Source organism: Phyllobates terribilis, unplaced genomic scaffold, assembly GCF_046119375.1.
Source record: "Phyllobates terribilis strain yellow unplaced genomic scaffold, ASM4611937v1 Scaffold_10__3_contigs__length_209671492, whole genome shotgun sequence".
Taxonomy (NCBI): Eukaryota; Metazoa; Chordata; class Amphibia; order Anura; family Dendrobatidae; genus Phyllobates; species Phyllobates terribilis.
Window position 1 is genome coordinate 141,509,103 of NW_027362770.1, and position 144,179 is coordinate 141,653,281.

The 144,179-nt window shown below is 45.1% G+C and overlaps 1 protein-coding gene across 2 annotated transcripts; it reads left to right on the top strand.

Annotated features, from left to right (window-relative positions):
* The first annotated feature begins 21,868 nt into the window (after window positions 1-21,868).
* Window positions 21,869-116,373, top strand: SAP30L (SAP30 like). Of its 2 annotated transcripts, XM_073649853.1 has the most exons (5): window positions 21,869-22,185; window positions 107,407-107,529; window positions 109,360-109,458; window positions 109,847-109,992; window positions 110,279-116,373. In XM_073649853.1, exons 1-4 carry the CDS (start codon window positions 21,994-21,996, stop codon window positions 109,976-109,978), a joined length of 546 nt encoding a protein of 181 aa, XP_073505954.1. In that variant the 5' UTR covers window positions 21,869-21,993; the 3' UTR covers window positions 109,979-109,992; window positions 110,279-116,373. The 2 variants fall into 2 exon arrangements, with proteins under 2 accessions (XP_073505954.1, XP_073505953.1); XM_073649852.1 differs by having other exon boundaries at window positions 21,871-22,185; window positions 109,847-116,373.
* The last annotated feature ends 27,806 nt before the right edge of the window (window positions 116,374-144,179 follow it).

The window sequence follows — 144,179 nt, forward strand, 5'->3', positions numbered from 1 at the left end:
ACTATATACTGCCATACATGACACCGTCACACAAAGTATAATGTACCGCCATATACTACACATACACACTATATACTGCTATACATGACACCGTCACACACAGTATAATGTACCGCCATATACTACACACACTATATACTGCTATACATGGCACCGTCACACACAGTATAATGTACGCCATATACTACACACACACTATACTGCCATACATGACACCGTCACACACAGTATAATGTACCACCATATACTACACCCACTATACTGCCATACATAACACCGTCACACACAGTATAATGTACCGCCATATACTACACACCACTATATACTGCCATACATGACAGTCACACACAGGATAATATACCGCCATATACTACACGCCACTATATACTGCCATAGATGACACCGTCACACAGGATAATGTACCACCATATACTACACACACACTATACTGCCATACATGACACCGTCACATAGTATAATGTACCGCCATATACTACACACACCACTATATACTGCCATACATGACACAGTCACAAACAGTATAATGTACCGCCATATACTACACACACTATATACTGCCATACATGACACCGTCACACAGTATAATGTACCGCCATATACTACACACACTATACTGCCATACATGACACCGTTACACACAGTATAATGTACCGCCATATACTACACACACACTATACTGCCATACATGACACCGTCACACAGTATAATGTACCGCCATATACTACACACACACTATATACTGCCATACATGACAGTCACACACAGTATAATGTACCGCCATATACTACACACACACTATACTGCCATACATGACACCGTCACACAGTATAATGTACCGCCATATACTACACACACACTATATACTGCCATACATGACAGTCACACACAGTATAATGTACCGCCATATACTACACGCCACTATATACTGCCATACATGACACCGTCACACACAGTATAGTGTACCGCCATATACTACACGCCACTATATACTGCCATACATGACACACTATACACACTATATACTGCTATACATGACACTGTCACACACAGTATAATGTACCGCCATATACTACACACACACACTATATACTGCTATACATGACACCGTCACACACAGTATAATGTACCGCCATATACTACACACACACACACACACACACACTATATACTGCTATACATGGCACCGTCACACACAGTATAATGTACCGCCATATACTACACACACACTATACTGCCATACATGACACCGTCACACACAGTATAATGTACCACCATATACTACACACACTATACTGCCATACATGACACCGTCACACACAGTATAATGTACCGCCATATACTACACACACACACTATATACTGCTATACATGACACCGTCACACACAGTATAATGTACCGCCATATACTACACACACACACTATATACTGCTATACATGACACCGTCACACACAGTATAATGTACCGCCATATACTACACACACACACTATATACTGCTATACATGACACCGTCACACACAGTATAATGTACCGCCATATACTACACACACTATACTGCCATACATGACACCGTCACACACAGTATAATGTACCGCCATATACTACACACCACTATATACTGCCATACATGACAGTCACACACAGTATAATGTACCGCCATATACTACACACACACACTATATACTGCTATACATGACACCGTCACACACAGTATAATGTACCGCCATATACTACACACACTATACTGCCATACATGACACCGTCACACACAGTGTAATGTACCGCCATATACTACACACCACTATATACTGCCATACATGACAGTCACACACAGTATAATGTACCGCCATATACTACACGCCACTATATACTGCTATACATGACACCGTCACACACAGTATAATGTACCGCCATATACTACACGCCACTATATACTGCCATACATGACACCGTCACACACAGTATAATGTACCGCCATATACTACACGCCACTATATACTGCTATACATGAGTCACACACAGTATAATGTACCGTCATATACTACACACACACACTATATACTGCTATACATGACACCGTCACACACAGTATAATGTACCGCCATATACTACACACCACTATATACTGCCATACATGACACCGTCACACACAGTATAATGTACCGCCATATACTACACACACTATACTGCCATACATGACACCGTCACACACAGTATAATGTACCACCATATACTACACACACACTATACTGCCATACATGACACCGTCACACACAGTATAATGTACCGCCATATACTACACACCACTATATACTGCCATACATGACAGTCACACACAGTATAATTTACCGGCATATACTACACACCACTATATACTGCCATACATGACACCGTCACACACAGTATAATGTACCGCCATATACTACACACACTATATACTGCCATACATGACACCGACACCCACAGTATAATGTACCGCCATATACTACACGCCACTATATACTGCCATACATGACACCGTCACACACAGTATAATGTACCGCCATATACTACACACCACTATATACTGCCATACATGACACCGTCACACACAGTATAATGTACCGCCATATACTACACGCCACTATATACTGCCATACTTGACAGTCACACACAGTATAATGTACCGCCATATACTACACGCCACTATATACTGCCATACATGACAGTCACACACAGTATAATGTACCGCCATATACTACACACACACACTATATACTGCCATACATGACACCGTCACACACAGTATAATGTACTGCCATATACTACACACACTATACTGCCATACATGACACCGTCGCACACAGTATAATGTACTACCATATACTACACACACTATACTGCCATACCTGACACCGTCACACACAGCATAATGTACCGCCATATACTACACACCACTATATACTGCCATACATGACACCGTCACACACAGTATAATGTACCGCCATATACTACACGCCACTATATACTGCCATACATGACAGTCACACACAGTATAATGTACCGCCATATACTACACACACACACTATATACTGCCATACATGACACCGTCACACACAGTATAATGTACCACCATATACTACACACTCTATACTGCCATACATGACACCGTCACACACAGCATAATGTACCGCCATATACTACACACCACTATATACTGCCATACATGACAGTCACACACAGTATAATGTACCGCCATATACCACACACACACTATATACTGCTATACATGACACCGTCACACAGTATAATGTACCGCCATATACTACACACCACTATATACTGCCATACATGACACCGTCACACACGGTATAATGTACCGCCATATACTACACACCACTATATACTGCCATACATGACAGTCACACACAGTATAATGTACCGCCATATACTACACACCACTATATACTGCCATACATGACACCGTCACACACAGTATAATGTACCGCCATATACAACACGCCACTATATACTGCCATACATGACACCGTCACACACAGTATAATGTACCGCCATATACTACACGCCACTATATACTGCCATACATGACACCGTCACACACAGTATAATGTACCGCCATATACTACACGCCACTATATACTGCCATACATGACACCGTCACACACAGTATAATGTACCGCCATATACTACACACACACACTATATACTGCTATACATGACAGTCACACACAGTATAATGTACCGCCATATACTACACACCACTATATACTGCCATACATGACACCGTCACACACAGTATAATGTACCGCCATATACTACACGCCACTATATACTGCCATACATGACACCGTCACACACAGTATAATGTACCGCCATATACTACTCACCACTATATACTGCCATACATGACACCGTAACACAGTATAATGTACCGCCATATACTACACACCACTATATATTGCCATACATGACAGTCACACACAGCATAATGTACCGCCATATACAACACGCCACTATATACTGCCATACATGACACCGTCACACACAGTATAATGTACGCCATATACTACACACACTATACTGCCATACATGACACCGTCACACACAGTATAATGTACCACCATATACTACACACACTATACTGCCATACATGACACCGTCACACACAGTATAATGTACCGCCATATACTACACACCACTATATACTGCCATACATGACAGTCACACACAGTATAATGTACCGCCATATACTACACGCCACTATATACTGCCATACATGACACCGTCACACACAGTATAATGTACCGCCATATACTACACACACTATACTGCCATACATGACACCGTCACACACAGTATAATGTACCGCCGTATACTACACACCACTATATACTGCCATACATGACACAGTCACACACAGTATAATGTACCGCCATATACTACACACACTATACTGCCATACATGACACCGTCACACACAGTATAATGTACCACCATATACTACACACACTATACTGCCATACATGACACCGTCACACACAGTATAATGTACCGCCATATACTACACACCACTATATACTGCCATACATGACAGTCACACACAGTATAATGTACCGCCATATACTACACGCCACTATATACTGCCACACATGACACCGTCACACACAGTATAATGTACCGCCATATACTACACACCACTATATACTGCCATACATGACACCGTCACACACGGTATAATGTACCGCCATATACTACACACCACTATATACTGCCATACATGACAGTCACACACAGTATAATGTACCGCCATATACCACACACACACTATATACTGCTATACATGACACCGTCACACACAGTATAATGTCCCGCCATATACCACACACACACTATATACTGCTATACATGACACCGTCACACAGTATAATGTACCGCCATATACTACACGCCACTATATACTGCCATACATGACACCGTCACACACAGTATAATGTACCGCCATATACTACACGCCACTATATACTGCCATACATGACACCGTCACACACAGTATAATGTACCGCCATATACTACACGCCACTATATACTGCCATACATGACACCGTCACACACAGTATAATGTACCGCCATATACTACACACACACACTATATACTGCTATACATGACACAGTCACACACAGTATAATGTACCGCCATATACTACACACCACTATATACTGCCATACATGACACCGTCACACACAGTATAATGTACCGCCATATACTACACACCACTATATACTGCCATACATAACACCGTAACACTGTATAATGTACCGCCATATACTACACACCACTATATATTGCCATACATGACAGTCACACACAGCATAATGTACCGCCATATACTACACGCCACTATATACTGCCATACATGACACCGTCACACACAGTATAATGTACAGCCATATACTACACACCACTATATACTGCCATACATGACACCGTCACACACAGTATAATGTACAGCCATATACTACACGCCACTATATACTGCCATACATGACACCGTCACACACAGTATAATGTACCGCCATATACTACACGCCACTATATACTGCCATACATGACACCGTCACACAAAGTATAATGTACCGCCATATACTACACATACACACTATATACTGCTATACATGACACCGTCACACACAGTATAATGTACCGCCATATACTACACACACTATATACTGCTATACATGGCACCGTCACACACAGTATAATGTACCGCCATATACTACACACACACTATACTGCCATACATGACACCGTCACACACAGTATAATGTACCACCATATACTACACCCACTATACTGCCATACATAACACCGTCACACACAGTATAATGTACCGCCATATACTACACACCACTATATACTGCCATACATGACAGTCACACACAGGATAATGTACCGCCATATACTACACGCCACTATATACTGCCATAGATGACACCGTCACACAGGATAATGTACCACCATATACTACACACACACTATACTGCCATACATGACACCGTCACATAGTATAATGTACCGCCATATACTACACACACCACTATATACTGCCATACATGACACAGTCACAAACAGTATAATGTACCGCCATATACTACACACACTATATACTGCCATACATGACACCGTCACACAGTATAATGTACCGCCATATACTACACACACTATACTGCCATACATGACACCGTTACACACAGTATAATGTACCGCCATATACTACACACACACTATACTGCCATACATGACACCGTCACACAGTATAATGTACCGCCATATACTACACACACACTATATACTGCCATACATGACAGTCACACACAGTATAATGTACCGCCATATACTACACACACACTATACTGCCATACATGACACCGTCACACAGTATAATGTACCGCCATATACTACACACACACTATATACTGCCATACATGACAGTCACACACAGTATAATGTACCGCCATATACTACACGCCACTATATACTGCCATACATGACACCGTCACACACAGTATAGTGTACCGCCATATACTACACGCCACTATATACTGCCATACATGACACACTATACACACTATATACTGCTATACATGACACCGTCACACACAGTATAATGTACCGCCATATACTACACACACACACTATATACTGCTATACATGACACCGTCACACACAGTATAATGTACCGCCATATACTACACACACACACACACACACACTATATACTGCTATACATGGCACCGTCACACACAGTATAATGTACCGCCATATACTACACACACACTATACTGCCATACATGACACCGTCACACACAGTATAATGTACCACCATATACTACACACACTATACTGCCATACATGACACCGTCACACACAGTATAATGTACCGCCATATACTACACACACACACTATATACTGCTATACATGACACCGTCACACACAGTATAATGTACCGCCATATACTACACACACACACTATATACTGCTATACATGACACCGTCACACACAGTATAATGTACCGCCATATACTACACACACACACTATATACTGCTATACATGACACCGTCACACACAGTATAATGTACCGCCATATACTACACACACTATACTGCCATACATGACACCGTCACACACAGTATAATGTACCGCCATATACTACACACCACTATATACTGCCATACATGACAGTCACACACAGTATAATGTACCGCCATATACTACACACACACACACACACTATATACTGCTATACATGACACCGTCACACACAGTATAATGTACCGCCATATACTACACACACTATACTGCCATACATGACACCGTCACACACAGTGTAATGTACCGCCATATACTACACACCACTATATACTGCCATACATGACAGTCACACACAGTATAATGTACCGCCATATACTACACGCCACTATATACTGCTATACATGACACCGTCACACACAGTATAATGTACCGCCATATACTACACGCCACTATATACTGCCATACATGACACCGTCACACACAGTATAATGTACCGCCATATACTACACGCCACTATATACTGCTATACATGAGTCACACACAGTATAATGTACCGTCATATACTACACACACACACTATATACTGCTATACATGACACCGTCACACACAGTATAATGTACCGCCATATACTACACACCACTATATACTGCCATACATGACACCGTCACACACAGTATAATGTACCGCCATATACTACACACACTATACTGCCATACATGACACCGTCACACACAGTATAATGTACCACCATATACTACACACACACTATACTGCCATACATGACACCGTCACACACAGTATAATGTACCGCCATATACTACACACCACTATATACTGCCATACATGACAGTCACACACAGTATAATTTACCGGCATATACTACACACCACTATATACTGCCATACATGACACCGTCACACACAGTATAATGTACCGCCATATACTACACACACTATATACTGCCATACATGACACCGACACCCACAGTATAATGTACCGCCATATACTACACGCCACTATATACTGCCATACATGACACCGTCACACACAGTATAATGTACCGCCATATACTACACACCACTATATACTGCCATACATGACACCGTCACACACAGTATAATGTACCGCCATATACTACACGCCACTATATACTGCCATACTTGACAGTCACACACAGTATAATGTACCGCCATATACTACACGCCACTATATACTGCCATACATGACAGTCACACACAGTATAATGTACCGCCATATACTACACACACACACTATATACTGCCATACATGACACCGTCACACACAGTATAATGTACCGCCATATACTACACACCACTATATACTGCCATACATGACACCGTCACACACAGTATAATGTACTGCCATATACTACACACACTATACTGCCATACATGACACCGTCGCACACAGTATAATGTACTACCATATACTACACACACTATACTGCCATACCTGACACCGTCACACACAGCATAATGTACCGCCATATACTACACACCACTATATACTGCCATACATGACACCGTCACACACAGTATAATGTACCGCCATATACTACACGCCACTATATACTGCCATACATGACAGTCACACACAGTATAATGTACCGCCATATACTACACACACACACTATATACTGCCATACATGACACCGTCACACACAGTATAATGTACCACCATATACTACACACTCTATACTGCCATACATGACACCGTCACACACAGTATAATGTACCGCCATATACTACACACCACTATATACTGCCATACATGACAGTCACACACAGTATAATGTACCGCCATATACCACACACACACTATATACTGCTATACATGACACCGTCACACAGTATAATGTACCGCCATATACTACACACCACTATATACTGCCATACATGACACCGTCACACACGGTATAATGTACCGCCATATACTACACACCACTATATACTGCCATACATGACAGTCACACACAGTATAATGTACCGCCATATACTACACACCACTATATACTGCCATACATGACACCGTCACACACAGTATAATGTACCGCCATATACAACACGCCACTATATACTGCCATACATGACACCGTCACACACAGTATAATGTACCGCCATATACTACACGCCACTATATACTGCCATACATGACACCGTCACACACAGTATAATGTACCGCCATATACTACACGCCACTATATACTGCCATACATGACACCGTCACACACAGTATAATGTACCGCCATATACTACACGCCACTATATACTGCCATACATGACACCGTCACACACAGTATAATGTACCGCCATATACTACACACACACACTATATACTGCTATACATGACAGTCACACACAGTATAATGTACCGCCATATACTACACACCACTATATACTGCCATACATGACACCGTCACACACAGTATAATGTACCGCCATATACTACACGCCACTATATACTGCCATACATGACACCGTCACACACAGTATAATGTACCGCCATATACTACTCACCACTATATACTGCCATACATGACACCGTAACACAGTATAATGTACCGCCATATACTACACACCACTATATATTGCCATACATGACAGTCACACACAGCATAATGTACCGCCATATACAACACGCCACTATATACTGCCATACATGACACCGTCACACACAGTATAATGTACGCCATATACTACACACACTATACTGCCATACATGACACCGTCACACACAGTATAATGTACCACCATATACTACACACACTATACTGCCATACATGACACCGTCACACACAGTATAATGTACCGCCATATACTACACACCACTATATACTGCCATACATGACAGTCACACACAGTATAATGTACCGCCATATACTACACGCCACTATATACTGCCATACATGACACCGTCACACACAGTATAATGTACCGCCATATACTACACACACTATACTGCCATACATGACACCGTCACACACAGTATAATGTACCGCCGTATACTACACACCACTATATACTGCCATACATGACACAGTCACACACAGTATAATGTACCGCCATATACTACACACACTATACTGCCATACATGACACCGTCACACACAGTATAATGTACCACCATATACTACACACACTATACTGCCATACATGACACCGTCACACACAGTATAATGTACCGCCATATACTACACACCACTATATACTGCCATACATGACAGTCACACACAGTATAATGTACCGCCATATACTACACGCCACTATATACTGCCACACATGACACCGTCACACACAGTATAATGTACCGCCATATACTACACACCACTATATACTGCCATACATGACACCGTCACACACGGTATAATGTACCGCCATATACTACACACCACTATATACTGCCATACATGACAGTCACACACAGTATAATGTACCGCCATATACCACACACACACTATATACTGCTATACATGACACCGTCACACACAGTATAATGTCCCGCCATATACCACACACACACTATATACTGCTATACATGACACCGTCACACAGTATAATGTACCGCCATATACTACACGCCACTATATACTGCCATACATGACACCGTCACACACAGTATAATGTACCGCCATATACTACACGCCACTATATACTGCCATACATGACACCGTCACACACAGTATAATGTACCGCCATATACTACACGCCACTATATACTGCCATACATGACACCGTCACACACAGTATAATGTACCGCCATATACTACACACACACACTATATACTGCTATACATGACACAGTCACACACAGTATAATGTACCGCCATATACTACACACCACTATATACTGCCATACATGACACCGTCACACACAGTATAATGTACCGCCATATACTACACACCACTATATACTGCCATACATGACACCGTAACACTGTATAATGTACCGCCATATACTACACACCACTATATATTGCCATACATGACAGTCACACACAGCATAATGTACCGCCATATACTACACGCCACTATATACTGCCATACATGACACCGTCACACACAGTATAATGTACAGCCATATACTACACACCACTATATACTGCCATACATGACACCGTCACACACAGTATAATGTACAGCCATATACTACACGCCACTATATACTGCCATACATGACACCGTCACACACAGTATAATGTACCGCCATATACTACACGCCACTATATACTGCCATACATGACACCGTCACACAAAGTATAATGTACCGCCATATACTACACATACACACTATATACTGCTATACATGACACCGTCACACACAGTATAATGTACCGCCATATACTACACACACTATATACTGCTATACATGGCACCGTCACACACAGTATAATGTACCGCCATATACTACACACACACTATACTGCCATACATGACACCGTCACACACAGTATAATGTACCACCATATACTACACCCACTATACTGCCATACATAACACCGTCACACACAGTATAATGTACCGCCATATACTACACACCACTATATACTGCCATACATGACAGTCACACACAGGATAATGTACCGCCATATACTACACGCCACTATATACTGCCATAGATGACACCGTCACACAGGATAATGTACCACCATATACTACACACACACTATACTGCCATACATGACACCGTCACATAGTATAATGTACCGCCATATACTACACACACCACTATATACTGCCATACATGACACAGTCACAAACAGTATAATGTACCGCCATATACTACACACACTATATACTGCCATACATGACACCGTCACACAGTATAATGTACCGCCATATACTACACACACTATACTGCCATACATGACACCGTTACACACAGTATAATGTACCGCCATATACTACACACACACTATACTGCCATACATGACACCGTCACACAGTATAATGTACCGCCATATACTACACACACACTATATACTGCCATACATGACAGTCACACACAGTATAATGTACCGCCATATACTACACACACACTATACTGCCATACATGACACCGTCACACAGTATAATGTACCGCCATATACTACACACACACTATATACTGCCATACATGACAGTCACACACAGTATAATGTACCGCCATATACTACACGCCACTATATACTGCCATACATGACACCGTCACACACAGTATAGTGTACCGCCATATACTACACGCCACTATATACTGCCATACATGACACACTATACACACTATATACTGCTATACATGACACCGTCACACACAGTATAATGTACCGCCATATACTACACACACACACTATATACTGCTATACATGACACCGTCACACACAGTATAATGTACCGCCATATACTACACACACACACACACACACACTATATACTGCTATACATGGCACCGTCACACACAGTATAATGTACCGCCATATACTACACACACACTATACTGCCATACATGACACCGTCACACACAGTATAATGTACCACCATATACTACACACACTATACTGCCATACATGACACCGTCACACACAGTATAATGTACCGCCATATACTACACACACACACTATATACTGCTATACATGACACCGTCACACACAGTATAATGTACCGCCATATACTACACACACACACTATATACTGCTATACATGACACCGTCACACACAGTATAATGTACCGCCATATACTACACACACACACTATATACTGCTATACATGACACCGTCACACACAGTATAATGTACCGCCATATACTACACACACTATACTGCCATACATGACACCGTCACACACAGTATAATGTACCGCCATATACTACACACCACTATATACTGCCATACATGACAGTCACACACAGTATAATGTACCGCCATATACTACACACACACACACACTATATACTGCTATACATGACACCGTCACACACAGTATAATGTACCGCCATATACTACACACACTATACTGCCATACATGACACCGTCACACACAGTGTAATGTACCGCCATATACTACACACCACTATATACTGCCATACATGACAGTCACACACAGTATAATGTACCGCCATATACTACACGCCACTATATACTGCTATACATGACACCGTCACACACAGTATAATGTACCGCCATATACTACACGCCACTATATACTGCCATACATGACACCGTCACACACAGTATAATGTACCGCCATATACTACACGCCACTATATACTGCTATACATGAGTCACACACAGTATAATGTACCGTCATATACTACACACACACACTATATACTGCTATACATGACACCGTCACACACAGTATAATGTACCGCCATATACTACACACCACTATATACTGCCATACATGACACCGTCACACACAGTATAATGTACCGCCATATACTACACACACTATACTGCCATACATGACACCGTCACACACAGTATAATGTACCACCATATACTACACACACACTATACTGCCATACATGACACCGTCACACACAGTATAATGTACCGCCATATACTACACACCACTATATACTGCCATACATGACAGTCACACACAGTATAATTTACCGGCATATACTACACACCACTATATACTGCCATACATGACACCGTCACACACAGTATAATGTACCGCCATATACTACACACACTATATACTGCCATACATGACACCGACACCCACAGTATAATGTACCGCCATATACTACACGCCACTATATACTGCCATACATGACACCGTCACACACAGTATAATGTACCGCCATATACTACACACCACTATATACTGCCATACATGACACCGTCACACACAGTATAATGTACCGCCATATACTACACGCCACTATATACTGCCATACTTGACAGTCACACACAGTATAATGTACCGCCATATACTACACGCCACTATATACTGCCATACATGACAGTCACACACAGTATAATGTACCGCCATATACTACACACACACACTATATACTGCCATACATGACACCGTCACACACAGTATAATGTACCGCCATATACTACACACCACTATATACTGCCATACATGACACCGTCACACACAGTATAATGTACTGCCATATACTACACACACTATACTGCCATACATGACACCGTCGCACACAGTATAATGTACTACCATATACTACACACACTATACTGCCATACCTGACACCGTCACACACAGCATAATGTACCGCCATATACTACACACCACTATATACTGCCATACATGACACCGTCACACACAGTATAATGTACCGCCATATACTACACGCCACTATATACTGCCATACATGACAGTCACACACAGTATAATGTACCGCCATATACTACACACACACACTATATACTGCCATACATGACACCGTCACACACAGTATAATGTACCACCATATACTACACACTCTATACTGCCATACATGACACCGTCACACACAGTATAATGTACCGCCATATACTACACACCACTATATACTGCCATACATGACAGTCACACACAGTATAATGTACCGCCATATACCACACACACACTATATACTGCTATACATGACACCGTCACACAGTATAATGTACCGCCATATACTACACACCACTATATACTGCCATACATGACACCGTCACACACGGTATAATGTACCGCCATATACTACACACCACTATATACTGCCATACATGACAGTCACACACAGTATAATGTACCGCCATATACTACACACCACTATATACTGCCATACATGACACCGTCACACACAGTATAATGTACCGCCATATACAACACGCCACTATATACTGCCATACATGACACCGTCACACACAGTATAATGTACCGCCATATACTACACGCCACTATATACTGCCATACATGACACCGTCACACACAGTATAATGTACCGCCATATACTACACGCCACTATATACTGCCATACATGACACCGTCACACACAGTATAATGTACCGCCATATACTACACGCCACTATATACTGCCATACATGACACCGTCACACACAGTATAATGTACCGCCATATACTACACACACACACTATATACTGCTATACATGACAGTCACACACAGTATAATGTACCGCCATATACTACACACCACTATATACTGCCATACATGACACCGTCACACACAGTATAATGTACCGCCATATACTACACGCCACTATATACTGCCATACATGACACCGTCACACACAGTATAATGTACCGCCATATACTACTCACCACTATATACTGCCATACATGACACCGTAACACAGTATAATGTACCGCCATATACTACACACCACTATATATTGCCATACATGACAGTCACACACAGCATAATGTACCGCCATATACAACACGCCACTATATACTGCCATACATGACACCGTCACACACAGTATAATGTACGCCATATACTACACACACTATACTGCCATACATGACACCGTCACACACAGTATAATGTACCACCATATACTACACACACTATACTGCCATACATGACACCGTCACACACAGTATAATGTACCGCCATATACTACACACCACTATATACTGCCATACATGACAGTCACACACAGTATAATGTACCGCCATATACTACACGCCACTATATACTGCCATACATGACACCGTCACACACAGTATAATGTACCGCCATATACTACACACACTATACTGCCATACATGACACCGTCACACACAGTATAATGTACCGCCGTATACTACACACCACTATATACTGCCATACATGACACCGTCACACACAGTATAATGTACCGCCATATACTACACACACTATACTGCCATACATGACACCGTCACACACAGTATAATGTACCACCATATACTACACACACTATACTGCCATACATGACACCGTCACACACAGTATAATGTACCGCCATATACTACACACCACTATATACTGCCATACATGACAGTCACACACAGTATAATGTACCGCCATATACTACACGCCACTATATACTGCCACACATGACACCGTCACACACAGTATAATGTACCGCCATATACTACACACCACTATATACTGCCACACATGACACCGTCACACACGGTATAATGTACCGCCATATACTACACACCACTATATACTGCCATACATGACAGTCACACACAGTATAATGTACCGCCATATACCACACACACACTATATACTGCTATACATGACACCGTCACACACAGTATAATGTACCGCCATATACCACACACACACTATATACTGCTATACATGACACCGTCACACAGTATAATGTACCGCCATATACTACACGCCACTATATACTGCCATACATGACACCGTCACACACAGTATAATGTACCGCCATATACTACACGCCACTATATACTGCCATACATGACACCGTCACACACAGTATAATGTACCGCCATATACTACACGCCACTATATACTGCCATACATGACACCGTCACACACAGTATAATGTACCGCCATATACTACACACACACACTATATACTGCTATACATGACACAGTCACACACAGTATAATGTACCGCCATATACTACACACCACTATATACTGCCATACATGACACCGTCACACACAGTATAATGTACCGCCATATACTACACACCACTATATACTGCCATACATGACACCGTAACACTGTATAATGTACCGCCATATACTACACACCACTATATATTGCCATACATGACAGTCACACACAGCATAATGTACCGCCATATACTACACGCCACTATATACTGCCATACATGACACCGTCACACACAGTATAATGTACAGCCATATACTACACACCACTATATACTGCCATACATGACACCGTCACACACAGTATAATGTACAGCCATATACTACACACACACTATACTGCCATACATGACACCGTCACACACAGTATAATGTACAGCCATATACTACACGCCACTATATACTGCCATACATGACACCGTCACACACAGTATAATGTACCGCCCTATACTACACACACACTATACTGCCATACATGACACCGTCACACACAGTATAATGTACCACCATATACTACACACACTATACTGCCATACATAACACCGTCACACACAGTATAATGTACCGCCATATAGTACACACCACTATATACTGCCATACATGACAGTCACACACAGTATAATGTACCGCTATATACTACACGCCACTATATACTGCCATAGATGACACCGTCACACAGGATAATGTACCGCCATATACTACACACACACTATACTGCCATACATGACAGTCACACACAGTATAATGTACCGCCATATACTACACACCACTATATACTGCCATACATGACACAGTCACAAACAGTATAATGTACCGCCATATACTACACACACTATATACTGCCATACATGACACCGTCACACAGTATAATGTACCGCCATATACTACACACACTATACTGCCATACATGACACCGTTACACACAGTATAATGTACTGCCATATACTACACACACACTATACTGCCATACATGACACCGTCACACAGTATAATGTACCGCCATATACTACACACACACTATATACTGCCATACATGACAGTCACACACAGTATAATGTACCGCCATATACTACACGCCACTATATACTGCCATACATGACACCGTCACACACAGTATAATGTACCGCCATATACTACACGCCACTATTTACTGCCATACATGACACCGTCACACACAGTATAATGTACCGCCATATACTACACATACACACTATATACTGCTATACATGACACCGTCACACACAGTATAATGTACCGCCATATACTACACACACACACTATATACTGCTATACATGACACCGTCACACACAGTATAATGTACCGCCATATACTACACACACACACTATATACTGCTATACATGGCACCGTCACACACAGTATAATGTACCGCCATATACTACACATACACACCATATACTGCTATACATGACACCGTCACACACAGTATAATGTACCGCCATATACTACACACACTATATACTGCTATACATGGCACCGTCACACACAGTATAATGTACCGCCATATACTACACACACACTATACTGCCATACATGACACCGTCACACACAGTATAATGTACCACCATATACTACACACACTATACTGCCATACATAACACCGTCACACACAGTATAATGTACCGCCATATACTACACACCACTATATACTGCCATACATGACAGTCACACACAGTATAATGTACCGCCATATACTACACGCCACTATATACTGCCATAGATGACACCGTCACACAGGATAATGTACCGCCATATACTACACACACACTATACTGCCATACATGACACCGTCACATAGTATAATGTACCGCCATATACTACACACACCACTATATACTGCCATACATGACACAGTCACAAACAGTATAATGTACCGCCATATACTACACACACTATATACTGCCATACATGACACCGTCACACAGTATAATGTACCGCCATATACTACACACACTATACTGCCATACATGACACCGTTACACACAGTATAATGTACCGCCATATACTACACACACACTATACTGCCATACATGACACCGTCACACAGTATAATGTACCGCCATATACTACACACACACTATATACTGCCATACATGACAGTCACACAAAGTATAATGTACCGCCATATACTACACGCATCTATATACTGCCATACATGACACCGTCACACACAGTATAATGTACCGCCATATACTACACGCCACTATATACTGCCATACATGACACACTATACACACTATATACTGCTATACATGACACCGTCACACACAGTATAATGTACCGCCATATACTACACACACACACTATATACTGCTATACATGACACCGTCACACACAGTATAATGTACCGCCATATACTACACACACACACACACTATATACTGCTATACATGGCACCGTCACACACAGTATAATGTACCGCCATATACTACACACACACACTATACTGCCATACATGACACCGTCACACACAGTATAATGTACCACCATATACTACACACACTATACTGCCATACATGACACTGTCACACACAGTATTATGTACCGCCATATACTACACACACACATTATATACTGCTATACATGACACCGTCACACACAGTATAATGTACCGCCATATACTACACACACACACTATACACTGCTATACATGACACCGTCACACACAGTATAATGTACCGCCATATACTACACACACACACTATATACTGCTATACATGACACCGTCACACACAGTATAATGTACCGCCATATACTACACACACTATACTGCCATACATGACACCGTCACACACAGTATAATGTACCGCCATATACTACACACCACTATATACTGCCATACATGACAGTCACACACAGTATAATGTACCGCCATATACTACACACACACTATATACTGCTATACATGACACCGTCACACACAGTATAATGTACCGCCATATACTACACACACTATACTGCCATACATGACACCGTCACACACAGTGTAATGTACCGCCATATACTACACACCACTATATACTGCCATACATGACAGTCACACACAGTATAATGTACCGCCATATACTACACGCCACTATATACTGCCATACATGACACCGTCACACACAGTATAATGTACCGCCATATACTACACACCACTATATACTGCCATACATGACACCGTCACACACGGTATAATGTACCGCCATATACTACACACCACTATATACTGCCATACATGACAGTCACACACAGTATAATGTACCGCCATATACTACACGCCACTATATACTGCCATACATGACACCGTCACACACAGTATAATGTACCGCCATATACTACACGCCACTATATACTGCTATACATGACAGTCACACACAGTATAATGTACCGTCATATACTACACACACACACTATATACTGCTATACATGACACCGTCACACACAGTATAATGTACCGCCATATACTACACACCACTATATACTGCCATACATGACACCGTCACACACAGTATAATGTACCGCCATATACTACACACACTATACTGCCATACATGAGACCGTCACACACAGTATAATGTACCACCATATACTACACACACACTATACTGCCATACATGACACCGTCACACACAGTATAATGTACCGCCATATACTACACACCACTATATACTGCCATACATGACAGTCACACACAGTATAATTTACCGGCATATACTACACACCACTATATACTGCCATACATGACACCGTCACACACAGTATAATGTACCGCCATATACTACACACACTATATACTGCCATACATGACACCGACACCCACAGTATAATGTACCGCCATATACTACACGCCACTATATACTGCCATACATGACACCGTCACACACAGTATAATGTACCGCCATATACTACACACCACTATATACTGCCATACATGACACCGTCACACACAGTATAATGTACCGCCATATACTACACGCCACTATATACTGCCATACATGAGTCACACACAGTATAATGTACCGCCATATACTACACGCCACTATATACTGCCATACATGACAGTCACACACAGTATAATGTACCGCCATATACTACACACACACACTATATACTGCCATACATGACACCGTCACACACAGTATAATGTACCGCCATATACTACACACCACTATATACTGCCATACATGACACCGTCACACACAGTATAATGTACCGCCATATACTACACACACTATACTGCCATACATGACACCGTCGCACACAGTATAATGTACTACCATATACTACACACACTATACTGCCATACATGACACCGTCACACACAGTATAATGTACCGCCATATAGTACACACCACTATATACTGCCATACATGACACCGTCACACACAGTATAATGTACCGCCATATACTACACGCCACTATATACTGCCATACATGACACCGTCACACACAGTATAATGTACCGCCATATACTACACACCACTATATACTGCCATACATGACACCGTCACACACAGTATAATGTACCGCCATATACTACACACCACTATATACTGCCATACATGACAGTCACACACAGTATAATGTACCGCCATATACTACACGCCACTATATACTGCCATACATGACACCGTCACACACAGTATAATGTACCGCCATATACTACACACCACTATATACTGCCATACATGACAGTCACACACAGTATAATGTACCGCCATATACTACACACACTATATACTGCCATACATGACACCGTCACACACAGTATAATGTACCGCCATATACTACACACCACTATATACTGCCATACATGACAGTCACACACAGTATAATGTACCGCCATATACTACGCACCACTATATACTGCTATATACGGTTGTATGAGTACAAAGGAGAGCGCTGGGGTCAGTGGTGGAGGACGACAAGTCCCATAATACCTCTAGCACTCAGCAGCAACTACAAGTGTCCCCCCGGCCAAAGGGCGCCCCTACTATTACTACTACTGCGCACGAGCCGCTGGCCAGGGGGAGGAGCCAGACTGCATGCGCCCCTCATGTCATTGGTCACAAGCATCTGTGCAGGAAAAGGCGGGTCCACATGATAATAACTGACAACCGTTCAAACCAATCATCAATGTTTCTGTCAGTAGAGACCCCGCCACCCTGGGTACCGGCCGGAATCAGCAGGAGGGCGGGACTTCCGTTGTCAGGTGCTGGTGGTTGGTTGCTGCAGTAGTGTGCGGGGAAGGCCCGGCATGTCCGCAAGGTGCTCGTAGTACGCGAGGATGAACGGCTTCAGCACCGAGGAGGACAGCAGGGATGGGCCGCCCGCCCCGGCCGCTCCGTTCTTTGGCCAGACGTGTTGTCTGATAGACGGAGGGGAGCGCTGCGCACGGCCGGCGGGGAACGCGTCATTCAGCAAACGGGTCCAGAAGAGCATCTCCCAGAAGAAGCTGAAGCTGGACATCGACAAGAGCGTGAGTGCCCGCGTACCGGCAGTGTGCACAGTGCTGTACCGGTAATATCTATACTGTGCCGGCAGTGTGTACTGTGCTGTACCGGTAATATCTATACTGTGCCGGCAGTGTGTACAGTGATGTACCGGTAATATCTATAATGTGCCGGCAGTGTGTACTGTACTGTGCCGGTAATATCTATACTGTGCCGGCAGTGTGTACTGTGCTGTACCGGTCATATCTATACTGTGCCGGCAGTGTGCACAGTGCTGTACCGGTAATATCTATACTGTGCCGGCAGTGTGTACAGTGCTGTACCAGTCATATCTATACTGTGCCGGCAGTGTGTACTGTACTGTACCGGTAATATCTATACTGTGACGGCAGTGTGTACTGTACTGTACCGGTATTATCTATACTGTGACGGCAGTGTGTACTGTACTGTACCGGTATTATCTATACTGTGCCGGCAGTGTGTACAGTACTGTACGGGTAATATCTACACTGTGCCGGCAGTGTGTACTGTACTGTACTGGTAATATCTATACTGTGCCGGCAGTGTGTACAGTGATGTACCGGTAATATCTATAATGTGCCGGCAGTGTGTACTGTACTGTACCGGTAATATCTATAATGTGCCGGCAGTGTGTACTGTACTGTACCGGTAATATCTATACTGTGACGGCAGTGTGTACTGTACTGTACCGGTATTATCTATACTGTGCCGGCAGTGTGTACAGTACTGTACGGGTAATATCTACACTGTGCCGGCAGTGTGTACAGTGATGTACCGGTAATATCTATAATGTGCCGGCAGTGTGTACTGTACTGTACCGGTAATATCTATACTGTGACGGCAGTGTGTACTGTACTGTACCGGTATTATCTATACTGTGCCGGCAGTGTGCACAGTGCTGTACCGGTAATATCTATACTGTGCCGGCAGTGTGTACAGTGATGTACCGGTAATATCTATAATGTGCCGGCAGTGTGCACTGTACTGTACCGGTAATATCTATACTGTGACGGCAGTGTGTACTGTACTGTACCGGTATTATCTATACTGTGCCGGCAGTGTGTACAGTGATGTACCGGTAATATCTATAATGTGCCGGCAGTGTGTACTGTACTGTACCGGTATTATCTATACTGTGCCGGCAGTGTGCACAGTGCTGTACCGGTAATATCTATACTGTGCCGGCAGTGTGTACAGTGATGTACCGGTAATATCTATAATGTGCCGGCAGTGTGCACTGTACTGTACGGGTAATATCTATACTGTACCGGCAGTGTGTACAGTGCTGTACCGGTAATATCTATACTGTGCCGGCAGTGTGTACAGTGCTGTACCGGTCATATCTATACTGTGCCGGCAGTGTGTACAGTGATGTACCGGTAATATTTATAATGTGCCGGCAGTGTGTACTGTACTGTACCGGTAATATCTATACTGTGACGGCAGTGTGTACTGTACCGGTATTATCTATAATGTGCCGGCAGTGTGTACTGTACTGTACCGGTAATATCTATAATGTGCCGGCAGTGTATACTGTACTGTACCGGTAATATCTATACTGTGACGGCAGTGTGTACTGTACTGTACCGGTATTATCTACACTGTGACGGCAGTGTGTACTGTACTGTACTGGTAATATCTATACTGTGCCGGCAGTGTGTACTGTACTGTACCGGTAATATCTATACTGTGCCGGCAGTGTGTACTGTACTGTACCGGTAATATCTATACTGTGCCGGCAGTGTGTACTGTGCTGTACCGGTAATATCTATATTGTGCCGGCAGTGTGTACTGTGCTGTACCGGTAATATCTATACTGTGCCGGCAGTGTGTACTGTACTGTGCCGGTATTATCTATACTGTGCCGGCAGTGTGTACAGTACTGTACGGGTAATATCTACACTGTGCCGGCAGTGTGTACTGTACTGTACCGGTAATATCTATACTGTGCCGGCAGTGTGTACTGTACTGTACCGGTAATATCTACACTGTGCCGGCAGTGTGTACTGTACTGTACCGGTAATATCTATACTGTGCCGGCAGTGTGTACTGTGCTGTACCGGTAATATCTATACTGTGCCGGCAGTGTGTACAGTGCTGTACCGGTCATATCTATACTGTGCCGGCAGTGTGTACAGTGCTGTACCGGTCATATCTATACTGTGCCGGCAGTGTGTACAGTGCTGTACCGGTCATATCTATACTGTGCCGGCAGTGTGTACAGTGCTGTACCGGTCATATCTATACTGTGCCGGCAGTGTGTACAGTGCTGTACCGGGCATATCTATACTGTGCCGGCAGTGTGTACAGTGCTGTACCGGGCATATCTATACTGTGCCGGCAGTGTGTACAGTGCTGTACCGGGCATATCTATACTGTGCCGGCAGTGTGTACTGTGCTGTACCGGGCATATCTATACTGTGCCGGCAGTGTGTACTGTGCTGTACCGGGCATATCTATACTGTGCCGGCAGTGTGTACTGTGCTGTACCGGGCATATCTATACTGTGCCGGCAGTGTGTACTGTACTGTGCCGGTCATATCTATACTGTGCCGGTAATATCTATACTGTGCCGGCAGTGAGTACAGTGCTGTACCGGTAATATCTATACTGTGCCGGCAATATCTATACTGTGCCGGCAGTGTGTACAGTACTGTGCCGGCAGTGTGTACTGAAATGTATCGGTCATATCTATACTGTGCCGGCAGTGTGTACAGTGCTGTACCGGTAATATCTATACTGTGCAGGCAGTGTGTACTGTACCGGTAATATCTATACTGTGCCGGCAGTGTGCACTGTACTGTACTGGTGATATCTATACTGTGTCGGCAGTGTGCACTGTACTGTACCGGTAATATCTATACTGTGCCGGCAGTGTGCACTGTACTGTACCGATAATATCTATATTGTGCCGGCAGTGTGTACTGTTCTGGTAATATCGATACTGTGCCGGCAGTGTGCACTGTACTGTACCGGTAATATCTATACTGTGCCGGCAGTGAGTACAGTGCTGTACCGGTAATATCTATACTGTGCCGGCAATATCTATACTGTGCCGGCAGTGTGCACTGTACTGTACCGGTAATATCTATACTGTGCCGGCAGTGTGCACTGTACTGTACCGGTAATATCTATACTGTGCCGGCAGTGTGCACTGTACTGTACCGGTAATATCTATACTGTGCCGGCAGTGTGCACTGTACTGTACCGGTAATATCTATACTGTGCCGACAGTGTGTACTGTACCGGTAATATCTATACTGTGCCGGCAGTGTGCACTGTACTATACCGGTAATATCTATACTGTGCCGGCAGTATGTATTGTACCGGTAATATCTATATTGTGCCGGCAGTATGTATTGTACCGGTAATATCTATATTGTGCCGGCAGTGTGTACTGTACTGTACCGGTAATATCTATACTGTGCCGGCAGTGTGTACTGTACTGGTAATATCTATACTGTGCCGGCAGTGTGCACTGTACTGTACCGGTAATATCTATACTGTGCCGGTAATATCTATACTGTGCCGGCAGTGTGCACTGTACTGTACCGGTAATATCTATACTGTCCCGGCAGTGTGCACTGTACTGTACCGGTAATATCTATGCTGTGCCGGCAGTGTGCACTGTGCTGTACCGGTCATATCTATACTGTGCTGGCAGTGTGTACTGTACTGTGCCGGTAATATCTATACTGTGCCGGCAGTGAGTACAGTGCTGTACCGGTAATACCTATACTATGCCGGCAATATCTATACTGTGCCGGCAGTGTGTACAGTACTGTGCCGGCAGTGTGTACTGAACTGTACCGGTCATATCTATACTGTGCCGGCAGTGTGTACAGTACTGTACCGGTAATATCTATACTGTGCCGGCAGTGTGCACTGTACTGTACTGGTGATATCTATACTGTGTCGGCAGTGTGCACTGTACTGTACCGGTAATATCTATACTGTGCCGGCAGTGTGCACTGTACTGTACCGATAATATCTATATTGTGCCGGCAGTGTGTACTGTTCTGGTAATATCGATACTGTGCCGGCAGTGTGCACTGTGCTGTACCGGTAATATCTATACTGTGCCGGCAGTGAGTACAGTGCTGTACCGGTAATATCTATACTGTGCCGGCAGTGTGCACTGTACTGTACCGGTAATATCTATACTGTGCCGGCAGTGTGCACTGTACTGTACCGGTAATATCTATACTGTGCCGGCAGTGTGCACTGTACTGTACCGGTAATATCTATACTGTGCCGGCAGTGTGCACTGTACTGTACCGGTAATATCTATACTGTGCCGGCAGTGTGCACTGTACTGTACCGGTAATATCTATACTGTGCCGGCAGTGTGTACTGTACTGGTAATATCTATACTGTGCCGGCAGTGTGCACTGTACTATACCGGTAATATCTATACTGTGCCGGCAGTATGTATTGTACCGGTAATATCTATATTGTGCCGGCAGTGTGTACTGTACTGTACCGGTAATATCTATACTGTGCCGGCAGTGTGTACTGTACTGGTAATATCTATACTGTGCCAGCAGTGTGCACTGTACTATACCGGTAATATCTATACTGTGCCGGCAGTGTGCACTGTACTGTACCGGTAATATCTATACTGTACCGGTAATATCTATACTGTGCCGGCAGTGTGCACTGTACTGTACCGGTAATATCTATACTGTCCCGGCAGTGTGCACTGTACTGTACCGGTAATATCTATACTGTGCCGGCAGTGTGCACTGTACTGTACCGGTAATATCTATACTGTGCCGGCAGTGTGTACTGTACCAGTAATATCTATACTGTACCGGCAGTGTGTACAATACTGTGCCGATTATATCTATACTGTGCCGCTTATATCTATACTGTACCGGCAGTGTGTACAATACTGTGCCGGTTATATCTATACTGTGCCAGTAATATCTATACTGTGCCGGCAGTGTACTGTACCGGTAATATCTGTACTGTGCCGGCAGTGTGTACTGTACTGTACCGGTAATATCTGTACTGTGCCGGCAGTGTACTGTACTGTACCGGTAATATCTATACTGTGCCCACAGTGTGTACTGTACTGTACCGGTAATATCTATACTGTGCCGGCAGTGTGTCCAGTACTGTACCTGTATTATCTATACTGTGCCGGCAATGTGTACAGTACTGGTAATATCTATACTGTACCGGTAATATCTATACTGTACCGGCTATGGGTAGCCTTGTACCGGTCATTTCTATACTGTGCCGGCAGTGTGTACAGTCCTGTACAGGTCATATCTATACTGTGCCGGTAGTGTGTACAGTACTGTAACTGTAATATCTATACTGTGCCGGTAATATCTATACTGTGTCGGCAGTGTGTATAGTCCTGTGCCGGTAATATTTATACTGTGCCGGAAGTGTGTACTGTTCCGGTAATATCTATACTGTGCCGGCAGTGTGTACAGTACTGGTAATATCTATACTGTGCCGGCAGTGTGTACAGTACTGGTAATATCTATACTGTGCCGGCAGTGTACTGTACCGGTAATATCTATACTGTACCGGCTGTGTGTACTGTACCGGTAATATCTATACTGTGCCGGCAGTGTACTGTACCGGTAATATCTATACTGTACCGGCTGTGTGTACTGTACTGGTAATATCTATACTGTGCCGGAAGTGTACTGTACCGGTAATATCTATACTGTGCCGGCAGTGTGTACAGTACCGGTAATATCTATACTGTGCCGGCAGTGTGTACAGTACCGGTAATATCTATACTGTGCCGGCAGTGTACTGTACCGGTAATATCTATACTGTGCCGGCAGTGTGTACAGTACTGGTAATATCTATACTGTGCCGGCAGTGTGTACAGTACCGGTAATATCTATACTGTGCCGGCAGTGTGTACAGTACCGGTAATATCTATACTGTGCCGGCAGTGTGTACAGTACCGGTAATATCTATACTGTGCCGGCAGTGTACTGTACCGGTAATATCTATACTGTGCCGGCAGTGTGTACAGTACTGGTAATATCTATACTGTGCCGGCAGTGTGTACAGTACCGGTAATATCTATACTGTGCCGGCAGTGTACTGTACCGGTAATATCTATACTGTGCCGGCAGTGTGTACAGTACTGGTAATATCTATACTGTGCCGGCAGTGTACTGTACCGGTAATATCTATACTGTACCGGCAGTGTGTACAGTACCGGTAATATCTATACTGTACCGGCAGTGTGTACAGTACCGGTAATATCTATACTGTGCCGGCAGTGTACTGTACCGGTAATATCTATACTGTGCCGGCAGTGTACTGTACCGGTAATATCTATACTGTGCCGGCAGTGTGTACAGTACCGGTAATATCTATACTGTGCCGGCAGTGTACTGTACCGGTATTATCTATACTGTGCCGGCAGTGTGTACAGTACTGGTAATATCTATACTGTGCCGGCAGTATACTGTACCGGTAATATCTATACTGTACCGGCTGTGTGTACAGTACCGGTAATATCTATACTGTACCGGCTGTGTGTACAGTACCGGTAATATCTATACTGTGCCGGCAGTGTACTGTACCGGTAATATCTATACTGTACCGGCTGTGTGTACTGTACTGGTAATATCTATACTGTGCCGGAAGTGTACTGTACCGGTAATATCTATACTGTGCCGGCAGTGTGTACAGTACCGGTAATATCTATACTGTGCCGGCAGTGTGTACAGTACCGGTAATATCTATACTGTGCCGGCAGTGTGTACAGTACCGGTAATATCTATACTGTGCCGGCAGTGTACAGTACCGGTAATATCTATACTGTGCCGGCAGTGTGTACAGTACCGGTAATATCTATACTGTGCCGGCAGTGTACAGTACCGGTAATATCTATACTGTGCCGGCAGTGTGTACAGTACTGGTAATATCTATACTGTGCCGGCAGTGTGTACAGTACGGTAATATCTATACTGTGCCGGCAGTGTGTACAGTACTGGTAATATCTATACTGTGCCGGCTGTGTGTACTGTACCGGTAATATCTATACTGTGCCGGCTGTGTGTACAGTACCGGTAATATCTATACTGTGCCGGCAGTGTGTACAGTACCGGTAATATCTATACTGTGCCGGCAGTGTGTACAGTACCGGTAATATCTATACTGTGCCGGCAGTGTACAGTACCGGTAATATCTATACTGTGCCGGCAGTGTGTACAGTACGGTAATATCTATACTGTGCCGGCAGTGTGTACATTACTGGTAATATCTATACTGTGCCGGCTGTGTGTACTGTACCGGTAATATCTATACTGTGCCGGCAGTGTGTACTGTACTGTACCGGCAACATCTATAATGTGCCGGCAGTGTGTACTGTACTGTACCGGCAACATCTATAATGTGCCGGCAGTGTGTACTGTACTGTACCGGCAACATCTATAATGTGCCGGCAGTGTGTACTGTACTGTACCGGCAACATCTATAATGTGCCGGCAGTGTGTACTGTACTGTACCGGCAACATCTATAATGTGCCGGCAGTGTGTACTGTACTGTACCGGCAACATCTATAATGTGCCGGCAGTGTGTACTGTACTGTACCGGCAACATCTATACTGTGCCGGCAGTGTGTACTGTACCGGTAATATCTATACTGTGCCGGCAGTGTGTACTGTATCGATAATATCTATACTGTGCCGGTCATATCTATACTGTGCCGACAGTGTGTACAGTACTGTGCCAGTAATATCTTTACAGTGTCGGCAGTGTGTACTGTACTGTATCGGTATTATCTATACTGTTCCGGCAGTGTGTACATTACTGTACCGGTAATATCTATACTGTACCGGCAGTGTGCACTGTACTGTACCGGTAATATCTATACTGTGCCGGCAGTGTGCACTGTACTGTACCGGTAACATCTATAGTATGCCGGCAGTGTGTACAGTACTGGTAATATCTATACTGTGCCGGCAGTGTACTGTACCGGTAATATCTATACTGTACCGGCAGTGTGTACTGTACCGGTAATATCTATACTATACCGGCAGTGTGCACTGTACTGTACCGGTAACATCTATACTCTGCCGGCAGTGTGTACTGTACCGGTAACATCTATACTGTGCCGGCAGTGTGTACTGTAGTGGTAATATCTATACTGTGCCGGCAGTGTGCACTGTATTGTACCGATAATATCTATATTGTGCCGGCAGTGTGTACTGTACCGGTAACATCTATACTGTGCCGGCAGTGTGTACTGGACCGGTAACATCTATACTGTGCCGTCAGTGTGTACTGGACCGGTAACATCTATACTGTGCCGGCAGTGTGTACTGGACCGATAATATCTATATTGTGCCGGCAGTGTGTACTGTACCGGTAATATCTATACTGTGCCGGCAGTGTGTACTGTACTGGTAATATCTATATTGTGCCGGCAGTGTGCACTGTACTGTACTGGTAAAATCTATACTGTGCCGGCAGTGTGCACTGTACTATACCGGTAATATCTATACTGTGCCAGCAGTGTGTACTGTACTGTACTGGTAATATATATTTTGCGTCGGCAGTGTGCACTGTACTGGTAATATCTATTTTGCGTCGGCAGTGTGTACTGTACTGGTAATATCTATACTGTGCCGACAGTGTGCACTGTACTGGTAATATCTATACTGTGCCGACAGTGTGTACTGTACTGGTAATATCTATACTGTGCCGGCAGTGTGCACTGTACTGTACCGGTAATATCTATTGTGCGTCGGCAGTGTGCACTGTACTGTACTGGTAATATCTATACTGTGCCGGCAGTGTGTACTGTACTGTACTGGTAATATCTATACTGTGCCGGCAGTGTGTACTGTACTGTACCGGTAATATCTATACTGTGCCGGCAGTGTGTACTGTACTGGTAATATCTATACTGTGCCGGCAGTGTGTACTGTACTGTACCGGTAATATCTATATTGTGCCGGCAGTGTGTACTCTACTGTACCGGTAATATCTATTCTGTGCCGGCAGTGTGTTCTGTACTGGTAATATCTATACTGTGCCAGCAGTGTGCACTGTACTATACCGGTAATATCTATACTGTGCCGGCAGTGTGCACTGTACTGTACCGGTAATATATATTCTGCGTCGGCAGTGTGCACTGTACTGTACTGGTAATTTCTATACTGTGCCGGCAGTGTGCACTGTACTTGTAATATCTCTACTGTGCCGGCAGTGTGCACTGTACTGTACTGGTAATATCTATACTGTGCCGGCAGTGTGTACTGTACTGGTAATATCTATACTGTGCCGGCAGTGTGCACTGTACTGTACTGGTAATATCTATACTGTGCCGGCAGTGTGCACTGTACTGTACCGGTAATATCTATACTGTGCCGGCAGTGTGCACTGTACTGTACCGGTAATATCTATACTGTGCCGGCAGTGTGCACTCTACTGTACCGGTAATATCTATATTGTGTTGGCAGTGTGTACTGTACCAGTAATATTTATACTGTGCGGGAAGTGTGTACAGTACTGTGCCGGTTATATCTGTACTGTACCGGCAGTGTGTACAATACTGTGCCGGTAATATCTATACTGTGCCGGTAATATATATATACTGTACCGGCAGTGTGTACTGTACTGTGCCGGCAGTGTACTGTACCGGTAATATCTGTACTGTGCCGGCAGTGTGTACTGTACTGTACCGGTAATATCTGTACTGTGCCGGCAGTGTACTGTACTGTACCGGTAATATCTATACTGTGCCCACAGTGTGTACTGTACCGGTAATATCTATACTGTACCGGCAGTGTGTCCAGTACTGTACCTGTATTATCTATACTGTGCCCACAGTGTGTACTGTACCGGTAATATCTATACTGTGCCGGCAATGTGTACAGTACTGGTAATATCTATACTGTACCGGCTATGGGCAGCCTTGTACCAGTCATTTCTATACTGTGCCGGCAGTGTGTACTGTACTGTAACTGTAATATCTATACTGTGCCGGTAATATTTATACTGTGCTAGAAGTGTGTACTGTTCCGGTAATATCTATACTGTGCCGGCAGTGTGTACAGTACTGGTAATATCTATACTGTGCCGGCAGTGTACTGTACCGGTAATATCTATACTGTACCGGCTGTGTGTACTGTACCGGTAATATCTATACTGTGCCGGCAGTGTGTACAGTACTGGTAATATCTATACTGTGCCGGCAGTGTACTGTACCGGTAATATCTATACTGTGCCGGCAGTGTGTACAGTACTGGTAATATCTATACTGTGCCGGCAGTGTACTGTACCGGTAATATCTATACTGTGCCGGCAGTGTGTAGTGTACCGGTAATATCTATACTGTGCCGGCAGTGTGTAGTGTACCGGTAATATCTATACTGTGCCGGCTGTGTGTACTGTACCGGTAATATCTATACTGTGCCGGCTGTGTGTACTGTACCGGTAATATCTATACTGTGCCGGCTGTGTGTACAGTACCGGTAATATCTATACTGTACCGGCAGTGTGCGCTGTACCGGTAATATCTATACTGTACCTTCAGTGTACTGTACCGGTAATATCTATACTGTACCGGCAGTGTGTACTGTACCGGTAATATCTATACTGTACCGGCAGTGTGCACTGTACTGTACCGGTAATATCTATACTGTACCGGCAGCGTGCACTGTACTGTACCGGTAACATCTATACTGTGCCGGCAGTGTGTACTATACCGGTAACATCTATACTGTGCCGGCAGTGTGTACTGTACCGGTAACATCTATACTGTGCCGGCAGTGTGTACTGTACCGGTAATATCTATACTGTGCCGGCAGTGTGCACTGTACCGGTAATATCTATACTGTGCCGGCAGTGTGTACTGTACCGGTAATATCTATACTGTGCCGGCAGTGTGCACTGTACTGTACTGGTAAAATCTATACTGTGCCGGCAGTGTGCACTGTACTGTACCGGTAATATCTATACTGTGCCGACAGTGTGTACTGTACTGCTAATATCTATACTGTGCCGGCAGTGTGCACTGTACTATACCGGTAATATCTATACTGTGCCGGCAGTGTGCACTGTACTGTACCGGTAATATCTATACTGTGCCGGCAGTGTGCGCTGTACTGTACCGGTAATATCTATACTGTGCCGGCAGTGTGCGCTGTACTGTACCGGTAATATCTATACTGTGCCGGCAGTGTGCGCTGTACTGTACCGGTAATATCTATACTGTGCCGGCAGTGTGCACTGTACTGTACCGGTAATATCTATATTGTGCCGGCAGTGTGTACTGTACCGGTAATATCTATATTGTGCCGGCAGTGTGTACTGTACCGGTAATATTTATACTGTGCTGGAAGTGTGTACAGTACTATACCGGTAATATCTATACTGTGCCGGCAGTGTGTACTGTACTATACCGGTAATATCTATACTGTGACGGCAGTGTGTACAGTACTGTGCCGGTAATATCTATACTGTGCCGGTAATATCTATACTGTACCGGCAGTGTGTACTGTACTGTGCCAGTAATATCTGTACTGTGCCGGCAGTGTGTACTGTACCGGTAATATCTATACTGTGCCGGCAGTGTGTACTGTACCGGTAATATCTATACTGTGCCCGCAGTGTGTACTGTACTGTACCGGTAATATCTATACTGTGCCCGCAGTGTGTACAGTACTGTACCGGTATTATCTATACTGTGCCCGAAGTGTGTACTATACTGTGCCCGCAGTGTGTACTGTACTGTACCGGTAATATCTATACTGTGCCCGCAGTGTGTACTGTACTGGTAATATCGATACTGTAACGGTAATATCTATACTGTGCCGGCTGTGTGCACTGTACTGGTAATATCTATACTGTACCGGTAATATCTATACTGTACCGGCTATGGGCAGCCTTGTACCGGTCATTTCTATACTGTGCCGGCAATGTGTACAGTCCTGTACCGGTCATGTCTATACTGTGTCGGCAGTGTGTACAGTACTGTACCGGTAATATCTATACTGTGCCGGCAGTGTGTACAGTACTGTACCGGTAATATTTATACTGGTCCGGCAGTGCGTACTGTACTGGTAATATCTATACTGTGCCGGCAGTGTGTACTGTACTGATAATATCTATACTGTGCTGGCAGTGTGTACAGTACTGGTTTCTATACTGTGCCGGCAGTGTACTGTACCGGTAATATCTATACTGTACCGGCTGTGTGTACTGTACCGGTAATATCTATACTGTACTGGCAGTGTGTACTGTACTGTACCGGTAACATCTATACTGTGCCGGCAGCGTGTACTGTACCGTTAATATCTATACTGTGCCGGCAGTGTGTACTGTACCGTTAATATCTATACTGTGCCGGCAGTGTGTACTGTACCGGTAACATCTATACTGTGCCGGCAGTGTGTACTGTACCGGTAACATCTATACTGTGCCGGCAGTGTGTACTGTACCGGTAACATCTATACTGTGCCGGCAGTGTGTACTGGACCGGTAACATCTATACTGTGCCGTCAGTGTGTACTGTACCGTTAATATCTATACTGTGCCGGCAGTGTGTACTGTACCGGTAACATCTATACTGTGCCGGCAGTGTGTACTGTACCGGTAACATCTATACTGTGCCGGCAGTGTGTACTGGACCGGTAACATCTATACTGTGCCGTCAGTGTGTACTGGACCGGTAATATCTATACTGTGCCGGCAGTGTGCACTGTATTGTACCGGTAATATCTATACTGTGCCGGCAGTGTGTACTGTACTGTACCGGTATTATCTATACTGTGCCCGCAGTGTGTACAGTACTGTACCGGTATTATCTATACTGTGCCCGCAGTGTGTACTGTACTATACCGGTAATATCTATACTGTGCCCGCAGTGTGTACTGTACTGTACTGGTAATATCGATACTGTAACGGTAATATCTATACTGTACCGGCTGTGTGCACTGTACTGGTAATATCTATACTGTACCGGTAATATCTATACTGTACCGGCTATGGTCAGCCTTGTACCGGTCATTTCTATACTGTGCCGGCAATGTGTACAGTCCTGTACCGGTCATGTCTATACTGTGTCGGCAGTGTGTACAGTACTGTACCGGTAATAGCTATACTGTGCCGGCAGTGTGTACAGTACTGTACCGGTAATATTTATACTGTTCCGGCAGTGCGCACTGTACTGTACTGGTAATATCTATACTGCGCCGGCAGTGTGTACTGTACCGATAATATCTATACTGTGCTGGCTGTGTGTCCTGTACCGGTAATATCTATACTGTACTTACAGTGTGTACAGTACTGTACCGGTAACATCTATACTGTGCCGGCAGTGTGTACTGTAACGTTAATATCTATATTGTGCCGGCAGTGTGTACTGTACCGTTAATATCTATACTGTGCCGGCAGTGTGTACTGTACCGTTAATATCTATACTGTGCCGGCAGTGTGTACTGTACCGGTAACATCTATACTGTGCCGGCAGTGTGTACTGTACCGGTAACATCTATACTGTGCCGGCAGTGTGTACTGTACTGTACCGGTAACATCTATACTGTGCCGGCAGTGTGCACTGTACTATACCGGTAATATCTATACTGTGCCGGCAGTGTGCACTGTACTGTACTGGTAATATCTATTTTGCGTCGGCAGTGTGCACTGTACTGTACTGGTAATATCTATACTGTGCCGACAGTGTGCACTGTACTGTACTGGTAATATCTATACTGTTCCGACAGTGTGTACTGTACTGGTAATATCTATACTGTGCCGACAGTGTGCACTGTACTATACCGGAAATATCTATACTGTGCCGGCAGTGTGCACTGTACTGTACCGGTAATATCTATTGTGCGTCGGCAGTGTGCGCTGTACTGTACTGGTAATATCTATACTGTGCCGGCAGTGTGTGCTGTACTGTACTGGTAATATCTATACTGTGCCGACAGTGTGCACTGTACCGGTAATATCTATACTGTGCCGGCAGTGTGTACAGTACTGTACCGGTAATATCGATACTATGCCGGCAGTGTGCACTGTACTGTACCGGTAATATCTATACTGTGCTGGCAGTGTGCACTGTACTGTACCGGTAATATCTATACTGTGCTGGCAGTGTGTACAGTACTGTACTGGTAATATCTATACTGTGCCGGCAGTGTGCACTGTACTGTACCGGTAATATCTATATTGTGCCGGCAGTGTGTACTGTACCGGTAATATCTATATTGTGCCGGCAGTGTGTACTGTACCGGTAATATTTATACTGTGCTGGAAGTGTGTACAGTACTATACCGGTAATATCTATACTGTGCCGGCAGTGTGTACTGTACTATACCGGTAATATCTATACTGTGCCGGCAGTGTGTACTGTACTGTACCGGTAATATCTATACTGTGACGGCAGTGTGTACTGTACTGTGCCGGTAATATCTATACTGTGCCGGTAATATCTATACTGTACCAGCAGTGTGTACTGTACTGTACCAGTAATATCTGTACTGTGCCGGCAGTGTGTACTGTACCGGTAATATCTATACTGTGCCCGCAGTGTGTACTGTACCGATAATATCTATACTGTGCCGGCAGTGTGTACAGTACTGTATCGGTATTATCTATACTGTGCCCGCAGTGTGTACTGTACTGGTAATATCTATACTGTGCCGGCTGTGTGCACTGTACCAGTAATATCTATACTGTGCCCGCATTGTGTACTGTACTGTACCGGTAATATCTATACTGTGCCCGCAGTGTGTACAGTACTGTACCGGTATTATCTATACTGTGCCCGCAGTGTGTACTGTACCGCTAATATCTATACTGTGCCCGCAGTGTGTACTGTACTGGTAATATCGATACTGTACCGGTAATATCTATACTGTGCCGGCTGTGTGCACTGTACTGGTAATATCTGTACTGTACCGGTCATTTCTATACTGTGTCGGCAGTGTGTACAGTACTGTACCGGTAATATCTATACTGTGCCGGCAGTGTGTACAGTACTGTACGGGTAATATCTATACTGTGCCGGCAGTGTGTACTGTACCGATAATATCTATACTGTGCTGACAGTGTGTACAGTACTGGTTTCTATACTGTACCGGTAATATCTATACTGTACCGGCTGTGTGTACTGTACCGGTAACATCTATACTGTACTGGCAGTGTGTACTGTACTGTACCGGTAACATCTATACTGTACCGGCAGTGTGTACTTTACCGGTAATATCTATACTGTGCCGGCAGTGTGTACTGTACCGTTAATATCTATACTGTGCCGGCAGTGTGTACTGTACCGGTAATACGGTAATATCTATACTGTGCCGGCAGTGTGTACTGTACTGGTAATATCTATACTGTGCCGGCAGTGGGTACAGTGCTGTACCGGTCATATCTATACTGTGCCGGCAGTGTGTACAGTGCTGTACCGGTCATATCTATACTGTGCCGGCAGTGTACTGTACCGGTAATATCTATACTGTGCCGGCAGTGTGTACTGTACTGTACGGGTAATATCTATACTGTGCCGGCAGTGTGTACTGTACCGATAATATCTATACTGTGCTGACAGTGTGTACAGTACTGGTTTCTATACTGTACCGGTAATATCTATACTGTACCGGCTGTGTGTACTGTACCGGTAACATCTATACTGTACTGGCAGTGTGTACTGTACTGTACCGGTAACATCTATACTGTACCGGCAGTGTGTACTTTACCGGTAATATCTATACTGTGCCGGCAGTGTACTGTACCGTTAATATCTATACTGTGCCGGCAGTGTGTACTGTACCGGTAATACGGTAATATCTATACTGTGCCGGCAGTGTGTACTGTACTGGTAATATCTATACTGTGCCGGCAGTGTGTACAGTGCTGTACCGGTCATATCTATACTGTGCCGGCAGTGTGTACAGTGCTGTACCGGTCATATCTATACTGTGCCGGCAGTGTACTGTACCGGTAATATCTATACTGTGCCGGCAGTGTGTACTGTACCGTTAATATCTATACTGTGCCGGCAGTGTGTACTTTACCGGTAATACGGTAATATCTATACTGTGCCGGCAGTGTGTACTGTACTGGTAATATCTATACTGTGCCGACAGTGTGTACTGTACTGTACCGTTCATATCTATACTGTGCCGGCAGTGTGTACTGTACCGGAAATATCTATACTGTGCCGGCAGTGTGTACTGTACCGGTCATATCTATACTGTGCCGGCAGTGTGTACTGTACCGGTCATATCTATACTGTGCCGGCAGTGTGTACTATACCGGTAATATGTATACTGTGCCGGCAGTGTGTACTGTACTGGTAATATCTATACTGTACCGGCAGTGTGTACTGTACCGGTAATATCTATACTGTACCGGCAGTGTGCACTGTACTGTACCGGTAATATCTATACTGTACCGGCAGTGTGCACTGTACTGTACCGGTGACATCTATACTGTACCGGCAGTGTGTACTGTACCGGTAACATCTATACTGTGCCGGCAGTGTGTACTGTACCGGTAACATCTATACTGTGCCGGCAGTGTGTACTGTACCGGTAACATCTATACTGTGCCGGCAGTGTGTACTGGACTGGTAATATCTATACTGTGCCGTCAGTGTGTACTGTACCGGTAATATCTATACTGTGCCGGCAGTGTGCACGGTATTGTACCGATAATATCTATATTGTGCCGGCAGTGTGCACTGTACCGGTAATATCTATACTGTGCCGGCAGTGTGTACTGTACTGGTAATATCTATACTGTGCCGGTAGTGTGCACTGTACTGTACTGGTAAAATCTATACTGTGCCGGCAGTGTGCACTGTACTATACCGGTAATATCTATACTGTGCCGGCAGTGTGCACTGTACTGTACTGGTAATATCTATTTTGTGTCGGCAGTGTGCACTGTACTGTACTGGTAATATCTATACTGTGCCGACAGTGTGCACTGTACTGTACTGGTAATATCTATACTGTGCCGACAGTGTGCACTGTACTGTACTGGTAATATCTATACTGTGCCGACAGTGTGTACTGTACTGGTAATATCTATACTGTGCCGACAGTGTGCACTGTACTATACCGGTAATATCTATACTGTGCCGGCAGTGTGCGCTGTACTGTACTGGTAATATCTATACTGTGCCGACAGTGTGTACTGTACTGGTAATATCTATACTGTGCCGGCAGTGTGCACTGTACTATACCGGAAATATCTATACTGTGCCGGCAGTGTGTACAGTACTGTACCGGTAATATCTATATTGTGCTGGCAGTGTGCACTGTACTGTACCGGTAATATCTATTGTGCGTCGGCAGTGTGCGCTGTACTGTACTGGTAATATCTATACTGTGCCGACAGTGTGTACTGTACTGGTAATATCTATACTATGCCGGCAGTGTGCACTGTACTGTACCGGTAATATCTATACTGTGCCGGCAGTGTGCACTGTACTGTACCGGTAATATCTGTACTGTGACGGCAGTGTGTACAGTACTGTACTGGCAATATCTATACTGTGACGGCAGTGTGTACAGTACTGTACTGGCAATATCTATACTGTGCCGGCAGTGTGCAATGTACTGTACCGGTAATATCTATATTGTGCCGTCAGTGTGTACTGTACCGGTAATATCTATATTGTGCCGGCAGTGTGTACTGTACCGGTAATATTTATACTGTGCCGGAAGTGTGTACAGTACTATACCGGTAATATCTATACTGTGCCGGCAGTGTGTACTGTACTATACCGGTAATATCTATACTGTGACGGCAGTGTGTACAGTACTGTGCCGGTAATATCTATACTGTGCCGGTAATATCTATACTGTACCGGCAGTGTGTACTGTACTGTGCCAGTAATATCTGTACTGTGCCGGCAGTGTGTACTGTACCGGTAATATCTATACTGTGCCCGCAATGTGTACTGTGCCGGTAATATCTATACTGTGCCCGCATTGTGTACTGTTCTGTACCGGTAATATCTATACTGTGCCCGCAGTGTGTACTGTACTGGTAATATCGATACTGTACCGATAATATCTATACTGTGCCGGCTGTGTGCACTGTACTGGTAATATCTATGCTGTACCGATAATATCTATACTGTACCGGCAGTGTGCACTGTACTGTGCCGATAATATCTATACTGTGCCGGCTGTGTGCACTGTACTGGTAATATCTATACTGTACCGGTAATATCTATACTGTGTCGACAGTGTGCACTGTACTGTGCCGGTAATATCTATACTGTGCCCGCAGTGTGTACTGTACTGTACCGGTATTATCTATACTGTGCCCGCAGTGTGTACTGTACTGTACCGGTAATATCTATACTGTGCCCGCAGTGTGTACTGTACTGTACTGGTAATATCGATACTGTACCGGTAATATCTATACTGTGCCGGCTGTGTGCACTGTACTGGTAATATCTATACTGTACCGGCTATGGGCAGCCTTGTACCGGTCATGTCTATATTGTGTCGGCAGTGTGTACAGTACTGTACCGGTAATATCTATACTGTGCCGGCAGTGTGTACAGTACTGTACCGGTAATATTTATACTGTTCCGGCAGTGCGCACTGTACTGTACTGGTAATATCTATACTGTGCTGGCAGTGTGTACAGTACTGGTTTCTATACTGTGCCGGCAGTGTACTGTACCGGTAATATCTATACTGTACCGGCTGTGTACTGTACCGGTAATATCTATACTGTACTGGCAGTGTGTACTGTACCGGTAACATCTATACTGTGCCGGCAGTGTGTACTGTACCGTTAATATCTATACTGTGCCGGCAGTGTGTACTGTACCGTTAATATCTATACTGTGCCGGCAGTGTGTACTGTACCGTTAATATCTATACTGTGCCGGCAGTGTGTACTGTACCAGTAATATCTATACTGTGCCGGCAGTGTACTGTACCGGTAATATCTGTACTGTGCCGGCAGTGTGTACTGTACTGTACCGGCAGTGTACTGTACTGTACCGGTAATATCTATACTGTGCCCACAGTGTGTACTGTACTGTACCGGTAATATCTATACTGTGCCGGCAGTGTGTCCAGTACTGTACCTGTATTATCTATACTGTGCCCGCAGTGTGTACTGTACCGGTAATATCTATACTGTGCCGGCAATGTGTACAGTACTGGTAATATCTATACTGTACCGGTAATATCTATACTGTACCGGCTATGGGCAGCCTTGTACCAGTCATTTCTATACTGTGCCGGCAGTGTGTACAGTCCTGTACAGGTCATGTCTATACTGTGTCGGCAGTGTGTACTGTTCCGGTAATATCTATACTGTGCCGGCAGTGTACTGTACCGGTAATATCTATACTGTACCGGCTGTGTGTACTGTACCGGTAATATCTATACTGTACCGGCTGTGTGTACTGTACCGGTAATATCTATACTGTTCCGGCAGTGTGTACAGTACTGGTAATATCTATACTGTGCCGGCAGTGTGTACAGTACTGGTAATATCTATACTGTGCTGGCAGTGTACTGTACGGTAATATCCATACTGTGCCGGCAGTGTGTACTGTACCGGTAATATCTATCCTGTGCCGGCAGTGTGTACTGTACCGGTAATATCTATACTGTGCCGGCAGTGTGTACAGTACTGGTAATATCTATACTGTGCTGGCAGTGTACTGTACGGTAATATCCATACTGTGCCGGCAGTGTGTACTGTACCGGTAATATCTATACTGTGCCGGCTGTGTGTACTGTACCGGTAATATCTATACTGTGCCGGCTGTGTGTACTGTACCGGTAATATCTATACTGTGCCGGCAGTGTACTGTACCGGTAATATCTATACTGTGCCGGCAGTGTGTACAGTACCGGTAATATCTATACTGTACCGGCAGTGTGCGCTGTACTGTACTGGTAATATCTATACTGTGCCGGCAGTGTACTGTACCGGTAATATCTATACTGTACCTTCAGTGTACTGTACCGGTAATATCTATACTGTACCGGCAGTGTGTACTGTACCGGTATTATCTGTACTGTACCGGCAGTGTGCACTGTACTGTACCGGTAATATCTATACTGTACCGGCAGTGTGCACTGTACTGTACCGGTAACATCTATACTGTGCCGGCAGTGTGTACTATACCGGTAACATCTATACTGTGCCGGCAGTGTGCACTGTACCGGTAATATCCATACTGTGCCGGCAGTGTGTACTGTACTGGTAATATCTATACTGTGCCGGCAGTGTGCACTGTACTGTACTGGTAAAATCTATACTGTGCCGGCAGTGTGCACTGTACTATACCGGTAACATCTATACTGTGCCGGCAGTGTGCACTGTACTATACCGGTAACATCTATACTGTGCCGGCAGTGTGCACTGTACTGTACTGGTAATATCTATTTTGCGTCGGCAGTGTGCACTGTACTGTACTGGTAATATCTATACTGTGCCGACAGTGTGTACTGTACTGGTAATATCTATACTGTGCCGGCAGTGTGCACTGTACTATACCGGTAATATCTATACTGTGCCGGCAGTGTGCACTGTACTGTACCGGTAATATCTATTGTGCGTCGGCAGTGTGCGTTGTACTGTACTGGTAATATCTATACTGTGCCGGCAGTGTGCGCTGTACTGTACTGGTAATATCTATACTGTGCCGACAGTGTGCACTGTACTGTACCGGTAATATCTATACTGTGCCGGCAGTGTGCACTGTACTGTACCGGTAATATCTATATTGTGCCGGCAGTGTGTACTGTACCGGTAATATTTATACTGTGCTGGAAGTGTGTACAGTACTATACCGGTAATATCTATACTGTGCCGGCAGTGTGTACTGTACTATACCGGTAATATCTATACTGTGACGGCAGTGTGTACAGTACTGTGCCGGTAATATCTATACTGTGCCGGTAATATCTATACTGTACCGGCAGTGTGTACTGTACTGTGCCAGTAATATCTGTACTGTGCCGGCAGTGTGTACTGTGCCGGTAATATCTATACTGTGCCCGCATTGTGTACTGTACTGTACCGGTAATATCTATACTGTGCCCGCATTGTGTACTGTACTGTACCGGTAATATCTATACTGTGCCCGCAGTGTGTACTGTACTGTAACGGTAATATCTATACTGTGCCGGCTGTGTGCACTGTACTGGTAATATCTATACTGTACCGGCTATGGGCAGCCTTGTACCGGTCATTTCTATACTGTGCCGGCAATGTGTACAGTCCTGTACCGGTCATGTCTATACTGTGTCGGCAGTGTGTACAGTACTGTACCGGTAATATCTATACTGTGCCGGCAGTGTGTACAGTACTGTACCGGTAATATTTATACTGTTCGGCAGTGCGTACTGTACCGATAATATCTATACTGTGCCGGCAGTGTGTACTGTACCGATAATATCTATACTGTGCCGGCAGTGTGTACAGTACTGTACCGGTAATATTTATACTGTTCGGCAGTGCGTACTGTACCGGTAATATCTATACTGTACCGGCTGTGTGTACTGTACTGTACCGGTAACATCTATACTGTGCCGGCAGCATGTACTGTACCGTTAATATCTATACTGTGCCGGCAGTGTGTACTGTACCGTTAATATCTATACTGTGCCGGCAGTGTGTACTGTACCGTTAATATCTATACTGTGCCGGCAGTGTGTACTGTACCGGTAACATCTATACTGTGCCGGCAGCGTGTACTGTACCGGTAACATCTATACTGTGCCGGCAGTGTGTACTGGACCGGTAATATCTATACTGTGCCGTCAGCGTGTACTGTACTGGTAATATCTATACTGTGCCGGCAGTGTGCACTGTATTGTACCGATAATATCTATATTGTGCCGGCAGTGTGTACTGTACCGGTAATATTTATACTGTGCTGGAATTGTGTACAGTACTATACCGGTAATATCTATACTGTGACGGCAGTGTGTACAGTACTGTGCCGGTAATATCTATACTGTGCCGGTAATATCTATACTGTACCGGCAGTGTGTACTGTACTGTGCCAGTAATATCTGTACTGTGACGGCAGTGTGTACTGTACCGGTAATATCTATACTGTGCCCGCAGTGTGTACTGTGCCGGTAATATCTATACTGTGCCCGCATTGTGTACTGTACTGTACCGGTAATATCTATACTGTGCCCGCAGTGTGTACAGTACTGTACCGGTATTATCTATACTGTGCCCGCAGTGTGTACTGTACCGGTAATATCTATACTGTGCCCGCAGTGTGTACTGTGCCGGTAATATCTATACTGTGCCCGCATTGTGTACTGTACTGTACCGGTAATATCTATACTGTGCCCGCAGTGTGTACAGTACTGTACCGGTATTATCTATACTGTGCCCGCAGTGTGTACTGTACTGTACCGGTAATATCTATACTGTGCCGGCAGTGTGTACTGTACCGGTAATATCTATACTGTGCCGGCAGTGTGTACTGTACCGGTAATATCTATACTGTGCCGGCAGTGTGTACTGTACCGGTATTATCTATACTGTGCCGGCAGTGTGTACTGTACCGGTATTATCTATACTGTGCCGGCAGTGTGTACTGTACCGGTAATATCTATACTGTGCCGGCTGTGTGCACTGTATTGTACCGGTAATATCTTTATTGTGCCGGCAGTGTGTACTATACTGGTAATATCTATACTGTGCCGGCAGTGTGTGCTATACTGGTAATATCTATACTGTGCCAGCAGTGTGCACTGTGCTGTACTGGTAATATCTATACTGTGCCGACAGTGTGTACTGTACTGGTAATATCTATACTGTGCCGTCAGTGTGTACTGTACCGTTAATATCTATACTGTGCCGGCAGTGTGTACTGTACTGGTAATATCTATACTGTGCCGGCAGTGTGTACTGTGCTGTACTGGTAATATCGACTGTGCCGGCAGTGTGTACTGTACCAGTAATATCTATACTGTACCGGTAATATCTATACTGTGCCGGCACTGTACTGTACCGATATCTGTTGTGCCGGCAGTGTGCATTGTACTGGTGATATCTATACTGTGTCGGCAGTGTGCACTGTACTGTACCGATATCTATACTGTGCCGGCAGTGTGCACTGTACTGTACCGGTAATATCTATACTGTGCCGGCAGTGTGTACTGTACCGGTAATATCTATACTGTGCCGGCAGTGTGTACTGTAGTGGTAATATCTATACTGTGCCGGCACTGTGCACTGTACTGTACCGGTAATATCTATATTGTGCCGACAGTGTGTACTGTACCGGTATTATCTATACTGTGCCGGCAGTGTGTACAGTACTGTACCGGTAATATCTATACTGTGCCGGTAATATCCACACTGTACCGGCAGTGTGTACAGTACTGTGCCGGTCATATGTATACTGTGCCGGTAATATCTACACTGTCGGCAGTGTGTACAGTACTGTCGGTAATATCTATCCTGTGGCGGCAGTGTGTACTGTACTGGTAATATCTATACTGTGCCGGCAGTGTGTACAGTACTGTACCTGTATTATCTATACTGTCCCGGCAGTGCGTGCGGTACTGTACCGGTAATATTTGTACTATGCCGGCAGTGTGCACTGTACTGTACGGGTAATATCTATACTGTACCGGCAGTGTGCACTATACTGTACCGGTAATATCTATACTGTACCGGCAGTGTGTACAGTACTGTACGGGTAATATCTATACTGTACCGGCAGTGTGTACTGTACTGTACCGGTAATATCTATACTGTGCTGGCAGTGTGTACAGTACTGTACCGGTAATATCTATACTGTGCCGGTAATATCCACACTGTACCGGCAGTGTGTACAGTACTGTGCCGGTCATATCTATACTGTGCCGGCAGTGCATACAGTACTGTGCCGGTAATATCTATACTGTGCCGGCAGTGTGTACAGTACTGTGCCGGTAATATCTATACTGTGCCGGCAGTGTGTACTGTGCTGTGCCGGTAATATCTATCCTGTGCCGGCAGTGTGTTCAGTACTGTACTGGTAATATTTATACCGATCTGGCAGTGTGTACAGTACTGTACCGGTATTATCTATACTGTGCCGGCAGTGCGTGCGGTACTGTACCGGTAATATTTGTACTGTGCCGGCAGTGTGCACTGTACTGTACGGGTAATATCTATACTGTACCGGCTGTGTGCAGCCCTGTACCGGTCATGTCTATACTGTGCCGGCAGTGTGTACAGTCCTGTACCGGTCATATCTATACTGTGCCGGCAGTGTGTACAGTACTGTAACTGTAATATCTATACTGTGCCGGCAGTGTGTACAGTACTGTATCGGTAATATCTATACTGTACCGGCAGTGTGTACTGTACTGGTAATATCTATACTGTGCCGGCAGTGTGTACTGTACTGGTAATATCTATACTGTGCCGGCAGTGTGCACTGTACTGTACAGGTAATATCTATATTGTGCCGGCAGTGTGTACTGTACCAGTAATATCTATACTGTGCTGGCAGTGTGTACAGTACTGTACCGGTAATATCTATACTGTGCCGGCAGTGTGTACAGTACTGTACCGGTAATATCTATACTGTGCCGGCAGTGTGTACAGTACTGTACAGGTAATATCTATATTGTGCCGGCAGTGTGTACTGTACCAGTAATATCTATACTGTGCTGGCAGTGTGTACAGTGCTGTACCAGTAATATCTATACTGTGCTGGCAGTGTGTACAGTACTGTACCGGTAATATCTATACTGTGCCGGCAGTGTGTACAGTGATGTACCGGTAATATCTACACTGTGCTGGCAGTGTGCGCTGTACTGTACTGGTAATATCTATACTGTGCCGACAGTGTGCGCTGTACTGTACTGGTAATATCTATACTGTGCCGACAGTGTGCACTGTACTGTACCGGTAATATCTATACTGTGCCGGCAGTGTGCACTGTACTGTACCGGTAATATCTATATTGTGCCGTCAGTGTGTACTGTACCGGTAATATGTATATTGTGCCGGCAGTGTGTACTGTACCGGTAATATTTATACTGTGCTGGAAGTGTGTACAGTACTATACCGGTAATATCTATACTGTGCCGGCAGTGTGTACTGTACTATACCGGTAATATCTATACTGTGACGGCAGTGTGTACAGTGCTGTGACGGTAATATCTATACTGTGCCGGTAATATCTATACTGTACCGGCAGTGTGTACTGTACTGTGCCAGTAATATCTGTACTGTGCCGGCAGTGTGTACTGTGCCGGTAATATCTATACTGTGCCCGCATTGTGTACTGTACTGTACCGGTAATATCTATACTGTGTGCCCGCAGTGTGTACAGTACTGTACCGGTATTATCTATACTGTGCCCGCAGTGTGTACTATACTGTGCCCGCAGTGTGTACTGTACTGTAACGGTAATATCTATACTGTGCCGGCTATGGGCAGCCTTGTACCGGTCATTTCTATACTGTGCCGGCAATGTGTACAGTCCTGTACCGGTCATGTCTATACTGTGTCGGCAGTGTGTACAGTACTGTACCGGTAATATCTATACTGTGCCGGCAGTGTGTACAGTACTGTACCGGTAATATTTATACTGTTCGGCAGTGCGTACTGTACCGATAATATCTATACTGTGCCGGCAGTGTGTACTGTACCGATAATATCTATACTGTGCCGGCAGTGTGTACAGTACTGTACCGGTAATATTTATACTGTTCGGCAGTGCGTACTGTACCGGTAATATCTATACTGTACCGGCTGTGTGTACTGTACCGGTAATATCTATACTGTACTGGCAGTGTGTACTGTACTGTACCGGTAACATCTATACTGTGCCGGCAGTGTGTACTGTACCGTTAATATCTATACTGTGCCGGCAGTGTGTACTGTACCGTTAATATCTATACTGTGCCGGCAGTGTGTACTGTACCGTTAATATCTATACTGTGCCGGCAGTGTGTACTGTACCGGTAACATCTATACTGTGCCGGCAGTGTGTACTGTACCGGTAACATCTATACTGTGCCGGCAGTGTGTACTGGACCGGTAACATCTATACTGTGCCGGCAGTGTGTACTGGACCGGTAATATCTATAATGTGCCGGCAGTGTGTACTGGACCGGTAATATCTATACTGTGCCGGCAGTGTGCACTGTATTGTACCGATAATATCTATATTGTGCCGGCAGTGTGTACTGTACCGGTAATATTTATACTGTGCTGGAAGTGTGTACAGTACTGGTAATATCTATACTGTGCCGGCAGTGTACTGTACCGGTAATATCTATACTGTGCCGGCAGTGTGTACAGTACTGGTAATATCTATACTGTGCTGGCAGTGTACTGTACGGTAATATCTATACTGTGCCGGCAGTGTGTACTGTACTATACCGGTAATATCTATACTGTGACGGCAGTGTTTACAGTACTGTGCCGGTAATATCTATACTGTGCCGGTAATATCTATACTGTGCCGGTAATATCTATACTGTACCGGCAGTGTGTACTGTACTGTGCCAGTAATATCTGTACTGTGCCGGCAGTGTGTACTGTACCGGTAATATCTATACTGTGCCCGCAGTGTGTACTGTGCCGGTAATATCTATACTGTGCCCGCATTGTGTACTGTACTGTACCGGTAATATCTATACTGTGCCGGCAGTGTGTACTGTACTGTACCGGTAATATCTATACTGTGCCCGCAGTGTGTACAGTACTGTACCGGTATTATCTATACTGTGCCCGCAGTGTGTACTGTACTGTACCGGTAATATCTATACTGTGCCGGCAGTGTGTACTGTACTGTGCCAGTAATATCTGTACTGTGCCGGCAGTGTGTACTGTACCGGTAATATCTATACTGTGCCCGCAGTGTGTACTGTGCCGGTAATATCTATACTGTGCCGGCAGTGTGTACTGTACCGGTAATATCTATACTGTACCGATAATATCTATACTGTGCCGGCTGTGTGCACTGTACTGGTAATATCTATGCTGTACCGATAATATCTATACTGTACCGGCAGTGTGCACTGTACTGTGCCGGTAATATCTATACTGTGCCGGCTGTGTGCACTGTACTGGTAATATCTATACTGTACCGGTAATATCTATACTGTGTCGACAGTGTGCACTGTACTGTGCCGGTAATATCTATACTGTGCCCGCAGTGTGTACTGTACTGTACCGGTATTATCTATACTGTGCCCGCAGTGTGTACTTTACTGTACCGGTAATATCTATACTGTGCCCGCAGTGTGTACTGTACTGTACTGGTAATATCGATACTGTACCGGTAATATCTATACTGTGCCGGCTGTGTGCACTGTACTGGTAATATCTATACTGTACCGGCTATGGGCAGCCTTGTACCGGTCATGTCTATATTGTGTCGGCAGTGTGTACAGTACTGTACCGGTAATATCTATACTGTGCTGGCAGTGTGTACTGTACTGTACCGGTAATATTTATACTGTTCCGGCAGTGCGCACTGTACTGTACTGGTAATATCTATACTGTGCTGGCAGTGTGTACAGTACTGGTTTCTATACTGTGCCGGCAGTGTACTGTACCGGATATATCTATACTGTACCGGCTGTGTGTACTGTACCGGTAATATCTATACTGTACTGGCAGTGTGTACTGTACCGGTAACATCTATACTGTGCCGGCAGTGTGTACTGTACCGTTAATATCTATACTGTGCCGGCAGTGTGTACTGTACTGTGCCAGTAATATCTATACTGTGCCGGCAGTGTACTGTACCGGTAATATCTGTACTGTGACGGCAGTGTGTACTGTACTGTACCGGCAGTGTACTGTACTGTACCGGTAATATCTATACTGTGCCCACAGTGTGTACTGTACTGTACCGGTAATATCTATACTGTGCCGGCAGTGTGTCCAGTACCGTACCTGTATTATCTATACTGTGCCCGCAGTGTGTACTGTACCGGTAATATCTATACTGTGCCGGCAATGTGTACAGTACTGGTAATATCTATACTGTACCGGTAATATCTATACTGTACCGGCTATGGGCAGCCTTGTACCAGTCATTTCTATACTGTGCCGGCAGTGTGTACAGTCCTGTACAGGTCATGTCTATACTGTGCCGGCAGTCTGTACTGTACTGTAACTGTAATATCTATACTGTGCCGGTAATATCTATACTGTGTCGGCAGTGTGTACTGTTCCGGTAATATCTATACTGTGCCGGCAGTGTGTACAGTACTGGTAATATCTATACTGTGCCGGCAGTGTACTGTGCCGGTAATATCTATACTGTACCGGCTGTGTGTACTGTACCGGTAATATCTATACTGTACCGGCTGTGTGTACTGTACCGGTAATATCTATACTGTGCCGGCAGTGTGTACAGTACTGGTAATATCTATACTGTGCCGGCAGTGTACTGTACCGGTAATATCTATACTGTGCCGGCAGTGTGTACAGTACTGGTAATATCTATACTGTGCTGGCAGTGTACTGTACGGTAATATCTATACTGTGCCGGCAGTGTGTACAGTACCGGTAATATCTATACTGTGCCGGCAGTGTACTGTACGGTAATATCTATACTGTGCCGGCAGTGTGTACTGTACCGGTAATATCTATACTGTGCCGGCTGTGTGTACTGTACCGGTAATATCTATACTGTGCCGGCTGTGTGTACTGTACCGGTAATATCTATACTGTGCCGGCAGTGTACTGTACCGGTAATATCTATACTGTGCCGGCAGTGTACTGTACCGGTAATATCTATACTGTGCCGGCAGTGTGTACAGTACCGGTAATATCTATACTGTACCGGCAGTGTGCGCTGTACTGTACCGGTAATATCTATACTGTGCCCGCAGTGTGTACTGTGCCGGTAATATCTATACTGTGCCCGCATTGTGTACTGTACTGTACCGGTAATATCTATACTGTGCCCGCAGTGTGTACTGTACTGTACCGGTAATATCTATACTGTGCCCGCAGTGTGTACAGTACTGTACCGGTATTATCTATACTGTGCCCGCAGTGTGTACTGTACTGTACCGGTAATATCTATACTGTGCCGGCAGTGTGTACTGTACCGGTAATATCTATACTGTGCCGGCAGTGTGTACTGTACCGGTAATATCTATACTGTGCCGGCAGTGTGTACTGTACCGGTATTATCTATACTGTGCCGGCAGTGTGTACTGTACCGGTATTATCTATACTGTGCCGGCAGTGTGTACTGTACCGGTAATATCTATACTGTGCCGGCAGTGTGTACTGTACCGGTAATATCTATACTGTGCCGGCTGTGTGCACTGTATTGTACCGGTAATATCTTTATTGTGCCGGCAGTGTGTACTATACTGGTAATATCTATACTGTGCCGGCAGTGTGTGCTATACTGGTAATATCTATACTGTGCCAGCAGTGTGCACTGTGCTGTACTGGTAATATCTATACTGTGCCGACAGTGTGTACTGTACTGGTAATATCTATACTGTGCCGTCAGTGTGTACTGTACCGTTAATATCTATACTGTGCCGGCAGTGTGTACTGTACTGGTAATATCTATACTGTGCCGGCAGTGTGTACTGTACCAGTAATATCTATATTGTACCGGTAATATCTATACTGTGCCGGCACTGTACTGTACCGATATCTGTTGTGCCGGCAGTGTGCATTGTACTGGTGATATCTATACTGTGTCGGCAGTGTGCACTGTACCGGTAATATCTATACTGTGCCGGCAGTGTGTACTGTACCGGTAATATCTATACTGTGCCGGCAGTGTGTACTGTAGTGGTAATATCTATACTGTGCCGGCACTGTGCACTGTACTGTACCGGTAATATCTATATTGTGCCGACAGTGTGTACTGTACCGGTATTATCTATACTGTGCCGGCAGTGTGTACAGTACTGTACCGGTAATATCTATACTGTGCCGGTAATATCCACACTGTACCGGCAGTGTGTACAGTACTGTGCCGGTCATATGTATACTGTGCCGGTAATATCTACACTGTCGGCAGTGTGTACTGTACTGTCGGTAATATCTATCCTGTGGCGGCAGTGTGTACTGTACTGGTAATATCTATACTGTGCCGTCAGTGTGTACAGTACTGTACCTGTATTATCTATACTGTCCCGGCAGTGCGTGCGGTACTGTACCGGTAATATTTGTACTATGCCGGCAGTGTGCACTGTACTGTACGGGTAACATCTATACTGTACCGGCAGTGTGCACTATACTGTACCGGTAATATCTATACTGTACCGGCAGTGTGTACAGTACTGTACAGGTAATATCTATACTGTACCGGCAGTGTGTACTGTACTGTACCGGTAATATCTATACTGTGCTGGCAGTGTGTACAGTACTGTACCGGTAATATCTATACTGTGCCGGTAATATCCACACTGTACCGGCAGTGTGTACAGTACTGTGCCGGTCATATCTATACTGTGCCGGCAGTGTGTACAGTACTGTGCCGGTCATATCTATACTGTGCCGGCAGTGTGTACAGTACTGTGCCGGTAATATCTATACTGTGCCGGCAGTGTGTACTGTGCTGTGCCGGTAATATCTATCCTGTGCCGGCAGTGTGTTCGGTACTGTACTGGTAATATCTATACTGATCTGACAGTGTGTACAGTACTGTACCGGTATTATCTATACTGTGCCGGCAGTGCGTGCGGTACTATACCGGTAATATTTGTACTGTGCCGGCAGTGTGCACTGTACTGTACGGGTAATATCTATACTGTACCGGCTGTGTGCAGCCCTGTACCGGTCATGTCTATACTGTGCCGGCAGTGTGTACAGTCCTGTACCGGTCATATCTATACTGTGCCGGCAGTGTGTACAGTACTGTAACTGTAATATCTATACTGTGCCGGCAGTGTGTACAGTACTGTAACTGTAATATCTATACTGTGCCGGCAGTGTGTACAGTACTGTATCGGTAATATCTATACTGTACCGGCAGTGTGTACTGTACTGGTAATATCTATACTGTGCCGGCAGTGTGTACTGTACTGGTAATATCTATACTGTGCCGGCAGTGTGCACTGTACTGTACAGGTAATATCTATATTGTGCCGGCAGTGTGTACTGTACCAGTAATATCTATACTGTGCTGGCAGTGTGTACAGTACTGTACCGGTAATATCTATACTGTGCCGGCAGTGTGTACAGTACTGTACCGGTAATATCTATACTGTGCCGGCAGTGTGTACAGTACTGTACAGGTAATATCTATATTGTGCCGGCAGTGTGTACTGTACCAGTAATATCTATACTGTGCTGGCAGTGTGTACAGTACTGTACCAGTAATATCTATACTGTGCTGGCAGTGTGTACAGTACTGTACCGGTAATATCTATACTGTGCCGGCAGTGTGTACAGTGATGTACCGGTAATATCTATACTGTGCTGGCAGTGTGCGCTGTACTGTACTGGTAATATCTATACTGTGCCGACAGTGTGCGCTGTACTGTACTGGTAATATCTATACTGTGCCGACAGTGTGCACTGTACTGTACCGGTAATATCTATACTGTGCCGGCAGTGTGCACTGTACTGTACCGGTAATATCTATATTGTGCCGTCAGTGTGTACTGTACCGGTAATATCTATACTGTGCCGGCTGTGTGTACTGTACCGGTAATATCTATACTGTGCCGGCAGTGTACTGTACCGGTAATATCTATACTGTGCCGGCAGTGTGTACAGTACCGGTAATATCTATACTGTACCGGCAGTGTGCGCTGTACTGTACCGGTAATATCTATACTGTGCCCGCAGTGTGTACTGTGCCGGTAATATCTATACTGTGCCCGCATTGTGTACTGTACTGTACCGGTAATATCTATACTGTGCCCGCAGTGTGTACTGTACTGTACCGGTAATATCTATACTGTGCCCGCAGTGTGTACAGTACTGTACCGGTATTATCTATACTGTGCCCGCAGTGTGTACTGTACTGTACCGGTAATATCTATACTGTGCCGGCAGTGTGTACTGTACCGGTAATATCTATACTGTGCCGGCAGTGTGTACTGTACCGGTAATATCTATACTGTGCCGGCAGTGTGTACTGTACCGGTATTATCTATACTGTGCCGGCAGTGTGTACTGTACCGGTATTATCTATACTGTGCCGGCAGTGTGTACTGTACCGGTAATATCTATACTGTGCCGGCAGTGTGTACTGTACCGGTAATATCTATACTGTGCCGGCTGTGTGCACTGTATTGTACCGGTAATATCTTTATTGTGCCGGCAGTGTGTACTATACTGGTAATATCTATACTGTGCCGGCAGTGTGTGCTATACTGGTAATATCTATACTGTGCCAGCAGTGTGCACTGTGCTGTACTGGTAATATCTATACTGTGCCGACAGTGTGTACTGTACTGGTAATATCTATACTGTGCCGTCAGTGTGTACTGTACCGTTAATATCTATACTGTGCCGGCAGTGTGTACTGTACTGGTAATATCTATACTGTGCCGGCAGTGTGTACTGTACCAGTAATATCTATACTGTACCGGTAATATCTATACTGTGCCGGCACTGTACTGTACCGATATCTGTTGTGCCGGCAGTGTGCATTGTACTGGTGATATCTATACTGTGTCGGCAGTGTGCACTGTACTGTACCGATATCTATACTGTGCCGGCAGTGTGCACTGTACTGTACCGGTAATATCTATACTGTGCCGGCAGTGTGTACTGTACCGGTAATATCTATACTGTGCCGGCAGTGTGTACTGTAGTGGTAATATCTATACTGTGCCGGCACTGTGCACTGTACTGTACCGGTAATATCTATATTGTGCCGACAGTGTGTACTGTACCGGTATTATCTATACTGTGCCGGCAGTGTGTACAGTACTGTACCGGTAATATCTATACTGTGCCGGTAATATCCACACTGTACCGGCAGTGTGTACAGTACTGTGCCGGTCATATGTATACTGTGCCGGTAATATCTACACTGTCGGCAGTGTGTACTGTACTGTCGGTAATATCTATCCTGTGGCGGCAGTGTGTACTGTACTGGTAATATCTATACTGTGCCGTCAGTGTGTACAGTACTGTACCTGTATTATCTATACTGTCCCGGCAGTGCGTGCGGTACTGTACCGGTAATATTTGTACTATGCCGGCAGTGTGCACTGTACTGTACGGGTAATATCTATACTGTACCGGCAGTGTGCACTATACTGTACCGGTAATATCTATACTGTACCGGCAGTGTGTACAGTACTGTACAGGTAATATCTATACTGTACCGGCAGTGTGTACTGTACTGTACCGGTAATATCTATACTGTGCTGGCAGTGTGTACAGTACTGTACCGGTAATATCTATACTGTGCCGGTAATATCCACACTGTACCGGCAGTGTGTACAGTACTGTGCCGGTCATATCTATACTGTGCCGGCAGTGTGTACAGTACTGTGCCGGTCATATCTATACTGTGCCGGCAGTGTGTACAGTACTGTGCCGGTAATATCTATACTGTGCCGGCAGTGTGTACTGTGCTGTGCCGGTAATATCTATCCTGTGCCGGCAGTGTGTTCGGTACTGTACTGGTAATATCTATACTGATCTGACAGTGTGTACAGTACTGTACCGGTATTATCTATACTGTGCCGGCAGTGCGTGCGGTACTATACCGGTAATATTTGTACTGTGCCGGCAGTGTGCACTGTACTGTACGGGTAATATCTATACTGTACCGGCTGTGTGCAGCCCTGTACCGGTCATGTCTATACTGTGCCGGCAGTGTGTACAGTCCTGTACCGGTCATATCTATACTGTGCCGGCAGTGTGTACAGTACTGTAACTGTAATATCTATACTGTGCCGGCAGTGTGTACAGTACTGTATCGGTAATATCTATACTGTACCGGCAGTGTGTACTGTACTGGTAATATCTATACTGTGCCGGCAGTGTGTACTGTACTGGTAATATCTATACTGTGCCGGCAGTGTGCACTGTACTGTACAGGTAATATCTATATTGTGCCGGCAGTGTGTACTGTACCAGTAATATCTATACTGTGCTGGCAGTGTGTACAGTACTGTACCGGTAATATCTATACTGTGCCGGCAGTGTGTACAGTACTGTACCGGTAATATCTATACTGTGCCGGCAGTGTGTACAGTACTGTACAGGTAATATCTATATTGTGCCGGCAGTGTGTACTGTACCAGTAATATCTATACTGTGCTGGCAGTGTGTACAGTACTGTACCAGTAATATCTATACTGTGCTGGCAGTGTGTACAGTACTGTACCGGTAATATCTATACTGTGCCGGCAGTGTGTACAGTGATGTACCGGTAATATCTATACTGTGCTGGCAGTGTGCGCTGTACTGTACTGGTAATATCTATACTGTGCCGACAGTGTGCGCTGTACTGTACTGGTAATATCTATACTGTGCCGACAGTGTGCACTGTACTGTACCGGTAATATCTATACTGTGCCGGCAGTGTGCACTGTACTGTACCGGTAATATCTATATTGTGCCGTCAGTGTGTACTGTACCGGTAATATGTATATTGTGCCGGCAGTGTGTACTGTACCGGTAATATTTATACTGTGCTGGAAGTGTGTACAGTACTATACCGGTAATATCTATACTGTGCCGGCAGTGTGTACTGTACTATACCGGTAATATCTATACTGTGACGGCAGTGTGTACAGTGCTGTGACGGTAATATCTATACTGTGCCGGTAATATCTATACTGTACCGGCAGTGTGTACTGTACAGTGCCAGTAATATCTGTACTGTGCCGGCAGTGTGTACTGTGCCGGTAATATCTATACTGTGCCCGCATTGTGTACTGTACTGTACCGGTAATATCTATACTGTGTGCCCGCAGTGTGTACAGTACTGTACCGGTATTATCTATACTGTGCCCGCAGTGTGTACTATACTGTGCCCGCAGGGTGTACTGTACTGTAACGGTAATATCTATACTGTGCCGGCTGTGTGCACTGTACTGGTAATATCTATACTGTACCGGCTATGGGCAGCCTTGTACCGGTCATTTCTATACTGTGCCGGCAATGTGTACAGTCCTGTACCGGTCATGTCTATACTGTGTCGGCAGTGTGTACAGTACTGTACCGGTAATATCTATACTGTGCCGGCAGTGTGTACAGTACTGTACCGGTAATATTTATACTGTTCGGCAGTGCGTACTGTACCGATAATATCTATACTGTGCCGGCAGTGTGTACTGTACCGATAATATCTATACTGTGCTGGCAGTGTGTACAGTACTGGTTTCTATACTGTGCCGGCAGTGTACTGTACCGGTAATATCTATACTGTACCGGCTGTGTACTGTACCGGTAATATCTATACTGTACTGGCAGTGTGTACTGTACTGTACCGGTAACATCTATACTGTGCCGGCAGTGTGTACTGTACCGTTAATATCTAAACTGTGCCGGCAGTGTGTACTGTACCGTTAATATCTATACTGTGCCGGCAGTGTGTACTGTACCGGTAACATCTATACTGTGCCGGCAGTGTGTACTGTACCGGTAACATCTATACTGTGCCGGCAGTGTGTACTGTACCGGTAACATCTATACTGTGCCGGCAGTGTGTACTGGACCGGTAATATCTATACTGTGCCGTCAGTGTTTACTGTACCGGTAATATCTATACTGTGCCGGCAGTGTGCACTGTATTGTACCGATAATATCTATATTGTGCCGGCAGTGTGTACTGTACCGGTAATATTTATACTGTGCTGGAAGTGTGTACAGTACTATACCGGTAATATCTATACTGTGACGGCAGTGTGTACAGTACTGTGCCGGTAATATCTATACTGTGCCGGTAATATCTATACTGTGCCGGTAATATCTATACTGTACCGGCAGTGTGTACTGTACTGTGCCAGTAATATCTGTACTGTGCCGGCAGTGTGTACTGTACCGGTAATATCTATACTGTGCCCGCAGTGTGTACTGTGCCGGTAATATCTATACTGTGCCGGCAGTGTGCACTGTACTGTACCGGTAATATCTATACTGTGCCCGCAGTGTGTACAGTACTGTACCGGTATTATCTATACTGTGCCCGCAGTGTGTACTGTACTGTACCGGTAATATCTATACTGTGCCGGCAGTGTGTACTGTACTGTGCCAGTAATATCTGTACTGTGCCGGCAGTGTGTACTGTACCGGTAATATCTATACTGTGCCCGCATTGTGTACTGTACTGTACCGGTAATATCTATACTGTGTGCCCGCAGTGTGTACAGTACTGTACCGGTATTATCTATACTGTGCCCGCAGTGTGTACTATACTGTGCCCGCAGGGTGTACTGTACTGTAACGGTAATATCTATACTGTGCCGGCTGTGTGCACTGTACTGGTAATATCTATACTGTACCGGCTATGGGCAGCCTTGTACCGGTCATTTCTATACTGTGCCGGCAATGTGTACAGTCCTGTACCGGTCATGTCTATACTGTGTCGGCAGTGTGTACAGTACTGTACCGGTAATATCTATACTGTGCCGGCAGTGTGTACAGTACTGTACCGGTAATATTTATACTGTTCGGCAGTGCGTACTGTACCGATAATATCTATACTGTGCCGGCAGTGTGTACTGTACCGATAATATCTATACTGTGCTGGCAGTGTGTACAGTACTGGTTTCTATACTGTGCCGGCAGTGTACTGTACCGGTAATATCTATACTGTACCGGCTGTGTACTGTACCGGTAATATCTATACTGTACTGGCAGTGTGTACTGTACTGTACCGGTAACATCTATACTGTGCCGGCAGTGTGTACTGTACCGTTAATATCTAAACTGTGCCGGCAGTGTGTACTGTACCGTTAATATCTATACTGTGCCGGCAGTGTGTACTGTACCGGTAACATCTATACTGTGCCGGCAGTGTGTACTGTACCGGTAACATCTATACTGTGCCGGCAGTGTGTACTGTACCGGTAACATCTATACTGTGCCGGCAGTGTGTACTGGACCGGTAATATCTATACTGTGCCGTCAGTGTTTACTGTACCGGTAATATCTATACTGTGCCGGCAGTGTGCACTGTATTGTACCGATAATATCTATATTGTGCCGGCAGTGTGTACTGTACCGGTAATATTTATACTGTGCTGGAAGTGTGTACAGTACTATACCGGTAATATCTATACTGTGACGGCAGTGTGTACAGTACTGTGCCGGTAATATCTATACTGTGCCGGTAATATCTATACTGTGCCGGTAATATCTATACTGTACCGGCAGTGTGTACTGTACTGTGCCAGTAATATCTGTACTGTGCCGGCAGTGTGTACTGTACCGGTAATATCTATACTGTGCCCGCAGTGTGTACTGTGCCGGTAATATCTATACTGTGCCGGCAGTGTGCACTGTACTGTACCGGTAATATCTATACTGTGCCCGCAGTGTGTACAGTACTGTACCGGTATTATCTATACTGTGCCCGCAGTGTGTACTGTACTGTACCGGTAATATCTATACTGTGCCGGCAGTGTGTACTGTACTGTGCCAGTAATATCTGTACTGTGCCGGCAGTGTGTACTGTACCGGTAATATCTATACTGTGCCCGCAGTGTGTACTGTGCCGGTAATATCTATACTGTGCCCGCATTGTGTACTGTTCTGTACCGGTAATATCTATACTGTGCCGGCAGCGTGTACTGTACTGTACTGGTAATATCGATACTGTACCGATAATATCTATACTGTGCCGGCTGTGTGCACTGTACTGGTAATATCTATGCTGTACCGATAATATCTATACTGTACCGGCAGTGTGCACTGTACTGTGCCGGTAATATCTATACTGTGCCGGCTGTGTGCACTGTACTGGTAATATCTATACTGTACCGGTAATATCTATACTGTGTCGACAGTGTGCACTGTACTGTGCCGGTAATATCTATACTGTGCCCGCAGTGTGTACTGTACTGTACCGGTATTATCTATACTGTGCCCGCAGTGTGTACTGTACTGTACCGGTAATATCTATACTGTGCCCGCAGTGTGTACTGTACTGTACTGGTAATATCGATACTGTACCGGTAATATCTATACTGTGCCGGCTGTGTGCACTGTACTGGTAATATCTATACTGTACCGGCTATGGGCAGCCTTGTACCGGTCATGTCTATATTGTGTCGGCAGTGTGTACAGTACTGTACCGGTAATATCTATACTGTGCCGGCAGTGTGTACAGTACTGTACCGGTAATATTTATACTGTTCCGGCAGTGCGCACTGTACTGTACTGGTAATATCTATACTGTGCTGGCAGTGTGTACAGTACTGGTTTCTATACTGTGCCGGCAGTGTACTGTACCGGTAATATCTATACTGTACCGGCTGTGTGTACTGTACCGGTAATATCTATACTGTACTGGCAGTGTGTACTGTACTGTACCGGTAACATCTATACTGTGCCGGCAGTGTGTACTGTACCGTTAATATCTATACTGTGCCGGCAGTGTGTACTGTACCGTTAATATCTATACTGTGCCGGCAGTGTGTACTGTACTGTGCCAGTAATATCTATACTGTGCCGGCAGTGTACTGTACCGGTAATATCTGTACTGTGCCGGCAGTGTGTACTGTACTGTACCGGCAGTGTACTGTACTGGTAATATCTATACTGTGCCGGCAGTGTGTCCAGTACTGTACCTGTATTATCTATACTGTGCCCGCAGTGTGTACTGTACCGGTAATATCTATACTGTGCCGGCAATGTGTACAGTACTGGTAATATCTATACTGTACCGGTAATATCTATACTGTACCGGCTATGGGCAGCCTTGTACCAGTCATTTCTATACTGTGCCGGCAGTGTGTACAGTCCTGTACAGGTCATGTCTATACTGTGCCGGCAGTGTGTACTGTACTGTAACTGTAATATCTATACTGTGCCGGTAATATCTATACTGTGTCGGCAGTGTGTACTGTTCCGGTAATATCTATACTGTGCCGGCAGTGTGTACAGTACTGGTAATATCTATACTGTGCCGGCAGTGTACTGTACCTGTAATATCTATACTGTACCGGCTGTGTGTACTGTACCGGTAATATCTATACTGTACCGGCTGTGTACTGTATCGGTAATATCTATACTGTGCCGGCAGTGTGTACAGTACTGGTAATATCTATACTGTGCCGGCAGTGTACTGTACCGGTAATATCTATACTGTGCCGGCAGTGTGTACAGTACTGGTAATATCTATACTGTGCTGGCAGTGTACTGTACGGTAATATCTATACTGTGCCGGCAGTGTGTACTGTACCGGTAATATCTATACTGTGCCGGCTGTGTGTACTGTACCGGTAATATCTATACTGTGCCGGCAGTGTACTGTACCGGTAATATCTATACTGTGCCGGCAGTGTGTACAGTACCGGTAATATCTATACTGTACCGGCAGTGTCCGCTGTACTGTACTGGTAATATCTATACTGTGCCGGCAGTGTACTGTACCGGTAATATCTATACTGTACCTTCAGTGTACTGTACCGGCAGTGTGTACTGTACCGGTAATATCTATACTGTACCGGCAGTGTGCACTGTACTGTACCGGTAATATCTATACTGTACCGGCAGTGTGCACTGTACTGTACCAGTAACATCTATACTGTGCCGGCAGTGTGTACTATACCGGTAACATCTATACTGTGCCGGCAGTGTGCACTGTACCGGTAATATCCATACTGTGCCGGCAGTGTGTACTGTACTGGTAATATCTATACTGTGCCGGCAGTGTGCACTGTACTGTACTGGTAAAATCTATACTGTGCCGGCAGTGTGCACTGTACTATACCGGTAACATCTATACTGTGCCGGCAGTGTGCACTGTACTGTACTGGTAATATTTATTTTGCGTCGGCAGTGTGCACTGTACTGTACTGGTAATATCTATACTGTGCCGACAGTGTGTACTGTACTGGTAATATCTATACTGTGCCGGCAGTGTGCACTGTACTATACCGGTAATATCTATACTGTGCCGGCAGTGTGCACTGTACTGTACCGGTAATATCTATTGTGCGTCGGCAGTGTGCGTTGTACTGTACTGGTAATATCTATACTGTGCCGGCAGTGTGCGCTGTACTGTACTGGTAATATCTATACTGTGCCGACAGTGTGCACTGTACTGTACCGGTAATATCTATACTGTGCCGGCAGTGTGCACTGTACTGTACCGGTAATATCTATATTGTGCCGTCAGTGTGTACTGTACCGGTAATATGTATATTGTGCCGGCAGTGTGTACTGTACCGGTAATATTTATACTGTGCTGGAAGTGTGTACAGTACTATACCGGTAATATCTATACTGTGCCGGCAGTGTGTACTGTACTATACCGGTAATATCTATACTGTGACGGCAGTGTGTACAGTACTGTGCCGGTAATATCTATACTGTGCCGGTAATATCTATACTGTACCGGCAGTGTGTACTGTACTGTGCCAGTAATATCTGTACTGTGCCGGTAATATCTATACTGTGCCCGCATTGTGTACTGTACTGTACCGGTAATATCTATACTGTGCCCGCAGTGTGTACAGTACTGTACCGGTATTATCTATACTGTGCCCGCAGTGTGTACTATACTGTGCCCGCAGTGTGTACTGTACTGTAACGGTAATATCTATACTGTGCCGGCTGTGTGCACTGTACTGGTAATATCTATACTGTACCGGCTATGGGCAGCCTTGTACCGGTCATTTCTATACTGTGCCGGCAATGTGTACAGTCCTGTACCGGTCATGTCTATACTGTGTCGGCAGTGTGTACAGTACTGTACCGGTAATATCTATACTGTGCCGGCAGTGTGTACAGTACTGTACCGGTAATATTTATACTGTTCGGCAGTGCGTACTGTACCGGTAATATCTATACTGTACCGGCTGTGTGTACTGTACCGGTAATATCTATACTGTACTGGCAGTGTGTACTGTACCGGTAACATCTATACTGTGCCGGCAGTGTGTACTGTACCGTTAATATCTATACTGTGCCGGCCGTGTGTACTGTACCGTTAATATCTATACTGTGCCGGCAGTGTGTACTGTACCGGTAACATCTATACTGTGCCGGCAGCGTGTACTGTACCGGTAACATCTATACTGTGCCGGCAGTGTGTACTGGACCGGTAATATCTATACTGTGCCGTCAGCGTGTACTGTACCGGTAATATCTATACTGTGCCGGCAGTGTGCACTGTATTGTACCGATAATATCTATATTGTGCCGGCAGTGTGTACTGTACCGGTAATATTTATACTGTGCTGGAAGTGTGTACAGTACTATACCGGTAATATCTATACTGTGACGGCAGTGTGTACAGTACTGTGCCGGTAATATCTATACTGTGCCGGTAATATCTATACTGTACCGGCAGTGTGTACTGTACTGTGCCAGTAATATCTGTACTGTGACGGCAGTGTGTACTGTACTGTACCGGTAATATCTATACTGTGCCCGCAGTGTGTACTGTACTGTACCGGTAATATCTATACTGTGCCCGCAGTGTGTACTGTGCCGGTAATATCTATACTGTGCCCGCAGTGTGTACTGTACTGTACCGGTAATATCTATACTGTGCCCGCAGTGTGTACTGTACTGTACCGGTAATATCTATACTGTGCCCGCAGTGTGTACAGTACTGTACCGGTAATATCTATACTGTGCCCGCAGTGTGTACTGTACTGTACCGGTAATATCTATACTGTGCCGGCAGTGTGTACTGTACCGGTAATATCTATACTGTGCCGGCAGTGTGTACTGTACCGGTAATATCTATACTGTGCCGGCAGTGTGTACTGTACCGGTAATATCTATACTGTGCCGGCAGTGTGTACTGTACCGGTAATATCTATACTGTGCCGGCTGTGTGTACTGTACCGGTAATATCTATACTGTGCCGGCTGTGTGCACTGTATTGTACCGGTAATATCTTTATTGTGCCGGCAGTGTGTACTATACTGGTAATATCTATACTGTGCCGTCAGTGTGTGCTATACTGGTAATATCTATACTGTGCCAGCAGTGTGCACTGTGCTGTACTGGTAATATCTATACTGTGCCGACAGTGTGTACTGTACTGGTAATATCTATACTGTGCCGTCAGTGTGTACTGTACCGTTAATATCTATACTGTGCCGGCAGTGTGTACTGTACTGGTAATATCTATACTGTGCCGGCAGTGTGTACTGTGCTGTACTGGTAATATCGACTGTGCCGGCAGTGTGTACTGTACCAGTAATATCTATACTGTACCGGTAATATCTATACTGTGCCGGCACTGTACTGTACCGATATCTGTTGTGCCGGCAGTGTGCATTGTACTGGTGATATCTATACTGTGTCGGCAGTGTGCACTGTACTGTACCGATATCTATACTGTGCCGGCAGTGTGCACTGCACTGTACCGGTAATATCTATACTGTGCCGGCAGTGTGTACTGTAACGGTAATATCTATACTGTGCCGGCAGTGTGTACTGTAGTGGTAATATCTATACTGTGCCGGCACTGTGCACTGTACTGTACCGGTAATATCTATATTGTGCCGACAGTGTGTACTGTACCGGTATTATCTATACTGTGCCGGCAGTGTGTACAGTACTGTACCGGTAATATCTATACTGTGCCGGTAATATCCACACTGTACCGGCAGTGTGTACAGTACTGTGCCGGTCATATGTATACTGTGCCGGTAATATCTACACTGTCGGCAGTGTGTACTGTACTGTCGGTAATATCTATCCTGTGGCGGCAGTGTGTACTGTACTGGTAATATCTATACTGTGCCGTCAGTGTGTACAGTACTGTACCTGTATTATCTATACTGTCCCGGCAGTGCGTGCGGTACTGTACCGGTAATATTTGTACTATGCCGGCAGTGTGCACTGTACTGTACGGGTAATATCTATACTGTACCGGCAGTGTGCACTATACTGTACCGGTAATATCTATACTGTACCGGCAGTGTGTACAGTACTGTACAGGTAATATCTATACTGTACCGGCAGTGTGTACTGTACTGTACCGGTAATATCTATACTGTGCTGGCAGTGTGTACAGTACTGTACCGGTAATATCTATACTGTGCCGGTAATATCCACACTGTACCGGCAGTGTGTACAGTACTGTGCCGGTCATATCTATACTGTGCCGGCAGTGTGTACAGTACTGTGCCGGTCATATCTATACTGTGCCGGCAGTGTGTACAGTACTGTGCCGGTAATATCTATACTGTGCCGGCAGTGTGTACTGTGCTGTGCCGGTAATATCTATCCTGTGCCGGCAGTGTGTTCGGTACTGTACTGGTAATATCTATACTGATCTGACAGTGTGTACAGTACTGTACCGGTATTATCTATACTGTGCCGGCAGTGCGTGCGGTACTATACCGGTAATATTTGTACTGTGCCGGCAGTGTGCACTGTACTGTACGGGTAATATCTATACTGTACCGGCTGTGTGCAGCCCTGTACCGGTCATGTCTATACTGTGCCGGCAGTGTGTACAGTCCTGTACCGGTCATATCTATACTGTGCCGGCAGTGTGTACAGTACTGTAACTGTAATATCTATACTGTGCCGGCAGTGTGTACAGTACTGTATCGGTAATATCTATACTGTACCGGCAGTGTGTACTGTACTGGTAATATCTATACTGTGCCGGCAGTGTGTACTGTACTGGTAATATCTATACTGTGCCGGCAGTGTGCACTGTACTGTACAGGTAATATCTATATTGTGCCGGCAGTGTGTACTGTACCAGTAATATCTATACTGTGCTGGCAGTGTGTACAGTACTGTACCGGTAATATCTATACTGTGCCGGCAGTGTGTACAGTACTGTACCGGTAATATCTATACTGTGCCGGCAGTGTGTACAGTACTGTACAGGTAATATCTATATTGTGCCGGCAGTGTGTACTGTACCAGTAATATCTATACTGTGCTGGCAGTGTGTACAGTACTGTACCAGTAATATCTATACTGTGCTGGCAGTGTGTACAGTACTGTACCGGTAATATCTATACTGTGCCGGCAGTGTGTACAGTGATGTACCGGTAATATCTATACTGTGCTGGCAGTGTGCGCTGTACTGTACTGGTAATATCTATACTGTGCCGACAGTGTGCGCTGTACTGTACTGGTAATATCTATACTGTGCCGACAGTGTGCACTGTACTGTACCGGTAATATCTATACTGTGCCGGCAGTGTGCACTGTACTGTACCGGTAATATCTATATTGTGCCGTCAGTGTGTACTGTACCGGTAATATGTATATTGTGCCGGCAGTGTGTACTGTACCGGTAATATTTATACTGTGCTGGAAGTGTGTACAGTACTATACCGGTAATATCTATACTGTGCCGGCAGTGTGTACTGTACTATACCGGTAATATCTATACTGTGACGGCAGTGTGTACAGTGCTGTGACGGTAATATCTATACTGTGCCGGTAATATCTATACTGTACCGGCAGTGTGTACTGTACAGTGCCAGTAATATCTGTACTGTGCCGGCAGTGTGTACTGTGCCGGTAATATCTATACTGTGCCCGCATTGTGTACTGTACTGTACCGGTAATATCTATACTGTGTGCCCGCAGTGTGTACAGTACTGTACCGGTATTATCTATACTGTGCCCGCAGTGTGTACTATACTGTGCCCGCAGGGTGTACTGTACTGTAACGGTAATATCTATACTGTGCCGGCTGTGTGCACTGTACTGGTAATATCTATACTGTACCGGCTATGGGCAGCCTTGTACCGGTCATTTCTATACTGTGCCGGCAATGTGTACAGTCCTGTACCGGTCATGTCTATACTGTGTCGGCAGTGTGTACAGTACTGTACCGGTAATATCTATACTGTGCCGGCAGTGTGTACAGTACTGTACCGGTAATATTTATACTGTTCGGCAGTGCGTACTGTACCGATAATATCTATACTGTGCCGGCAGTGTGTACTGTACCGATAATATCTATACTGTGCTGGCAGTGTGTACAGTACTGGTTTCTATACTGTGCCGGCAGTGTACTGTACCGGTAATATCTATACTGTACCGGCTGTGTACTGTACCGGTAATATCTATACTGTACTGGCAGTGTGTACTGTACTGTACCGGTAACATCTATACTGTGCCGGCAGTGTGTACTGTACCGTTAATATCTAAACTGTGCCGGCAGTGTGTACTGTACCGTTAATATCTATACTGTGCCGGCAGTGTGTACTGTACCGGTAACATCTATACTGTGCCGGCAGTGTGTACTGTACCGGTAACATCTATACTGTGCCGGCAGTGTGTACTGTACCGGTAACATCTATACTGTGCCGGCAGTGTGTACTGGACCGGTAATATCTATACTGTGCCGTCAGTGTTTACTGTACCGGTAATATCTATACTGTGCCGGCAGTGTGCACTGTATTGTACCGATAATATCTATATTGTGCCGGCAGTGTGTACTGTACCGGTAATATTTATACTGTGCTGGAAGTGTGTACAGTACTATACCGGTAATATCTATACTGTGACGGCAGTGTGTACAGTACTGTGCCGGTAATATCTATACTGTGCCGGTAATATCTATACTGTGCCGGTAATATCTATACTGTACCGGCAGTGTGTACTGTACTGTGCCAGTAATATCTGTACTGTGCCGGCAGTGTGTACTGTACCGGTAATATCTATACTGTGCCCGCAGTGTGTACTGTGCCGGTAATATCTATACTGTGCCGGCAGTGTGCACTGTACTGTACCGGTAATATCTATACTGTGCCCGCAGTGTGTACAGTACTGTACCGGTATTATCTATACTGTGCCCGCAGTGTGTACTGTACTGTACCGGTAATATCTATACTGTGCCGGCAGTGTGTACTGTACTGTGCCAGTAATATCTGTACTGTGCCGGCAGTGTGTACTGTACCGGTAATATCTATACTGTGCCCGCAGTGTGTACTGTGCCGGTAATATCTATACTGTGCCCGCATTGTGTACTGTTCTGTACCGGTAATATCTATACTGTGCCGGCAGCGTGTACTGTACTGTACTGGTAATATCGATACTGTACCGATAATATCTATACTGTGCCGGCTGTGTGCACTGTACTGGTAATATCTATGCTGTACCGATAATATCTATACTGTACCGGCAGTGTGCACTGTACTGTGCCGGTAATATCTATACTGTGCCGGCTGTGTGCACTGTACTGGTAATATCTATACTGTACCGGTAATATCTATACTGTGTCGACAGTGTGCACTGTACTGTGCCGGTAATATCTATACTGTGCCCGCAGTGTGTACTGTACTGTACCGGTATTATCTATACTGTGCCCGCAGTGTGTACTGTACTGTACCGGTAATATCTATACTGTGCCCGCAGTGTGTACTGTACTGGTAATATCGATACTGTACCGGTAATATCTATACTGTGCCGGCTGTGTGCACTGTACTGGTAATATCTATACTGTACCGGCTATGGGCAGCCTTGTACCGGTCATGTCTATATTGTGTCGGCAGTGTGTACAGTACTGTACCGGTAATATCTATACTGTGCCGGCAGTGTGTACAGTACTGTACCGGTAATATTTATACTGTTCCGGCAGTGCGCACTGTACTGTACTGGTAATATCTATACTGTGCTGGCAGTGTGTACAGTACTGGTTTCTATACTGTGCCGGCAGTGTACTGTACCGGTAATATCTATACTGTACCGGCTGTGTGTACTGTACCGGTAATATCTATACTGTACTGGCAGTGTGTACTGTACTGTACCGGTAACATCTATACTGTGCCGGCAGTGTGTACTGTACCGTTAATATCTATACTGTGCCGGCAGTGTGTACTGTACCGTTAATATCTATACTGTGCCGGCAGTGTGTACTGTACTGTGCCAGTAATATCTATACTGTGCCGGCAGTGTACTGTACCGGTAATATCTGTACTGTGCCGGCAGTGTGTACTGTACTGTACCGGCAGTGTACTGTACTGGTAATATCTATACTGTGCCGGCAGTGTGTCCAGTACTGTACCTGTATTATCTATACTGTGCCCGCAGTGTGTACTGTACCGGTAATATCTATACTGTGCCGGCAATGTGTACAGTACTGGTAATATCTATACTGTACCGGTAATATCTATACTGTACCGGCTATGGGCAGCCTTGTACCAGTCATTTCTATACTGTGCCGGCAGTGTGTACAGTCCTGTACAGGTCATGTCTATACTGTGCCGGCAGTGTGTACTGTACTGTAACTGTAATATCTATACTGTGCCGGTAATATCTATACTGTGTCGGCAGTGTGTACTGTTCCGGTAATATCTATACTGTGCCGGCAGTGTGTACAGTACTGGTAATATCTATACTGTGCCGGCAGTGTACTGTACCTGTAATATCTATACTGTACCGGCTGTGTGTACTGTACCGGTAATATCTATACTGTACCGGCTGTGTACTGTATCGGTAATATCTATACTGTGCCGGCAGTGTGTACAGTACTGGTAATATCTATACTGTGCCGGCAGTGTACTGTACCGGTAATATCTATACTGTGCCGGCAGTGTGTACAGTACTGGTAATATCTATACTGTGCTGGCAGTGTACTGTACGGTAATATCTATACTGTGCCGGCAGTGTGTACTGTACCGGTAATATCTATACTGTGCCGGCTGTGTGTACTGTACCGGTAATATCTATACTGTGCCGGCAGTGTACTGTACCGGTAATATCTATACTGTGCCGGCAGTGTGTACAGTACCGGTAATATCTATACTGTACCGGCAGTGTCCGCTGTACTGTACTGGTAATATCTATACTGTGCCGGCAGTGTACTGTACCGGTAATATCTATACTGTACCTTCAGTGTACTGTACCGGCAGTGTGTACTGTACCGGTAATATCTATACTGTACCGGCAGTGTGCACTGTACTGTACCGGTAATATCTATACTGTACCGGCAGTGTGCACTGTACTGTACCAGTAACATCTATACTGTGCCGGCAGTGTGTACTATACCGGTAACATCTATACTGTGCCGGCAGTGTGCACTGTACCGGTAATATCCATACTGTGCCGGCAGTGTGTACTGTACTGGTAATATCTATACTGTGCCGGCAGTGTGCACTGTACTGTACTGGTAAAATCTATACTGTGCCGGCAGTGTGCACTGTACTATACCGGTAACATCTATACTGTGCCGGCAGTGTGCACTGTACTGTACTGGTAATATTTATTTTGCGTCGGCAGTGTGCACTGTACTGTACTGGTAATATCTATACTGTGCCGACAGTGTGTACTGTACCGGTAATATCTATACTGTGCCGGCAGTGTGCACTGTACTATACCGGTAATATCTATACTGTGCCGGCAGTGTGCACTGTACTGTACCGGTAATATCTATTGTGCGTCGGCAGTGTGCGTTGTACTGTACTGGTAATATCTATACTGTGCCGGCAGTGTGCGCTGTACTGTACTGGTAATATCTATACTGTGCCGACAGTGTGCACTGTACTGTACCGGTAATATCTATACTGTGCCGGCAGTGTGCACTGTACTGTACCGGTAATATCTATATTGTGCCGTCAGTGTGTACTGTACCGGTAATATGTATATTGTGCCGGCAGTGTGTACTGTACCGGTAATATTTATACTGTGCTGGAAGTGTGTACAGTACTATACCGGTAATATCTATACTGTGCCGGCAGTGTGTACTGTACTATACCGGTAATATCTATACTGTGACGGCAGTGTGTACAGTACTGTGCCGGTAATATCTATACTGTGCCGGTAATATCTATACTGTACCGGCAGTGTGTACTGTACTGTGCCAGTAATATCTGTACTGTGCCGGTAATATCTATACTGTGCCCGCATTGTGTACTGTACTGTACCGGTAATATCTATACTGTGCCCGCAGTGTGTACAGTACTGTACCGGTATTATCTATACTGTGCCCGCAGTGTGTACTATACTGTGCCCGCAGTGTGTACTGTACTGTAACGGTAATATCTATACTGTGCCGGCTGTGTGCACTGTACTGGTAATATCTATACTGTACCGGCTATGGGCAGCCTTGTACCGGTCATTTCTATACTGTGCCGGCAATGTGTACAGTCCTGTACCGGTCATGTCTATACTGTGTCGGCAGTGTGTACAGTACTGTACCGGTAATATCTATACTGTGCCGGCAGTGTGTACAGTACTGTACCGGTAATATTTATACTGTTCGGCAGTGCGTACTGTACCGGTAATATCTATACTGTACCGGCTGTGTGTACTGTACCGGTAATATCTATACTGTACTGGCAGTGTGTACTGTACCGGTAACATCTATACTGTGCCGGCAGTGTGTACTGTACCGTTAATATCTATACTGTGCCGGCCGTGTGTACTGTACCGTTAATATCTATACTGTGCCGGCAGTGTGTACTGTACCGGTAACATCTATACTGTGCCGGCAGCGTGTACTGTACCGGTAACATCTATACTGTGCCGGCAGTGTGTACTGGACCGGTAATATCTATACTGTGCCGTCAGCGTGTACTGTACCGGTAATATCTATACTGTGCCGGCAGTGTGCACTGTATTGTACCGATAATATCTATATTGTGCCGGCAGTGTGTACTGTACCGGTAATATTTATACTGTGCTGGAAGTGTGTACAGTACTATACCGGTAATATCTATACTGTGACGGCAGTGTGTACAGTACTGTGCCGGTAATATCTATACTGTGCCGGTAATATCTATACTGTACCGGCAGTGTGTACTGTACTGTGCCAGTAATATCTGTACTGTGACGGCAGTGTGTACTGTACTGTACCGGTAATATCTATACTGTGCCCGCAGTGTGTACTGTACTGTACCGGTAATATCTATACTGTGCCCGCAGTGTGTACTGTGCCGGTAATATCTATACTGTGCCCGCAGTGTGTACTGTACTGTACCGGTAATATCTATACTGTGCCCGCAGTGTGTACTGTACTGTACCGGTAATATCTATACTGTGCCCGCAGTGTGTACAGTACTGTACCGGTAATATCTATACTGTGCCCGCAGTGTGTACTGTACTGTACCGGTAATATCTATACTGTGCCGGCAGTGTGTACTGTACCGGTAATATCTATACTGTGCCGGCAGTGTGTACTGTACCGGTAATATCTATACTGTGCCGGCAGTGTGTACTGTACCGGTAATATCTATACTGTGCCGGCAGTGTGTACTGTACCGGTAATATCTATACTGTGCCGGCTGTGTGTACTGTACCGGTAATATCTATACTGTGCCGGCTGTGTGCACTGTATTGTACCGGTAATATCTTTATTGTGCCGGCAGTGTGTACTATACTGGTAATATCTATACTGTGCCGTCAGTGTGTGCTATACTGGTAATATCTATACTGTGCCAGCAGTGTGCACTGTGCTGTACTGGTAATATCTATACTGTGCCGACAGTGTGTACTGTACTGGTAATATCTATACTGTGCCGTCAGTGTGTACTGTACCGTTAATATCTATACTGTGCCGGCAGTGTGTACTGTACTGGTAATATCTATACTGTGCCGGCAGTGTGTACTGTGCTGTACTGGTAATATCGACTGTGCCGGCAGTGTGTACTGTACCAGTAATATCTATACTGTACCGGTAATATCTATACTGTGCCGGCACTGTACTGTACCGATATCTGTTGTGCCGGCAGTGTGCATTGTACTGGTGATATCTATACTGTGTCGGCAGTGTGCACTGTACTGTACCGATATCTATACTGTGCCGGCAGTGTGCACTGCACTGTACCGGTAATATCTATACTGTGCCGGCAGTGTGTACTGTAACGGTAATATCTATACTGTGCCGGCAGTGTGTACTGTAGTGGTAATATCTATACTGTGCCGGCACTGTGCACTGTACTGTACCGGTAATATCTATATTGTGCCGACAGTGTGTACTGTACCGGTATTATCTATACTGTGCCGGCAGTGTGTACAGTACTGTACCGGTAATATCTATACTGTGCCGGTAATATCCACACTGTACCGGCAGTGTGTACAGTACTGTGCCGGTCATATGTATACTGTGCCGGTAATATCTACACTGTCGGCAGTGTGTACTGTACTGTCGGTAATATCTATCCTGTGGCGGCAGTGTGTACTGTACTGGTAATATCTATACTGTGCCGTCAGTGTGTACAGTACTGTACCTGTATTATCTATACTGTCCCGGCAGTGCGTGCGGTACTGTACCGGTAATATTTGTACTATGCCGGCAGTGTGCACTGTACTGTACGGGTAATATCTATACTGTACCGGCAGTGTGCACTATACTGTACCGGTAATATCTATACTGTACCGGCAGTGTGTACAGTACTGTACAGGTAATATCTATACTGTACCGGCAGTGTGTACTGTACTGTACCGGTAATATCTATACTGTGCTGGCAGTGTGTACAGTACTGTACCGGTAATATCTATACTGTGCCGGTAATATCCACACTGTACCGGCAGTGTGTACAGTACTGTGCCGGTCATATCTATACTGTGCCGGCAGTGTGTACAGTACTGTGCCGGTCATATCTATACTGTGCCGGCAGTGTGTACAGTACTGTGCCGGTAATATCTATACTGTGCCGGCAGTGTGTACTGTGCTGTGCCGGTAATATCTATCCTGTGCCGGCAGTGTGTTCGGTACTGTACTGGTAATATCTATACTGATCTGACAGTGTGTACAGTACTGTACCGGTATTATCTATACTGTGCCAGCAGTGCGTGCGGTACTATACCGGTAATATTTGTACTGTGCCGGCAGTGTGCACTGTACTGTACGGGTAATATCTATACTGTACCGGCTGTGTGCAGCCCTGTACCGGTCATGTCTATACTGTGCCGGCAGTGTGTACAGTCCTGTACCGGTCATATCTATACTGTGCCGGCAGTGTGTACAGTACTGTAACTGTAATATCTATACTGTGCCGGCAGTGTGTACAGTACTGTATCGGTAATATCTATACTGTACCGGCAGTGTGTACTGTACTGGTAATATCTATACTGTGCCGGCAGTGTGTACTGTACTGGTAATATCTATACTGTGCCGGCAGTGTGCACTGTACTGTACAGGTAATATCTATATTGTGCCGGCAGTGTGTACTGTACCAGTAATATCTATACTGTGCTGGCAGTGTGTACAGTACTGTACCGGTAATATCTATACTGTGCCGGCAGTGTGTACAGTACTGTACCGGTAATATCTATACTGTGCCGGCAGTGTGTACAGTACTGTACAGGTAATATCTATATTGTGCCGGCAGTGTGTACTGTACCAGTAATATCTATACTGTGCTGGCAGTGTGTACAGTACTGTACCAGTAATATCTATACTGTGCTGGCAGTGTGTACAGTACTGTACCGGTAATATCTATACTGTGCCGGCAGTGTGTACAGTGATGTACCGGTAATATCTATACTGTGCTGGCAGTGTGCGCTGTACTGTACTGGTAATATCTATACTGTGCCGACAGTGTGCGCTGTACTGTACTGGTAATATCTATACTGTGCCGACAGTGTGCACTGTACTGTACCGGTAATATCTATACTGTGCCGGCAGTGTGCACTGTACTGTACCGGTAATATCTATATTGTGCCGTCAGTGTGTACTGTACCGGTAATATGTATATTGTGCCGGCAGTGTGTACTGTACCGGTAATATTTATACTGTGCTGGAAGTGTGTACAGTACTATACCGGTAATATCTATACTGTGCCGGCAGTGTGTACTGTACTATACCGGTAATATCTATACTGTGACGGCAGTGTGTACAGTGCTGTGACGGTAATATCTATACTGTGCCGGTAATATCTATACTGTACCGGCAGTGTGTACTGTACAGTGCCAGTAATATCTGTACTGTGCCGGCAGTGTGTACTGTGCCGGTAATATCTATACTGTGCCCGCATTGTGTACTGTACTGTACCGGTAATATCTATACTGTGTGCCCGCAGTGTGTACAGTACTGTACCGGTATTATCTATACTGTGCCCGCAGTGTGTACTATACTGTGCCCGCAGGGTGTACTGTACTGTAACGGTAATATCTATACTGTGCCGGCTGTGTGCACTGTACTGGTAATATCTATACTGTACCGGCTATGGGCAGCCTTGTACCGGTCATTTCTATACTGTGCCGGCAATGTGTACAGTCCTGTACCGGTCATGTCTATACTGTGTCGGCAGTGTGTACAGTACTGTACCGGTAATATCTATACTGTGCCGGCAGTGTGTACAGTACTGTACCGGTAATATTTATACTGTTCGGCAGTGCGTACTGTACCGATAATATCTATACTGTGCCGGCAGTGTACTGTACCGGTAATATCTATACTGTACCGGCTGTGTACTGTACCGGTAATATCTATACTGTACTGGCAGTGTGTACTGTACTGTACCGGTAACATCTATACTGTGCCGGCAGTGTGTACTGTACCGTTAATATCTAAACTGTGCCGGCAGTGTGTACTGTACCGTTAATATCTATACTGTGCCGGCAGTGTGTACTGTACCGGTAACATCTATACTGTGCCGGCAGTGTGTACTGTACCGGTAACATCTATACTGTGCCGGCAGTGTGTACTGTACCGGTAACATCTATACTGTGCCGGCAGTGTGTACTGGACCGGTAATATCTATACTGTGCCGTCAGTGTTTACTGTACCGGTAATATCTATACTGTGCCGGCAGTGTGCACTGTATTGTACCGATAATATCTATATTGTGCCGGCAGTGTGTACTGTACCGGTAATATTTATACTGTGCTGGAAGTGTGTACAGTACTATACCGGTAATATCTATACTGTGACGGCAGTGTGTACAGTACTGTGCCGGTAATATCTATACTGTGCCGGTAATATCTATACTGTGCCGGTAATATCTATACTGTACCGGCAGTGTGTACTGTACTGTGCCAGTAATATCTGTACTGTGCCGGCAGTGTGTACTGTACCGGTAATATCTATACTGTGCCCGCAGTGTGTACTGTGCCGGTAATATCTATACTGTGCCGGCAGTGTGCACTGTACTGTACCGGTAATATCTATACTGTGCCCGCAGTGTGTACAGTACTGTACCGGTATTATCTATACTGTGCCCGCAGTGTGTACTGTACTGTACCGGTAATATCTATACTGTGCCGGCAGTGTGTACTGTACTGTGCCAGTAATATCTGTACTGTGCCGGCAGTGTGTACTGTACCGGTAATATCTATACTGTGCCCGCAGTGTGTACTGTGCCGGTAATATCTATACTGTGCCCGCATTGTGTACTGTTCTGTACCGGTAATATCTATACTGTGCCGGCAGCGTGTACTGTACTGGTAATATCGATACTGTACCGATAATATCTATACTGTGCCGGCTGTGTGCACTGTACTGGTAATATCTATGCTGTACCGATAATATCTATACTGTACCGGCAGTGTGCACTGTACTGTGCCGGTAATATCTATACTGTGCCGGCTGTGTGCACTGTACTGGTAATATCTATACTGTACCGGTAATATCTATACTGTGTCGACAGTGTGCACTGTACTGTGCCGGTAATATCTATACTGTGCCCGCAGTGTGTACTGTACTGTACCGGTATTATCTATACTGTGCCCGCAGTGTGTACTGTACTGTACCGGTAATATCTATACTGTGCCCGCAGTGTGTACTGTACTGTACTGGTAATATCGATACTGTACCGGTAATATCTATACTGTGCCGGCTGTGTGCACTGTACTGGTAATATCTATACTGTACCGGCTATGGGCAGCCTTGTACCGGTCATGTCTATATTGTGTCGGCAGTGTGTACAGTACTGTACCGGTAATATCTATACTGTGCCGGCAGTGTGTACAGTACTGTACCGGTAATATTTATACTGTTCCGGCAGTGCGCACTGTACTGTACTGGTAATATCTATACTGTGCTGGCAGTGTGTACAGTACTGGTTTCTATACTGTGCCGGCAGTGTACTGTACCGGTAATATCTATACTGTACCGGCTGTGTGTACTGTACCGGTAATATCTATACTGTACTGGCAGTGTGTACTGTACTGTACCGGTAACATCTATACTGTGCCGGCAGTGTGTACTGTACCGTTAATATCTATACTGTGCCGGCAGTGTGTACTGTACCGTTAATATCTATACTGTGCCGGCAGTGTGTACTGTACTGTGCCAGTAATATCTATACTGTGCCGGCAGTGTACTGTACCGGTAATATCTGTACTGTGCCGGCAGTGTGTACTGTACTGTACCGGCAGTGTACTGTACTGTACCGGTAATATCTATACTGTGCCCGCAGTGTGTACTGTACCGGTAATATCTATACTGTGCCGGCAATGTGTACAGTACTGGTAATATCTATACTGTACCGGTAATATCTATACTGTACCGGCTATGGGCAGCCTTGTACCAGTCATTTCTATACTGTGCCGGCAGTGTGTACAGTCCTGTACAGGTCATGTCTATACTGTGCCGGCAGTGTGTACTGTACTGTAACTGTAATATCTATACTGTGCCGGTAATATCTATACTGTGTCGGCAGTGTGTACTGTTCCGGTAATATCTATACTGTGCCGGCAGTGTGTACAGTACTGGTAATATCTATACTGTGCCGGCAGTGTACTGTACCTGTAATATCTATACTGTACCGGCTGTGTGTACTGTACCGGTAATATCTATACTGTACCGGCTGTGTGTACTGTACCGGTAATATCTATACTGTGCCGGCAGTGTGTACAGTACTGGTAATATCTATACTGTGCCGGCAGTGTACTGTACCGGTAATATCTATACTGTGCCGGCAGTGTGTACAGTACTGGTAATATCTATACTGTGCTGGCAGTGTACTGTACGGTAATATCTATACTGTGCCGGCAGTGTGTACTGTACCGGTAATATCTATACTGTGCCGGCTGTGTGTACTGTACCGGTAATATCTATACTGTGCCGGCAGTGTACTGTACCGGTAATATCTATACTGTGCCGGCAGTGTGTACAGTACCGGTAATATCTATACTGTACCGGCAGTGTCCGCTGTACTGTACTGGTAATATCTATACTGTGCCGGCAGTGTACTGTACCGGTAATATCTATACTGTACCTTCAGTGTACTGTACCGGCAGTGTGTACTGTACCGGTAATATCTATACTGTACCGGCAGTGTGCACTGTACTGTACCGGTAATATCTATACTGTACCGGCAGTGTGCACTGTACTGTACCAGTAACATCTATACTGTGCCGGCAGTGTGTACTATACCGGTAACATCTATACTGTGCCGGCAGTGTGCACTGTACCGGTAATATCCATACTGTGCCGGCAGTGTGTACTGTACTGGTAATATCTATACTGTGCCGGCAGTGTGCACTGTACTGTACTGGTAATATCTATTTTGCGTCGGCAGTGTGCACTGTACTGTACTGGTAATATCTATACTGTGCCGACAGTGTGTACTGTACTGGTAATATCTATACTGTGCCGGCAGTGTGCACTGTACTATACCGGTAATATCTATACTGTGCCGGCAGTGTGCACTGTACTGTACCGGTAATATCTATTGTGCGTCGGCAGTGTGCGTTGTACTGTACTGGTAATATCTATACTGTGCCGGCAGTGTGCGCTGTACTGTACTGGTAATATCTATACTGTGCCGACAGTGTGCACTGTACTGTACCGGTAATATCTATACTGTGCCGGCAGTGTGCACTGTACTGTACCGGTAATATCTATATTGTGCCGTCAGTGTGTACTGTACCGGTAATATGTATATTGTGCCGGCAGTGTGTACTGTACCGGTAATATTTATACTGTGCTGGAAGTGTGTACAGTACTATACCGGTAATATCTATACTGTGCCGGCAGTGTGTACTGTACTATACCGGTAATATCTATACTGTGACGGCAGTGTGTACAGTACTGTGCCGGTAATATCTATACTGTGCCGGTAATATCTATACTGTACCGGCAGTGTGTACTGTACTGTGCCAGTAATATCTGTACTGTGCCGGCAGTGTGTACTGTGCCGGTAATATCTATACTGTGCCCGCATTGTGTACTGTACTGTACCGGTAATATCTATACTGTGCCCGCAGTGTGTACAGTACTGTACCGGTATTATCTATACTGTGCCCGCAGTGTGTACTATACTGTGCCTGCAGTGTGTACTGTACTATAACGGTAATATCTATACTGTGCCGGCTGTGTGCACTGTACTGGTAATATCTATACTGTACCGGCTATGGGCAGCCTTGTACCGGTCATTTCTATACTGTGCCGGCAATGTGTACAGTCCTGTACCGGTCATGTCTATACTGTGTCGGCAGTGTGTACAGTACTGTACCGGTAATATCTATACTGTGCCGGCAGTGTGTACAGTACTGTACCGGTAATATTTATACTGTTCGGCAGTGCGTACTGTACCGATAATATCTATACTGTACCGGCTGTGTGTACTGTACCGGTAATATCTATACTGTACTGGCAGTGTGTACTGTACCGGTAACATCTATACTGTGCCGGCAGTGTGTACTGTACCGTTAATATCTATACTGTGCCGGCAGTGTGTACTGTACCGTTAATATCTATACTGTGCCGGCAGTGTGTACTGTACCGGTAACATCTATACTGTGCCGGCAGCGTGTACTGTACCGGTAACATCTATACTGTGCCGGCAGCGTGTACTGGACCGGTAATATCTATACTGTGCCGTCAGCGTGTACTGTACCGGTAATATCTATACTGTGCCGGCAGTGTGCACTGTATTGTACCGATAATATCTATATTGTGCCGGCAGTGTGTACTGTACCGGTAATATTTATACTGTGCTGGAAGTGTGTACAGTACTATACCGGTAATATCTATGCTGTGACGGCAGTGTGTACAGTACTGTGCCGGTAATATCTATACTGTGCCGGTAATATCTATACTGTACCGGCAGTGTGTACTGTACTGTGCCAGTAATATCTGTACTGTGACGGCAGTGTGTACTGTACTGTACCGGTAATATCTATACTGTGCCCGCAGTGTGTACTGTACTGTACCGGTAATATCTATACTGTGCCCGCAGTGTGTACTGTGCCGGTAATATCTATACTGTGCCCGCAGTGTGTACTGTACTGTACCGGTAATATCTATACTGTGCCCGCAGTGTGTACTGTACTGTACCGGTAATATCTATACTGTGCCCGCAGTGTGTACAGTACTGTACCGGTAATATCTATACTGTGCCCGCAGTGTGTACTGTACTGTACCGGTAATATCTATACTGTGCCGGCAGTGTGTACTGTACCGGTAATATCTATACTGTGCCGGCAGTGTGTACTGTACCGGTAATATCTATACTGTGCCGGCAGTGTGTACTGTACCGGTAATATCTATACTGTGCCGGCAGTGTGTACTGTACCGGTAATATCTATACTGTGCCGGCTGTGTGTACTGTACCGGTAATATCTATACTGTGCCGGCTGTGTGCACTGTATTGTACCGGTAATATCTTTATTGTGCCGGCAGTGTGTACTATACTGGTAATATCTATACTGGTAATATCTATACTGTGCCAGCAGTGTGCACTGTGCTGTACTGGTAATATCTATACTGTGCCGACAGTGTGTACTGTACTGGTAATATCTATACTGTGCCGTCAGTGTGTACTGTACCGTTAATATCTATACTGTGCCGGCAGTGTGTACTGTACTGGTAATATCTATACTGTGCCGGCAGTGTGTACTGTGCTGTACTGGTAATATCGACTGTGCCGGCAGTGTGTACTGTACCAGTAATATCTATACTGTACCGGTAATATCTATACTGTGCCGGCACTGTACTGTACCGATATCTGTTGTGCCGGCAGTGTGCATTGTACTGGTGATATCTATACTGTGTCGGCAGTGTGCACTGTACTGTACCGATATCTATACTGTGCCGGCAGTGTGCACTGCACTGTACCGGTAATATCTATACTGTGCCGGCAGTGTGTACTGTAACGGTAATATCTATACTGTGCCGGCAGTGTGTACTGTAGTGGTAATATCTATACTGTGCCGGCACTGTGCACTGTACTGTACCGGTAATATCTATATTGTGCCGACAGTGTGTACTGTACCGGTATTATCTATACTGTGCCGGCAGTGTGTACAGTACTGTACCGGTAATATCTATACTGTGCCGGTAATATCCACACTGTACCGGCAGTGTGTACAGTACTGTGCCGGTCATATGTATACTGTGCCGGTAATATCTACACTGTCGGCAGTGTGTACTGTACTGTCGGTAATATCTATCCTGTGGCGGCAGTGTGTACTGTACTGGTAATATCTATACTGTGCCGGCAGTGTGTACAGTACTGTACCTGTATTATCTATACTGTCCCGGCAGTGCATGCGGTACTGTACCGGTAATATTTGTACTATGCCGGCAGTGTGCACTGTACTGTACGGGTAATATCTATACTGTACCGGCAGTGTGCACTATACTGTACCGGTAATATCTATACTGTACCGGCAGTGTGTACTGTACCGGTAATATCTATACTGTGCTGGCAGTGTGTACAGTACTGTACCGGTAATATCTATACTGTGCCGGTAATATCCACACTGTACCGGCAGTGTGTACAGTACTGTACCGGTAATATCTATACTGTGCCGGTAATATCCACACTGTACCGGCAGTGTGTACAGTACTGTGCCGGTCATATCTATACTGTGCCGGCAGTGTGTACAGTACTGTGCCGGTAATATCTATACTGTGCCGGCAGTGTGTACAGTACTGTGCCGGTAATATCTATACTGTGCCGGCAGTGTGTACTGTGCTGTGCCGGTAATATCTATCATGTGCCGGCAGTGTGTTCAGTACTGTACTGGTAATATCTATACTGATCTGGCAGTGTGTACAGTACTGTACCGGTCATATCTATACTGTGCCGGCAGTGTGTACAGTACTGTAACTGTAATATCTATACTGTGCCGGCAGTGTGTACAGTACTGTATCGGTAATATCTATACTGTACCGGCAGTGTGTACTGTACTGGTAATATCTATACTGTGCCGGCAGTGTGTACTGTACTGGTAATATCTATACTGTGCCGGCAGTGTGCACTGTACTGTACAGGTAATATCTATATTGTGCCGGCAGTGTGTACTGTACCAGTAATATCTATACTGTGCTGGCAGTGTGTACAGTACTGTACCGGTAATATCTATACTGTGCCGGCAGTGTGTACAGTACTGTACCGGTAATATCTATACTGTGCCGGCAGTGTGTACAGTACTGTACCGGTAATATCTATACTGTGCCGGCAGTGTGTACTGTACCAGTAATATCTATACTGTGCTGGCAGTGTGTACAGTACTGTACCAGTAATATCTATACTGTGCTGGCAGTGTGTACAGTACTGTACCGGTAATATCTATACTGTGCCGGCAGTGTGTACAGTGATGTACCGGTAATATACTGTGCTGGCAGTGTGTACAGTGATGTACTGGTAATATCTATACTGTGCCGACAGTGTGCGCTGTACTGTACTGGTAATATCTATACTGTGCCGACAGTGTGCACTGTACTGTACCGGTAATATCTATACTGTGCCGGCAGTGTGCACTGTACTGTACCGGTAATATCTATATTGTGCCGTCAGTGTGTACTGTACCGGTAATATCTATACTGTGCCGGCAGTGTGTACTGTGCTGTACTGGTAATATCGACTGTGCCGGCAGTGTGTACTGTACCAGTAATATCTATACTGTACCGGTAATATCTATACTGTGCCGGCACTGTACTGTACCGATATCTGTTGTGCCGGCAGTGTGCATTGTACTGGTGATATCTATACTGTGTCGGCAGTGTGCACTGTACTGTACCGATATCTATACTGTGCCGGCAGTGTGCACTGTACTGTACCGGTAATATCTATACTGTGCCGGCAGTGTGTACTGTAACGGTAATATCTATACTGTGCCGGCAGTGTGTACTGTAGTGGTAATATCTATACTGTGCCGGCACTGTGCACTGTACTGTACCGGTAATATCTATATTGTGCCGACAGTGTGTACTGTACCGGTATTATCTATACTGTGCCGGCAGTGTGTACAGTACTGTACCGGTAATATCTATACTGTGCCGGTAATATCCACACTGTACCGGCAGTGTGTACAGTACTGTGCCGGTCATATGTATACTGTGCCGGTAATATCTACACTGTCGGCAGTGTGTACAGTACTGTCGGTAATATCTATCCTGTGGCGGCAGTGTGTACTGTACTGGTAATATCTATACTGTGCCGGCAGTGTGTACAGTACTGTACCTGTATTATCTATACTGTCCCGGCAGTGCATGCGGTACTGTACCGGTAATATTTGTACTATGCCGGCAGTGTGCACTGTACTGTACGGGTAATATCTATACTGTACCGGCAGTGTGCACTGTACTGTACCGGTAATATCTATACTGTACCGGCAGTGTGTACTGTACTGTACCGGTAATATCTATACTGTACCGGCAGTGTGTACTGTACTGTACCGGTAATATCTATACTGTGCTGGCAGTGTGTACAGTACTGTACCGGTAATATCTATACTGTGCCGGTAATATCCACACTGTGCCGGCAGTGTGCACTGTATTGTACCGATAATATCTATATTGTGCCGGCAGTGTGTACTGTACCGGTAATATTTATACTGTGCTGGAAGTGTGTACAGTACTATACCGGTAATATCTATACTGTGACGGCAGTGTGTACAGTACTGTGCCGGTAATATCTATACTGTGACGGTAATATCTATACTGTGCCGGTAATATCTATACTGTACCGGCAGTGTGTACTGTACTGTGCCAGTAATATCTGTACTGTGCCGGCAGTGTGTACTGTACCGGTAATATCTATACTGTGCCGGTAATATCTATACTGTGCCCGCATTGTGTACTGTACTGTACCGGTAATATCTATACTGTGCCGGCAGTGTGCACTGTACTGTACCGGTAATATCTATACTGTGCCCGCAGTGTGTACAGTACTGTACCGGTATTATCTATACTGTGCCCGCAGTGTGTACTGTACTGTACCGGTAATATCTATACTGTGCCGGCAGTGTGTACTGTACCGGTAATATCTATACTGTGCCGGCAGTGTGTACTGTACCGGTATTATCTATACTGTGCCGGCAGTGTGTACTGTACCTGTATTATCTATACTGTGCCGGCAGTGTGTACTGTACCGGTAATATCTATACTGTGCCGGCTGTGTGCACTGTATTGTACCGGTAATATCTTTATTGTGCCGGCAGTGTGTACTGTACCAGTAATATCTATACTGTGCCGGCAGTGTGTACTGTAGTGGTAATATCTATACTGTGCCGGCAGTGTGCACTGTGCTGTACTGGTAATATCTATACTGTGCCGACAGTGTGTACTGTACTGGTAATATCTATACTGTGCCGTCAGTGTGTACTGTACCGTTAATATCTATACTGTGCCGTCAGTGTGTACTGTACTGGTAATATCTATACTGTGCCGGCAGTGTGTACTGTATTGTACCGATAATATCTATATTGTGCCGGCAGTGTGTACTGTACCGGTAATATTTATACTGTGCTGGAAGTGTGTACAGTACTATACCGGTAATATCTATACTGTGACGGCAGTGTGTACAGTACTGTGCCGGTAATATCTATACTGTGCCGGTAATATCTATACTGTGCCGGTAATATCTATACTGTACCGGCAGTGTGTACTGTACTGTGCCAGTAATATCTGTACTGTGCCGGCAGTGTGTACTGTACCGGTAATATCTATACTGTGCCGGTAATATCTATACTGTGCCCGCATTGTGTACTGTACTGTACCGGTAATATCTATACTGTGCCGGCAGTGTGCACTGTACTGTACCGGTAATATCTATACTGTGCCCGCAGTGTGTACAGTACTGTACCGGTATTATCTATACTGTGCCCGCAGTGTGTACTGTACTGTACCGGTAATATCTATACTGTGCCGGCAGTGTGTACTGTACCGGTAATATCTATACTGTGCCGGCAGTGTGTACTGTACCGGTATTATCTATACTGTGCCGGCAGTGTGTACTGTACCTGTATTATCTATACTGTGCCGGCAGTGTGTACTGTACCGGTAATATCTATACTGTGCCGGCTGTGTGCACTGTATTGTACCGGTAATATCTTTATTGTGCCGGCAGTGTGTACTGTACCAGTAATATCTATACTGTGCCGGCAGTGTGTACTGTAGTGGTAATATCTATACTGTGCCGGCAGTGTGCACTGTGCTGTACTGGTAATATCTATACTGTGCCGACAGTGTGTACTGTACTGGTAATATCTATACTGTGCCGTCAGTGTGTACTGTACCGTTAATATCTATACTGTGCCGTCAGTGTGTACTGTACCGTTAATATCTATACTGTGCCGGCAGTGTGTACTGTACTGGTAATATCTATACTGTGCCGGCAGTGTGTACTGTGCTGTACTGGTAATATCGACTGTGCCGGCAGTGTGTACTGTACCAGTAATATCTATACTGTACCGGTAATATCTATACTGTGCCGGCACTGTACTGTACCGATATCTGTTGTGCCGGCAGTGTGCATTGTACTGGTGATATCTATACTGTGTCGGCAGTGTGCACTGTACTGTACCGGTATTATCTATACTGTGCCGACAGTGTGTACTGTACTGTACCGGTATTATCTATACTGTGCCGGCAGTGTGTACAGTACTGTACCGGTAATATCTATACTGTGCCAGTAATATCCACACTGTACCGGCAGTGTGTACAGTACTGTGCCGGTCATATGTATACTGTGCCGGTAATATCTACACTGTCGGCAGTGTGTACAGTACTGTGTCGGTAATATCTATCCTGTGCCGGCAGTGTGTACTGTACTAGTAATATCTATCCTGCGCCGGCAGTGTGTACTGTACTGGTAATATCTATACTGTGCCGGCAGTGTGTACAGTACTGTACCTGTATTATCTATACTGTCCCGGCAGTGCGTGCGGTACTGTACCGGTAATATTTGTACTATGCCGGCAGTGTGCACTGTACTGTACGGGTAATATCTATACTGTACCGGCAGTGTGCACTGTACTGTACGGGTAATATCTATACTGTACCGGCAGTGTGCACTATACTGTACCGGTAATATCTATACTGTGCTGGCAGTGTGTACAGTACTGTACAGGTAATATCTATATTGTGCCGGCAGTGTGTACTGTACCAGTAATATCTATACTGTGCTGGCAGTGTGTACAGTACTGTACCAGTAATAGCTATACTGTGCTGGCAGTGTGTACAGTACTGTACCGGTAATATCTATACTGTGCCGGCAGTGTGTACAGTACTGTACCGGTAATATCTATACTGTGCCAGTAATATCCACACTGTACCGGCAGTGTGTACAGTACTGTGACGGTCATATCTACACTGTGCCGACAGTGTGTACAGTACTGTGCCGGTAATATCTATACTGTGCTGGCAGTGTGCACTGTACTGTACGGGTAATATCTATACTGTACCGGCAGTGTGTACAGTACTGTACTGGTAATATCTATACTGTACCGGCTGTGTGCAGCCCTGTACCGGTCATATCTATACTGTGCCGGCAGTGTGTACAGTCCTGTACTGGTCATATCTATACTGTGCTGGCAGTGTGTACAGTACTGTATCGGTAATATCTATACTGTACCGGCAGTGTGTACAGTGCTGTACCGGTAATATATATACTGTGCCGGCAGTGTGTACTGTACTGGTAAAATCTATACTGTGCCGGCAGTGTGTACTGTACCGATAATATCTATATTGTGCCGGCAGTGTGCACTGTACTGTACCGGTAATATCTATACTGTGCCGGCAGTGTGCACTGTACTGTGCCGGTAATATCTATACTGTGCCCGCAGTGTGCACTGTACTGTACCGGTAATATCTATATTGTTCCGGCAGTGTGTACTGTGCCGGTAATATCTATACTGTGCCGGCAATGTGTATTGTACTGTGCCTGTAATGTCTATACTGTCCTGGCAGTGTGTACAGTACTGTGCCGGTAATATCTATACTGTGCCGGTAATATCTATACTGTGCCGGCAGTGTGTATTGTACTGTACCGGTAATATCTATACTGTGCCGGCAGTGTGTACAGTACTGTGCCGGTAATATCTATACTGTGCCGGCAGTGTGTACAGGACTGTGCCGGTCATATCTATACTGTGCCGGTAATATCTATACTGTGCCGGCAGTGTGTACAGTACTGTGCCGGTAATTTCTATACTGTGCCGGTAATATCTATCCTGTGCCGGCAGTGTGTACTGTACTATACAGGTAATATCTATACTGTACCGTTTATATCTATACTGTGCCGGCAGTGTGTACTGTACTGTACCGGTTATATCTATACTGTGCCGGCAGTGTGTACTGTGCTGTACCGGTAATATCTATACTGTGCCGGCAGTGTGTACAGTACTGTGCCGGTAATATCTATACTGTGCCGGCAGTGTGTATAGTCCTGTGCCGGTGGTAATTATACTGTGCCGGAAGTGTGTACAGTACTGTACCGGTAATATCTATACTGTGCCTGTAATATCTATACTGTGCCGGCAGTGTGTACTGTACCGGTAATATCTATACTGTGCCGGCAGTGTGTACAGTACTGTACCGGTATTATCTATACTGTGCCGGCAGTGCGTGTGGTACTGTACCGGTAATATTTGTACTGTGCCGGCAGTGTGCACTGTACTGTACGGGTAATATCTATACTGTACCGGCAGTGTGCACTGTACTGTACTGGTAATATCTATACTGTGCCGGCTGTGTGCAGCCCTGTACCGGTCATATCTATACTGTGCCGGCAGTGTGTACAGTCCTGTAACGGTCATATCTATACTGTGCCGACAGTGTGTACAGTACTGTATCGGTAATATCTATACTGTACCGGTAGTGTGTACAGTGCTGTACCGGTAATATCTATACTGTACCGGCTGTGTGCAGCCCTGTACCGGCATATCTATACTGTACCGGCAGTGTGTACTGTACCGATAATATCTGTATTGTGCCGGCAGTGTGTACTGTACTGGTAATATCTATACTGTACCGGCAGTGTACTGTACCGGTAATATCTATATTGTGCCGGCAGTGTGCACTGTACTATACCGGTAATATCTATACTGTGCCGGCAGTGTGCACTGTACTGTGCCGGTAATATCTATACTGTGCCGGCAGTGTGCACTGTACTGTGCCGGTAATATCTATACGGTGCCGGCAGTGTGCACTGTACTGTGCCGGTAATATCTATATTGTGCCGGCAGTGTGTACTGTGCCGGTAATATCTATACTGTGCCGGCAATGTGTATTGTACTGTGCCGGTAATATCTATACTGTCCTGGCAGTGTGTACACTACTGTGCCGGTAATATCTATACTGTGCCGGCAGTGTGTATTGTACTGTATCAGTAATATCTATACTGTGCTGGCAGTGTGTACAGTACTGTGCCGGTAATATCTATACTGTGCTGGCAGTGTGTACAGTACTGTGCCGGTAATATCTATACTGTGCCGGCAGTGTGTACAGGACTGTGCCGGTCATATCTATACTGTGCCGGTAATATCTATCCTGTGCCGGCAGTGTGTACTGTACTGTACCGTTTATATCTATACTGTGCCGGCAGTGTGTACTGTACCGGTAATATCTATACTGTGCCGGCAGTGTGTACTGTACCGGTAACATCTATACTGTGCCGGCAGTGTGTACTGGACTGGTAATATCTATACTGTGCCGTCAGTATGTACTGTACCGGTAATATCTATACTGTGCCGGCAGTGTGCACGGTATTGTACCGATAATATCTATATTGTGCCGGCAGTGTGCACTGTACCGGTAATATCTATACTGTGCCGGCAGTGTGTACTGTACCGGTAATATCTATACTGTGCCGGTAGTGTGCACTGTACTGTACTGGTAAAATCTATACTGTGCCGGCAGTGTGCACTGTACTATACCGGTAATATCTATACTGTGCCGGCAGTGTGCACTGCACTGTACTGGTAATATCTATTTTGCGTCGGCAGTGTGCACTGTACTGTACTGGTAATATCTATATTGTGCTGGCAGTGTGTACTGTACTGTACCGGTAATATCTATTGTGCGTCGGCAGTGTGCGCTGTACTGTACTGGTAATATCTATACTGTGCCGACAGTGTGTACTGTACTGGTAATATCTATACTATGCCGGCAGTGTGCACTGTACTGTACCGGTAATATCTATACTGTGCCGGCAGTGTGCACTGTACTGTACCTGTAATATCTATACTGTGACGGCAGTGTGTACAGTACTGTACTGGCAATATCTATACTGTGCCGGCAGTGTGCACTGTACTGTACCGGTAATATCTATATTGTGCCGGCAGTGTGTACTGTACCGGTAATATCTATATTGTGCCGGCAGTGTGTACTGTACCGGTAATATTTATACTGTGCTGGAAGTGTGTACAGTACTATACCGGTAATATCTATACTGTGCCGGCAGTGTGTACTGTACTATACCGGTAATATCTATACTGTGACGGCAGTGTGTACAGTACTGTGCCGGTAATATCTATACTGTGCCGGTAATATCTATACTGTACCGGCAGTGTGTACTGTACTGTGCCAGTAATATCTGTACTGTGCCGGCAGTGTGTACTGTACCGGTAATATCTATACTGTGCCCGCAGTGTGTACTGTGCCGGTAATATCTATACTGTGCCCGCATTGTGTACTGTTCTGTACCGGTAATATCTATACTGTGCCCGCAGTGTGTACTGTACTGTACTGGTAATATCGATACTGTACCGATAATATCTATACTGTGCCGGCTGTGTGCACTGTACTGGTAATATCTATGCTGTACCGATAATATCTATACTGTACCGGCAGTGTGCACTGTACTGTGCCGGTAATATCTATACTGTGCCGGCTGTGTGCACTGTACTGGTAATATCTATACTGTACCAGTAATATCTATACTGTGTCGACAGTGTGCACTGTACTGTGCCGGTAATATCTATACTGTGCCCGCAGTGTGTACTGTACTGTACCGGTATTATCTATACTGTGCCCGCAGTGTGTACTGTACTGTACCGGTAATATCTATGCTGTGCCCGCAGTGTGTACTGTACTGGTAATATCGATACTGTACCGGTAATATCTATACTGTGCTGGCTGTGTGCACTGTACTGGTAATATCTATACTGTACCGGCTATGGGCAGCCTTGTACCGGTCATGTCTATATTGTGTCGGCAGTGTGTACAGTACTGTACCGGTAATATCTATACTGTGCCGGCAGTGTGTACAGTACTGTACCGGTAATATTTATACTGTTCCGGCAGTGTGTACAGTACTGGTTTCTATACTGTGCCGGCAGTGTACTGTACCGGTAATATCTATACTGTACCGGCTGTGTGTACTGTACCGGTAATATCTATACTGTACTGGCAGTGTGTACTGTACTGTACCGGTAACATCTATACTGTGCCGGCAGTGTGTACTGTACCGTTAATATCTATACTGTGCCGGCAGTGTGTACTGTACCGTTAATATCTATACTGTGCCGGCAGTGTGTACTGTACTGTGCCAGTAATATCTATACTGTACCGGTAATATCTGTACTGTGCCGGCAGTGTGTACTGTACTGTACCGGCAGTGTACTGTACTGTACCGGTAATATCTATACTGTGCCCACAGTGTGTACTGTACTGTACCGGTAATATCTATACTGTGCCGGCAGTGTGTCCAGTACTGTACCTGTATTATCTATACTGTGCCCGCAGTGTGTACTGTACCGGTAATATCTATACTGTGCCGGCAATGTGTACAGTACTGGTAATATCTATACTGTACCGGTAATATCTATACTGTACCGGCTATGGGCAGCCTTGTACCAGTCATTTCTATACTGTGCCGGCAGTGTGTACAGTCCTGTACAGGTCATGTCTGTACTGTGCCGGCAGTGTGTACTGTACTGTAACTGTAATATCTATACTGTGCCGGTAATATCTATACTGTGTCGGCAGTGTGTATAGTCCTGTGCCGGTAATATTTATACTGTGCCGGAAGTGTGTACTGTTCCGGTAATATCTATACTGTGCCGGCAGTGTGTACAGTACTGGTAATATCTATACTGTGCCGGCAGTGTACTGTACCGGTAATATCTATACTGTACCGGCTGTGTACCCTACCGGTAATATCTATACTGTACCGGCTGTGTGTACTGTACCGGTAATATCTATACTGTGCCAGCAGTGTGTACAGTACTGGTAATATCTATACTGTGCCGGCAGTGTACTGTACCGGTAATAACTATACTGTGCCGGCAGTGTGTACAGTACTGGTAATATCTATACTGTGCTGGCAGTGTACTGTACGGTAATATCTATACTGTGCCGGCAGTGTGTACTGTACCGGTAATATCTATACTGTGCCGGCTGTGTGTACTGTACCGGTAATATCTATACTGTGCCGGCTGTGTGTACTGTACCGGTAATATCTATACTGTGCCGGCAGTGTACTGTACCGGTAATATCTATACTGTGCCGGCAGTGTGTACAGTACCGGTAATATCTATACTGTACCGGCAGTGTGCGCTGTACTGTACTGGTAATATCTATACTGTGCCGGCAGTGTACTGTACCGGTAATATCTATACTGTACCTTCAGTGTACTGTACCGGTAATATCTATACTGTACCGGCAGTGTGTACTGTACCGGTAATATCTATACTGTACCGGCAGTGTGCACTGTACTGTACCGGTAATATCTATACTGTACCGGCAGTGTGCACTGTACTGTACCGGTAACATCTATACTGTGCCGGCAGTGTGTACTATACCGGTAACATCTATACTGTGCCGGCAGTGTGCACTGTACCGGTAATATCCATACTGTGCCGGCAGTGTGTACTGTACTGGTAATATCTATACTGTGCCGGCAGTGTGCACTGTACTGTACTGGTAATATCTATACTGTGCCGGCAGTGTGCACTGTACTATACCGGTAATATCTATACTGTGCCGGCAGTGTGCACTGTACTGTACCGGTAATATCTATATTGTGCCGTCAGTGTGTACTGTACCGGTAATATGTATATTGTGCCGGCAGTGTGTACTGTACCGGTAATATTTATACTGTGCTGGAAGTGTGTACAGTACTATACCGGTAATATCTATACTGTGCCGGCAGTGTGTACTGTACTATACCGGTAATATCTATACTGTGACGGCAGTGTGTACAGTACTGTGCCGGTAATATCTATACTGTGCCGGTAATATCTATACTGTACCGGCAGTGTGTACTGTACTGTGCCAGTAATATCTGTACTGTGCCGGCAGTGTGTACTGTGCCGGTAATATCTATACTGTGCCCGCATTGTGTACTGTACTGTACCGGTAATATCTATACTGTGCCCGCAGTGTGTACAGTACTGTACCGGTATTATCTATACTGTGCCCGCAGTGTGTACTATACTGTGCCCGCAGTGTGTACTGTACTGTAACGGTAATATCTATACTGTGCCGGCTGTGTGCACTGTACTGGTAATATCTATACTGTACCGGCTATGGGCAGCCTTGTACCGGTCATTTCTATACTGTGCCGGCAATGTGTACAGTCCTGTACCGGTCATGTCTATACTGTGTCGGCAGTGTGTACAGTACTGTACCGGTAATATCTATACTGTGCCGGCAGTGTGTACAGTACTGTACCGGTAATATTTATACTGTTCGGCAGTGCGTACTGTACCGATAGTATCTATACTGTGCCGGCAGTGTGTACTGTACCGATAATATCTATACTGTGCCGGCAGTGTGTACAGTACTGTACCGGTAATATTTATACTGTTCGGCAGTGCGTTCTGTACCGGTAATATCTATACTGTACCGGCTGTGTGTACTGTACCGGTAATATCTATACTGTACTGGCAGTGTGTACTGTACCGGTAACATCTATACTGTGCCGGCAGCGTGTACTGTACCGTTAATATCTATACTGTGCCGGCAGTGTGTACTGTACCGTTAATATCTATACTGTGCCGGCAGTGTGTACTGTACCGTTAATATCTATACTGTGCCGGCAGTGTGTACTGTACTGGTAACATCTATACTGTGCCGGCAGTGTGTACTGTACCGGTAACATCTATACTGTGCCGGCAGCGTGTACTGTACCGGTAACATCTATACTGTGCCGGCAGTGTGTACTGGACCGGTAATATCTATACTGTGCCGTCAGCGTGTACTGTACCGGTAATATCTATACTGTGCCGGCAGTGTGCACTGTATTGTATCGATAATATCTATATTGTGCCGGCAGTGTGTACTGTACCGGTAATATTTATACTGTGCTGGAAGTGTGTACAGTACTATACCGGTAATATCTATACTGTGACGGCAGTGTGTACAGTACTGTGCCGGTAATATCTATACTGTGCCGGTAATATCTATACTGTACCGGCAGTGTGTACTGTACTGTGCCAGTAATATCTGTACTGTGACGGCAGTGTGTACTGTACCGGTAATATCTATACTGTGCCCGCAGTGTGTACTGTGCCGGTAATATCTATACTGTGCCCGCATTGTGTACTGTACTGTACCGGTAATATCTATACTGTGCCCTCAGTGTGTACTGTACTGTACCGTAATATCTATACTGTGCCCGCAGTGTGTACAGTACTGTACCGGTATTATCTATACTGTGCCCGCAGTGTGTACTGTACTGTACCGGTAATATCTATACTGTGCCGGCAGTGTGTACTGTACCGGTAATATCTATACTGTGCCGGCAGAGTGCACTGTACCGGTAATATCTATACTGTGCCGGCAGTGTGTACTGTACCGGTAATATCTATACTGTGCCGGCAGTGTGTACTGTACCGGTAATATCTATACTGTGCCGGCTGTGTGCACTGTATTGTACCGGTAATATCTTTATTGTGCCGGCAGTGTGTGCTATACTGGTAATATCTATACTGTGCCAGCAGTGTGCACTGTGCTGTACTGGTAATATCTATACTGTGCCGACAGTGTGTACTGTACTGGTAATATCTATACTGTGCCGTCAGTGTGTACTGTACCGTTAATATCTATACTGTGCCGGCAGTGTGTACTGTACTGGTAATATCTATACTGTGCCGGCAGTGTGTACTGTGCTGTACTGGTAATATCGACTGTGCCGGCAGTGTGTACTGTACCAGTAATATCTATACTGTACCGGTAATATCTATACTGTGCCGGCACTGTACTGTACCGATATCTGTTGTGCCGGCAGTGTGCATTGTACTGGTGATATCTATACTGTGTCGGCAGTGTGCACTGTACTGTACCGATATCTATACTGTGCCGGCAGTGTGCACTGTACTGTACCGGTAATATCTATACTGTGCCGGCAGTGTGTACTGTACCGGTAATATCTATACTGTGCCGGCAGTGTGTACTGTAGTGGTAATATCTATACTGTGCCGGCACTGTGCACTGTACTGTACCGGTAATATCTATATTGTGCCGACAGTGTGTACTGTACTGTACCGGTATTATCTATACTGTGCCGGCAGTGTGTACAGTACTGTACCGGTAATATCTATACTGTGCCGGTAATATCCACGGCAGTGTGTACAGTACTGTGCCGGTCATATGTATACTGTGCCGGTAATATCTACACTGTCGGCAGTGTGTACAGTACTGTCGGTAATATCTATCCTGTGCCGACAGTGTGTACTGTACTGGTAATATCTATACTGTGCCGGCAGTGTGTACAGTACTGTACCTGTATTATCTATACTGTCCCGGCAGTGCGTGCGGTACTGTACCGGTAATATTTGTACTATGCCGGCAGTGTGCACTGTACTGTACGGGTAATATCTATACTGTACCGGCAGTGTGCACTATACTGTACCGGTAATATCTATACTGTACCGGCAGTGTGTACAGTACTGTACGGGTAATATCTATACTGTACCGGCAGTGTGTACTGTACTGTACCGGTAATATCTATACTGTGCTGGCAGTGTGTACAGTACTGTACCGGTAATATCTATACTGTGCCGGTAATATCCACACTGTACCGGCAGTGTGTACAGTACTGTGCCGGTCATATCTATACTGTGCCGGCAGTGTGTACAGTACTGTGCCGGTAATATCTATACTGTGCCGGCAGTGTGTACAGTACTGTGCCGGCAGTGTGTACAGTACTGTGCCGGTAATATCTATACTGTGCTGGCAGTGTGTACTGTGCTGTGCCGGTAATATCTATCCTGTGCCGGCAGTGTGTTCAGTACTGTACTGGTAATATCTATACTGATCTGGCAGTGTGTACAGTACTGTACCGGTATTATCTATACTGTGCCGGCAGTGCGTGCGGTACTGTACCGGTAATATTTGTACTGTGCCGGCAGTGTGCACTGTACTGTACGGGTAATATCTATACTGTACCGGCTGTGTGCAGCCCTGTACCGGTCATGTCTATACTGTGCCGGCAGTGTGTACAGTCCTGTACCGGTCATATCTATACTGTGCCGGCAGTGTGTACAGTACTGTAACTGTAATATCTATACTGTGCCGGCAGTGTGTACAGTACTGTATCGGTAATATCTATACTGTACCGGCAGTGTGTACTGTACTGGTAATATCTATACTGTGCCGGCAGTGTGTACTGTACTGGTAATATCTATACTGTGCCGGCAGTGTGCACTGTACTGTACTGGTAATATCTATATTGTGCCGGCAGTGTGTACTGTACCAGTAATATCTATACTGTGCTGGCAGTGTGTACAGTACTGTACCGGTAATATCTATACTGTGCCGGCAGTGTGTACAGTACTGTACCGGTAATATCTATACTGTGCCGGCAGTGTGTACAGTACTGTACAGGTAATATCTATATTGTGCCGGCAGTGTGTACTGTACCAGTAAAATCTATACTGTGCTGGCAGTGTGTACAGTACTGTACCAGTAATATCTATACTGTGCTGGCAGTGTGTACAGTACTGTACCGGTAATATCTATACTGTGCCGGCAGTGTGTACAGTGATGTACCGGTAATATCTATACTGTGCTGGCAGTGTGCGCTGTACTGTACTGGTAATATCTATACTGTGCCGACAGTGTGCGCTGTACTGTACTGGTAATATCTATACTGTGCCGACAGTGTGCACTGTACTGTACCGGTAATATCTATACTGTGCCGGCAGTGTGCACTGTACTGTACCGGTAATATCTATATTGTGCCGTCAGTGTGTACTGTACCGGTAATATGTATATTGTGCCGGCAGTGTGTACTGTACCAGTAATATTTATACTGTGCTGGAAGTGTGTACAGTACTATACCGGTAATATCTATACTGTGCCGGCAGTGTGTACTGTACTATACCGGTAATATCTATACTGTGACGGCAGTGTGTACAGTACTGTGCCGGTAATATCTATACTGTGCCGGTAATATCTATACTGTACCGGCAGTGTGTACTGTACTGTGCCAGTAATATCTGTACTGTGCCGGCAGTGTGTACTGTGCCGGTAATATCTATACTGTGCCCGCAGTGTGTACTATACTGTGCCCGCAGTGTGTACTGTACTGTAACGGTAATATCTATACTGTGCCGGCTGTGTGCACTGTACTGGTAATATCTATACTGTACCGGCTATGGGCAGCCTTGTACCGGTCATTTCTATACTGTGCCGGCAATGTGTACAGTCCTGTACCGGTCATGTCTATACTGTGTCGGCAATGTGTACAGTACTGTACCGGTAATATCTATACTGTGCCGGCAGTGTGTACAGTACTGTACCGGTAATATTTATACTGTTCGGCAGTGCGTACTGTACCGATAATATCTATACTGTGCCGGCAGTGTGTACTGTACCGATAATATCTATACTGTGCTGGCAGTGTGTACAGTACTGGTTTCTATACTGTGCCGGCAGTGTACTGTACCGGTAATATCTATACTGTACCGGCTGTGTGTACTGTACCGGTAATATCTATACTGTACTGGCAGTGTGTACTGTACTGTACCGGTAACATCTATACTGTGCCGGCAGTGTGTACTGTACCGTTAATATCTATACTGTGCCGGCAGTGTGTACTGTACCGTTAATATCTATACTGTGCCGGCAGTGTGTACTGTACCGGTAACATCTATACTGTGCCGGCAGTGTGTACTGTACCGGTAACATCTATACTGTGCCGGCAGTGTGTACTGTACCGGTAACATCTATACTGTGCCGGCAGTGTGTACTGTACCGGTAACATCTATACTGTGCCGGCAGTGTGTACTGGACCGGTAATATCTATACTGTGCCGGCAGTGTGTACTGTACCGGTAATATCTATATTGTGCCGGCAGTGTGTACTGTACCGGTAATATTTATACTGTGCTGGAAGTGTGTACAGTACTATACCGGTAATATCTATACTGTGACGGCAGTGTGTACAGTACTGTGCCGGTAATATCTATACTGTGCCGGTAATATCTATACTGTGCCGGTAATATCTATACTGTACCGGCAGTGTGTACTGTACTGTGCCAGTAATATCTGTACTGTGCCGGCAGTGTGTACTGTACCGGTAATATCTATACTGTGCCCGCAGTGTGTACTGTGCCGGTAATATCTATACTGTGCCCGCATTGTGTACTGTACCGGTAATATCTATACTGTGCCGGCAGTGTGCACTGTACTGTACCGGTAATATCTATACTGTGCCCGCAGTGTGTACAGTACTGTACCGGTATTATCTATACTGTGCCCGCAGTGTGTACTGTACTGTACCGGTAATATCTATACTGTGCCGGCAGTGTGTACTGTACCGGTAATATCTATACTGTGCCGGCAGTGTGTACTGTACCGGTATTATCTATACTGTGCCGGCAGTGTGTACTGTACCTGTATTATCTATACTGTGCCGGCAGTGTGTACTGTACCTGTATTATCTATACTGTGCCGGCAGTGTGTACTGTACCGGTAATATCTATACTGTGCCGGCTGTGTGCACTGTATTGTACCGGTAATATCTTTATTGTGCCGGCAGTGTGTACTATACTGGTAATATCTATACTGTGCCGGCAGTGTGTACTGTAGTGGTAATATCTATACTGTGCCGGCAGTGTGTACTGTAGTGGTAATATCTATACTGTGCCGGCAGTGTGCACTGTGCTGTACTGGTAATATCTATACTGTGCCGACAGTGTGTACTGTACTGGTAATATCTATACTGTGCCGTCAGTGTGTACTGTACCGTTAATATCTATACTGTGCCGTCAGTGTGTACTGTACCGTTAATATCTATACTGTGCCGGCAGTGTGTACTGTACTGGTAATATCTATACTGTGCCGGCAGTGTGTACTGTGCTGTACTGGTAATATCGACTGTGCCGGCAGTGTGTACTGTACCAGTAATATCTATACTGTACCGGTAATATCTATACTGTGCCGGCACTGTACTGTACCGATATCTGTTGTGCCGGCAGTGTGCATTGTACTGGTGATATCTATACTGTGTCGGCAGTGTGTACTGTACCGATATCTATACTGTGCCGGCAGTGTGCACTGTACTGTACCGGTAATATCTATACTGTGCCGGCAGTGTGTACTGTACCGGTAATATCTATACTGTGCCGGCAGTGTGTACTGTACCGGTAATATCTATACTGTGCCGGCAGTGTGTACTGTAGTGGTAATATCTATACTGTGCCGGCACTGTGCACTGTACTGTGCCGGTAATATCTATATTGTGCCGACAGTGTGTACTGTACTGTACCGGTAATATCTATACTGTGCCGGTAATATCCACACTGTACCGGCAGTGTGTACAGTACTGTGCCGGTCATATGTATACTGTGCCGGTAATATCTACACTGTCGACAGTGTGTACAGTACTGTGTCGGTAATATCTATCCTGCGCCGGCAGTGTGTACTGTACTGGTAATATCTATACTGTGCCGGCAGTGTGTACAGTACTGTACCTGTATTATCTATACTGTCCCGGCAGTGCGTGCGGTACTGTACCGGTAATATTTGTACTATGCCGGCAGTGTGCACTGTACTGTACAGGTAATATCTATACTGTACCGGCAGTGTGCACTGTACTGTACGGGTAATATCTATACTGTACCGACAGTGTGCACTATACTGTACCGGTAATATCTATATTGTGCCGGCAGTGTGTACTGTACCAGTAATATCTATACTGTGCTGGCAGTGTGTACAGTACTGTACCAGTAATATCTATACTGTGCTGGCAGTGTGTACAGTACTGTACCGGTAATATCTATACTGTGCCGGCAGTGTGTACAGTACTGTACCGGTAATATCTATTCTGTGCCAGTAATATCCACACTGTACCGGCAGTGTGTACAGTACTGTGACGGTAATATCTATACTGTGCCGGCAGTGTGTACAGGACTGTGCCGGTAATATCTATACTGTGCCGGCAGTGTGTACAGTACTGTGCCGGTAATTTCTATACTGTGCCGGTAATATCTATCCTGTGCCGGCAGTGTGTACTGTACTATACAGGTAATATCTATACTGTACCGTTTATATCTATACTGTGCCGGCAGTGTGTACTGTACTGTACCGGTTATATCTATACTGTGCCGGCAGTGTGTACTGTACTGCACCTTTTATATCTATACTGTGCTGGCAGTGTGTACTGTGCTGTACCGGTAATATCTATACTGTGCCGGCAGTGTGTACAGTACTGTGCCGGTAATATCTATACTGTGCCGGCAGTGTGTATAGTCCTGTGCCGGTGGTAATTATACTGTGCCGGAAGTGTGTACAGTACTGTACCGGTAATATCTATACTGTGCCTGTAATATCTATACTGTGCCGGCAGTGTGTACTGTACCGGTAATATCTATACTGTGCCGGCAGTGTGTACAGTACTGTACCGGTATTATCTATACTGTGCCGGCAGTGCGTGTGGTACTGTACCGGTAATATTTGTACTGTGCCGGCAGTGTGCACTGTACTGTACGGGTAATATCTATACTGTACCGGCTGTGTGCAGCCCTGTACCGGTCATATCTATACTGTGCCGGCAGTGTGTACAGTCCTGTAACGGTCATATCTATACTGTGCCGACAGTGTGTACAGTACTGTATCGGTAATATCTATACTGTACCGGTAGTGTGTACAGTGCTGTACCGGTAATATCTATACTGTACCGGCTGTGTGCAGCCCTGTACCGGCATATCTATACTGTACCGGCAGTGTGTACTGTACCGGTAATATCTCTACTGTGCCGGCAGTGTGTAATGTACTGTACCGATAATATCTGTATTGTGCCGGCAGTGTGTACTGTACCGGTAATATCTATATTGTGCCGGCAGTGTGCACTGTACTATACCGGTAATATCTATACTGTGCCGGCAGTGTGCACTGTACTGTGCCGGTAATATCTATACTATGCCGGCAGTGTGCACTGTACTGTGCCGGTAATATCTATATTGTGCCAGCAGTGTGTACTGTGCCGGTAATATCTATACTGTGCCGGCAATGTGTATTGTACTGTGCCGGTAATATCTATACTGTCCTGGCAGTGTGTACACTACTGTGCCGGTAATATCTATACTGTGCCGGCAGTGTGTATTGTACTGTATCAGTAATATCTATACTGTGCTGGCAGTGTGTACAGTACTGTGCCGGTAATATCTATACTGTGCTGGCAGTGTGTACAGTACTGTGCCGGTAATATCTATACTGTGCCGGCAGTGTGTACAGGACTGTGCCGGTCATATCTATCCTGTGCCGGCAGTGTGTACAGGACTGTGCCGGTAATATCTATACTGTGCTGGCAGTGTGTACAGTACTGTGCCGGTAATATCTATACTGTGCCGGCAGTGTGTACAGGACTGTGCCGGTCATATCTATCCTGTGCCGGCAGTGTGTACTGTACTGTACCGTTTATATCTATACTGTGCCGGCAGTGTGTACTGTACCGGTAATATCTATACTGTGCCAGCAGTGTGTACAGTACTGTGCCGGCAGTGTGTACAGTACTGTGCCGGCAGTGTGTATAGTCCTGTGCCGGTGGTAATTATACTGTGCCGGAAGTGTGTACAGTACTGTACCGGTAATATCTATACTGTGCCGGCAGTGTATACTGTGCTGTACCGGTAATATCTATACTGTGCCGGCAGTGTGTATTGTACTGTACCGGTAATATCTATACTGTACCGGCAGTGTGTACTGTACTATACCGGTAATATCTATACTGTGCCAGTAATATCTATACTGTGCCGGCATTGTGTACTGTACTGTGCCGGTAATGTATATATATATACTGTGCCGGCAGTGTGTATTGTATTGTACCGGTAATATCTATACTGTGCCGGCAGTGTGTATTGTATTGTACCGGTAATATCTATACTGTGCCGGCAGTGTGTACTGTACTGTACTGGTAATCTATACTGTGCCGGCAGTGTGTACAGGACTGTACTGGTAATATCTATACTGTGCCGGCAATGTGTACAGTACTGTACCTCTAATATCTATACTGTGCTAGCAGTGAGTTCTGTACTATATCGGTAATATCTATACTGTGCCGGCAGTGTGCACTGTACTGTACCGGTAATATCTATACTGTGCCGGCAGTGTGCACTGTACTGTACCGGTAATATCTATACTGTGCCGGCAGTGCGTGCGGTACTGTACCGGCAGTGTGTACTGTACTGCTGGTGTGTGCTGTACTGTGTATACTGTACTGGGGTGTACCGGCAGTGTACTGTACCGGTTATATCTATACTGTACTACTGGATGTGCTGGTATTGTGTGTTCTGTACTGTTCCGCGTTGATGCCTGTTCACACTGACACGCTGCATCTTCTCTATAGTAGCTAATTGGCAATGATGGCGCAGAACAGGCTCACTTTAATGCAGTGTTCACAATGGATATTTGATGTCAGTTTATACTGACACGATGCAGGGGATATTTCTGACAGTTTTGGTGCATTAATGTTTCTGTATTGATATGTAATGTTCGCAGGAGAATATTTTGTCAGTTTCTACTGACACCATACAATTTTTTTTCTTTTTTTGTTAGCTGATTATCTATGGTACATATGCACTTCCACAACATCCCATTCTAGGGTTAATACTTTGTCATTCAGGGGCCGTCAATGTGTGATATACTGTACTTTTAGTATTAGGTGTTTACTGGTTACATACTGTACTGTTGTATACTGATCATGTACTGTATACTGGTCTTATACTATACTGTTGTATACTGCTCTTATACTATACTGTTGTATACTGGTCTTATACTATACTGTTGTATACTGCTCTTATACTATACTGGTCTTATACTGTACTGTTGTATACTGGTCTTATACTGTACTGTTGTATACTGCTCTTATACTATACTGTTGTATACTGGTCTTATACTGTACTGTTGTATACTGCTCTTATACTATACTGTTGTATACTGGTCTTATACTGTACTGTTGTATACTGCTCTTATACTATACTGTTGTATACTGGTCTTATACTGTACTGTTGTATACTGCTCTTATACTATACTGGTCTTATACTGTACTGTTGTATACTGGTCTTATACTGTACTGTTGTATACTGCTCTTATACTATACTGTTGTATACTGGTCTTATACTGTACTGTTGTATACTGCTCTTATACTATACTGTTGTATACTGGTCTTATACTGTACTGTTGTATACTGCTCTTATACTATACTGGTCTTATACTGTACTGTTGTATACTGGTCTTATACTGTACTGTTGTATACTGCTCTTATACTATACTGGTCTTATACTGTACTGTTGTATACTGGTCATGTACTGTATACTGGTCTTACACTGTACTACTGTATACTGGTCTTATACTGTACTGTTGTATACTGGTCTTACACTGTACTACTGTATACTGGTCTTATATTGTACTCTTGTATGGTGGTCATGTACTGTATTCTGGTCTTATACTGTACTGTTGTATACTGGTCTTATACTGTACTGTATACTGGTCATGTACTGTATACTGGTCTTATACTGTACTGTTGTATACTGGTCATATACTGTATACTAGTCTTATACTGTACTGCTGTATACTGGTATACTGTACTACTGTACACTTGTCTTACACTGTACTGTTGTATACAGGTCTTATACTGTACTACTGTATACTGGTCTTATACTGTACTGTATATTGGTCTTATATTGTACTGTTTACTGTTCATGTACTGTATGCTGGTCTTATACTTTAGTGTTGTATACTGGTCATGTACTGTATACTGGTCTTATACTGTACTGCTGTATGCTGGTCTTATACTGTACTGCTGTATACTGGTCATGTACTTATACTGGTCTTATACTGTACTGTTGTATACTGGTCATGTACTGTATACTGGTCTTATACTGTACTGTTGTATACTGGTCATGTACTGTATACTGGTCTTATACTGTACTGTTGTATACTGGTCTTATACTGTACTGTATATTGGTCTTATATTGTACTGTTGTATACTGGTCTTATACTGTACTGCTGTATACTGGTCTTATACTGTACTGCTGTATACTGGTTTTAAACTGTACTACTGTATACTGGTCTTACACTGTACTGTTGTATACTGGTCTTATACTGTACTACTGTATACTGGTCTTATACTGTACTGTATATTGGTCTTATATTGTACTGTTTACTGTTCATGTACTGTATGCTGGTCTTATACTTTAGTGTTGTATACTGGTCATGTACTGTATACTGGTCTTATACTGTACTGCTGTATGCTGGTCTTATACTGTACTGCTGTATACTGGTCATGTACTTATACTGGTCTTATACTGTACTGTTGTATACTGGTCATGTACTGTATACTGGTCTTATACTGTACTGTTGTATACTGGTCATGTACTGTATACTGGTCTTATACTGTACTGTTGTATACTGGTCTTATACTGTACTGTATATTGGTCTTATATTGTACTGTTGTATACTGGTCTTATACTGTACTGCTGTATACTGGTCTTATACTGTACTGCTGTATACTGGTTTTAAACTGTACTACTGTATACTGGTCTTACACTGTACTGTTGTATACTGGTCTTATACTGTACTACTGTATACTGGTCTTATACTGTACTGTATATTGGTCTTATATTGTACTGTTTACTGTTCATGTACTGTATGCTGGTCTTATACTTTAGTGTTGTATACTGGTCATGTACTGTATACTGGTCTTATACTGTACTGCTGTATGCTGGTCTTATACTGTACTGCTGTATACTGGTCATGTACTTATACTGGTCTTATACTGTACTGTTGTATACTGGTCATGTACTGTATACTGGTCTTATACTGTACTGTTGTATACTGGTCTTGTACTGTATACTGGTCTTATACTGTACTGCTGTATGCTGGTCTTATACTGTACTGCTGTATACTGGTCATGTACTGTATACTGGTCTTATACTGTACTGTTGTATACTGGTCATGTACTGTATACTGGTCTTATACTGTACTGTTGTATACTGGTCATGTACTGTTTACTGGTCTTATACTGTACTGCTGTGTACTGGTCATGTACTGTATACTGGTCTTATACTGTACTGTTGTATACTGGTCTTGTACTGTATACTGGTCTTATACTGTACTGCTGTATGCTGGTCTTATACTGTACTGCTGTATACTGGTCTTATACTGTACTGTTGTATACTGGTCATGTACTGTATACTGGTCTTATACTGTACTGTTGTATACTGGTCATGTACTGTTTACTGGTCTTATACTGTACTGCTGTGTACTGGTCTTATACTGTACTGCTGTATGCTGGTCTTATACTGTACTGTATACTGGTCTTATACTGTACTGCTGTATACTGGTCATGTACTGCATACTGGTCTTATACTATACTGTTGTATACTGATCATGTACTGTATACTGGTCTTATACTGCACTGTTGTATACTGGTCATGTACTGTATACTGGTCTTATACTGTACTTTTGTATTCTGGTATTATACTGTACTATTGTATACTGGTCATGTACTGTATACTGGTCTTATACTGTACTATTGTATACTGGTCTTATACTGTACTGTATATTGGTCTTATACTGTACTGTTCTATACTGGTCATGTACTGTATACTGGTCTTATACTATACTGCTGTATACTGGTCTTATACTGTACTGTATATTGGTCTTATATTGTACTGTTGTATACTGGTCTTATACTGTACTGTTGTATACTGCTCATGTACTGTATACTGACTGGTCTTATACTTTACTGCTGTATATTGGTCTTATATTGTACTGTACTGTATATTGGTCTTAAATTATACTGTTGTATACTGGTCATGTACTGTATACTGGTCTTATACTGTACTGTTGTATACTGGTCATGTACTGTATACTGGTCTTATACTGTACTGTTGTATACTGGTCATGTACTGTATACTGGTCTTATACTGTACTGTTGTATACTGGTCATGTACTGTATACTGGTCTTATACTGTACTGTTGTATACTGGTCTTATATTGTACTGTTGTATACTGGTCTTGTACTGTACTGCTGCATACTGGTCTTATACTGTACTGTTGTATACTGGTCTTATACTGTTCATGTACTGTATACTGGTATTATACTGTACTGCTGTATACTTGTCTTACACTGTACTACTGTATACTGGTCTTATACTGTACTGCTTTATACTGATCTTACACTGTACTACTGTGTAATGGTCTTATACTGTACTGTTGTATACTGGTCATGTACTGTATACTGGTCTTACACTGTACTACTGTATATTGGTCTTATACTGTACTGTATATTGGTCTTATACTGTACTGTATACTGGTCTTATACTGTACTGTTGTATACTGGTCATGTACTGTACTGTTGTATACTGGTCTTGCACTGTACTACTGTATTCTGGTCTTATACTGTACTGTTGTATACTGGTCATGTACTGTATACTGGTCTTATACTGTACTGCTGTATACTGGTCTTATACTGTACTGCTGTATACTGGTCTTATACTGTACTGCTGTATACTGGTCTTATACTGTACTGCTGCATACTACTTTTGTGTATACTGGTTATATATGGTGTATACTGTACTGGACATTGACAAGAGCATTAGTGCCTGTATACTTCTAGTATATATACTGTACTGGTCTATACTGTACTGATATAGGACAGAATGCAGGAGCTGCGTGAAGAACTAAGTACACCCCTTGAATCAGTCGCTTGTAGAACCTCCAATAACTTGACGCTTTGGTTTTCTGTCTCACTGTCTCTCACTTTGTTCTGGAGAATTTGTGGCCGACTCTTTATAACATTGCTGAGGTTTTTCAGGTTTGTGTTTGACTTTCTGCTCAGCTCTAAGGTGTCACCACAGCGTCTCCATGGACTTGTGGTCTGTGACTTGGCCATTGCAGAACCTTGATTCTTTTGTTGTCGGCCATTCTGCTGTAGATTTGGTGGTGTACGTGGGATTGTTGCTCTGTTACATGACCCAGGTTTGGCCCAGCTTAAGCTGTTGATTACGTGGCCTCACATTTGATGCTGGACTACTTTGGTGTACAGGGGAGTTCATGGTCGACTATTAGGTGCCCAAGTCATGTGGCCGCAAAACAAGCCCAAATCATCCCTTTCCTCCACCGAGCTTGATCGTTCATCTGAGGTGTTTGGTTTCTTTAAACATCTCCACTTTGGTCTTATCTGTCCAAAGAATATTGTTCCATAAGTCTTGTACTTTATTCAGATCCAATTTTGCAAATTTTAGCTATGATGCCATGTTCTTTTTATCATAATTGGTCAGTCTGTCGTGAACTTGAGGCCTTTAGAGTGTGAGCTGTAGTTCTTGGGTTTTTTTGCAATTATTTTCTTCAGCATTGCCCGGTCTGACTTTGGGATGTTATTTTCTCCTGGGAATATTGTCAACACTTTTAAATGTTTAACATTTGCGACTAGTCTTTCTCGCTGTAGAAAGTTGAGCTCTAAACTGTTTGGAAATGGCCTTATAACCCTTCTCGGATTGATGGGCGGCAGCAAAGCCTTCTCTAAGATGTTTGCTGATGTGTTTCCTCATTGGCAATGTGGTAACACACGCCTAACTGTTCCGGACGCTCAGACTGCCCAAACTTCTGCTGCACACTATACTTTACGGAGTCTATTTTTACAGTTTTCCTAATTTTTATTTCTCACCTTTCTCAGGTCCGACATCTTTACATTTGCGACTTCCACAAGAATTTTATTCAAAGTGTCCGGAACAAGAGAAAGAGAAAAACCAGCGATGATGGCGGTGACTCTCCAGAACACGATACAGATGTTCCCGAGGTGAGAGTGATCTGCACGGGAGGTGAAATATCCAATACTGGAGTCAATCTCTAAGCAGAAAGTCGTAAATTTCCCCACAGCGCCGCCACAGGAGAAATAAAGCATTACACTGTTCTAGTCGAGAGCGGAGTTGTCTGTGTAATGCTCTGACGCTCTGGTTAATAGATGAGACTACTGAATGGGGGACCCCACCCTCTGTACGAAATCAATAGGTATCAGTAGTAACTATTATGACAGTAGAGAGTTGTGACCCCCTGGGTTAATTGGGACACCCCCCAAACCACCAGACCCCTGGGCTAATTGAGACACCCCCCCCCCAAACCACCAGACCCCTGGGCTAATTGGGACACCCCCCAAACCACCAGACCCCTGGGATAATTGGGACACCCCCCAAACCACCAGACCCCTGGGCTAATTGGGACACCCCCCCAAACCACCAGAACCCTGGGCTATTTGGGACACCCCCCAAACCACCAGACCCCTGGGCTAATTGGAACTCCCCCCAAACCACCAGACCCCTGGGCTAATTGGGACACCCCCCAAACCACCAGACCCCTGGGCTAATTGGGACACCCCCCAAACCACCAGACCCCTGGGCTAATTGGGACACCCCCCAAACCACCAGACCCCTGGGCTAATTGGGACACCCCCCAAACCACCAGACCCCTGGGCTAATTGGGACACCCCCCAAACCACCAGACCCCTGGGCTAATTGGGACACCCCCCCCCCCCCAAACCACCAGACCCCTGGGCTAATTGGGACACCCCCCCCCCCAAACCACCAGACCCCTGGGCTAATTGGGACTCCCCCAAACCACCAGACCCCTGGGCTAATTGGGACACCCCCCAAACCACCAGACCCCTGGACTAATTGGGACACCCCCCAAACCACCAGACCCCTGGGCTAATTGGGACACCCCCCCCCCCCCCCAAACCACCAGACCCCTGGGCTAATTGGGACACCCCCCCCAAACCACCAGACCCCTGGGCTAATTGGGACACCCCCCAAACCACCAGACCCCTGGGCTAATTGAGACACCCCCCAAACCACCAGACCCCTGAGTTTATTCAGGACACCACCATACCACTAGGCTAATTGGTACACCACCATACCACTGGGATAATTGGGACACCCCCAAACCACCAGACACCTGGGCAAAAAGTCAGACCCCCACCATGCTGCAAATTCAGACCACGGGACAGACTGAAGATTAAAAATATATACTCTGCTCCTGAGTCCTCTTAAATTCCAGCACTGCCGCACACAATATCCTGACGCTGGTGGACATGTGTTTTGGGCCCCAGAATGGTCCTGATCCTGTCAGCAGAGCTGCCTCCATAGTTGTAATGAGGGAGGCACCAGAATACGATGATGTATCCATTAGCCCTTTCGTAGCCAGAAGGGCTTATTTGTTAGTTTTAGGTGATTAATTTGCCTTTTACTGCTCCACGATTCTGTTTTTTGTCAATCATAAATTTTATTTTGGCCTCCGGGCAGTGAGGAGCAGGAGGAACTGGAGAGCTGCTGAGATGCTTGCTAGCAGAGCAGCTCGAACCTCAGCGAAACCGATCTTTTAGTTTGTTGATCAGCTGTCATTTCACAGCTAGTTTAGACAGACCAATTACACTTCAGATGTTCACAGAACAATCAGTACTAGGTCGTTCTGTGTCCATAGGTTGGTGCTGTTTTTGGCAGCACATGAGCTGTATACACCGGACAATGTGCTGCCGAGAGTGATTATTTATTAGCCAAGTTAAAAATAATTTCTCCCGACATACGAACGTTTTTCTAGTGTGATATAGTAACGCCGCTTGTCTCCTTTTCTACAGGTGGACCTCTTCCAGCTTCAGGTGAACACTCTCCGCAGGTACAAGAGGCACTACAAGCTGCAGACCCGTCCTGGCCTGAACAAGGCACAACTGGCAGAGGTACAGTCCTAATGCTGACAGTCTCTATTAATTGGTTAAATTGGATAAATATCACACATTTCCTCTGCAGCGACCCCTACAGGAGAAAAGTTGTAACACATGGCCAGGTCAGCTCTGCCAAAGGCCACAGCGCTGTATTTTAAGTAGTGGTCACACCTGGTATTGCAGATGTCCCATTTATTGAAATAATGGCACTTCCATCCCCATCTGATATTCATGGCTCATCATTAGTATTGGCCAGCAAATTGTTAGTCTTACTAGTAAAAAAAAAAAAAACCTTGTAAATTAATTAAAATAGGTTTTCTAAACAATAATGTAATTTTTTTTAAGCTTGTATGACATTTTTTCCGGCTTTGTTTTTACATTATATTTCAACTATTTTCACCAGACCGTGAGCCGACATTTCCGAAACATTCCTGTAAACGAGAAGGAAACCCTGGCCTATTTCATCTACATGGTGAAAAGCAACCGGAGCCGCCTGGACCAGAAAGCAGAAAGCAACAAACAGCTGGACGCGTAGCCGCAGAGACTATGGTGGGCCAGAGAGGAAACAAACTCTTAATTTGTACATAGGAATAGTGACCCCCCCCCCATCCCGTGCCATATCGGAGCTTCGTAGTCCGCAGGAGCCGATGGATATCGTATGCAATGGGCTGGGGGCGATGGTGGCACTGCCAATTGCATGGTTTGATGAGACGCCTGCCCTTATCTTACATGTGCCAGCCATGCCAGGAGGATGTAAATAAGCTGCAGGCCACAGATCCGTGGATGTGTCTGTACATGCAAGATAAAACTGATTTTACCCATATTTTTCTTTTAGAAGGGTCTCCGGATTCACCGAATTTAGGAGCTGGTGAAAGAATGGCCAGAAACAAAGAGGTGGGCTTTTTTTTGGCTCCTACTAAGGGCCAATCTGCCAGTCACATCCTATACTGCCACCAGGAACCGTCCCTATATCAGACCTCAGCGCCCGGTCCTGCTCATGTGATGGGCACCGAGGGGCCCGGTAACGAACTGTGCACCCATGTGTCCATCACAAGTGCACCATGAAGAATCCAGATCCACCTAATTGACTGCAAGCAGAGATCGTGAAAACTGCAAGGAACTCATCCCGAAAGTGTATTAATTTTTCGGCGCCGCTTCCTGATGAGCCATGAAGTACTTTAATGAGAGCCCACCTATCGGGCACCTTACTGATAGGCCCGTTGTGGGGACAGGACACCAACCCCGAATATTCCTGCTCCAGATTCTCAGCAATAATTGCCGCTCACATCAGCATCTGGCACTACATGATATTTTTATATTTTTACTCCCATGCTTTAATAGCTCCCCCGATTCTATTTCCATGAATTTCAGTCACCTGGACCCTCGCAGTAATTGTCATATGGTCGCATTTGTATTTTAGGGACTTATCATGTTTTAAAGTCGAGCACTTCCACGTGTACTTGGATATGTCATCCGCAGACATTACATGTGCTTGGTTTACTTTATAGCGGCCATCGTTTCTTATTTCTTCTGTACATATGTAATATTTTATGTTTCCGATATGGAAGGTTGACCTGAAAGGGGTCGTCCGGTTAAAACTACTTGCCTGTCGGTGGGGGTTTGGGCGCTGGGAGCCACACGATTGGCAGGTTGGACACCCAAGTGCCGCTCCAATAATTCCCTATGGGATGCTGGAAAAAGCCAAGCATAGCACTTAGCAGCCCCATAGAGTATGAATTTAGCGGTGGTCTCGCTCCATTCTAACTGCCGATCAGTGCAGGTCCCAGCGGTCGGACCGCCATGATCAATAAGTGATGACTTTTTTTTTTTCACTGGACAACCCCTTTAACCGTTATATCTTATCACTTGCAGCCTGCAGTAGAAACCCACATACAGTTAGGTCCAGAAATATTTGGACTGTGACACAAGTTTTGGTATTTTTGCTGGTTACCAAAACATATTCCAGATATAGTTATATAACCAATATGGACTTAAAATGCAGACTCTCAGCCTTAATTTGTGGGTATTCACATCATAATTGGAGTAAGGGTTAAGGAATTACAGATTTTTAATAAGTAGCTGCCTCTTTTTAAAGGGAATAAAAGTAATTGAACAATTATCTCAAAAGCTCTTTAATGTACTGCTTTGGCATTTCCCTGGTTAATCCATCATCAATTAAGCAGGTAAAAGGTCTGGACTTGATTCCAGGTGTGGCATTTGCATTTGGAAGCTGCTGCTGTGAACCCACAACATGCGGTCAAAGGAGCTCTCAATGGAAGAGTAACAGACCAACATTAGGCTGAAAAAAAGGAAGAAATCCATCAGAGAGATGGCAGAAATATTAGGAGTGGCCAAATCAACAGTTTGATACATTCTGAAAAAAGAGCGCACTGTTGGAACTCAAAAGACCTTAGGTGCCCACGGAAGAAAACAGTGGTGGATGATTGCAGAATCCTTTCCATGATGAAGAAAAACCCATTCACAACATCCACAAAGGGAAGAACACTCTCCGGGAAGGGAAGTTGGTGTTTCAGTATCTAAGTCTACAGTAAAGAGAAGACTTCATGAGGGCAAATACTAAGGGTTCACCACAAGGTGGAAACCATTATTTAGCCTTAAAAATAGAATGGCCAGATTATACTTTGTCAAAAAAAAATTAAATAAGCCTCCCAGTTCTGGAGAAGCAAAACTTAGGTCAACCTGTACAAGAATGATGGGAAGAAGGAAGTATGGAGAACGCTTGGAACAGCTCATGATCCAAAGCACAGCACGCCCTCTGTAATACATGGTGGAGGCAGTGTGATGGCATGGGCATGCTTTCCTTCTAATGACGCTGGGTCACCAGTGTTTATTGATGATGTGACTGAAGACAGAAGCAGCCGAATGACTTCTGAAGTCTACAGGGCTATACTTTCTGCTCAGATCCAACCAAATGCAGCAAGGTTGATTGGACGGCGCTTTACAGTAAAGGTGGACAATGACCCAAAACATATTGCAAAAGCAACACAGGAGGCAAAGTGGAATATTCTGCAATGCCCAAGTTATCACCAGATCTCAACCCCATCGAGCAGCATTTCACATGCTTAAGGCAGAAAGGCCAACAAACAAGCAACAACTGAAATCGGCTGCAGTAAAGGCCGGCAAAGCATCACAAAGGAGGAATCCCAGCGTTTGGTGACGTCCATGGCTTCCAGACTTCAGGCAGTCATTACCTGCAAAGGATTCTCTGCAAAGTACAGTCATGGCTCAAAGTGTTGGCACCCTTTAATTTGTTCCAGAAAATGAAGTATTTCCCCCAGAAAATTATTGCAATTACACACGTTTTGTTATACAGATGTTTATTTCGTTTGTGTGTTTTTATGACAACACAAATAAACAGAGAAAAATGGCAACTTGGACATAAATTCACACAAAACACCTAAAATGGGCCGGACAAAAATTGATGGCACTATTCCAAAATTGTGGGTAAACAACCTTGTTACAACCATGTGTTGCTTGTTCAAACTCACCTGTGGCAAGTAACAGATGTGGGCAATATGAAAATCACACCTGAAACCAGATAAAACCAGATAAAAAGGGGAGAAGTTGACTCTAAATCTTTGCATTGTGTATCTGTGTGTGCCACACTAAGCATGGAAGACAGAAAGAGGAGGAGAGAACTGTCTGAGAACTTGAGAACCAAAATAGTTTTCAGCAATCTCAAGGTTACAAGTCCATCTCCAGAAATCTTGATGTTCCTTTGTCCTCGGTGCGCAACATAATCAAGAAGTTTACAACCCATAGCACTGTAGCTAATCTCCCTGGACGTGGCTGGCAGAGAAAAGAATCATGAAAGGTGGCAACGCAGGATAGTCCGGATGGTGAATAAGCAGCTACAATCAAGTTCCAAATAAATTCAAGCTGTCCTGCAGGCTCAGGGTGCGCCTGTGTCAGTGCAAACTATCCGTCGACATTTGAATGAAATGAAACGCTATGGCAGGAGATCCAGGAGGACCCCACTGCTGACACAGACATAAAGCTAGACTGCAGTTTGCCAAAATGTATGTGAGTAAGCCAAAATCCTTCTGGGAAAGCTTCTTGTGGAAAAATGTGACCAAGATGGAGCTTTATGGTAAAGCACATCATTCTATTTACTGAAAACAGAATGAGGCCTACAAAGAAAAGAACACAGTACCTACAGTCAGCTATGGTGGAGGTTCAAAAATGTGCAAAGCATCATAAAATTTGAAGATTACCAAAAAAAATTGGGTCGCAGTGTAGTAGTGCCCAGCTGGGTTTGCGTCATGGGTCTTAATGCAGCAAAAATGCCCCAAACATACTTCAAGAAGCACCCAGAAATGGATGGAAACAAAGCCCTGGAGAGTTCTGAAGTGGCAGCAATGAGTCCGGATCTAAATCCCATTGATCACCTGTGGAGAGATCTTACAATTGCTGTTGGGAGAAGGCTCCTTCACATATGAGAGACCTGGAGCAGTTTCCAAAAATAGAGTGGTCCAAAATTCCAGGTGAGAGGTGTAAGAAGCTGATGGTTATAGGAAGCGATTGATTGCAGTTATTTATTCCAAAGGGTGGCAATCAAATATTAAGCAGACAGTGCCAACAATTTTGTCCGGCCCATTTTTTGGGGTTTTGTGTGAAATTATGTCCAATTTGCCTTTTTTTGTGTTGTTCCAATAAACACAAAGGGAATAAACATGTGTATAACAAAACAATTTTCTGGGAGAAATACTTTGAAATAATTTTCTGAAACAAGGGTGCCAGCACTTTCGGCCATGACTGTATTAAAAATTAACATTTTATTTATGGTGAAGTAAATTTTGTCCAATTACTTTTGAGCCCCTGGGATGAGGAGGCTTTGTAGAAAAATGGTTGCAATTTCTAAACATTTCATAGGATGTTTTTTTGTTCAACCCCTTTAATTAAACCTTAAATTCTCCACTTCAACTGCATCTCAGTTTTTTCATTGTAAATCCAGAATAGTGTCCGGCAGAGCTGAAATCACAAAGATACGGTCACTGTTCAAAGATTTCTGGACCTACAGTTGTGCTCAAAAGTTTACATACCCCGGCAGAATTTTTCCTTTCTTGGCCTTGTTTCAGAGAATATGAATGATAACAAAAAACCTTTTCCTCCACTCATGGTTATTGGTTGGGAGAAGCCATTTATTGTCAAACTACTGTGTTTTCTCTTTTTAAATCTTAATGACAATCATAAACATCTTGTGGACAAGACAACAAGGCCAAGAAAGGAAAAATTCTGCTGGGGTGTGTAAACTTTTCTGCACAACTGTAGCTATATATTCTACATACGGGCACATCCGAATGAAAGCCATGTAACCAGCCGTGCCGTCTTCTGTACGATGTGGACACCAGTGCTTATTGCTACAAACATTGAGATCTTTGTAGATCTAGTGGGGAAATGTATCAAAAATTGCATTTCATACCCTGGTCTTGAGCTTTTATGGCTTTTATAGAGTAAGATGTGTCAAATTTATTAAAATTGTCATGCACTTCTTAATAAATTTGTTGCGTACATTAGACAATGGAAACAATGGCAGCCAATGTCCAATCAATAAGCACGGTAGTCTGAAAGTGCGCAATATTCATCACTATGAATTTGGCGCCTCTTCGGGCACCTCTACTTGGCCGACATAAGTTTAGGCAAATATTTGGCGCCAAACTTTTGCACAAGTTGCCATGTTTTAAGCCACTTCCACTTGTCAGATGAGTACACCCATGAATGCCCCTCCTGTTGGCTCTTAGGGGATCATTCATTTTACTATTGACTGCAACATGTACAAGAGCTTGCCGGTTCAGGTCCTCTAGTGGAGGGGACCTAGTAGGGGGAGACTGGTAAAAAAAAAAAAAAACTTTTTTTTTTTTAGATTTTTTTCACACTGCGTCTGTAACTCGCCAAAATAATAATGAATGGCGAAACAAAAAAAAAAAATGACAGAGTCAATGTTTTTTGGTTTTCACCAACCTAAAAAAAAAGAGGAATAATAATAAAAGAGATCAGAAAGTAGTATTGGCCCCAAAAGAGTACGGAGAAGAGCTACAGCTCGTACCCCCAAATACATCTGGTGTTGGCTCATCTTGTCGAAGAGCGAAGAATTGAACTTGTTGAAATTCAGTATGCCTAACCCTTCTTTCTGGAAAAGTCTGCCGTTGTGTGGAGTGCTGGTTATATAGACTTTATATGTGGACATATATAAGGCTGTATGTTAGAACACATTCAGGTAAAAAAAAAACTTGATATGTATTATACTTCATCAAAACCCCTGGGACACGTCGTAGGAAAAATTGCACAGGATAAAATCCTCATTTAATTCCACCTTATGTACTGAATAAGGATTTGTTTAAAAAAAATGGATCCATCAGCAGCAGCTTGTTGGTGATATCCTGAGGAAAAAAATGGATCCATCAGCAGCAGCTTGTTGGTGATATCCTGAGGAAAAAAATGGATCCAGCAGCAGCAGCTTGTTGCTGATATCCTGAGGAAAAAAATGGATCCAGCAGCAGCAGCTTGTTGGTGATATCCTGAGGAAAAAAATGGATCCATCAGCAGCAGCTTGTTGGTGATATCCTGAGGAAAAAATGGATCCAGCAGCAGCAGCAGCTTGTTGGTGATATCCTGAAAAAAAAAATGGATCCATCAGCAGCAGCTTGTTGGTTTCCTGCTATTTGGATCCAGTAAAAATGGATCCATCAGCAGCAGCTTGTAATTTCTGTTTTGCTTACTTCAGCGCATGTACATACTTGTAAGCCAGGACTTTCACTGGGATGTGAAGTCTAATTTTGCTCATACTAACGCATTTCCACCCTCCCATCCTTGTATTATACCATTTCTATTTTTCAATTTTTACAGTTTTTTACGTATTTATTGTATTGACTTCCAGTATGCTCTATTAAAGTTACTTAGTGCTCCAGACCTTGGATTTCGTGTTTGCGTTTCTTGACCATTTTTGCTACTGAAACTTTGATAATAAATTGACAATTTGCTGGAAGTCGGTTTTTAGTAAAATCCCTTTAATTTGGCATTAAAAGGCGTCTGAAATCAGGTTTGACCCCGTAAAACTGCTGACGACTCTCAACTCCAAAAAATACCATAAAAATTGCCCACAGAACCCTTGAAAAACTTCCCATTCTTTTCTATTTTTTAAACAACTTTGCTGGCCAAATGTTCAGGAAAAGCCTGATGGGTAGAAAAAAAAAGTGCATGGTCAGTTCTTTAATGACCCAGGAATTTTTAGTTTTGTGCCTTAGTTTTTTTACTCACCATATTGTTGTATTTTTGAATGACACCACACATTTTACCGTACAATTTACAAAAAAGCGGAGAAAAAAAGAAATTCCAACTACGACAAAATTGCGTAAAAAAAAAACCTCTGTCCAAGTGGAATAAAAGAATTAATAACCACCGATCCACATCTGACACTTGCATGTGTCGCTTTGCAGTTTATATAAAACATACCAGCAGGTGGCAGCATTCCCCCAGCAATGGAATGAATGTACAAAGAAGAATCGCAGCGGGCCACAAAGAGAGACATGAAAATATCCCACAATTTACCCTAAATTAACGATTACTCCTACTATCAAACAGCATCATTTTTAAGTAACTGGAAATGTTGACTAATGAAAAAGAAAATGAAAAATGTAGTATGATGGGGGTGACGTTGGCCATCAGTAATATTAGGAAATGACCTATAGTGTGTAGTGGCCCACAGTTATTTAGTCAGAAGTATGTGGAATATAGATTAGAAAAATATGGCTGCTTTTTCCCAGAAACAGCTCCTCCTCTGTCCACAGGTTAAGTCTGGAATTGCAGCTTAATTCCATTAAAGTCAGTGACTTTTCCCTTAAAGGGGTGGTCCACGTATTTTCAGAAAAGGCCAAGTTAGAGTGTAAGGGTAAACAATATAGCATGCTCTTCTCACAATCCCACCGCAGTTATTCCCCGTGTAGTGTAGGGTGATACATGGGTAAAAAATGCGAGCGACCGATTGGGACATGGTTTATATAAAAGGTGTCTAAATATATTCCAAGCCTCTATAATAATATTAGACCCCTGACCGAACCCTTAAATAAATTCATACTCTACAGTAGATCAGACAGAAAATAAAAATTACTGACTCCACACCCCCCAAAACTTTTTTTCAACTTTTATTACTTTTTTTTTTTTTTTTTTACTTTTTTTTTAAACTTTAAAGTTTCCTTTCCTCGATGATTTGTTGCGCTCACTGAATGTGATGCCTTTTACCCATACAGCCCCCTTGTTCTCTGATTAGATGGCTGGTCTTGGTATCCCTCTAAGGCTTCTAGTCTGCTCCTTGTTTATCCAGTCTTGGTACCAAGAGTAGTAGATGGCACTGGGAACAATAGGGACGCAGGATTACTTGATCCCTGCTCTGATACTGTAGTCATGAATCTGGGATCTTAAAAATAATTTGTCTTCCACTGGGTGCCGTGGTCACAGATCAGGTGGGCAAGTGAGGGGCAGTAAAAATTGGATGACTCTTGAGGTGTTTTCAGTTTCCCGCCGGTCTCCATATATCCTCCTCAGGCGAGGGATGGCATGTGACTAGTGATTGGCTGCAGCAGTCACATGTCTGTATAACTGAAAGTTCATACTTGCAAGGTGAGTATTGTTAATTCCTTTTTTTTTCGTCATGATTGGCCATTTTACAACATAAAAAAAGGACAGACATCAAATCCTTCTTACTGGGCCTGGGGTAGCTCAGATTTCAGTAGAGGTCTCCCATAAACCTTAACACTTCCCTGACTATTCATCTTGGTATTAAAAATTATATTTTTTGGCCTTTAATTTGTGCTATTAGTGCTATTATTTTAGTAATCAAGTTTTTTTTTTCCGTTAAATATGAGGGAAAAGAAATCATGAAAATCAGTCTTGTTTCACATCCCGTCTGAGCCTTTCCCAGATATATATATATTATGGGAGTTTTGCTTATGTATAGCAGACTGGAAAAGGCCAAAAAACAACTCTTCTGCCCTCTGTTGTGTGAATGGGGCCCTATGGATACATTTGCTGCATATGCCAAAAGTCAACAGCGCCTAATCCATCCACATCACCCGGCCATTCAAGCAAAGAGACAGACGCCTCTCCTAGGACTGACCCATTGCGACCCCCTAGTGAGTCCTGTGACTTTTGATGCCCTTTCCAAATTTTTTTCAGGAGGGTTGGATAGAACTTAGGTAGTTAATTGAAGGGCCGATCTAACCTCATCAAAATGGACTGAGCTATCCGCGCAAAATCACAGAGACATACCCGCTTTTAATCCGAGTGCCGGATCAAAATCGGCAATACAAGTCAAGGGGTCCATGAAAAAAAATCGGACAGCACCTGCACGCCATCCGAATGTAGTCTGGCTCAATTTTCAATACAGTCGCCTGAACCTGGTCTTACTCCTGGAAAAGGCAAGTATCATGGTCATTGTGAGGATCGTCCCAACAAGCGAAAACTGAGCATTTCCCAATCTGAAGTGTTAAGTGCCATTCACCTGCCACAGCCCAATTGTCGCATTCGACCATGTGTTCTGTCATATTTATTATTATTTATTATTATAGCGCCATTTATTCCATGGCGCTTTACATGTGAAAAAGGCATATACATACATGAACTATTACAAAGATCTTTAACAAAACGTGATGATGACTGATACAGGAGGAGCAAGGACCCTGCCCGCGAGGGCTCACAATCTACAAGGGATAGGTGAGGATACAGTAGGTGAGGGTAGAGCTGGTCGTGCAGCGGTGGTTACTGCAGGCTGTAGTTTTGTCGGAAGAGGTGAGTCTTCAGGTTCCTTTTGAAGGTTTCCATGGTAGGCGAGAGTCTGATATGTTGAGGTAGAGAATTCGAGTAGGGGGGATGCACTGGAGAAATTTTGTATGCGATTGTGGGAAGAGGAGATAAGAGGGGAGTAGAGAGGGAGATCTTGTGAGGATCGGAGGCTGTGTGCAGGTATGTACCGGGAGACTAGGTCAGAGATATAAGGAGGAGACAGGTTGTGGATGGCTTTGTATGCCAGGGTTAGGTAAGGTTGCAGTAGTCGAGGGTGGAGATGATGAGGGCGTGCACTAGTGTTTTTGCAGATTCGTGGTTGAGGAATATGTGGATCCGTGAGATATTTTTGAGTTGGAGTCGGCAGGAAGTAGAAAGGACTTGGATATGTGGTTTGAAGAAGAGATCAGAGTCCAGGGTTACCCCAAGGCAGCGAGCTTGAGGGACTGGGGAGAGTGGACAGCCATTGACGTTGATAGATAGGTCAGGTGGGGGGGGGGGATGAATGAGATGGTGGAAAGACGATGAATGATAGCGGACAGACATGGGATTTTGGTTAGTAGGGAGGAGATATCGGGTCCAGAGAGGTAGATCTGTGTGTCGTCAGCATAGAGGTGGTACTGAAAGCCAAGAGACTATATGAGTTGTCCCAGGCCAAAGGTGTAGATGGAGAAGAGCAGGGGTTCTAGGACTGAACCTTGGGGGACACCGACAGAGATGAGATGAGGAGGTGTTGTGTGAATGGGAGACACTGAATAAGTATGAGGAGATCCAAGATAGGGCCAAGTCTTTGATGCCAAGAGATGAGAGAATCTGTAGTAAAAGGGAATGGTCCACTGTGTCGAAGGCAGATGACAGGTCTAGGAGGAGGACACAGTAGTGTCGCTTGGATTTGGCGGTTAGTAGGTCGTTGGTGACTTTAGTCAGGGCAGTCTCAGTAGAATGGTGTGGTTGGAAGCCAGATTGGAGGCGGTCAAAGAGGGAGCAGGAGGAGAGGTGGGAGGACAGTTCAGAATGGACGTGTTGTTCCAGTATCTTTGAGGCGTAAGGGAGAAGTGATATGGGGCGATAGCTAGTCAGAGAGGGATGGGTTAAGGGAGGCCTTTTTGAGGATGAGTGTGATCGAGGCATGTTTGAAGACACCAGTTTTTATTGACACGTTGAAAAGGTGGGTAAGGGTTGGGATGAAGACTGTGGTAAAGTATGGGATGGGATTGGGTCAAGTTCACAGGTGGTAAGGTGTGATTTGGAGAGTAAAGAGGAAAACTGGTCTTCCGTAATGGTGGAGAAGCTGGTTTTGGAGGAGGATTGAGTAGGTGTGAGGAGGGGCTGAGGGGACTTTATGCAAAATCTTTGTCTGATGGTGTCAATCTTCTGCTTGAAGAATGAGGCAAAGTCTTCGGCTGAGAGGAGAGGGGGGGGGAGGCGCTGTGGGATGTAGGAGATAATTGAATGTGTTGAATAATTGTTTAGAGTTGTGAGACAGGGAGGATATGAGAGATAAGTATGTTTGTTTTGCTGCAGTGAGTGTGGATTTGAAGGTAATGAGGGACTGTTTGAATGCTATGGAGTGCTCAATAGAGTGGGACCTTTTCCATCTACGCTTAGCAACCCTGGAGGCACTTTGCAGCTCTTTGGTTAGGCTGGTATGCCAGGGTTGCCTGTTGATTGTGCGAGCTTTGGTAAGTGTGAGGGGGGCGAATGAATTGAGGGCTGCAGCTGTTGTGGCGTTATATAGAGCAGCAGCAACATCCACATCATGTAAGGAACTGATGTCTGTAAGAGGGAGAAGAGATTCAGAGAGTGAGTGTAGGTCAAGGTGTTTGAGGTTTCTGCGAGGGTATGCAAGTTTGTGGAGTGGGGATTGTTGCCCTGGAGAGGAGAGGGTAGAGAATGTAAGTAGGTTGTGGTCAGATAGTGGGAGAGGTGAATTAGAGAGGTTAGATAGGGAACAGAGGCGAGTGAAGATGAGGTCCCGTGTGTGGCCATCTTTGTGAGTGGGGGCAGAAGACCATTGAGCAAGGCCGAAGGAGGAAGTGAGGGATAGAAGCCTAGAGGCAGCTGAGAGAGAAGTGTCAATAGGGATGTTGAAGTCACCCATGATGATGGTGGGGATGTCAGCAGAAAGGAAGTGAAGTAGCCCGGTGGTGAAATGGTCTAAGAAGCTGGTGGCAGGTTCAGGGGGATGGTAGATGATGGCCAGTTGGAGGTTGGAGGGGGAGTAGATGCGCACACAGTGCACCTCAAAAGAGGGGAGAGTGACGGAGGGTGGCAGTGGGATTTGGGTGAAGGAGCAGTTGCCTGACAGGAGAAAACCTACTCCTCCACCATGCTTGCCATTGGTGGGGGGGGGAGGTGGAATCCACCGTATGAAAGTGCAACTGGAGAGACTGTTTCAGAGGGGGTGAGAAAGGTTTCAGTGATGCCGAGGAAGGAAAGTTTGTTATTGGTGAAAAGATCATGGATGTAGGAAAGTTTGTTACAAAAAACTTGTTAGTGGGGCTGAGGAAGGGGTGGGCTGGGCTTATGTGTATGAGGTTAGAAGGGTTGTGAGAGTTTGTGACGGATGGTGGATAGGAGGTCGAAGTGACTGTGGGGATGTGGTGAGGAGGGCCAGGATTAGGGGAGATGTCGCCAGCGTTGAGGAGGAGAAGAGAAAGTGTTAGTAGGTGGAAGCAGGAGAGACACAGGGTTGAATGTTGAGGAATAGTTCTGAGGAGGAGGTGAGATGAATGGGGAGGATGGAGGGAGATATGAAGAGTTTGTTGCTGGGTGTAGGGATTAGGGGTGATTGTAAAAAGTGAAGGATTATGGGGGTGACAGTGAAAACAAAGACAAACATTGTTTACAGTGTCCAAGTATCCAGTTACCATCAGTTCCCTTCAGGTTCAATTCAGGGATAATTCAGATCTCACACTTAAGCAATACATACTTAAGGCAATGCATTGCAGACTACGTCGTTAGCAGACTCCTTGCTCACAGTATACCGTATTTTTCGGACTGTAAGACGCACTGGACCATAAGACGCACCCCAAATTTTGAGGTGGAAAATAGAAAAATATATTTTTCTAAGATGTGGGTCCATCTTATAGTCTGAATAGGTACGGTATCTTACCTGGGGGCAGTGAAGCGAGGGTCACAAGAGGCAGGGTCCCTCAGGAAGTCGGCAGCTGCAGCAGAAGAGGTCAGATGCTGTGGAGCCTGTGACGGGCCGGGGCCTGTGACTGGCTGAGGCCCTTAGCCTGGCCAGTTCCTGTGCGGAGGCCTGGGGCTGGGGCCGGGGCCAAGGTTGGGGCCGGGGCCTCTGGCTAGGGCTGGGGCCAAGGCCGGGGCCGGGGGATGTACCAGGCTGCGGTCGGTGCCGGGCTGTGAGCGGCAAAGCAGTGCGGCCTGCGCAGGTTTCCGGTGTGCGCGGCCATCTTCCTTGAGCTGTGATCTACAGGAAAATGGCCGCCGGAGCTAACAGTCCGCGCATGCGCCTGTTCAGGCGGCCATTTTCCTCACAGCTCTAGGAAGATGGCCGCGCACACCGGAAACCTGCGCAGGCCGCACGCCGTTCACAGCCCGACACCAGCCCTAGTACCGGCCAGACACAGGTGCCGATCCCAGCCGCTCACCTCTGCTGACGCCGCCGCTACCACCACCGCCGTGTTCCTGGAGGACCCTGCAATCCCACTTTACCACTACTGCAGGTAACGTTCGGACCATAAGACGCACCCCCCATTTTCCTCCCAAATATTGGGGGAAAAAAGTGCGTCTTATGGTCCGAAAAATACGGTATTTATGACTGAGGATCGGCCCATAGCTAAGAACAACAGTTTAAAGCATATTTATTACATACGTGTCTTAATGGTAAGGTGTCACACATACCTTCAGAGAGGAAGAGGACTTGATCTCTACTGCCACGTATGGGAAGTAGCAATCCTAAAAGTCAATATCGACACTTTAATGAGCCTTGTCACATGACTTAAGATAAAAGCCAAACCAGAATCTCAATTTGCAGACACATGTTTGGGGGTGTTGCTCCTCCTCAGTGCAGAGCACAAGATCGGTCATTTACCGACCCCCAGGGCTAGCCACCACTTTCTTAGACCACTTCACCACCTGGCTGCTTCACTTCCTTTCCGATGACATTCCCACTATCATAATGGGTGACTTCAACATCCCCATTGACACTTCCCACTCGTCTGTCTCTAAGTTCCTATCCCTCACTTCCTCCTTCGGCCTTGCTCAATGGTCTTCTGCAGCTACTCATAAAGATGGCCACACACTGGACCTCATCTTCGCCCGCCTCTGTTCCCTATCTAACCTCTCTAACTCACCTCTCCCTCTCTCTGACCATAACCTCCTCACATTCTCTACCCTCTCCTCTCCAGCTGCACAATCCCCACTCCACAAACTTGCATACCCTCGCAGAAACCTCAAACACCTTGACCTACACTCACTCTCTCAATCCCTCCTCCCTCTTACAGACATAAATTCCTTACACAATGCAGATGTTGCTGCCGCTTTATATAACACCACAATAGCTGCAGCTCTCGACTCGATCGCCCCTCTCACACATACCAAAGCTCGCACAATCAACAGGCAACCCTGGCACACCAAACTTACTAAAGAACTGCGACGGGCCTCCACGGTTGTGGAGCAGAGATGGAAAAGGTCTCACTCCATCGAGCACTTCATCGCATTCAAACAATCCCTCACTATTTTCAAGTTCGCACTCACTATAGCAAAACAAACCTACTTCTCATCTCTCATATCCTCCCTGTCTCACAACCCTAAACAGCTATTTAACACTTTCAATCCTCTCCTTCGTCCCCCCAGCACCTCCTCCCTCGTCTCTCATCTCAGCCGAAGACTTTGCCTCATTCTTCAAGCAGAAGATTGACAACATCAGACAAAGCTTTTGCCTAAAGTCCGCACAACCCCTCCTCATGTCTACTCAACCTTCCTCCTCCAAACCCCACTTCTCCACCATTACAGAAGGTCAAGTCTCCTCTTTACTCTCCAAATCACACCTCACCACCTGCGAACTTGACCCAATCCCATCCTACCTCATCCCTAACCTTACCACAGTCTTCATCCCAACTCTAACCCACCTCTTCAATCTATCACTAACAACCGGTGTCTTCCCCTCATGTTTCAAACATGCCTCAATCACACCCATCCTCAAAAAGCCCTCCCTTGACCCATCCTCTCTGACTAGCTACCGCCCCATATCACTTCTCCCCTACACCTCAAAACCACTAGAACAACATGTCCACCTTGAACTGTCCTCCCACCTCTCCTCCTGTTCCCTCTTCGACCGCCTACAATCTGGCTTCCGACCGCATCACTCGACTGAAACTGCCCTGACCAAAGTCACCAACGACCTACTAACCGCCAAATCCAAGCGACACTACTCTGTCCTCCTCCTTCTGGACCTGTCATCTGCCTTCGACACAATCGACCATTCCTTCTTACTACAGATTCTCTCATCTCTTGGCATCACGGACTTGGCCCTATCTTGGATCTCCTCATACTTAAGAGACAGGACATTCAGCGTCTCCCACTCACGCACCCCAAGGTTCAGTTCTAGGACCTCTGCTCTTCTCCATCTACACCTTTGGCCTGGGACAGCTCATAGAGTCCCATGGCTTTCATTATCACCACTATGCTGATGACACACAGATCTACCTCTCTGGAGCCGATATCTCCTCCCTACTAACCAAAATCCCACAATGTCTGTCCGCCATCTCATCCTTATTCTCTGCCAGATTTCTAAAACTCAACATGGATAAAACAGAGTTCATCATCTTTCCACCCTCTCATTCATATCCCCCATCTGACCTATCCATCAACGTCAATGGCTGTTCACTCTCCCCAGTCCCACAAGCTCGCTGCCTTGGGGTAACCCTGGACTCTGATCTCGCCTTCAAACCACATATCCAAGCCCTTTCCACTTCCTGCCGACTCCAACTCAAAAATATCTCCCAGATCTGTGCATTCCTCAGCAAAGACTGCAAAAACACTAGTGCATGCCCTCATCATCTCCCGCCTTGACTACTGCAACCTTCTACTCTGTGGCCTCCCTTTCAACACCCTTTTCCCCTCCAATCTATCCTAAACTCTGCTGCTCGACTAATCCACCTGTCCCCCCGCTATTCCCCGGCCTCTCCTCTCTGTCAATCCCTTCACTGGCTCCCCTTTGCCCAGAGACTCAAGTTCAAAACCCTAACCATGGCATACAAAGCCATCCACAACCTGTCTCCTCTATACATCTGTGATCTAGTCTCCCGGTACTTACCTGCGCGCAACCTCCGATCCTCACAAGATCTCCTTCTCTACTCCCCTCTTATCGCCTCTGGAACTCTACCCCAACACATCAGACTCTCGCCTACCATGGAAGCCTTCAAAAGAAACCTGAAGACCCACCTCTTCCGACAAGCCTACAACCTGCAGTAACCACCACCCCACCACATTACTGCATGACCTCCTCTACCCCCACCTACTGTATTCTCACCCATCCCTTGTAGACTGTGAGCCCTCGCGGGCAGGGTCCTCTCTCCTCCTGTACCAGTCGCTGACTCATTTTGTTAAGATTATGTAAATGTTTTTGCTATGTACAGTATACCCCTATCACATGTAAAGAGCCATGAAATAAATGGCACTATAATAATAAATAATAATAATCTGATTTGGCTATATGAGAGGCCTCTGACTGAGGTCTAATGGGTAACCTCTCTTTGTAGAGAGTGACATACCAGTGTAAGGAGACTTATAGGTCAAGCATTGCTCTGCTGGCAAATTGCCTCTTCAAAGACTTGAACTTTCGTGCACCCAACTCAGATGTCATGCTTTGCACTGATGAGGGGCAACAGCCCAAAACACATCTGCAAATTGAGCTTCTGGTTAGGATAAAAGCCAAAGTCATATGGCAGTGCTCGCTAAAAGGGTCGACATTAACTTTTACGATTGCTACTTCCAGTATGTGGCACTAGAATTCAATTTCTCTTCCTCTTAGAAGAGGCAGTTTGAATATTTGATTTCCCAGAGAACATTGCATGGCCTATAAGTCTCCTTACACTGGCTTGTGAAGCATGTCACTCTACAAAATGAGCGACGGTACCTCTTAGACCCAAATAGCTTCAAATAATTAGGAAAAAATATAAATTATTTTTATATTGCATAATTGTGATATTTGGTAACCTAAAGTTATGAACAATGATTCAACATGTAGCACATTAGGTGTAATGATTTTCAGAGAGCCAATTCTATATATCTGTGGATGATTAAGCAACAGAATCCCACTCGGTGCCCTGTTTACTAGTGATGGATTGTTCGCAAAAGAGTCGACATGATGAAAGTTGGTATCCTACTGAGAGCAACTTGCACTTCAATGTGCTGTCTGACTGGGGATGCAACCGAAATCTCACCGAACCCACTAACCGCTCAAGACAAACCCTGAAGCAGATCCTGATGGAAACCTCTCTAAACTAGGCACTAGCCAATCAAAAGGCTGCAAAAGAACACTTTAGGAAAAAAATTCTTCAAATTCGCTCCAGGAAAAGAAAAACTCCTCCCAATACTCCAAAAAGAAGCTATTCCTAAAGTAGTTTCTGATTGAAAAACTGTTGGTTTTTGAACGTCTCAAAAAAAACTTTGCCAGCACAAAGAGTATTAAACTAATCAGTACTGGCTTTAGAGGAGGGGGACAAATTAATCAATTGTTCAGGGCCACCCTCCCCAAAGGGCCGTCCAGCTGGACATTGCACAGCTGCAGGTTTCGGAAGCCTGTAGCCACCTGCCTTTACAAACCAGAAACTGCACTGATAAGTGGACTGGTATTATCAGTTCAGTTTCCAGGATTATAAGTGTAGGAGGAACTTTGGAGACATAATGACCATGTGACCAAAGGTCCGTCACCCTGCGGAGTGTAGAAGAATTGAAGAGGAGGAAAGAGACTGATATGTCCTCTACACTGTGTGTACCAAGCAGTGTGCATGAGTACCATACAGTGTGTGTACATACTTTTTGGCAGCACATTGGTGCTGCCCAGTGTAAACATGAGATGTGCTGCTGATAACATGGTGCTGTATAGGGACAGAATGATCATATCAGTGATCATTCTGTCCCCATCATTCTTCACCAGCCCTTGTAAGGAGGCCGGTAAACAAGCACCGAATATCTTGAATATAATCGATTGGCTCTTGTTTGATGGTCTCAAATTGATTTGTGTAACTGCAGCTAAATGTTTGTGTCCCAATTGTTGATTTTGCCCAAGGCCACACTTTGTCTTAAACTGGCCCTGAAGTCAATGAATGTCTTTCCCTTTAGCAAGAACCTCAAAATGGCGATCTGCGGAGGAGTGTCTTATCCTTCTTGAAATGACTGGTTTAGCTAAATAATCATGTGGCAAGGCTTGTTAGAAAGTGCGTCTCATAGAGTAGTTCCCTCCAATATAGTGCCCTAGAGAGCCATCACTCCTCCTTCTTGACCTGTCCTCTGCCTTTGACACAGTTGGCCACTACCTCCTACTACAGATCCTCTCTTCCTTTGGCGTCAAAGACCTTGCCCTGTCTTGGATCTCCTCATACCTTTCCAACCGCACATTTAGCGTCTCCCACCCCCACACTACCTACTCACCCCGCCCCCTCTCTGCTGGAGTCCCTCAAGGCTCTGTCCTAGGACCCCTACTCTTCTCAATCTATACCCTTGGCCTGGCACAGCTCATAAAATCCCATGGCTTCCAATACCATCTGTATGCTGATGACACCCAGATCTACCTCTCTGGCCCAGATGTCACCTCTGTGCTGTCCAGAATTCCAGCATGTCTAGCAGTCATATCCTCCTTCTTCTCTCACTTCCTCAAGCTCAATGTGGACAAAACTGAACTCATCATCTTTCCTCCATCTCACGTATTTTCCCCACCTGATCTCTCTATCACAATAAATGACACCACACTTTCCCCAGTACCAGCAATCCGCTGCCTCGGAGTAACCCTTGACTATGCCCTGTCCTTCAAACCCCACATCCAAGCTCTCGCCACCTCCTGTCGCCTCCAGCTCAAAAATATTTCCAGAATCCGTCCTTTCCTCAACCTTCAATCTACTAAACTGCTTGTGCCCCGACTACTGCAACATCCTCCTTTGTGGCCTTCCTGCTAACACTCTCGCACCCCTCCAGTCCATCCTTAACTCTGCTGCGCGACTCGTTCATCTCTCGCCTCGCTACTCCTCCGCTACCCCCTTTGCAAATCCCTTCACTTCAATTGCCCAGCGTATCCAGTTCAAACTACTATCACTGACCTACAAAGCCATCCATAACCTTTCTCCTCTGTACATCTCTGAATTAATCTCCCAATATATTCCCTTACATAATCTTCGGTCCTCCGAAGACCTCCTTCTTTCCTCCACACTTATTCGTTCCTCACCCAATCGCCTCCAAGATTTCTCCCGAATATCCCCCATCCTCTGGAATTCTGTGCCTGAACACGTCTGATTAGCCTCCACATTTGGATCCTTCAGATGGTACCTGAAAACCCATCTCTTCAAACAAGCTTACAGCCTGCCATGACCTTGTTTGCTGCCACCTCAACACCAGAGCTACTGCAACCCCCCAACCTGCTGTCTCCTTCCCCATCATCCTGTAGAATGTAAGCCCACAAGGGCAGGGTCCTCTTCCCTCCGTACCAGTCTATCATTGTTAGTTTGTTTACTGTAAGTGATAGCTGTATTTGGTATGTAACCCCTTCTCATGTACAGCACCATGGAATCAATGGCGCTATAGAAATTAATAATAATTATAATAATAATGTAGGGCAGTTAAGTTGTGTGATGATTATTTATGGGTCATCCATTTTTACATTTTCCGGTATTATCTGTGGAAAAAAAATGTGCCCCATCACATTTTGGGCATCTTATCTTCTGTCTTTGTTCTCTACGTTGCTCTGGTACGGAATCATTGTATTGGTACTGGAGCTATGGGTAGAGCACCAAGTGCACGGGGCACAAGCTAAACAAATTATTCCTCCCTTACAGATCTGCTTCTATGAGGACCAAATCATGGAAATGTACAGTAGTGTTCAAAATAATAGCAGTGTGTTCAAAAACATGAGTTAAGCACAAAATCTTTATACAAGATTTTATTTCCATGCACTGGGAGCATTACACACTGTTTTCTAGTTCAAAACATGAAGAGAAATGTATATAATTCTTAACTACATTACAGAAAATAACAAAAAAATGAACATTGTTCTGTTCTAAAAAATAGCAGTGTCTGCATTAGTGTTTATAAACTCACAATATGTCCTCTCTTTTTTTGTTGTTGAGGATTTAGCATTCCTGTGTATCACTGACCTAATACTTAGTTGTATAACCACAGTTTTTTAGAACTGCTTCAAACCTATGTTGCATAGAGTCAACCAACTTCTGTCAACTGTTATTCCAGCCCAGGATGCTTTGACTACATCCTACATTTTTTTGCCATCTGTTGGCTTTCCCTCAGAAACAGCATTTTTGATGTCACCCCACAAGTGTTCTATCGGATTAAGGTCCAGGGATTGGGCTGGCCACTCCATAACCTCAATTTTGTTGGACTGGAACCAAGATTTTGCTCAATTAGTGGTGTGTTTAGGGTCATTGTCTTGTTGAAACACCCATTTCAAGGGCACATCCTCTTCAGCGTAAGGCAACATGGCTCTTCAAGTATGATCCATGATCACTGGTATGTGGTAAATAGGTCCGGCACCATAGTAAGTGAAACATGCCCATATCATGATGTTTGTACCACCATGCTTCATTGTCTTCAGAGTGTACTGTGGCTTGAATGCTGAGTTTGGGGGTCGTCTGACGAACTGTCCTCGGCCCTTTGACCCAAGAAGAACAATTTTACTTTCATCAGTCCACAAAAAGTTTCTCCATTTCTCTTTAGGCCAGTTGATGTGTTCTTTGACAAATTGTATCCGCTTCAGTATGTCTTTTTTTTAACAGTGCGGGGATTTCTTGCTAAGAGATTAGTTTCACACAGGCGTCTTCTAACTGTCACAGTCCTCACAGGTGACTTGAGACTGTCTTTGATCATCCTGGAGCTGATCATTGGCTGAGCCTTTGCCATTCTGGCTATTCTTCCATCCATTTGAATGGTAGTCTTCGGTTTTCTGCCACGTCTCTCTGGTTTTGCTTTCCGTTTTAAAGCATTGGAGATCATTTTCGCTGAACAGCCGATCATTGTCTGCGCTTCTTTATAAGTTTTACCCTCTCCAATCAACTTTTTAATCAAAGTACACTGTTCTTCTGAACAATGTCTCGAACGACCCATATTTCTCAGGCTTTCAAGGAGAAATGCATGTACAACATGTGCGGGCTTCACCCTTAAATAGGGGCCACCTGATTCACACCTGTTTCTTCACAGAATGATTTGACCTCATTAATTGAACTCCACACTGCTATTATTTTGAACACAATTAATTATTCAAATACACAGACTCAAAAACCTGCAGATCATGAATGCCGAGTCTGGTGGTCTTCTTACAATCTACTGCACCAACTGGTAAATTGCTTGACATGTGGTAAGATAATTTATACCAAAAACAGTGATTAATCTAGTTAGGCATATTGGACTACTATTATTTTGAACACTACTGTACATAATCCACAGTCAACGAGCCCAAGAAATGCAATAGATGATGTAGATTTCCGGACACCTGAAATAAAAGCGATATATATTCTACATAGTATGAATGGGATTTTATGTATTTGATTCAGTCTTAGGTCTAATGATCTCAGTCTTCATGTCCTTCCTCCCTCCAAAAACTGGCCAACCCAACCATCGATTATTTGTTTTGAGTAAGGTATAAGCAAGTCAGCCTGATTAGGAGAGTTCAGCCCTGATGGGGTTTGATGCATCCCATGGGGAAGCTCACTCATGATAAATGGCCTTGTCGGTAAGTGATTGATACTTCTAGTGAACCTGGCATCATCCCACAAGTGAGGTCCGGCTGTGAAAAAAAATAAAATCAGCCTCCCACTAAGAATTAGTAGAGCAGTTCTACTGATGAGGAGAGAGGAGAGTCACCCAGCAGTGAGGGATCTGTAAAGTTGGCCATACACATTACATCCTTCGGCCACCAGTATCTCAGCTGACTATCCTATATACAGAAGGGCTCTTTCAGCTAAGAGCTCCTGTGTTCTCTATGAGAAAGCCACCGACCGATACACCAGGCTGTGGCTTAACTCCAGTGTGATCGATCGTCAGACCAAAATTGGACACGTGCAATCTACATATCTCCCGTCAATGGCCCCATACACACTAGATAGTTTGCCAAACCTGTCAGTGTCGGCGGGTTCAGCCGACATTAGTCTAATATATATGGAGGCCTTAAGACCTTGGACCTCCTGCGTTTTGGGATGGCTGGGATATAGAAGAGTTTTTAACCAAAAGTTTTGGAATTAAGAATTTTTTTTCTTTACTTTATTTCAAGTTAACTCTACAGACTAGCGCAAGCCAATGGCATAACCTGAAGCTCGTGGACCACATTGGGGACTTCCCAACAGGGCCCCCAACTGTTATTATTGGTTTTCTCATGTGAGCCAAAGGGACATTTTCAGCTCCCCTAAGCTACTGGGCATTGACTGCTACCCTCACATCCACTATAGTTACAATATCATAAAGAGTAATGTCAAATAGAGAATAAAAAAGTTTAAAGGCAATGAGACTTGATGCATTCTGCCATTATAAAAGGTTCTTAAAAATGTTTGCCTTAAAAAGGGTATTCAAGTTACCACAAGTTAACACCTATCCACAAGCTAGCTGCTAACTACTAGATTGGTGGTGTTCTGACCCCGAGATCGCCAGAGTGCTGTACCTATCTGTGGCAGTCCCATGGAGATTGAACAGAGCAGTATCGGTCATACGTGACGCCTGGTCCATTCAAATGGAGGACACAAGAACCATGTGCTGGCAAGCAATGGGGATATCCTGTGGTTTTTGCTATGTAATCTGAGGGCAGCATGAGGTAGGGGCTGAAAAGCTGATTTCAGGGATGTGTCACTTATTAGGCTGTGTGCTGTAGTTTCAATACAATGAGTGTTTTATCAGCAGGAGATTATCATTGCCCGGACCTGCTACCCATCTGCATCCTGGTCCAGCCACACGCCCTCCTGTGATAAGCAGCTTACTATCAATAGACAATGTACACAGAAAGCTTTCTGAGTTCTGCTACATGCTACATCTAAAAACTCTGTATCACAACTGCTGCACCCAGTAAACTAAGTGACACATCACTGGAATCAGGGTCTGTTTTCCTACATTATGCTGCTCTTAGATGAGGTAGCAAAAACTTGGTGATTCCCTTTAACACATAGTAACTTAAATACCCGAGCTGCTGCACCTAAATCAGGAGACACCCAATTTGTTTCATGCCAAAGACATTTACTCAACAGTCCGTAAGCATAATATTGCAACACGCAGTATTGGGCACAACACTTTCCGTTTCTCGTTTCCATAACATAGTACATTTCCTTCTTTACTTTCCGTTCTTCCTGAACCATCTCTACAGCCACTGATGCTGACAGCCCCAGGGATTTCCCTTTTTCAGCTCTGCAGTATATCCGAGATCCTTTACCTTTCCCTCACACGGTTCCACGTTCCTCTATACAGAAGTGGTTAAGGTGCTCTCCATAGCACTTGTATGGAGCCATAGGCTCTGTACTTTGCAGGAATGTCCGCAGGGAGTCTTGTAAGGCCTCATACCGCCCAGAACAATGTTTATTTGCTTCAGCTATCAGCCCATTTCACCTTGTCACTTGGCAAATGAACTCTCCTCTAGAAACAAGAAGCCGTCTCCTTTTTACTGACCCCAACCCCTCCCACTGTGGGCTCAGCCAAACACTTCACTATATCTGTCACTGCAGCCTGTTGCTGGGCAGATCTCCCCTACAAACACTATGCATCTTATAACAGTATGCACTAACCATATTACACTGTATCTTACCCTATGCAGTCCTATGCTGTACACTACCAACACTATCTATCTTTATCCTAAGCACTAAACTATATCCTATCCTGTGCTTACCCTGTACTCGAGCTAGACTGTACCTTACTCACACTAGGCATTACCTTTACAGTACATGTACAAGAACACATGACACTATTCACTTTACGCGATTTTTGTCATCAGGGGCAGGAACATGACAGTCACTGTCCACACCCTTACAGTATTATAGGTTCAGTGCCTCCTTCTGCTATCAGTCCATTGCACCTTGAACTTCACCTTGTCACTTAGCATATGAACTCTCCGCTAGAAACAGGAAGCAGTCTTCTTTTTACTGGTCCTAACCTCTCCCACTGTGGGCTTGACCAAACACTTCACTATATTTGTCACTGCAGCCTGTTGCTGGGTAGATCTCCACCACAAACACTATGCACCTTATAACAGTATGCACGAACCATATTACTCTCTTATGTCCTAAATCTTAATCTGTATCTTACCCTATGCAGTCCTATGCTGTACACTACCAACACTATCCAACACTGTCCATACCCTTACAGTATTATAGGTTCAGTGTCAACCTTGTTTGTGACGTGCCACCTTCCACACACACACTGCACAGCTACTGTTTTCAGAAGAGGATGTGATCAGACCAGTACATCAGTCTCCTCCTATTGAAAAACAGTTTACCCTTGAGCCGGGTTTTACAAATGGTGGATGCTAATCATGGCAGCGATCAGCTAACAAACAAGCAAATAGGAAGGATCTGAGTGTCCTTCTACACAGGCATTTCTGTGTAACCAATTGATTGGTGGCCATGTAAAGAAGACCTGTCACTTGCCATAAATATGTAATATTATTACCTGGTGTATGGCTTCCTCTCCGTTGCATGTCCATTACGACTTTTTAGCCAAGTGGATGCAGTCCTCAACTCTTCTTTGTGGAGGACCACGCCCACTTGGCTATCAAGACTAGATTTATATACAGGGAAGAGGAGGTCATATCTCAGGAACGGAAAATCACAGGAACCTTAAAAAAACAGTGCCGGATTCAGGAGAACAGCGGCATTTACATCAGTTTAAAAAAAATACACATTTTTAACGTAAGAGACAGATCCTCATTAAATTACATTGATGATGCTAACTGTATCGATTTTGCATATTGTAAAGTCAGCATATCTTCCCTTCTTCTGACAATGATTATTTTATGGGTCCCGTTTGCCAATAATTGGCAACAAGTATTCTAACAAAATGCCCTCCAGCTAAGATCCTGGTTTCTCCATATCTACAATGGTCGTCACCAGTTGACTCTTAAAGATTCTCCAGCATCTTCTTCATCATCAGGAAGAGGCAGAAGTTTGTTTGATATCCCTTTATCCTTTAATCAGAGAATAAGATAAGTTATCAGCAGTGCAGCAGATTGCTACACCCAGCAATACATACTGGTGGGTTCCCTTCTCCAGCTTAACCAGATGACCCCACAATTACTCTTTCCTTGCAGCCCCTTCTGGTTTTGGTGTCAACATGCTGTTTTATTTGGCTCCGAGATGTCTGGAGAACGCTCCACGTTAACTATTCCTTAACCACTTGTAAGATAAGACAAGGCTCCCAGGAGATCAGATAAGCAGATCTATAACAGCTTGTCCAGATACAGAGGTGTGGACTGGTTCCTAACACAGGGATGTAGTGGGGCCTATGGAGGCATCAGATTATCCCAGATCGCAGACCATTTATGAAAAAAATTAAATACCTCTAATACCAAGATGCGATGTTCATTTAGACGACAGCTGGATGACAAGCAATAAGGCCGCCATAATAGTATGCTCACACTGAGGGGTTTTTTACCTACATTTTTGAAGCGCATCTGTTCCAAAATCAAATAGCCTTTGAATATTCTTTGATATGGATTATGTAGCAGAGTCGCCTCAAAATCTATGTAAACAAATCTGTATGAACATATCCTTATAATTCTTAAAGCGGTTGTCATCCAGCTTTCCCAGACTCCTGGACAGCAAATGATATCCAGGTAGATGTTTCAGCCGAGTTTGCAAAATAAGATAATGCAAAGAAAAGCTTAAATATATAACATGGAGAAAATAATAGGAGACAATCGATATGATAGATAGATAGATGATAGAAGATAGATAGATAGATAATAGATAGACATATGGATACATAGATAATAGATAGATAGATGAGAGATAATAGATAGATGATAGATAGATAGATAATAGATAGATAGATGAGAGATAATAGATAGATGATAGATAGATAGATAATAGATGGATAGATAGATAATAGATGGATAGATACTGTAGACAGATATTGTAGATAGATATAGATCTTATCTATATATATAATCGTCTTATCCCGTCTGTCTGTCTGTCTGTCCTGGAAATCCCGCGTCGCTCATTGGTCCGGCAGCGGCCAATCAGCGCCGCGGGATTTCTGAAAAAAGATGGCGGCCGTTAGCGGCTCATCTGCGGGACGGAGCTCAGCAGCGATACAGCCGGGAGATGACCGGCGCAAGGCGCTCATCTCCCGGCCGGTACCAGCAGAAGGACCTCGACCGTTGGACCCATCTGCGGGACGGAGATGCAGCCGGGAGATGACTGGTGCGAGGCGCTCATGTCCCGGCCGGTAGCAGCGGAAGGACCGCTGACCTCCATGCGGAAGGGAGGACCGGGGAGCGGCGCTGCGGGTCGGGATACTTCTGCTGCGAGCGCCCGCTCATGTCCCGGGTTCTCGCAGCGGAAGTACCCGCACAGGCAGCGCCGCTCCCCGGTCCTCACCAAGACGATTCAATGATTGGTCGCGGTCTTCGGACCCGGTTGCGGACGCCAGCCGCGACCAATCAGCGAGCTTGGCGCCAAATTTAAACAACGCTCAGCTGATTGGTCGCGGACGCCAGACGCGACAAATCAGCGAGATTGGCGCCAAATTTAAACAATGCTCTGCTAATTGGTCGCGGTCGCCGGGCGTGACCAATCAGCGATTTTGGCGCCAAATGTAAACCCCGCTTTGCTGATTGGTCGCGGCCGGCCACCGCGACCAATCAGCAATTTTGGTGCCAAATTTAAACAACACTCTGCTCATTGGTCGCGGTTATCGGTCACGAATAACCAGCATTGTTGGCGACAAATTTAAACGCCGCTCTGCTGATTGGTCGCGGCCGTGACCAATCACCATTATTGGTGCCAAATTTAAATACCGCTCTGCTGATTGGTCGCGACCGCCGGCCGCGACCAATCAGCATTATTGGCGCCAAATTTAAACCCCGCTCTGCTGATTAGTCGCGACCGCCGGCCGTGACCAATCTGCGATATAGGCGCCAAATTTTAACACCGCTTTGCTGATTGGTCGCGGTTGCCGGCCTCGACCAATCAGTGATTTTGGCGGCAAATTTTAACACCGCTCTGCTGATTGCGCCCGGTCGGCCGCATACCTATTCTAGAATACCCGATGCGTTAGAATCGGGCCACCATCTAGTAGATTATAAACTTGCGAGCAGGGCCCTCACTCCTCCTGTAACTGTTGAAATGTGATACATTGTATTGTTTTTATTGTCTGTACGTCTCTACTTAATTGTAAAGTGCTGCGAAATATGTTAGTGCTATATAAATAAAAATGATTGTTATATTGCAGAGAGATACTGTTGATAGATAAATACAATAGATATTGTAGATAGATACGATAGATAGTTAGATGATAAATGGATACTGTAGATAGATAAGTCTAAGAAAAATAGAGAGAGGTGGCAATTTTTCATCCCTAGTGAGAAAGTCCCTCACTAGGGACGAAACGTTGCCACCTCTTTGATATGGGTCAATAAAATCACATATGACTTGGAACCCTAGAGTGCTGCCTCTATTTTTTCTTGGACTTATTACAAGGTGTGGTATTGACTGTGAGGCTTTGCACCTTCTTATAACTTATTTTCTATATTGCTAGTGCTGCACCTCTTTTTTTGACATTAGATAGATAGATAGAACCTATAGATTATGTTCAGATCAGTCAGGGATAATATGGGTCATTTATTATCCAGGGCAGCACGGAGGAGGCTTTGCAGCGCTGGGGTCCTGGGTTCAAATCCCTGCAAGGAGACAGTGCTGATAATGTCTGTAAAGCGCAGTGGAATTAATGGTGCTATGTACAGTGGGGAAAATAAATATATGCAAATTTTGAAAGCCTTTTTTTTTTTTTTTTTTTTTTAGAAAGCAATAAGTTCAAAGTTGTTGGGTTTTGCACCAAATTTTCAAAATGTTGCACCATCAAATAAAACACTTCAGCCTAGAACTGACAATGGAGTTTGCAAATTTTTTTTTTCTTACAACTTTTTTTTAAAAGTTGCTGTTGATAAAAGTATTGCAAATCATCTGGAGCGCAAACCAACACTCACTGTGACCAATTGTTGGATGAGGCGAAAACAGTAGAAATTTGTTGCAAGTGTTTAATAATTTGCTGCAGCACGTTATGAGAAACACAAAAAAACTCTCATTTCAATAATTGGAGCAAAAACAATAATAATGGAACACCTATGTGTATAATATCCCCTTACCCCTTTACATAAGATGGCCACACACTGGACTTCATCTTAACCCGCCTCTGTTCCCTATCTAACTTCTCTAACTCTCCTCTCCCCTGTGTGACCACAACCTAATTACATTATCTTCCCTCTCCTCTTGCAAGGCCACAATCCCCACTCCACAAACTCACACCCTCACAGAAATCTCTAAAACCTTGACCTACACTCACTCTCTGAATCCCTCCTCCCTCTTACAGACATAAGTTCCTTACATGATGCAGATGCTGCTGCCACTTTATATAACACCACAACAGCTGCAGCTCTCAATTCGGTTGCCACCCTCACACATACCAAAGCTCGCACAATCAACAGGCAACCCTGGCACACCAACCTGACTAAAGAACTGCAAAGAGCCTCCAGGGTTGCTGAGCAGAGATGGAAAAGGTCCCACTCCAGCGAGCACTTCATCGCATTCAAACAATCTCTCACTTCTTTTAAGTCCACACTCACTGCAGCAAAACAAACCTACTTCTCATCTCTCATATCCTCCCTGTCTCACAACCCTAAACAGCTATTCAGCACTTTCAATTCTCTCCTCTGTTCACCAGCGCCTCCTCCCTCTCCACTCATCTCAGCTGAAGACTTTGCCTCATTCTTCAAGCAGAAGATTGACACCATCAGACAAAGCTTTTGCCTAAAGTCCGCACAACCCCTCCTCACATCTACTCAACCTTCTTCCTCCAAACCCCACTTCTCCACCATTACAGAAGGTCAAGTCTCCTCTTTACTCTCCAAATCACACCTCACCATCTGCGTACTTGAACCAATCCCGTCCCACTTCATCCCTAACCTCTCCACAGTCTTCATCACAACCCTAACCCACCTTTTCAACTTGTCGCTAACAACTGGTGTCTTCCCCTCATGCTTCAAACATGCCTTGATCACACCCATCCTCAAAAATCTCTCCCTTGACCCTTCCTCTCTGACTAGCTATCGCCCCATATCACTTCTCCCCTATGCCTCAAAACTACTGGAACAATACGTCCATTCTGAACTGTCCTCCTGCTCTCTCTTTGACCGCCTCCAATCTGGCTTCCGACCACACCATTCTACTAAGATTGCCCTGACTAAAGTCACCAACGACCTACTAACTGCCAAATCCTAGCGACACTACTCTGTCCTCCTCCTCCTGGACCTGACATCTGCCTTTAACACAGTGGACCATTCCCTTTTACTACAGACTCTCTCATCTCTCGGCATCACAGTCTTGGCCCTATCTTGGATCTCCTCATACGTAAAAGACAGGACATTCAGTGTCTTCCACTCACACACCACCTCCTCATTTCACCCCCTATCTGTCGGTGTTCCCCAAGGTTCAGTCCTAGGGCCCCTGCTCTTCTCCATCTACACCTTCAGCCTGGGACAGCTCATAGAGTCCCATGGCATTCAGTATCACCTCTATGCTGATGACACACAGATCTACCTCTCTGGACCTGATATCACCTCCTTACTAACCAAAATCTCACAATGTCTGTCTGCTATTTCATATTTCTTCTCTGCTAGATTTCTAAAACTTAACATGGATAAAACTGAATTCATCATCTTTCCACCGTCTCACTCAATCCCCCCATCTGACCTATCCATCAAAGTCAATGGCTGCTCACTCTCCTCAGTTCTGCAAGCTCGCTGCCTCAGGGTAACCCTGGACTCTAATCTCTCCTTCAAACCACATATCCAAGCCCTTTCAGCAGCAGAAGGGAAGGAAGGGAGACACAGATTCTCTACTTCGTGGGTAGGCGGAGCCCCATAGGATAGTCACCTCAGATTGGTAAAAGACGACCAGCCCCTCCAGTATATAGGCTCCTCCTACTCCCATGTTCATCAGTCTTTTTATCTGAGGTCTCAGAGAATAGCCGCTGCTTCGGCAGCTCCTCAGAAGAGTTGTTATTTTATATCCAGCGAGTCCTGGACCCCCCGTGGTCTAGAGGTCTCTGGGGGTCTCGGCGCTGCTGAGACCCCTGACCCTCCCCTGGCAGCTCTGTGTACCCCTTGAGGAGGTTCGCACTTATGCCTGCTGGCCCCCGGGTATACACCACACATCTGAGAGGGTCCCTGCGTGCTCCGCCATAGGGGGGAGCAAAGGGCCATGGCGCCACACATCCCTGAGGATCCCTGTGGCGTTCAGCCGGGTAAGTGCTCTTTGGTCTAAAGAGTATCTTTGACGGCTACGGCAAGTGTACTGCCTGTGTGTTTCTTGTCTATTTCAGACGCTGCCTTGACTGGGGAGCAGAGACGGAGGCCAGTAATTTTTATTTTTATTTTTTATTTGCGCATGCTTTTTCGTTTTTGCTTCCTGCCTTCATTGAGGCAGGAAGCTCCCTGTATTGGCGCGCGTTTTCTTGCTTTTATTGACTTGCTTCCTGCCTTCATAGAGGTAGGAAGTTTTCTGCCCTCATTTTTGTTGTTTGAATAAGGCAGGGGGCGGGGCTTAGCGGGGCGTGGCTTAGCGTCTCCTGGCTTCCTGCCGTCATTACTTAGGCAGGAAGCGCTTGGTTGAGCGTGCGCTGGCGGTCCCTGCTTCTCCCTCCGGCGTCCAGCGGTGCCTCCTGCTCTCTGCTCCCGGTCCGTCCACACACTTAGGAGAAGCGGTCGCCGCAGTACCGGTGAGTCCCTTCTGCCTCTGGCAGTGGTTCTTTGTCAGTGCTGTCTCTCCAGGCTACCTATTAGGAGTCCTCGTGAGCACTGCCGCTTTCTCTCCTAAAGCTATTTACTTCACTGACCTTTTAGGCTGTGTAGTATTATAGTTGCTGTGATGTTAACCCCTTCTGAAAAAGTGGAACTTTAGGGGAAACACATGGTGTTTAAGGGAGTTTCCCCCTATTGATTTTTTGCTCGGCATTTCTGGGGTAGCTCTTTTCTAAGGGTGAGCTTTAACCCTTCAGAGCCTGTCGCATATATAAATAAAAAATAAATAAATAAAAAAAAAAAGAAAAAAAGAAGTGAGTTTTGAAAACAGGCTGTGCAGCTTTCACACTTTTTTGCCATCCTTGTTGTACATCCTGGCATCTGGTGTGGGTGGCATGTCGGATCAGGGGCCTGGGAGTGCGGATCGGTCTCCTGATCCGTTTCAGGTTCAGTCGCACGCCTCTGATACACTCAGGCCTTCTACTACATCAAGTTCAACGCTCAGTGAAGTTAAGGTGGAGGCGCTCACTCGCTCCATTGATAGTCTCTCTAGTCTCCTGGGACAGTGGGTGTCAGCTAGATCACACCCAATGCCACGAGGTAAAAAGCGCCGCCAGACTATGGTGGCTTTGTCTCTCTCGCAGAGCGCATCAGAGGCTTCGGATTCACCAACAGATTCGGTTGATGAAATTTCTGAGTCCGACGAGGAGGATCAACAGGATCGCTCTGTTTCTCTTTCTGGTCGCGTAGATGGGCTTATTAAGGACATGCGAGAAGTATTAGAGCTGTCTGAAGAGCCGACAAGACCGTCTAGGTCGGGCCGTCTGTATCAGAAGACGCGCCGTGTTCGTTCTACATTACCTGCGCATGAGGAACTTAACGAAGCGGTGGAGAAGGAGCGTCAGTGTCCGGATAAACGCTTCCGAGGAATGCGTTTTTTTGATGCCCTATATCCCTGTGCCAAGGAGATGGTTACTAATTGGGTTCCCTCTCCTGAGGTGGATATATCTCTGTCTCAGCTGACCAAGTCTTCCCTGCTTCCTGTTAAAGGGAGAGCCAATCTTCAGGATCCTTTGGACAGAAGATCGGAGTCAGCGGCGAAATCCATCTATGAAGCCGCGGGTCATGGTTTCCGGGCGGCCTTGGGGGCCATGTGGGCCGGTGAGGCTTCTCTGCGGTGGTTGGATCAGCGGCGTGCGGCGTGGCAGGATGGGACTTCGCGTTCAGAAGTGGAAAAGCTTTTTCAGCGAATGGAAGAAGCTATGTGTTATGGCAGAGATGCAGTACTGGACACTGCTTCAATTCTGTCCAGGGCTCAGGCTTCGGCAGTCACGATTAGAAGAGCTCTGTGGCTTAAACAGTGGACCGGGGATGCAGTATCCAAACAGGGATTGCTTAGTCTGGCATATAAGGGCGGTCAGCTCTTTGGTTCAGATCTTTCGGAACTAATTGCCAAAGCTAAAGCTAAGGATGTTACTCTGCCTGGGAAAAAGGCAGTGGCATCCACAGCCAGCAGGACAGGGCCCGGCAGAGGTCTTCGGTCCTTTCGGGCCAGGGGACGATTCAGTCAGCCTTCTTGGAGATTGGGTCGTCCCTCATCCTCCGGCAGATCTGCCCAGAAATCTTGTACTCCTTGGAAGCAACGGTCCCGTCAGGACAGACGGGAGGTTGATAAAAAGTCCGCTAAGGCTGACTGACGCCAGGGATCCCCCCGAGGGCTCTCGGGTGGGAGGTCGTCTGCTACAATTCGGGTCGATCTGGGCATCCCACATAGCAGACGCCTGGGTGACACGGGTTATGTCGGCAGGCTATTTCATAGAGTTTCATTCGCTGCCTCCAGACAGGTTTCGTCTGACGGGCATTCCGTCCGTGCCAAGACTGGCTGCCGCACTGTTTCAGGAGGTCGACTCTCTCCTACAGCAGGGTGTGGTGGTTCAGGTTCCTCCGGAAGACCAGGGAAAGGGTTTTTATTCCAACCATTTTGTCGTCCCCAAAAAGGAGGACAAGTTTCGTCCGGTGCTGGATCTCAGGGATTTGAATATTTATGTCCGGACACGAAAGTTCCGCATGGAGTCTCTCCGATCGGTGATAACGACCCTGTCGCAGTACGATTTCTTGGTGTCCATAGACATCCGCGACGCCTATTTGCATATCCCTATCGGCAGGGCTCACCAGCGTTTCTTGCGTTTCGCTATAGGTCAAACCCATTACCAGTTTGTGGCCCTGCCTTTCGGGTTGGCCTCAGCTCCCAGGGTTTTTACAAAAATTCTGGCTCCTCTCATGGCGCTTCTTCGAAGACGGGGTTACGATCCTCCTCTACCTGGACGACCTGTTCATAGTGTCACCCACAGTTAAGGAGGCAATAGCTCTCCCTTCAGTACCTGATGGACTTCGGGTGGCTGATCAATTGGAAGACATCGTCATTGGAGCCAGCACAGTCCATTCTTTTCCTGGGGATGCAGTTCGATACTGTTCGGGCAGTTGTGTCCCTGCCTCCTGTCAAACAGACGAACCTTCGTCTTCTGGTCCAGGCTATGAGGTCGGCGCTGTCAATGTCCCTTCGGGAATGCATGCGCCTTCTGGGTCAAATGGTGGCAACTATGGAAGCAGTACCATTTGCACAATTTCATTCCCGGGATCTCCAGAGCCTTATTCTGACCCATTGGGATCGATCGCTAACTTCTCTGGATCGCTCAGTCATTATCTCCCGCAGGGTGCGAGAATCTCTTGGATGGTGGTTACGTCCGGAGACTCTATCCGTGGGGAAATCCTTCCTTCCTCCGAGATGGTCGGTGGTGACAACCGATGCCAGCCGGACAGGCTGCGGGGGAGTTTGGAACGACCTCTGGATTCAGGGAGTCTGGTCGCCAAAGGAGTCGTCTCTCCCGATCAACATTTTGGAGTTGAGAGCAATATTTCTCTGCCTCCAACATTGGACGGTCTTATTGAGCGGTCTACCGGTCCGGATCCAGTCGGACAACGCTACGGCTGTCGCGTACATCAACCACCAAGGCGGGACGAGGAGTTCCAGTCTCATGTCGGAGGTCTCTCGGATCCTGGACTGGGCCGAGTCCAAAGTTCCAGCAATCTCTGCAATTCACATTCCAGGGGTGTTGAATATCTCGGCGGACTTCCTCAGTCGCGAGCAAGTGGACCCTGGGGAATGGAGTCTCCATCCAGAAGTGTTTTCTCTGCTGTGTTCCCGTTGGGGGACTCCTCAGGTGGACTTGATGGCATCCAGGCTGAACGCCAGGGTTCCGACGTTCAGGTCCAGGTACAGGGACCCGGAGGCGGTGGCGGTGGATACTCTAGTGGCCCCGTGGGGTCAGTTCAAGCTGATCTATGCGTTTCTGCCGATATCCTTACTACCTCTGGTGATCCGACGGATCAAACTCGAAAGGGTATCAATAATTCTGATAGCACCAGACTGGCCGCGGAGGACATGGTATTCGACGCTGGTGTCTCTTCAGGCGGCACCTCCGTTTCCGCTGCCCCTTCGCTCGGACTTGCTCACTCAGGGGCCCATTCGTCATCCGGACCTGAGGTCCCTTCGTTTGACGGCGTAGCTCTTGAGACAGAGATCTTGACCCGTCGCGGTTTTTCGCCCGAGGTCATTGCTACCTTGCGGGCGGCCCGGAGTCCAGCTACGTCCAGGATTTATCACAGAACTTGGGAGTCTTTCTATTCATGGTGTTCTGGATCCTCAAGAAACCCGAGGGTTTTTTCCATCCCCAACTTCTTGGCCTTTCTGCAATCTAGT

Bases quoted from the DNA above. Each gene is read 5' to 3' on its own strand.
- SAP30L (XM_073649853.1), top strand. From the start codon at position 21,994: ATGAACGGCTTCAGCACCGAGGAGGACAGCAGGGATGGGCCGCCCGCC. The intron at 107,530-109,359 runs GTGAGAGTGATC...CCTTTTCTACAG, and splicing joins ACGATACAGATGTTCCCGAG to GTGGACCTCTTCCAGCTTCA. The intron at 109,459-109,846 runs GTACAGTCCTAA...TATTTTCACCAG, and splicing joins ACAAGGCACAACTGGCAGAG to ACCGTGAGCCGACATTTCCG.